Source organism: Dasypus novemcinctus, chromosome 9, assembly GCF_030445035.2.
Source record: "Dasypus novemcinctus isolate mDasNov1 chromosome 9, mDasNov1.1.hap2, whole genome shotgun sequence".
NCBI lineage: Eukaryota > Metazoa > Chordata > Mammalia > Cingulata > Dasypodidae > Dasypus > Dasypus novemcinctus.
The window spans coordinates 31,073,568-31,217,746 of record NC_080681.1 but is presented as its reverse complement, the minus strand read 5'-3'; the positions used below and the strand labels follow the sequence as shown (position 1 = coordinate 31,217,746).

Genomic DNA, 144,179 nt, shown 5'->3' with positions numbered 1-144,179 from the left:
AGATAATCACAGTTTACACGATTCCATTTATAAGGAATGTCCAGAATGGACAAATCTGTAGAGACAGAAAATAGATTTGTGGTTCTCAGGGGTTGGAGAGAAAAGGAAAATGAGGTGTCCCCACTAATGGGTACTGGTTTTTTGTTTTGTTTTTTTCTTTTTGGAAGAGGGTAATAAAAATATTCTGGAATTAGATAGTTGTGATGGTTGCATAACTTGATTATATAAACAGCACTGAACTGTACACTTTAAAAGGTTGGATTTTATGGAAAAAATTATATCTCAATTTTAAAAATTGAGTAGGGGGAGATACACTAAAAATTTTACAGATAATGTAAAAAAAATCAATAGTATAGTTAAATTACTCTGTTTGGAAGCCATCTGTGTCTTCATTGCAAGAGTCCACTGGATTTCATTCTAAACATATCACACAGAAAAGCATGAAACCATGAATCAGGGAAGTGTACACTATTCTCTATCCCCGTTTTTCTCCCTCTAGTATATTATACCTTGCCTTGTTCCTGGATGCTCACTTTTGCCTTACAGACCAGGGTTTCTCAAAGTGTTGCCATAGTCCAATTATTGCATCAAAAATCTCTTGCAGGGAAGCGGACTTGGCCCAGTGGTTAGGGCGTCCGTCTACCTCATGGGAGGTCCAAGGTTCAAACCCAGGGCCTCCTGATCCATCTGGAGCTGGCCCACACACAGCGCTGATGGGCGCAAGGAGTGCTGGGCCATGCAGGGGTGTCCCCTGCGTAGGGGACCCCCACGCGCAAGAAGTGCACCCCATAAGGAGAGCCGCCCAGTGCAAAAGAAAGTGCGGCCTGCCCAAGAATGGCACCGCACACACGGAGAGCTGATACAACAAGATGACGCAACAAAAAGAAACACAGATTCCCGGTGCTGCTGATAAGGATAGAAGCAGTCACAGAAGAACATACAGTGGTGAATGGACACAGAGAGCAGACAACACAGGGGGTGGGGGTGGGTGGGTGATGGGGGACGGGAAGGGGAAAGAAATAAATAAATCTTTAAAAAAAAAATTTCTTGCAGTACTTGTGAGAAATTCTCAAGCCCTCCTCCAGGTTCACTGAAACAGAAGCTTTGTTGGTTTGGCTTTGGACTTGGCATTTTTAGCCAAGCCTCCCTGCTATAAAAATAATACACTATCCTAAGTAATTGCTACTACTTATGGAATGCTGTTTCTTGTGCTTTACAAATTAACTCATTCAATCTTCAGTGCAACTCAATGACTAGGTAGTATTATACACATTTTGCGGATGAGTCAGCCAAAGTACTGAAAGACTGACAAACTTTCCTAACGGAACACAGCTAGTAAGTAGTAGAGCTGGGAGTCAAATGCAGGTAGTCTGCCTCCCGAGTTCAAGCTCTTATAAACCACGGCACGATACAACCTCTTCTCTCCACTGACTTTTACTCATGCTTCAGTTTGAGACTCATTGTTATGCCTATTATTTAATACGTTACTTGCCCCTGGGAAAATGGATATATTTTTACCTTTGTTACGGAAATTTACAAAAACAATTTTTCTTAAAGGGAATATACCAAGCCAGATGGTGATGTTATAAGTTTGGGAACTGGGACCTGAAAGGCATACGTGCTTGGCAAAGGTGCCCTACCCCCTCCATGCCCCTCATTACCTCTAGTGATACAAGCTGCCAGAGGAAAGAGGCCTGTCTGAAAGAAAAACTTGGCCCAAATCCCATTCCCAGGCTAGGACCAATCTTTCCCCATGGGGTTCTGACTCACCAGGGCAAGGAGAGGTGCCTTATCTCTGGGTATCATTGCTCTTAACACAGCCTGGTCTGGCCTGTTTGGAAGTCCCAACAGCTTCGGGTTGCCTAGCAACCTCCCAGGCCACTTTCAGGCTGGACCAAAGTCCCACAGCTTCCATCTGGCCAGAGTCGCCATGGGCACAAGATCATGATTGGTTCCTTGTTATGTGGTCTCTTCCAATGTGGACTCACAGACAAGCCCTTGGTGTGGACTGGTAGAAGGAACACTGGTCTGCAAATGAGACACATTCTGGGTCTGTCCCTGGTGGGTGGGTACGTTGGGCAAGTCATGCAGTCTTTCTGAGCCCCAGACACTTAGGCCGTCATAAAGCTAGTAGCTCCTAGCATAGCACCTCCACAGGTGGCTGAGATGACTGAGATCATAGTGAAACTGCTTCCTAGGGTGTTAGCACCATCATTCTGAATTGCTGGTCTTTAACTTCAATTGTCTGGACTTCCTTATTAATAAAAGGCTGGCATCTACTCACTCAACAAATATTAATTGAATGATTATATGACTTTCTAGATAACATTCAGTACCTCTAAGTGACTAATAGGCATCTCAAACGAAACAGTCTCAGCAGAACTCTTGATTTCTCCCCCAAACTTGGCCCTCTTCCAGTCTGCTCCATCTAAGAAACAGCGTCAAAGCCCATCCAGTTGCTCAGGCCCAAACCCTGGGAGTCATCCTTGACTTCCGTCTTCCTTCATTCAATCCATCAGTGAGTCCTTCAAAAATACATCTGAGCCCCTCTCCCACGTCCACCACTCCATCCTAGTCCACACCTCCATGATTTCACTCCACACTCAACATCCTCCAAACCAGTCGCCCCGCCCCTTCACGGGCCAGGCTCCACGCAGCAGCCGGGCGAAATCACACCACGTCTGTCACTCTCCTGCTGGAACAGTTTCAGTGGCTTCCCACTGCACTTAAAATAAAATTCAAAGTTCTTGACATGGCCTCAAGGCTCAACACGATCTGGCGGCTTCCTATCTCTCTGGCCTGAACCTCCTACAGTGCTTCCCCCTTTCACAACGTCCGGGTCACTCCGGCCAGCCCTCCTGCCATCCTGACGTGCCAGGTTATTCCCAGCTCAGGCCTTTGCACTGCTGCCCTCTCCGCCTGGAACGGCTCCTCCTCATTACTTGGGTTTTAGTTCAAATAGCATGTCCTCAGTGAAGCCCTGTCCTGATTTACTCTCTAGCTCTTTCCTTGTTTTATTTTTTCCATAATACCTGTTTCAATAGGAAATTATCTAGTTGTTTATTTGCATGTGAAGCAGCTGCCATTCAGCTCAACTAGAATATAAGCTTCACAAGGGCAGGCACTCTGGTTATCCCCAGCTCCTAACGCTTGGCACATAACTGACACTCAATAAACCTCTCTTAAATGAATGTGTTACTATGATAGTACCATTTTCATCTGTATTTATTTGACTTGTTCCCAAAAGAATTTAAGGAGGTTTGTAGAAATGAATACAATACGTAAAATGTCTTAGATACCAGTCTAGGAAATGAGATTAAAAACAAAGGAAGGTAGGGTGCTTCAATGAACTCAGCTTTGCAGGGCCCCAGGGCTCAGGCCTTGGAGTGACTCTTCTGGATCCATACTTAATTCCAAGTTGCTCTCCTCCAGTGCCCTGGCTCCAAACACCACTAGTTTATATTGTCTGTGTCCAGCCAGGACATCTCCCCAGAACTCAGTCTCACTCATCTCCACTTGGGGGTCTAACAGGCCCCTCAATCATAGCATGACTAAGTCTACTGTCCCATGTTTTACTCTCTGGGAAGGCATGTAGTTAAAGATAGTACTAGTCTTCCAGTTTCTCAGGACAAAAAGCTTGCAGTCATCCTTGACTCTGCTCTTTCTTTCATAACTCACATTCCATTAGCTCTATCTACAAAATATATCCAGAATATGACCCTTTCTCACTTGTCCCTTGTGATGACATATGCCCCACCCCTCCATGTTAGCACTAAAATAACCTCAGCAGAGCTTCCATTGACCAGTTCACTCAAGCAGTGTGATTACCCCTTTAAGCCATGAATTGTGAAATAGTCATTAAGGTAGATGACTGAGTTACTTTGCTATTTGGGATTACTAGCCATAAGCTACTTTGGAGACAGTTCCCAAAACTGATGACCTCGGTAAGTTTTTCCACTAAGCAAGTTGATTCTATAAAATCCACAGTAATACATATATTCAGTCCTCCAGGTGTTGCAGGCAGTTCTTCCTAAAGCTTCCTCCTAACTCACAGATGATAGGAAAGTCAATATTTCCCTGCATCCATGTAAAAGAACCACATTTCTTAAATTTTTGTGGTGAGTTTCATGAGAGTTGTCACATACACACACACCAAGATAAGTATTTTTCTTTCATTTATTGGAAGATATGAAGAAATTGCATGGCAATTAAGCTGAAAAATATGTAAGGCAATGTCTGAGCAGATCCCTCAGCTTTCATGATCATCGCTGACCAAAGTCCCCAGGAATGCAATCACTTGGGCTCAAATACGCCTTGAGAGCCTACTGAGTGCCGGCTGCCATGCTACCATTTTCTAAGGTTGGGTGATATAGGAATGGGGTTGAGTTAAAGATCAAGATGGAGAGGACATGGCACTTAACCTTCAGGAGCTCCCAATCCAGTGGAGGTATCCAGATGGCAAGGCGGTGCAGGCTGACTATCCATTGAGGGGTGCCACCACAGGCAATCCCTGTGGATGAAAGGGATTTGAGGACCCCAAAGGAGGTGGGCTCTAAGCTAGTTCTGAAGGAAGAATAGGATGCGGAAAATTGGAAAGGAGGCAGGAGGACAATCCAGAGAGCAGGAACTGTGCCCTGAGGCACAGTGGCTGGGTGGAGGCTGACATGTCAGGATGGGGCAGTAGGGCAGCTGGAGATAGGTCACCATTGGAGAGCAAGCATAGGGCTAGGGCTAAGATATAAGAGGCTCGTGAATCCTCACTAAGAAGTCAAGGCTTGATTCTGTTAAGAGTGGGGACCATTGAGAGTTTTGAGCAGGAACATTGGATGATGAGAGATGGAAAACAAGAATATTCTTGATTGAAGAAGAGAAACAACCATCCAAATCCAATAAAGCAATCGAGTGAGTGTGTTTTAGACAGTGTGAAATGAGTACTGTTTTGAACAGAGGATAATGAATGGGAATCAGCAAAGTTCTAATTAACCTGTTTGCATATTTAGCCCTATACTGCCTTTACTCTTAGGAACTAAAATCCCAGTAACTTCACAGCCTCATGTTATAGTCTCATGATTCCCTACCTTTCTATTTGTTTCGTAATTCTTCTTCTTTTCTAGCCCCTCCAAAATGTGGGTCTTTCCTTTAGTTCTGGCTTCTGTCCTCTCCTCTAGACTTTCTCCTATATTGCTGGCGCAAATGTAAAATAGTATAGCCACTATAAAAAATAGTTGGGCAATTTCTTACAAAATGAAATAAGCACTTACCATGTAACCCATTAATTGTACCCTTGGGCATCTGGCCCAGAGAAATGAAAACTTATGTCTACACAAAAGCCTGTACACAAATGCTTATAGCAGCTTTATTCATAATAGCAAAATAAGGGAAACAACCTAAATGTTCTTCAGTGAGTGAATGATTGGGCAAGCTATGGTACATCCATACAATGTAATACTATGCAGCAATAAAAAGGAACAAATTATAGGTATGCACAGCAACCTGGAGATCTCAATGCTTAGTGAAAAAAAGCCAATCTTAAAAGATTATATACTGGAATGGATGTCACTCAAGTGGTTGAGCACCTGCTTCCCATGTATGAGGTCCCAGGTTCCATCCCCCATACCTCCTAAAAACAAGCAAACAACAACAACAAAAAAACCTAACTCTCATTGGGGAGTGGATGGAGCTCAATGGTCAGTGCCTACTTCCCATATACAAGGTCCTGGGTTCATAGTTTTGATCCCTGGTACCTCCTAAAAAAGGGGGAAAAAGGTTATATACTGTGTGATTCTATTTATATAGCATTCTCACAATAATAAACTACAAACGGAGAGCAGATTAGTGGTTCTCAGGGTACAGGGATGGGGGAGGATATGTGAATATAAAGGAATAGCATGAGGAGTTCTTTTGTGGTGATAAAAACAATTCTGTATCTTGATTGTAGTAGTGGTTTCATGAATCTACACACGGGACAAAGTTACACAGAACTTTATACACACACAGACACAAACACGTGCAGGTTAAAGAATGGTAAACCGTGAATAAGGTCTGTAGTCTAGATAACAATAATGACCAATGTCAACTTTGGTTTTGCTTGTACTTGTACTATAGCTGTGGAAGATGTGACCATAAGTCAAGGTGGGTGAAGTTTTACACATGAGTCTTTGTACTATTTTTGCATCTTCCTGTGAGTCTATCATTATTTCAAAATAAAAAGTTTTTTTAAAGGAGTACCCTGCCCCGCCCTAAAAAAAGGAAACCTAGGTCCAATAGAGGAGAGTTGCTTACTTCTGACTGTTTTTTTTGTTTTGTTTTTTTTCCCAACTGGCTATCAGCAATCAGTTAAGATAACTTGGAATAATATTTATTTTTCTCCTTTGGCAAAAAAGTCAAGTGTTACATTTTTAAAAACAGAAAATCCCAAATAATCAAATGCAATACCCACCACAGAAGAGGGTCAGGCAATAGTACAAAACATCCTACTTAAGATCTTTTTCCCCCTTAATATACAAGTCAGTTTAAAATGACAGAAGTTCTGTAAGCACTAAGAAAGCTACAGCATATAGTTTAATAAGAGAAAAAAATTAAGGCAATTAAAAGATCTATAGCATCCAGCATTTTGCTTAATTCCCTGTTTATAGCACCTGTTTCTCTAGGTTAGACGATGAGAATTCCAGAACCAGTGGTATATGCCCTGTACCACCAAGCTAAGTTGTACTAGCTGTGTCCCCTCCCTGTCCATTGAGGGAGGACACCCTTTTTTCCAGTCATCCCCCTTATACCCAGAGCAGGGGCAGGTACCTCTGACTGTTGATTAGAGAGAAATTAAATTCTAATCTATTTGGGCCACTGTATTTTTAGGTCTCTTTGGTACAGCAGCTAGCTTGAGGTATTTGAAGTCGGTGAGCAGTTCTTGGGCTCTCTTCCTAACACAAGTAGCCCAGCTTGTCTCAGATGGCAGTGTTTTCATTTGTTAAAAGCTGCTGGGAGCAACATACTAGAAATGGGTTGACTTTTATGAGACTTTATTGGATTCAAAGCTGACATTTCTGAGGCCGGGGAAGTGTCTTCATCAAGGTCCCATCAGGAGATGTCATCTCATCAAGTTGCAGCTGTGCATGACCAGGCACAGGGCAGGGTCCTCTCCGAGCTCAGGTGTGGATGATCAGGCCCAGAAAAGGGCTGTCTCCTCTGGGCTTACTTTCTCCAGTGCTCAGCTGTGCACCACCAGGCACATGGCCGTCTCTCCCCTGTCCTCCGGGTCTCCTTTCTTTCAGTCTCATGGGGGCACCTTCCGTGACTGTGCTCCACCAATTCCAGCCTCTGGCTCTCAGGGTTTCTCTCATCCTCTCAGGGTTTCTCTGTCTCTGCCACTTTTTTCCTGTGTGTCTCTGCATATTTCTCTTGTTTATAAAGGACTCCAGTCTCTTGTTTATAAAGGACTCCAGTCACATCTAAGATAAAGGAGCAAGCAAAGGTTTTCCACAGTCACAGTGAATAAATAAAAAAGACCAAGATTTGAACCCAGATAGCTTGCTCACACATAATTAATTGTAAACAGTTAGAGCCCAAAAGGACAGTATCAGGTGCCCCCACGGGTCTCTCTTCACCTCAGGAGGGCAAGAGAAAGAACCCCCAGCATTCCACTGAACCCAAACGGGCGCAGGTGAGCTGGGGGACTTGGGAGGGGCTATCTTTTAGAATTGGGAAGGAACTTAGAAGACTTTCAGTTTAATTACCACATTTTACAGATAAGGGAACAGAGGTCTGGAGAGGAAAGTGATCTGTCCAAGATCAAATGATGTGCCTGTCGTTTGTGGCTCTTTTCCCTGTGGAGCACCTGGAGCCTCTATGTCCAAGACTTCAGTGCACAAAAGGTGAGTGAGGGCTGCCTGTTTCCTTGCCCTCCTTCTCCGTGTCTTTCTGGGCCCAGGAAGCAGATAATGATGGAAAGTGTTCTGTGTTGATGGGAGAGGTCAGGGACAGAAAGTGCCTCAGTTACTGCGGGCCAGAGCTGACCCTTAACCAGTGTCTAAAGGAGATCAACCTCATCTCTGTCCCTAGACTCCTGTTCTGCCCCCCTGTGTGCTCCCGTCTCACTGCACTCTTCTGTCAGGAAAGGGCTGGGCAGATGACACCCTTTCAGGGATTGAAGCCATATCTTGGGGTCATCGTTTAGGCTGTCTCTTCAGCCATGAGTGGAAAACTTTGTCCTCATGAAGGAGACTTCAGGACGTTACCCTCAGCAGGAGGTGATGGTGAGGACAGAGGGGAGGAGGGGTCCCTGGGAAAACCTGAAGAGCGTGACAGGGAGGCAATCACGCCAAGCAGCCTGGTACCCGAGACTGTACCCAAGCTGATCACGCCAAGCAGCCTGGTACCTGAGACTGTGCCCAAGCTGGCCCATGGGCCAGGACTCAGCGCTGCCTTCCAGACAAGATGCTTCGGGGATGAAATAAGAGCTTTCCTAGCTGTTCAGGGAGCTTGCCACCTTCCCGCAAGCTTGAGCAGGCTGAGTCAGGGCAGGCTGATAAACCCAGAAAGTTACAGGTTTTTCAAGGTTTTGTAAACTGATGCCATGTGGGTGTAATTCTCTTTCCTTAAATGGATCATTAGAAAAGACTGGATGCAAATCAGGAATTCAATATCTGACCAAATAAATTTCCACCCACGCAGATAACTCATTTTAGTATGAGCAACTTGTAATAAATAAAAGAGTGTCTTCATCTCTGAAACTGAACTTCCCATCAGAATTCTGGGTGAGGATTTAGAACGGCCCATTAAGAGTCCCTGTCTGGGCCCCTATCAGCCACCATGTGACAGTTACACAGCAGCGGATATGCCCGAAAGCCTCTAAGCCCATGTGTTCTCATTTGCTGTTCCCCCGGCCCTTAAACAAAGTCTGTGGTGCTATTATCATTCCCATTTGATAGGCGTGGAAACTGAGGCCCAGGGTGATAAAGAACCGGCCCAAATCCACGAAGGGGAGAAAACCACCTTCCTCCAGTGCCCGTTCTCACTTCTTGCAGCATCTGCTTTCTTGGGAGATGAGCCTGAATGTCACAGGTAAAGAGAGAGGGGATGAACCAGGAAGGATACACAGACAATTTATTCATTTGTCCATTCATTCAAAATAATGACTGTGTGCTCCAGACACTCTTCCAGGTGCCAGGGATTCAGCAGTCAATAAAACAGGCCCAAGTCCAATGGCTCTTCGTTTCTGGCTCTTTGATTCCTGATCCTTCTGGCTCGCAACGCCCAACATTTACTTAGAGCGTAATGGTTCACAAAGGGCTCTCCTGTGCATCATCTCAAAAGACCTTCAAACTGTCCTCAGAAAGGTTAGGTGAGTGAGCGACAGCTGGCACCCACCTCCAGCTTTTCTTTTTTTTTTTTTTAAGATTTATTTATTTATTTATTTCTCTCCCCTTCCCCCCCCCACCCTGGTTGTCTGTTCTCTGTGTCTATTTGCTGTGTCTTCTTTGTCCGCTTCTGTTGTCAGTGGCATGGGAATCTGTGTTTCTTTTTGTTGTGTCATCTTGTTGTGTCCTTTCTCCGTGTGGGTGGCACCATTCTTAGGTAGGCTGCACTTTCTTTCGCGCTGGGCAGCTCTCCTTATGGGGCGCACTCCTTGCACGTGGGACTCCCCTACACGGGGACACCCCTGCGTGGCAGGGCACTCCTTGCGCGCATCAGCACTGCGCATGGGCCAGCTCCACATGGGTCAAGGAGGCCCGGGGTTTGAACTGTGGACCTCCCATGTGGTAGATGGATGCCGTAACCACTGGGCCAAGTCCGCCACCCCCTCCAGCTTTTCTGACTGCTACGCCAGCCCTCTGTCCAGTGGCCCTGAGGCTCATTTAAACTTTCTCCTTAAAGAAGCAGCAAAGGGCCGGAGCTCCTGGTGCAGAGTGTGCAGGAACCCTCAGAACTGCTCTACCTCCCGACACAGACCAGGGGGTTCCCGGTGAGCCCAAGGGTGGAGAAAAAAGTGCCCCAGTTAGTAAGGTCACAGCTGGCCAAGCCAAATGAGCCGATCATGTCTGGGGGAAAGACACAGGGGACAGGGAGGCAGGCCTTGCCGCCCAGGAGGGGCTAGGAGCACGCGCATGCCCCACGAGTCGCACTTATTTGCCCCAAGAGCACCATTAGGCCTCCCGCAGGCAGCAGGTACCAGGGTGCACCTGGACAATAGTCCAGGACCTCAGTCTGAAGAGGCTAGAAGCGGTGAGGTCCACACCCAGCAAGGGGACAAGGGAGTGGTTGTGCCCGAAATCCTCCTGGCACAATAATTTTTTAAGCTCTTGCTCTGAAGAGACAGGTCAAGTTCTGGCCCTACCATGATAGCCACATGACCTTGGATGGGATGCCTCACCTCCCAGAACCTTCTTGACCTAGAAAACGGGGAACAACACCCATCTCCAGCATGTTGTGAGGACGACGCGTGGTACCTGTGGCCCCGGGTGTGTTGTCACTCCTGAACTATATGGAAGGTCCCTGGGGGCAGGAGTGATCCCTTTGTGCCCATGACCAAGCTCAGTGCTGGGCGTGCAGAGAAGCTCAGTGCGTGCCTGTGTAATGGTTAGCTCACATGGGATTGGAAGAGGAATCTAAAGTGGATTTTTAAAATAGCCATTGACAAGAAGAACTGAGAGTGGAATTCTTGGGGCTTGGTCAGCTCCAGGGACAATTAGGTGCAAGTGGAGACCTAGATCCCTTCCAATAATTGGCTGTCAGCAACCTTGGGTGCAGCCTTACAAAGTAAAAAAAGAAGGTGATTATCTAGACGTTTTGGATACTGTCGCCTAATCAATCTTCCCACCAGTCCATCAACCAATCAGCCAGATTTCATGGAGCACAAGCAGAGTGGTGGATGAAGGGGAAGACTTCAGTCCTGGCTGTGAGGAGCCTGTGGTCTTGGTGGGGAGGCCACACGAATGCCTATGAAATCTCCACAAACCACACATGACCTTAGGGAAGCGAGCATGACTGTGCACTGGGTGAGACTGTCTGGTGAGAGTCCCAAGGAGCAGGAGATAGACAGGACAGGGGGCTTCAGTGAAGAGGTGAGACTTGAGCTTTGGAAATTCCAGGGATGAACCCCTGTCTTCCTTGCTTCTGCAAGATGTCAAGATGTCAAGACCCTTTAAGGAGGAAAAGCATCTACCTGCTGATTCTTTTACAGTCACCTTCTGGGTCCCCTGCTCCTCCCAGGAGCCAAGTGCTCAATGTCACAATGCTCAAGGGCTGCTAAAGAAGAGAAAGGAACAGGTGGCTTGTGGTGAGCGTGAAACCCGCTCTGACCAGGCCAACCTCTGTGGCTGTGTCCATGGCTGCAAAAGTGGCTCTTCAGGCTGACTCGCCACCTGCTCAGAGTTGGGAAGCTTCCAAGGTCTTCTGAGAGTCCTCAAGATTGGCAGGGGTCTGTCAACATCCTTAGAGATGGATGTATGAAGTGCTGGCATATCTACCCTGTTAATCACCACCCTGCCCTGAAAAAAAAGCTGTTTCAGCCACTTAAAGAGAAAGAAATAGCAGTGACCTTTCTGCAGATAACTCACTCCTTATAAGGACAGCCAAAGAAAAACCCCACACTCATCGCTCAGGAATGTGAGCCTCTGTGTGTGTTCTCCTGAACAGTACCTAATAATGAATGGGCCACTGCACCTGAGCAAAGCATTTCCTCAAGATATCTAGGGCATTCGAATGGAGACAGGCTCCCTTCCCCTGGCATAGACAGTGCTCACTGCCAGAGATAAACCTGCCATAAAGTTTCTGAATCAGCTCTGCAATTGAGTTGAATGGGGGAAAACGTTTATTACTTGAGAAACTTTCTAACAGCTGAAAGCACTTGCCTCACAATGGGTTATCATTCAACTTCCAGTCAAAGAAGTTTCAAAATCCACCAAAAGCAAAGCCAAATTTCCTTCCAGGAGCTAACAGTAATAAAACAAGTAGTAATCTTAGCTCCTGGGCCTCCTCTAGCTCAGGAACTTCCTATAATAACCCAGTAATTGTGCCTATTTTACAAAAGAGGGCACTTGAAGCCCAGGCAGAGATTGTTACTTGCCTGAGGTCACACAGGTAGCAAGTGGAAAACAGAGACTTGAGCGCAAATCTTCCTGACTCCAAAGCCAGTGGAGTTCTTTGGCCTGCAGTCACCAACACCTGCACAACTTTTCTGATGCCTGCAGGTAACTGGGCTCCTTGCCTGTGCAAGGTGAAGAATGAGTTTGGGCACTCAAACCTAACCTATTCCTTACGAGGATTTCCCAAACCAGCATGGAATAAATGTTTCTTTCTATACCATTTTTCCTTTCCATTTGTGTCACTCAGAAAAACGTGGAACCAGAAATTCAAGTTCAAGTGTTCTCTGCTCTGTTCAACACCCGAGGAGCCCAGCTAGCAGGGCCATTCAAGGTCGAGCCTCCCCCTCCCAAGTGGCCTGCCAGCCTGTCCTCCAGCTGCCCTCAAGATCACCCCAGGCTGCATCTTTTTGGCTCCCAGAGATATGTAGCTGGGCCAAACCCCATCCTCACAGCGGGATCACCCAGACATTCTGCCCCCCAACACCCATCCCCATTGGTCTTTCACTCATTCATTTAACAAATACCTTTGCATACTCACCATCTGCAAGGCACAGTTCTGAGCCTTTGGGGGATACAACAGGGAAGGACCTTGCCCTCTGGGAACTGACATTCAGGAGTGTAGAGTTAAAAAACCATTAGTTACTCTTTCTTTAAATACAGTTTCCCGGGTCCTGCAGAGAGGTACAGGTTGCTAAGACTGTATGTTACTGGGATTGGGGAAGGGGATCTGACTAGGACTGAGGAATCAGAGAAGCCTCCCGGCAGGAAGTCAGGGGTCTTCAGAAGAGGGGTGGGTGGTACGAGTGAGGTAGGGGGAGGGCAAGGGCCCAGTCTTGAGGCTCCTTTACAGACCATGTTAAGGACCTTGGATTTTATCTTAGGAACAGTGAGACTCCTTCAGAGGGTTTAGGTGGTAAAGGATTCCTGTGTATAAATCAGGAAAGAAAGGAATGATGCAAGTGACAATTTCCAAATTGTGTTGAGTATTAACAACTGCCTTGGGTCCCTGGTCCCTCTGAAATAGTAAATTTGCAGTAGCTCAAAGGCTGCCACTTAAAGGAGTCTCAGTAAATGTTTGTTCTTGACAATGATGATTTAAACCCAGGCAATCGTCTCCAAGTCAGAGTGTTCAGGACCCTTGCTACCTGCAGTTATCTTACCCTGTAGCCATACACACAGGGAGTAGCCCACCCAGGCCCATTCAGGGAGGTGGACTTCTGTGGGGGAAAGGAAGGGGGAAGGCAAGGCAAAGAGTAAAATGGTACCGGGATTCCAAGCACTAACCCTTTCTACCAGGGCTGTCCATGTGGTTTGCCCTGTTTGGCCTTGGGAAAGCATTACGAGACAAGGTTGCACTGAGTCCACCCTGACACGTCTCCACTGAAGACTGAACCCTTTGGATCTTGAGGCCTTTTCCATGTGTTCAGTGAATGACTTGCACTGTAGGATCCACCCACGTCTCTTCTAACCCTAATATTCTGGGACTTAAGCAATTAAAAAACAAACAACCACCTGTTACCAGGTGACGGCACTGGAGAAATGCTTTGCTGTGGGAACTCTGAGTGTTAGCATGGGCCTAGATTTGGCCTGGGAGCAGGAAGGAGAAATGGTGAGGTATCAATAAAGACTCTAAAAAACTTCATTGTAGTATCATATATACAACTCAAAATTTCCCATTTTTATTACTTTCAAGTGTACAATTCAGTGGTATTAGTTACATGCACAATATTGTGTTCCCAACACAACCTCTGTTCACCCAAACATCTTCATCACTCAAAAGGACTTCTTGACCGATCAAACGGTGGAAAGACACCAGGCAGAAAACCATCTATCATTTCTGTGCAAATCCACCCGGACACAGCTCTGCACCTGCGGGCTCGACTTACCCACAAGCAAGGAAGCTTTAAACACACATGTGTAATACAGACATTTCTTAATTAAGAGAATGTTTAAATTTCTTTAAAGTATAATTCCTAAAATTATATCTGGAAACCATTTTTTTTTAACTTGTAGGAATATATCTCCGAAATCACAATAAAATGTGCAAAAAAAAAAAAAACCACAAAATTCCTGTGACTAAAATCAATGTCAGTGATTAAAACCCATGCCAACTTGCAGTGTTATCCACTGTGTTGCAACGCCTGCTCTGCCAAAGCATTTTTCTCAGTGTTTTGTACATTACTACATGTCTGCACATTTTCCCCTGAGCCTGTCCCCTCAGAAGTGTGGGAGTGACTTCCTAGGAAGTGCTCCCTACACGCAACGTGTCCGCAGTTTGTAGTGCAGTTATCATGTGTTGAAAAGAATGAGGGGGAAAGAGATAACATTTTTAAATGAAAAGGAAAAAGTGGGAATTTCTAAACCAAATGATCAAATGTTTCCAGTTCTGCTTCTCAGCTATCTCAAATTGATAACAACCTAGCAAAAGGCCAAATTTGTGCGGGACGGGGGAGGGATGGTACACAGCCCTGGGATGTGTTCAGCTCCAGGAAAAACACAGCATCTGCGGATTCCACAGCTCCGTGGCTTACAAACGAAGGCTTGCAAGAGCATTTGCCGTGCAATGGGGCTACCCCAGCAGGGTGGGAGGAGAGGTTTCCCTGTTTGCCTGTCTTGGAATAGGCACCCAGGCATTAGGAAACTGTTCTAGAACCAATTCTGCCCTCTGGTGATATAGCCAAGGCTCCTATCCCTATCCCCTTCCTTTTTTTTTTTTTTTTAATATATTTTTTATTTATTTTTAAAAGATGCACAGATTACACAAAATGTTACATTAAAAAATATAAGCGGTTCCCACATACCCCACTCCCCATAACCCCTACTCCTCCCACATCAACAACTTCTTTCATTGGTGTGGTATCTATCCCCTTCTTTAATTCAGAAATTACAGCAACAATTTAACACCCTTTGACTAAGGACTGATACCATGTGTGAGCGAGAATACTGTCATCACCTCAGCGAGAACGGAGTAGTGGATGTGAGATTGAGAAAGCTCCACATGTGAGGCGCCTCCAAATATTAGAGCATCCCCCACTTACCCGATGAGCTCTAAAGAGAAGAATTTTGTTGACTTAAACAGAAAAATATGCAGGAGTGTATATGAAACTGACAAATCTCTGTGTATACTGTTTAATACATTGTTTTAATTACATACACCTATTTTAAAGCACAGATATTTGCTCATTTATAAACACTGATCATATGTTGAGTACATATTTAAAATTGCATCCTGTTTATACTGAAGAAATATTGCTTTTACCTAACCACAATGCAATACCTTTTATTCCTTTTTAAAAACATTTTTTAGGTTTATAGAAAAATCATTCAGAAAGTAGAGTTCCCACATACCTGCCCGCCCCACTCTCACACACACACAGGTTTCCCTATTATTAACATTTTGCTTTGGTGTGGTACCTTTGTTACAACTGATAAATAGTATTACTATAATTATACTACTGACTGTAGTCCATAGTTTAAAGTTTACACTTTATGTTGTATTGGTCTATGGGTTTTTAAAAAATATTTATTCTGTTAATATATATGTAATGTAAAATTTCCCATTTTAACCACTTTCAAATATACAATTCAGTGGTGTTAATTGTAATCATGATGCTGTGCTACCATCACCACTATCTATTACTGAAACTTTTCTAACTCCTCAAACAGAAACTCTGTACCACTTAAGCATTAACTTTCCATTCCCTACCCCAGCTCCTGTCTCCACTAATCTGTATTCTAATTTCTGGCTCTATGACTTAGCATATGCTAATCATTTCAGGTAAGTGGGAACATATAATACTTGTCATTTTGTTGTTGTTGTTGTTGTTTTTAAAGATTTATTTATTTATTTATTTAATTCCCCCCCTCCCCCGGTTGTCTGTTCTCTGTGTCTATTTGCTGCGTCTTGTTTCCTTTGTCCGCTTCTATTGTCGTTAGCGGTGTGAGAAGTGTGGGCGGCGCCATTCCTGGGCAGGCTGCACTTTCCTTCGCGCTGGGCGGCTCTACGGGTGCACTCCTTGCGCGTGGGGCTCCCCTACGCGGGGGACACCCCTACGGGGGGGGGGACACCCCTATGCGGGGGACACCCCTACGCGGGGGACGACACCCCTACGCGGGGGACACCCCTGCGTGGCAGGGCACTCCTTGCACGCATCAGCGCTGCGCATGGGCCAGCTCCACACAGGTCAAGGAGGCCCGGAGTTTGAACCGCGGACCTCCCATGTGGTAGACGGACGCCCTAACCACTGGGCCAAGTCCGTTTCCCAATACTTGTCCTTTTGTATCTGGCTTACTTCACTCAACATGATGTCTTCAATGTTCATCCATGTTGTCTTATGTATCAGAATTTCATTCTATTTTATGCTGAATATTATTCCATTTGATTATATTCCACATTTCATTTATCCATTCTTCGACTGGTGAGCAATACAATACTTTTACTCAACTCTTCCAATGTCATCAGTGTGTTGGTGTTCACTGAGTCGGTCTTCCAGTGATCCAAAAGTTTCCAGAGCACATCATCATCATCATATCTATCTGGGTTGCTTAAGATTCAGCACTTTTTGAATCAAAGTGTAATGCTGTCATTGGAAATTTTACCCCAAGCTACAATTACCCTTTCTCTAATTGTGGTATTCTAAGATAACCACTTACCGAATGTTGATTTTCAAAGTGATCTGTATATGGTTTGTTAACGAAGACCTCCAACAGTAACCATTGAGGGGTAGAGCCCCAGGAATAACGACCAAATTAGTGTAAGATTTCTTTATCTCCCCTTTCCTTATATTGCCAGAATCTTCAGTAAGATCCTACATTAGAATTCTTTAGATGGTCTAGAACAAATGTGTCTTCACCAAAGAGAAACTTGTTGTTAAAACTAAAGAAATCGAAAGAGCACCCTCTAGGATATTCTGTAAAGAGACTCTAATATAAGATGACTCCAAAGGGTAATTTTAGGTGAAAAAAGGAGGCATCTTCACATATGATAATTATAATAAAGAGTAGAGGGCTGTAAAAGCTCTGAATACAAAGTGTTTAGAGATAAGAGAGGGTATAGATTAGCTATATGTCATAAATGCTTGGATTGCTAATTTTTCTTAATCTCCTTACCTACAAAATAAGGTTGATCAATAATATTTAAGAAAGGTTCCGGGAGGAACAAGGTGGTAATAAATTCTAGCACTAACATAGCACCTGGCTCAGCTCTATCAAGGACACCTAATCATTCCCTAAATCCTTCCAGCTCTGCTCCCCAACACTTCACCAGATGGAGGAAGTTTGAATGACAAGTAGCTGGTGGGTGACTCACCCATCTCACCCCCACGAGGCAGATGCTGCCAACATTCAGGACACTGCCCTATCCCCACTTTCTATAGTTTTTCTTCTCTTTACCCCCTCTCCACCCAGCTCCCACCCTCCTGACAAGACATTACCAAAATATCTTTGCCATTTTATTCAACTGAGACAAATTGGAGTTTTCCAAGGAGCCTTACCAAGAACCAAAGGAAAAAGAAAAACTAAAGATGCAAAGACTGTAGTTGCAGAGCTCTTCCACAGATCTTGGTGTCAGGGCTCCTTTCTGCACTGTCAGTCCTTTCCTAGTCCCAGCTTTGTTCCCTTCTACGTGTAGTCACTTTGTATGAGGTGGAGAGGTCTGGGGACAAGAATAGAAAGCCCCTAAGATGTGAAAGAAGACAGACTGAGTTGAAGTCAACCTCCACCACCCTCTCCAAGCCTTGGCTTCATCATCCATAGAATGGATATAAATATGGAGAGTTTTCAGTGTTTTGCTTTGAAGATTAAATGGGATCATGTATCTGGGGTACTTGACACAAAACCTATTGGGCCAGTCAATAATTCATAATTCCTTTCTTGCTTTTCTCTTGTGTATGTCCTTGGTGAACAAGGAGTGGACAGGGAAGAGATGGGTTGTTTACCCCTTTCCAGGGGTAACTCTGCAGGACAAAGGTCATAGCACTTATTCTGAAACACCCTGTTTGCTTCTTTCCAGTGAGGATTGAAGTTTTGTTTGATTTTTCCTAAAAGAAATAACCTTTGTCAGCGAGGACCTCCAGGTCTAGAGGTGGCTGCCCTGATTAGTGTCTGATCTGGAGACAGTATCCTCTGCCTCTGTCCAAAGTCTCCCCTCGCTCTTTGGAGAAGATAAATGTGCACATATATCCCGCCTGCACGTGTGACATTTTCTGCGAAGAGGAGGATGAGGAACTTACTCTTCCAACATTGATCTAGAATCAGCGTCACAGTTTGCACTGGGGCTAAAAATGCCCTAGTTACTCTCAGGCCAGCAAAGGAGAGCAGTGTCCTTCTGAAGCCTACATTTAGTTGGGCTTAGCAGAGTGAAACACACACACAAAACATTGTTTTAACTCCCTCATAGGGGGCAACTATCTTTGTTGAAGAAAAAATCTTGATAAACTTCTAGGGTTAGAAAATGAGATCCAGAACCACAACTTAGCTAAAGATAAAGGCATTAAAAGATAACGTTTTGGGAGCAGATGTGGCTCAAGCAGTTGAGAGCCTGCTTCCCACATGGGAGGTCCTGGGTTTGGTCCTGGGTGCCTTCTAAAAACAAAAACAAACAACAAAAACCTCAGGAGAGCCAATGTGGTTCAGTGGTTGAGCACCGGCTTCCCGCCCATGAGGTCCTGGGTTCAATCCCTGGTGCCAGTACCTATATATATATATAGAAAAAGATAAATTTCTCTGAATTAGAATTCAATGCAACCTAGAATTGGAAAGGCAGAGAAGATTATCTGTGGAGTAGAGAGAAGATGGGCAAACCACATAGACGAGTGGCCAAGATATGGTTAACAATACGGAAGTCTACTTGAGAATTTGAAGTCACTGGCTCTGCTGTGGCTTAATCTTCTCCCCCTCCCCCACCCCCCACCCCGTCCCCAGGCTGCTTCCCCCTTCAGGACAGGCTGTTTTACATGCATTCCCACGAGTTTGGTGAGAATGTTTTTCTTCAGCAGAAATCAAGGATGAGTTCCACATGAGGGTCACTGTGGTGTATATAATACAAGGACCTCACTGACAGGATGGGGTGGGATGTCAGAACCCAAACTCCTTCAGTGGAAGCAGGAGTGCAGCGCCAGGGCTGACCCTGACAAGCCCAGCCTTCTTAGAATTTGCAGACTTCTTAGGAAGTGCTGTCGATTTTCTATGGGTCTTCGAATTGATATTTGAGCCAATCATGATGCATCTTAGAGGTCAGAGTGGGATACTTTGAATGCCGAGTAGTTGGCCCACTCCGGACACGCTTGGCCCCTTCTTCCCAGCATCCTAACTCCAGCAGTGAAGTTCTACACTGACTAAAGTCTGGAGATAACCATCCTCTCCCCCCATAGCCAGTCTCTCACCCAGCATAGCGTTCCAGGAGCAATTGCTCTTTCTTTTGTTCTGGGCCTCCAGTCTTCTCTGGGCTTTGCATGCCTCAGGTCCCTCTGCTGTCTGACAGGGAGGCAACTTACCCTGGAGGGTGAGCCGCACCGCAGTCTTTACATGGAGTCCAGCCCCTTCAAGGGCTATAAGATTCCCACCGGCGTTTAATTGCAGGTCCCTCCAGGCAGTGCCAGGGCCTTTGCCATCCTCTCACAACCCCCTCCCTTCCACTTGCTCTCTTCACGTTCCCAGACCCTGCGCTAGGGTCAGCGGGAGCCTCTCGCTGTTAATCAAGCATTCTCCCACTCTGACCTTGACTCCCACACACCAGGGACCAGCTGGCCAAACGAGGCCCGAGGGACTTCTTGAGGGCGTTCGCACGCTTCCCTGCCAGGGACGATATCATCTGGCCTCTCCAGAGCACCCAGATGTCCGACTCCTGACCAGGGTGTCTCCTTCCTCCAGACATTCCAACGGATTGGCAGAAGCCACCGCGCTGGCCACGGGACACCCCTGCCTCAGACCCAGCCTTTGTCGTTCCTGGACTTCCCTTGCCCTCCCCGTGTCAGGAGCTCCTTGGGGGATTGTCTGGTAGAGAAGATCCAGCCTTCCCCAGGCTTTGGGGTTCTGACGTGCCCTATCTCCCCAAGCCCCAGCAGGCTCCCCTGGCTGGCTGCTCATGCCTCCTAAGGACCCTGCAGGACTTCTGCCCTTTAGGTCCTCTGACCGTCCCCTCCATTCTTCCTGGAGATCTTCCCCATCCCTAACACAGTCCTGGGCTGTGGCTGGGCCTCTGAGAACACGAAGACAAACAGAGAGGAAACATCCTAGGTCCGTTAGCTTCCCCGGGAGCTCACATGCCCAAAGCCTGAGGTGCTTGCCGTGTGTGTCCCCAAGCCTGGACACAGCCTCTGACACATTTTCCTGCTTGTCAGGAAACTCCCACTGCCTCCTGAGACTCTGCAGAAGTCACTGCAGTCCTCCAGGCATCCTCCTTTTAATAAAACCCACTAACATTTACCTAGCACATTGTATATGTGCCAGGCACTGTGTTAAGTACATTCACTGTCTCATTTAATTCTGACAACAGCACTATAAAAGAGGAACTATTATTATTGCCTCTTTTTGCAGATGAGATAACTGAGGCACTGAGGTGTCAGGTAACTTTCCCAAGGACGCACAGGTAGAAAGTGACAGAACCATGATGCAAACCCGGCTGACTCCAGAGCCAGTGCTCTTCATCTCTATGCTGTTCGGCACCTTACTGAGCCTTATTAGAACTGCCAGCCTTTTCCTCTACCAAGGAGCAGTCCTTCTCTGATTGTTGCCCAACTTCGGCTCCCTCAGCGAGTGGACGGGTAAACGTGACTGACTGTCTTTCTGCTGACACAGGCCGTGGATATCGAGCAGTGCTGGAGAGATGGATGGGTGGGTGGACAGAAGGGTGGACCTCCACGCCGTCTAGGGTCTTTTGTGCAGGAGAACATTTTGGAACACAAGGAGCCCTGGAAATGCAAAACTACACACTCTGGCTGTTCTGTTATTTTCTCCAGAAGCCACAGGCTGTTCTGATTGAGGCCTAATCTCACCAAAGAAACAGGGCAGCGGCTGCCCTCTAACAGTGCTTTCCGCCCCTGTCTATTTTCTTAGATGCTTCACACTGACTCTGGAATTCAAAACGGGTTTGCTTGGGGAGGCCTGGCTTTCCGCGGTTCTGGCTGTTCCCGGCTCCTCGTGGATCCCAGCTGCGGGCTGCGTTGTTTATGTCTGGAGGTCGGAGGCATCCCTGTGTGAGGAAGCGAGGAAATCACACCCCACACCCAGCGGCGAGACAGGCTCCGATGGGACAGGCCGCCCCTGTCAACCGAGCAAGCTCCTGGGAAAGGTGGGTTTGGGGGCGGGGGCAAGCCTGCCCGTGAGGCCTCTTGTTGCCCTGCTCCCACATGACAAACTCACGTTCACTGAGGTGCTAGGGCCTGGCGGCTTTCCTTTTCATGGAAAAGAAGTTCCTCCTCAGCAAATGCCACGGTGAACTCAAAAGGAGGGAGAAACTGCGCCGAGCAGATGACTCCCACGGGGCCTGTCAGGCAGGCTCGGCTGTGCGTTTGTGGTGTTAAGTTTTATGTGTTCTGTTATTACTGTTATTACCATTCCCACATCAAAATATGTCTGTAGAATAACACGAAGTCGAGCTCTTTTCTCGCTGACTTTAGCATCTCCAGAGAGGCTCTTCCTGCCTTGCTCAGAGAGCGGTTTGGGGTGGAGATGTGCTAACGACTTCCCGCGTACGCCGTGCCAGGAGAGGTGTGCCCAGCCCTCCGATGGGGTCCACCTGCCCCTTCAGAAGGACCAAGAGACCCTGGCCAGGAGGCCCAGGCTGCAGCCGGACAACCTTTCTTGAAGCACAGAAAGGCAGGGTGACCTCTGTGGGAGTGTATCCAAGATGTTGGCTAAGGCTTACGTTTTGGCCTGGGCAGGGAAACGAGGAAAAGAAAGATTGTACCTGCCCTCCTTTGATCTCACGCTAAGCTTTTCGATAAACTCTACTGCCCAGCTCTAATCTTTTCATCTGCCTGAGAACCAGGATTACAGGTGAATTCTGTGGCCTTTCTGCACGAAAAGTCATACACACAAAAAAGAAAAATGTGCAAGCATTCTTTCCCTTATGCCCCCAATCTTTTTTGTCATTGAAATGACAAGGGGAAATTCAGTTGTCACATCCGTCTATTGAATGTGAAAACAAATTAAACATTTACACTCCGTGACCTCTAGCACACCTGCCTGGTCATCCAGTATTCCGGCTCCTGGCAATCGCGTTCTGTGACCCCAAGCGCCTTTGTTCTTCAGATGAGGAAATGGTTAGGAAGAGGGAAGGCGCGGTCCTGGCAGGGCTCAGCTAGACGGCGGGTGACCTGTGTGAAGACTGGAGAAAGGCAACAGGTAGACTCAGTCTCCCCCAGGGCACATGACTGATGACTGGGCAAGCAGCGAGCAGGCGAAGTCGGGGGATGACGGATTCCTCTAGGCTCTTGGCTATGCTACATAAAAGCATTTAAGAACATGCCATTTCAGTTAGGCCAGCAGTTTACTGAGAAATTGGGAAAAGAGAACAGAAACGAGAAAATAACCTGTTACGCATCCCCGGCTGGAGGTGAGGGCTGCTCCAGGCAGAGAGGGGGATTTGGCTTGTGTCCTCACCTTTTAAGCTTTTAATGATTGCTCCTTGCTCATGTGCAGGGGAGAGGCCCCAGCCGTTTGCTGTTCTGATTGCTTGCCCCACCCGTCAGTTCCCCAGGGGCCCAGTGGTGAGGCCCTTGAGGGTATCGGGGTCTTTCCCTTGACCCTGAACGAGATCTCGTTCCACTTGGGGTTGTCATGGCGGGGTCCTTCTGGCCGCCTTCTTGGACCCTCCGGGGGTTTCCAGGTGGTTCCGTGGCCCCGTGTTTCACAGCCGTGGTTTTCTGCCAGCTCTTAGATTCATCTTCCGTTTCCGTAAACAAGCCCCCCTCAGCAGGATGGCCTCGGCCCTCATTCTCCCCCACGAGGGTGGTGTCTGAGGCATTCCTAGCCATCAGACCACTCAGCTCTGCCCCGAGGGTCTCTGCCCTGCTCTGGAGAGGGGTTTTGGAACACCTGCCCCAGACCTGAGAACAGCAGTCCTGGGAGGGATGAAGCATGAAGGCAGCTGGAGTTCACAGACTGGCAAATGCCCGTCTCACCCACTGCTTACTTAGAGGCTTGGATCATCAAACCGCTCAGCCAAAAGGACATGGCATCTCATCCCACACAAGCTGCACATTTCTTTGAAATCCTTCATCAAAACAGCTCGTAGACTTGCAAAGCATAATTGGTAGAAACTCAAAGCTACAAGTGTCCTAAGAGGCAAACTGGGCCACTTCCCAGCCTTCAGGCAAAACGACACTAAACTATCTTAGAACTACATCTGGCAGCTGATGGAAAAGTTGCTGGTTTGAGTGGTCCTTGGAAAAGATGAACTCAGGCCTTCCTGAATACTTATGGTTTTTTTTTTTCTTTCTTTGCTATTTTGTTTTGCTTTGTTTTTGTTTTTAATTGTCCTGTGTAGTCAAAGGACAAATCTCTGTGAAGGCAGACATCGGCACCACCCCCACCACTGTCCTGGCCATCACCATCACACCCTGGTTGTATTCCCTGGGAAAGAACTCTGGGACAGAGACTGGTGACCAGGCAGTTTATTCATGAAAGCTCTGAAGAACAATACATGTGAGTGAGTAAAGGAAAGAAAGGTGGGGTAGGGGGGGGATGTTGGATTGCAAGGCAGTTGCCTCGGAGACCACTGTAGTCTAAGTTTAGCAACCCCCAGCCAAAAGTGCTGCTAACCCTCGCATCAAGAAATCAGTCTCAGGGAAGGACTGTGATTGGTGTAGGTTGCGTCCCACGCCCTCCGAGGCCAGGAGATGAACAATTCTGATTAGTCAGGCCTCGTCACATGGTCACCAATACCTGGGGAATGTAAAAACTCAGTAGGTAAACGAACAATAGCTATCCCACATCTCTAAAACTACTTACCTTTCAAAATTGCCAAAAAGATTAAGGATTATATACATAAATGCCTACTAGAGTGCCCAATAGTAGACATTCAATAAATAGTATTGTTTCCTCCATCAACATCATAAGGACTGATACAAATAATCTTCTAAAGCCTTGAGGCTAGTGGGTGCTGATAAAATCAACATTAGCACAAACCTTAGCCCCAGATTTGAACTGAGTCTGAACATTTTTTGAAGAACTGGAAGTGGTTAGTTAACATTTTCCTCCAGCATGTCTAATTTTCCTGAGCCAGATGGACCTGGATCACCAAACCCATCATAAGGATGCTTATCTCCCTAACGGCTTCGATGCTCTGAATGTATTTCCCAAGAACGATGGCCCCCAATGTTTTCCTGACCTCTTCACAAAGCCAGGGCACTTGGATGAAGTGGGGAACATTCCTGGCTCCGGAATGAATACCAGCTTCCTGTTCTGTCTGGTTCCTTAGAATGGATCATGTCTGTCCTTCCCTTCCCCCAAAGTGTAAACCTCTTCAGACCTTCTCAAGGAATTAAGGACAGAGAATTCTGGGCCCTTGGAGACATGCCTACCACCCCTACACCTCTGCCGCTCACTGAATGTCAGGATGTTTCCCCAAACTCTAGGTTCACTGCGCGCTGCATCCTTAACACGCCATTCCCTTTGTAGAAAACATGCTCTTCTCACTTCCCACACCCCATAACCCACTTCTCAAAAATTTCCATGACCCACCTTCTTTCTATTTCCTCCCCCTTTCCTCTGCCTTGACTTAACTTTGAATTGTTTTATCTCCTTGTGGAATATCTCTTGTGCCTCATGCTGTGTTGACTTGAATGGTAAGTTTCAGAATCCATTTAAGGACATTTATCAAAAGCCTGCTGTGGAGCTGCGCCAGCCACTGGAGATCGAGATGGATAAGATAAAGCCAAACCCAGCTCTTGGCTGCCTGGATATTACATACTTCAGTTCACAAACTTCCAAAATTTTCAAATGTATTGGTTTGTGCCAGTTCATGCTTCAGATCATGCCATCGCTCACTGGCTCTGCACTTCAGAGGCCTTAACTGCAAAACGAAAACTTTAAGTTTCATGGCCACTGAGAGTCCTTTCCCACTCAGCAATTCTCTTGTCACCTTGTCAGCCTTTAAATGGCACTGTGCTCCTCTCAGCACCCAGATATCATTGTCTAGTGATCTAGTGTCCCTCTGAGCTTCACAAAACTTTGGGCAGAAGTTTGGAATTAATGCACAATAGTCATGGCCATGTTTGAACCTGGTCGGTTTGGTGGTCGAGTCACTGAAAAGCCAGACTCCGTATCTAGAGCTGGGTCTCCTCATCGTTAAATAGGATGGTTGGTCTACAAGGGCCACTAAGACCCCTGAGGTCCTATGATTCATAATCATTCTCTCTCATTCCCTGAGAATGAGAACATTGTGTTCTGCAAGGATATGGCTGCCAAGCCACCTGGGAGCCGGAAGCAAATACCCAGACACTCCCAGCCTCACCCCAGGGAGACAGGCTCTGTTTTTGTTTCTGGGGCTTTTTGTCTGTTTTTTAATAAGAGAAACGATTTGTGTATCACTATTTTTAATCTAATTTTTTTTATTAGAACAGTCATAGGTTTATAGAAAAATCATACAGAAACTACAGAGTTCCCAGGATGAGTTTGAGAGAAGAGGCTGCAACTAAATCCAGCAGTCTTGAATTTTAGTCACTGTCCCCACCTCTCCCCCCATTTCTAGTAAAAGTTTGCTGTGGAAACTAGTTGCAAAATGTAATCTCTAGAGAGGCAAGGGCATCAGTCAGCCCTACTTGATTACAACTCACCCTCCTTACCTGCTTCCCAGCTTCTCTTTGCCCCCTTTGCTGTCCCCAGGTCCTGGCTCCAGTCCCGTGTGCAGAAGGAACCACTGACCATAGCATCATCTTGAGTATTCCCAGCCATGTCTGTTGTCCAGGTTCTCACTCATCATTCAAAGACCTTGAGGAGTCATTTAATGCCAATTTTCCTAAGCAGAGATGAAACATTCAATCAATGAATGCAGATTTTCCCAAGTAGAGAAGAAGCTTTCCAACTGGCTTCCTCTTAGCTCACTCTGTTAACCATGCTGTCTATCTCCCTGTAAAACGTGCTGGCGGATGCCCCTCAGCTCGGAGGTGGCACCGTGCATTTTGCTCCCACCAGCTCAGCTATGTGCTTATGCTTACCAAGAGTCAGCAGCGCTTGTCCCCAGGCCCACTGATGAGAGTCGCACTTGATGAATTAACAATGCCATGTACTTGAATACTTTATAAATCAATTAAATACAAGCGCAAAAAAGCAAGTGTTGGTAATACATAGAAAAAACCAGATTAAATGCTTAGGAAGGAGTAAACAAAGGGAAATTCCTAAAAATATTTGCAGCCAGTCTTGGTGTTCAGGAAAAATGTTGGTGCTTGGTGAAAAATAGTAAAAATGTAGTAATATCCTGCACTCAGATTGCTCTGTACGTCTATATCTTCTTGTTCTCCTTTGAAGAAGCCCAAAACTAAAAACTGTAGGTAATACATAATGGCTGCAGTTCATGTAAGAAAAACAACACAAATGCCAATCTGAAGGAACCACCATCAAAATAAAAAAGAAAGTCTTAGGCCTACAAGAAAATAATGGCTAACATTATTTGTTTTAGGTCAAAAAATACAATATTTAAGATACGCTTGAATCAGTTTTATTACTTTTCAGGTAACAGACCTAAGAAGGTTTCAACAGAACATAGATGAACAGAATTCTATACAGACTATGACCCAAATACTCTGAGTTTTTCAGTTTGCATTCAAATTTTAGGGTTGTCACCATAGTTTATTATTATTATGAAAATTTTCAGGCATACACAAAAGTAGGGAGGAAAGTAGAAGGAATCTTCACATTCCTTTGTCCAGATGCAACAATTACCAAGATTTTTGCCATTCATGCTTCAGCAATATCCTTTTCTTTTGCTGACATATTTAAATGTAAATTTCAGGCACCATGTCATTTTACTCTTACTTATTTTAGCAGACATCTTTAAAAACTATGGTTTTTGGAAGCGGACGTGGCTCAACTGATAGAGCATCCATCTACCATACGGAAGGTCCAGGATTTGATCCCCAGGACCTCCTGACCCGTGTGGTAAACTGGCCCATGCGCAGTGGTGCTGCCACATGCAAGGAGTGCCGTGCCGCACAAGGGCATCCCCGCATAGAGGTGCCCCACATGCAAGGAGTGTGACCCGCAAGGAGAGCTACCCTGTATGAAAAAAGCGCAGCCTGCCCAGGAGTGGTGCCGCACACACAGAGCTGACGCAGCAAGATGATGCAATAAAAAAGAGATGCAGCTTTCCAGTGCCGCAGGATAGTGCAAGTGGACACAGAAGAACACAGTGAACACAGTTTTCTGCAGAGAGCAGAAAACAGGGGGAAAGGGAGAGGAATAAATAAAATAAATCTTAAAAAAAAAAACAAAAACAAAACAATGGTCTTTTACTTACATAACCAACCACAGCACTGTCACCATACCTAACATAATTAGTAACAATTATTTGTTGTCATCTAATACCTAGTCCATAACTCAATTATCTCAGATTACCCCAAAAATGCCTTTAGCCATTGATTCGTTCAAATTATGATACAAATACAGTCCACATATTACATGGGTTTGTTGCACGTGGTGCCTCTAGCTGAGGGTCATCGGCCAGCACATTTTACAGGGAGATAGAAAGCATGGTTAGTAGAGTGAGCTAAGAGGAAGTCCGTTAAAAAGCTTCTCTTCTTCGGAAAATCTTTATTAATTGATGGAATTTTTCATCTTCCATCAAATTCTTTGAGTGAAGACTTGGCCAACTTTCCCTGGCCGGGGAAGACTCAGCGATAATGCTGTAGACATTATTGGACAATACTCCTTCACTTTATTTTTCTCATGCTATTAACTTGTTGAAGAACCAATGCTTTTGTAATATAAAGAGAGGTGTGAGAAGTTCAAGGAATTCAAATAATTTCACAAAAGAGCAATTGACATGGGGTTTTTCATTTTTTCTCTAGTAGTAGTGGGAAATCTCAAAATGTCTTCAGTTTTGCCAGATGCTCAGGAAGGTGGTTGCTTTCATGGCCCAGAGCAGAGTTTCCACCTCCCTCCCACCTCCCCTCCCTCCCCGTGGACTGACAAAATGAGTAAAGCGCTGAGGACTGGTTTAATTGATCAAACACAAAGGTTCAAACCATCAGGGAAATGCAAATCAAAGCAATGAGAGACCACTTCACACCCCAGGATGGCTATAACCAGAGAAAAATAAACAACAACAAATTTTGGCAAGAATGTGGAGAAGTTGGAACCCTTATGCATGCTGGTGGGAATGCCAAATGGTACAGCCACTTTGAAAAAACAGACTGGCCATTCCTCAAAGATTAAAAATAGTTACCATATGGCCTGGCAATTCCACTCCTAGGTAGATACCAAGGCTGGTGTACATTAAATGTTCATAGCAGCATTATTCATCATAGCCAAAAAGTGGGAACAACCCAAATCTCTATAATGAGTGGATAAATGAAATGGGGTGTAGCCACACAATGGAGTATTATTTAGCCACGAAAAGGAAAGTACTGATTCATGATACAATCCTGAGAAACCTGAAAACATTATGCTAAGTGAAAGACGTCAGTCACAGAAGACCACATATTGTATGCTTCTATTTACATGAAATGTCCAGAATCAACAAATCCATAGGGACAGAAAATAAGATTAGTGGCTGTCTAGGGCTCAGGGAATGGAGGGATCCGGGAGTGATGACTAAAGGGTGTAAGGTTACATTTTGGTGTGATAAAAATGTTCTGGAATTAGATAGCGGTTATGGTTGCGCAACTCTGTGAATACACTAAAACCACTGAATTGCACACTTTAAGTGGAGAATTCCATGGTATGTGAATTATATCTTATTAAAGCTGTTCAGCACACACATAGAAAGGTTCATGGGTCCTTTATTAGCCAGTTTTGAGCATGTAGAATGACCCTGCCCAGGAGGGTCAACCTCCCCAGAAGGGAGCCTGCTTTACAACTCTTGGAAATTATGACTCAACACCAATGTGGGCCCCAAGGGAGAGCACATGGTCTCCCCTCCCTTTCTAAAGAGTCCCACAGTCTTCTGGAGTGGGTTGGTCCTGGGTTCAGCCTGAACCAGATGGCTTCTTGATCCTGATTTCAGTAATACCATGAAAGACACCAAAGGGGAAGATAAAGGAGAATTTTCATATTTTCCCACAATAGTTCCCCTCCGGGCTAAGCCTGTTTCCTTGTAAATCTGTACCCACCCTTGTTTTCCTGCCTGTCTGCATGGAAGGCATTGAGACGCGGATTCCAGATGCTCTATACTCAGGGGAGTAGCGAGAGAAGAAGAGACTGCCATTCAGCCATCATTACAGTCTCCTTGTTCCTGGAAGGTGGAAAATATCTAGACAGGAAGCCAAAAGTAAAGGCAGTGAGGTGAAGGTAAGGTTATGTTCCTCCATGATTCCAGGATAGAGCTCCACCGTGATGGTGGGACAGTCGATATCACCCCCTCTGAGGAACAACGACATGTTGCTACAGAACTTTCCTTCCCTGATTTTGAAAGCCTTCTTCAGGCTGTTCAAACCACTGCTCTTGTCAGAAATGGACATCTGCCTGTCCTACACATCTCCAATTATCCCTCTGGGCAAGCAACCTGTCACCATTTGGCAAAGGCACAGGTCGCAAGAGGAGCTTGTGTGCCCTCTGAAAGGGCAGAGCTCAGCTGAGTCTGCAGTGGCCTGACCAGCAGGTCTCCTTTAATAGGGAAAGCCACATTTATGGAAGGGCAGCCACGGGTAGGGCAAGCCGGCGGCTGGCTGTGGGTGGGCCAAATCCCCACGTGGCTTTGAAGACTCTCCTGGCATCCCAGGCACCCTCTCTTCCCACTCCAAGTGCTCATCCCACCCACTCAGAGGAAAAGTGACCACAGGCCATAGGCCTTCTTCGCAACTCCAAGGGAACAGATAAATAAAGACAAACATCAATAAGAAAGAGTGTAACTTTCCACACACACGTGTCCAGGGAGAAGAATCCAGGGTAAAGTATAAACGGCTGTCTACAGAACCCAGCTCAAGAAGTTCTCTCTTTAAATTTAGGGGAACTGACACTCTACCCCCAATTCTTTTTTCCAGTCCTATGATTCCAAGAACTGTCTTCTTTCCTCAGAACCCAGAAACTGTTCTCTACTTTTTGCCTCCATTTCACTTCCCTTCCCTCCATCTCGCCCGGCCCCTGCCCCCAGCATCCAAGTCCTGCAGTCAGGCAGAGAAGAGCTAATCCTTGCTCTCCGAGCTGTGCGACCATGGCGAGTCACGTGGCAGGTGTGCTTCCCGTTGCTGACCCTGGTATCCTGGGAAGATAATGGTACACACCTCATGCCACTGTGAGGATTAAAAGAGAAAATGCGTGTGCCCAGCCTGATAATTCTTTTTCTTTTCTCCTCCTCTGTTTTTATTCTTCTCACTATCTTTCCCTCTTTCTTTTAAAGTTAAACTTTTCCAGGCTCCTATCTCCATCTCTGCTTCAGTTGTAGGTGGGGAGTACTTCATTACAGCTCGTTTTCAGGGTGCTAGGCAAGCCCTTCTGAACCCCGGGGAGGTGCCAGATGCGTACCTAGTTGCCAGCTCGGCAAACCTCTGGAGCACTTCGCACTGCTCTCTTGGGCTCTGCCTCATACACACAGGAAAGTGGTCTTGGCCAAGTTTAGCACTTGTGCACTGGCAGTGGCTTGTGACTTGCTGTACCTTTCATGTAGGTTGGCGCTCACCACGTTGGAAACACGGCCTTTTAGTTGCTGCCTTTGGAGGGCTTGAGCCTCCTGCACAGAAGCAAGCTGGCTGCTCTAGCCTGTTTACACTGCTAGCTTGTTTCCTTTTCAACTTCTTCAGGACCTTAAGGCAACCACCATGTTGACACTGTGTAGTGCCCTGAGGAACATGAAGGAAAGGGTGGGTCTTTGGTCAATTCTAGAACTCCTCAAAAAAGAAGGCAAGTGCCAATCTCTCACCTCAGGACCCGTACCTCACAGCAAAACAGCCAGGCTACGTAACTCCCTTCCAGTGGGAAGCAGTGTCCCGTGGAGACAGTGATCAAACCCTCCCATATGCCTGAACACTGCCGGAAAGCCTCTGTTCTGCATGGCAGTTGCTGCCTGTCCCCTTGAACTCTCTTGTCTGCACAACCATCCCTGATCAATTTCTGCAAGGCAGCCTGCCTTGCCTTGGCCCAAGCCCTGCTGCAAGCGTCTTGTGGGCTGATGGAAGCCACTCTTCTGAGCTTCTTGAGCAACCTTCCCCAGAAGGTGTGCTCTGGGGAAGTCTGGTCTTGAGAAATGCCACACACACACACGCACCACACAAGGGGATTTATGGTCAAATACATTTAGAAAATATGGTGAAATATAATCCTCACCACCACCACCCCCTCCCTTGGAGAGTCATAAAGTACACTAGCAGGGGAAGAGATCTGAGGAAATTGTTGACCTCTGTTTGACCCAGCAGCTCCCAGAACCATAGAACACAGTTGGGAAAATGCTGCTCCAAGAGAGGTTCTGAGAGCTGTCTGGACACACATATCACAGGGGGAGACTTTTTTCTTTTTAACAAATCAATTTTTATTGATACATATTAATAAAGCATATATCCAAATTGTACAATCAATGGTATTTGGTATAATCAAATAGTGGTGCATTCATCACTCCAATAATTATTAGAGCATTTTCATTATTTCAGTAATAATAATAATATTAAAAAACAAAAACCAAACAAACAAAACTCATCCTCTCTCAATCTCTCTATACTTTCTCTGCCATATAGAGCTGCTATTCTGTTTCCTTCTCTCTAGCATATTTATATTTTGTAAATATTGTCTTATATATGAATATCACCCATATTCATATTTTACATGAGCTTTTACTCTGTTATACAGTCCCATGTAACATTTTTTAGTTTTCCTTCTTGTAATGTATATATCTTTAGTCTTTCTCTTTCAACCACTGTCATATCCGTATAATAACTCTGCTAGTCATAAACATCATGATGTGCTCTCATCATTTCCATTTATTTCCAAAGATTTACAAACAAGCTTTTAACTAATTCTGCACAGATAGACCATCAGCTGTCCTTTCACTACCCTCATTTTATTTTCTGGTGATCTATATTCTAATTATTAATCCCATGAGTTTAAATAATATATTTAGTTCATTTTAGTACAAACATACATTATTTGTCCTGTGTCTGCCTTGCTTCACTCAACTTAGTGTCCTCCAGGTTCATCCATGTTGTCATATTCCTCACGACTTCATTTCTTCTTATCACTGCATAGTATTCTATCGTGGGTATACACCACAAATTTTTTATCTATTCATTGGTTGATGGACTCCTGGGTTGTTTCCAACTTTTGGCTATTGTGAATAACACCACTCTCAACTTTTGTGTGCAGATGTCTTTTCGTGTCACTGCTCTCAGTTCTTCTGGGTATGTACCTAGTAATGGTTTTGCCGGTTCACATGGCAAGTTTGTAATTCAATTTCCTTAGGAACTGCCAAATAGTCCTGCAAAGTGGCTGCACCATTCTGCATTCCCACCAACAGTGAATAAATGTTCCTCTCCAACATTTACAGTTTTCTGACTTTTTTTTTTTTAAAAGATTTATTTATTTATTTAATTCCCCCCCCCCTCCCCGGTCGTCTGTTCTTGGTGTCTATTTGCTGCGTCTTGTTTCTTTGTCCGCTTCTGTTGTCGTCAGCGGCACGGGAAGTGTGGGCGGCGCCATTCCTGGGCAGGCTGCTCTTTCTTTTCACGCTGGGCGGCTTTCCTCACAGGCGCACTCCTTGCGCGTGGGGCTCCCCCACGTGGGGCCACCCTTGCGTGGCACGGCACTCCTTGCGCGCATCAGCACTGCGCATGGCCAGCTCCACACGGGTCAAGGAGGCCCGGGGTTTGAACCGAGGACCTCCCATATGGTAGACGGACGCCCTAACCACTGGGCCAAAGTCGGTTTCCCTCTGACTTTTTAATAGCGACCAGTCTAATAGGTGTGAAATAATATCTCATTGTAGTTTTGATTTGCATTTCCCTAATTGCTACTGATGTTGAACACTTACTTCATGTGTTTCTTTGCCATTTGTATTTTTTTCTTGGACAACCATCTTTTCAAATCTTTTGCCCATTTTTATGTTGGGTAGTTTGTCTTTCTATTGTTGAGTTGTATGATCTCTTTATATATCATGGATATTAAACCCTTATTGGATGTATATTGGATGCCAAATATTTTCTCCCGTTGCTTCAGCTGCCTTTTCGCCCTTTTGACAAAGGCCTTTGAGGTGTAAAAGTGTTTAATTTTGAGGAGGTCTCATTTATCTATTTTTTTTTCTTTTGTTGCTCATGCATTGGGTATATGGTTTAAGACTCTACTGCCTACCACAAGATCTTGAAGATGTTTTCCTACATTTTCTTATAGGAGGTTTATGGTTTCTGTTTTTGTATTTAGGTCCTTGATCCATTTTGAGTTAGTTTTTGTATAAGGTGTGAGGTAGGGGTTTTCTTTCTTTTGGATGTGGCTATACAGTTCTCCCAGCACTAGGGAGCTTTAAATATGGGTTTCCATACTCTGCCCTAGCCTGGAGAGGGGTCTGGCAGACTGTTCATCCATGTCCCAAGTGTGGATTGGTGCTGGCAGCCACTGCTCTGGGACCTGGAGGTAGGGAAGCAGAGAAGGGGTAGGGAGCTCAGGAGGTGTGATGGGAAGAGTTGCTGCTCCATTTGCATTTACTTCACTCACTTAGGTATGTCCAGTGAAAGGGAGGCCCCTGTCAATGGAACACAACCCACCTCTCCTTGGCCAGACGGCCTGCTTGTGAAGGCTGCATCAGGAAGCTGCTTTCTGGAGGGCAGCCCCTGTTTTCTTTCTAAACCAATCTGGGAGGGATCTTTGCATACTTTGGGAATCCCTTTTAGGCCACAGGGAAGCAGATGGATTGAGAATAATAAAGGGGCTGGAGGGGCATATCCAAAGGGCCAGCACAGGGGTAGGACAAGAGCTGTGTGACCTGCCTGGCACTACCAGTCTGTTCTACTCTGGGTGCCAAATTGCATATCACCTCACACACTGAATTGTTTCACACTTTTATGTCCTGGCTCTCATAATTCCCTCTACTTAGATCCATCTTTCACCTTTCTTTACTTGAATAACTCTCCAAAATTCAGCCCAGGTGCCATCTTCATCAGGAAATCTTCCCCAAAACCAGATTGGGCTCAGCACTGGTCCTCTGGGGTCCCACACAGAATCCCACTCTAGCACTTACTGCATCTGTGCCGAAATGATGTGCTTATGAGTCTTTCTCTCCACCTACCTTGATCCCACCGGCTGACTTCTACTAAACCTTAAGTTCTTTGAGGTCAAGAGTGTGATTTATTCATCTTTGAACCCCTAGAGCTTAAATATTATAAGCATTCAATACACATTGGTAGAAAATAACGGAACTAACCTCTCAGGAAACAGGTTTCATTTATATGATTAATTACATGGTTACATATCCAGAAAACTAAGCCAGTTTTTTTTTTTTCTTTTTCACACTTCCACATTAAGGATTCAGTTATTTCTGACCCTTCATAAGAGGAAAGAGAGAACAGTGAGTTGTCCGGAAATCATGAATTTGTAGGAACTTGGCAAGTGCTGCTTAGAATTGAGGATAGGTGGGGCAGTTTGGATTAAGAAATAACACCAATTTTTAGCCAAAATGTTCACAAAACAAGATCTCACAGTTTACACACACACACACAAGATTTAAAGGAAAAATAAAGAGCTTTCCTCTATAAAATAAAATCTATTTCCTTTGCATTCTCAATGACTCGATTCTTCAAATGTGGGAGCTGGATGTCTAAAATATCACCAACATCAGCCAGGGCCAGCAGGGAACCAACGGCATCCTCCAGAGGGTAACTGAGGAGGGGTTAGGGAAGGGTCCACTCACAAAGGAGGTCACGGAAACCAACAGGGATGGTTGGTGGTTGGGACCAGCCACAGTGGGCCTAAAGGGCCAGGGCTGGGAAGGTTACCAGGATCCGGAAAGAATATGGCTGAAGAGGAGGGTCACCCAACAGGGGCTGAGCCGTGGATAGACGAACAACGCAGCAGCCAACCCATCGGGGAGCAGGGGAAGTAAAGGCCCAGCCTCCCTCTCCTTCAGCCTCCCAATCTCCAGCTAGTGTCTCCTTTCGACTAACCCAACTGGAAGTCACAGGGCAAAGGAAATCCTCGATGCCTCCTGGGTGCAGGGCCTGAGGGAGAGGGGAGGAAATCCATCTGAAGGGGCAAGTGGAGAATATCCAATGCACCAACTTTTGATTAGAAAATGAAGTCACATTTTTTACTTAGTGTCCAAATCACGGCAACTCCGAAACCCCTACCTCCCCCAAATTAGTTTTTTTTTTTTTGTCTCTTCAACCCCTAACACAGGAAAATGTACCAGAAGTACCCAAGCCCCAGAGCCTTGCCTGCAGCTGTGTGATACTGAATTGCGTTCTTTTCAAATGTAGGTCCTATGGGCTAAAAGAGGATTGTTTTAAGGATTCAAATCACTTCCTGGCCCACAAAAGTCACAGATTACCTCCCATCACCCCCTCCTCCCTGTTCCTTCAAGGCATTCCTTCTAGGTAATGAGTATATTTAATATATAAGGTTCCTGTAACCCTTTAGGAAAGGGGACCGCTCCGGGGCACTTTTACTACAGATTAAATTAGGAAACATGTCTTTATTAGGATGACGATGTTTCAGGTGTCTAGGTTCCACATCATGATTTAAACATAAGGAAGATAAAGAGGTGGGAAGGCAAACAAAAATTTGATTCTAGGCCATGGGGGATTTTACTGCTTTTAAAATTTCACAAACATTTTTGGACAAAGCATAGGTCATTTCTTAATCCAAATGGCTTTGCCTTTCCCAAAGTGGCACTGATTTTGTGATTTTGTGAGCCTTGGAGCTGGATTACCCATTTATGGTGCATTTTTACCAATCTCTTTTTGACCAGAAACACTACATGCTATTGTAATGAACTGATTGTGAAATGTATTGGCAATTCCCAGGCATCCCCAGAGGGAAATAAATAGGCGAGTGGAAACATTTGGTACTGAAAATAAAATTTCTAAAAGCTTATTATACCAACATTTCATGTCTTGATTTCAGAACCCTGGTTTTAAGAAATCTGATTGTATGGTCACTGGCAACGATTCTCAGAAAGATTTGGGCTGCCTTGACAATGTGTATGAATCAGCCTCCAGCTCTTTCACCTTCAACAGGATTTGGATGAAATTCTGTTTGATTTGTATTCACTGCCTGGATGACTTTTAGAACGTTTTCCCCCTGAAGAAGTAGGGGTGAGGAGGCCATGCAATGCTGGATACATCTAACATCAGGTAGTGTTGGTCAGAAACTCTGGGTGTGAAAAAACTGTATTATTTAGAATGGTTGCAAGTAACTGGATATTCCAAATCAGAAAGTCTTATACAACAAGGAAATTGCATTATTTCGTATAACAAAGAGATCTCTGATAAGATGGTTCCTAGACTAATAACATTATCAAGAACCCAACTTCTCTCCACTTTTCTGCTTTACTTTTCTTAGTCCATCTATTGGCTTGTCCTCTGGTCACTTCACCTCATAATTACAAAAGGCAGCTACGGTTCTAGTGTCACAAAGAGCCACAAAATGTCAACGAAAAGAAAAGGGACTATCTTTTCCTTATGCCTCTTTTTCAAAGGGAAGTAACCTTTTTCAGAACCTTCCAGAAGACTCCTCATTTCTTATTGGCCAGAATTGCATCATATGTTCAGGCTTAACCTATTCCCAGCAAGGGGACAGGATCACTGAGATTGGCTCAAAATCTTAGAGACCCATTCTACCGACAGCCAAGGAGGTGGTACTAACGGAATTGAGATTCTGTTGGGAGGTGAGCCAAGTGCCCTACCTGTGAAGGGAGGCAACCTAGCAGGGCCCACCACAAGAATCTCCCACATGTCTGAGAAAGCTCTACAGACCCTGGGAGAGGGGAAGATGATGAACAAGATAACGAAGTCAGGGCAGGAGCTTCTCTCAGGAAGCACTGCCTTCCTCTTGTGATTCTCCACACAGGTGAAGGGAGCTCTGTTCTCAGAAACCTGGATAGAAGACAAAGACAAACCCAGTAGATGTCATCTCAATATATGTTTACAAATGTAAAATAAGAATTTTAGATTTTTACCTAAAAGTATAGATCTAAAAGGAGTAAAAAAGACAGAGTCTGTGCAGGGCCACCTACAGAAAGTGTGGAGGAAACAGGGTACCTGAAAGAGGCAGGGCTGGGCAGGCAACCAAAGACATCCCTACAGAGCTGCACTCTTCAGTGTGGTAGACACTAACCACTGGTGGTTAGTTAATTATAAGTTTAAATTTCTTGAAATTAAATAAAACTAGACACTTTAAAATTGAGGGAATTAAATTCTTAACATGCAATTCTCACATACCCTCTGCTTTGCTGTATACATTCCTGGGTTTCCCACAAACCTTTTTTTCTACGTATTCTGACTCATTAGACCACTATGTGCAGACAACAAACCACTTGTCCCCGATTCTTACTTAGGGACATGTGGTCACTGCACCTATGAGGAGGCCAAGAGCTTTCAGGTCAATATCGCCTGAAATTGTCTGCAGGCAAGAAGATATGTTTCCCTTTCTGAGTCACAACTTGTCCTGCTGCCCTTGATGGCTGGAGCACTATCACTTAATGAAGTCTAGACTTGTTATCCCTCCCCAAGTACACACCTGCCTGCGTGTGACTCACCTCCAGAAAGCCAGCTGCCTGCCCCCTGGCCTCCAGCCCCAGCCCCCACTGCAGTCCCTCGAGCCCCATAAAACCCATCCTTACCCTGCTATCTCCTGAGTGGAGCTTGCAGGTCTTACAATAGGCTGTAGGAGCGGGGTTTTTTAATATTTAGGTACGGCTTAGTAATTTTCTAGAAACACAGGGTACTAAGACAAATTCCAAATTGCCAGTTTTCATGAGTGAAAGCACTGTTTTCTCAACCAAATAAACTACACACTGGCTTCAGGGGAACAGTGAGCAAATTTTACCTGTAAAGGGTCAAAAATGGGCTCCTATGGACAGAGATGAAATCTCACTAATCAAACAGCTTAACTGTATCCAAAGTCACCTACAGGGGATGCTGTTGTTAATTGGAAGGCTTTATAATGCCATTTTAAAAATAAATGAATGTGTTCACCAGTAGCAATGGCCCTTTGTATTAAACTACTGCTTGCAGGAACCTGCCCTTCCTTCAAGTTCCTAATAGGCACTACCCTATTATAAAAATATCTTCCCTACTCTTCTCCAAATAGTTCCTCTTCCTGAGGCTCTCCTGTACATCCAGTTTATGTACTTTAACTTATCATAATAGTAGGTTATCTTTGCCAGGAAGACAGTATAATATAGAAGTTAAGGCTCTGAACTAGAGTTCCTGGGATAAAATTCTGGTTCTGTCACTTGCCTGCTGTGGAATTTGGGCAAGTTATTTAATGTGTCTGTGCAGGTGTCCTCATCTGCAAATTAGTATAATAAAAGTACTTCATCGGCATGCTGTGTCACATGTAAAAACAACTGGTATCTATTAAATGCTCAACAAAAATTAACTATTATTATTTTTTAAATGTTTATGCCCTTTGGCCCCGAAACTCTACTTTTAAGAATTCACCTTAAGAAAGTAATCATAGATTTATAAAAAGGATATTCACTGCAGCAGTTTTTATGATATCAAAAGCCAAGTACAGAGAAGCAGATTTGGCTCAACTGATAGAGCGTCCGCCTACCATATGGGAGGCCCAGGGTTCAAACCCAGGGCCTCCTGGCCCATGTGGTGAGCTGTGCTGATGCATGCAAGGAGTGCCATGCCACGCAGGGATGTCCCCTGTGTAGGGGACCCCCACATGCAAGGAATGCACCCCCATAAGGAGAGCCACCCTGCGTGAAATAAAAAGCACAGCTTGCCCAGGAGTGGTACTGCACACATGGAGAGCTGACGCAATAAGATGATGCAACAAAAAGAGATACAGATTCCCGGTGCTGCTGACAAGAATGCAAGTGGACACAGAAGAGCACACAGTGAATGGGCACAGAGAGCAGACAATGGGAGGGAAGGGGAGAGAAATAAATAAAATAAAACTTTTTTTAAAAAAAACTGAGTACAGTCTAAGTATCCAAAAAAAGGACTGGATTAAATAAATTGCAGGATATCCGTAATATGGAATTCTATTCAGTAAGCAAATATCAATCTCTATATATAACAAAGAATGACATTCATGCAATATGATTAACTGAGAAAAACAAAAATATAAAACAATATATATTAAGGCACTATGTTTATAAGAATGAACAAGTATGCAAGGAAAAAGGTATAACAGGATACTTGGCAGGATATTAACAGTGGTTAGGATCACTATTTTTTCATCTCTATACTTTCTAATTTTTCTACAGTGAATATGGATTACTTGTAATCCTGTAAAAATCCAGAGTCCCAAACCATCTTGTATTAGTCATGTCCTGGGCCCAGGAGTGGATACCTGACCAAGGGCAGCCCACCAATGGGTGGGCCTGTGCCCTCAGGTGGGGGAGATGCTCAGGTGCGCTAGGTGACCCACACGGTGCAAAGGGCTCTGCCCAGCAGGGCCCTGCATCTAGACAAGAGAGTAGGTAATGAAGGGGACAACCCAGCAAGTGAGAAGAACAAACCAGAAGCTCAGAAAGGCCAGAGACACTGTAGAGAGGGAAATTAAGGGAGAAGGGGAAAAGAGGAAGTTTTCAGTGGTCCTTTGGGCTCCTGGTAGCTTGCTGGTTCCTGCACCATGTCTAGTCTACAGGTATTCTTAATATGACCCCCAATTTCTGAGAGTAGTTTTGAGCCAGTGTCTACATCTTGCAATGAAAAGAACTGAACGGCCACTTGTCTTAGCATTGTCTTCTGATACTGCAAACTCTTTTAGTGCAGATTGTATGCTTTCCACATTACAAGCACACAGCACAAGGTTGGGCATATTTCAGTTGCTCATTTAATGTTTCAATCGTTCATGACTTCATTCAAGAAATATGTAATATGAACTTAGGGTATGCCAAATATTCTTTTAAGCTCCAAGGATCCAACGGTGAACAAATTACACCAAAAACTCCCTGACTTTATAGGACAGGAAATTATTAATTATAATAAATAAAATATACAGTATGTTAGGTTATGACAAGTGCTAATGACAAAAAGTAAGCAAGAAAGAGGATAGAAAGTACAAAGGGTGGGGAGAAGATGGGAAGAGGGAGTTGCAACTGTTAATAGCACGGTCAATAGGGCCTCCCTGAGAAAATAACATTTGCGAAGAGTCCTAAAGGAAATGAGGAAGTATGGCATGCAATTATTTAGGGGAAGAGCATTCAAAGGCAGTGGGACAGCAAGTGCAAAGGCCCTGTGGCAAAGACAGCCTGGAGTGCTTGAGAAAGAGCGGTGACACCAATGGAACTTGAGTAGAGTGAGCGAGAGGAAGATCAAGGCACATGGAAATGGCTTCAGAGTCTAAAACCATGAGTTGTGCTATACTTGATGAGCCTGGAAGACAAGGGCAGTGCAAGAAAGGTCAGTGGTCATTCCTGGGAAAGACATGTTGAGTTTAAGTCTTTTGTTTTTATAATCTTTGTAATGAATACATTTTTTATTTTATTTATTTATTTATTAAAGATTTATTTTATTTTTATTTCTCTCCCCTTCCCCCCCACCCCCGTCTGCTCTCTGTGTCCATTTGCTGTGTGTTCTTCTGTGTCTGCTTGCATTCTTGTCATGCAGCATCATGAAATTGTGTCACTTTTCTTGTTACATCATCTTGCTGTGTCAGCATTCTGTGTGTGTGCAGTGCCACTCCTGGATGGACTGTGCCCTTATTCCATGCGGGGTGGCTCTCCTTGAGGGGTGCACTCCTTGCGTGTGGGGCCGCCCTACATGGCGGTACCGCTGCATGACACAGCACTCCTTGCATGCATCAGCACTGTACATGGGCCAGCTCACCACACGTGTCAGGAGGCCCTGGGTATCAAACCCTGGACCCTCCATATGGTAGGAGGATGCTCTATCAGTTGAGCCACAATCACTTCCCTTGAGTTTAAATCTTGACCTCCAATCTAAAAGTGAAGCAAAAGTCTATGTTTTGGGTCATATCTTTGAGTAGTAGAGGAAGTCAGGGGAAAAAAGGGCCAGATAACTTATGGTCAGAGGGCATAGGGCTTGGAAGGAATGTGGTTTTGCCCCAATGTGGAGACACAGGGGAAGCTTTTGAGCAGAGCAGAGATATGATGTGACTTGGGTTGTTACAGATCCCTTGGGCTGCTGTGTAGAGAATAGACTTCAGGGAAACCAGCAAGCCAGCTTTCATAGCAATCCAAGGGAGAGACAATGTAGTTCAGACAAGCGTGGTAGCAGCAGAGGTGGTAGAAAAGGCAAGGCCATATTCCAGATATAATTTAAAGGTAGAACAGCACAGCATTTGTGATATCCTAGAAATGTATGACCCAAAGCAAAGACCCTCGTTTCACTTTCCAGTTGGAGATTGGAGGGCAACACCTTCACCTCAACACCTCCCTCCCAGGATTGACCACTGATCTTTCCTGCACACTGCCCTTGCCTTCTCGGACCTTCAGATTTAACATGACTCAGTTTCAGACAATGAATCTTCTTTCTTAAACTACCCCCACCTTTTCTCCTTTCTGACTGTTTACCACAAATTATCTAAAGGAATGGAAAGAGCCACATTATCTTTTTTTAAATCTCTTCAAGTCTTTAGAAAGTTCAAATGAAATAGCAAAATTCCCCTTAAAAGCAATCTATACATTTTCTTTGAAGATGAAAAAGTTTCCCTAAAGCCTTGGAAGAAAACAGAGCAGGGAGGGAGGGTAGGGAGCAGTAAGGAATATTATAGTCAAATGCTCCTAGTTTAAAGGCTGCCCATGGATTAAAAGTTGGGAAGAACCTCAGAGAAGTCATTAAGGTACCTTTCCATGTCATGAACTATGGCCAACAGTGTCCAAACAGTGCCTTATGGCCTCTAAGAATGAATTTACTTCCAAAAACAGGCAATAAATTACTAGGAAGAAACTTAGACCCTGGAAAATTGTCTCCCTGAGGCTGAATAACAGAATTTCTGTGGAATCAAGAACCCGCCCTCCTGCCCCATCTCCACCCCTGCCAACTGGAACATTGTTAATCCAAAAGAAGGAAGAGATCAGGCAGCTTTGCAACATTCATTGTCCCCCATTTTTCTAGCTTTTACCGAAGCATTTTGAGTATGACTTAATAACAGGGAGAAAATTATACTCAAAAGCATGTGAAGAATGGGGCTGTTGAGTTTCTGAGTCAGCCAGAACCAGAGCAAGTATCTCTCGGTTTGTGTGGTTTAATAGCTCAAAGTCACATTCAAAGAGCTGTACTAGGTGCTGACAGGCTTTGTTGGAATTATAGGAATTTTTTGCAGTCATGGTCATGTTAGCCTACCTCACAGGGGAGTCACATCAAATATCAGAGGTCTGACTTCCCAGTAATCTTAAAAAGTTTTCCCAAACTCCTACTCCCACATTTGCTTTCTTGCCTCTTCTTACTATTCTTTCCTAGAATCCATTGACTTTGGGATCAGACAATCTGTGTATGAATTTTAACTTCACTCCTTACTAATTGTTTGACTTTTAACAAGAGGCTTAACAATTTTATTCAACAAATATTTATTGAGCACTCACTGTGTGCCAGACACTTTGACACTGATGAGAACACAGCTCTTTGAGTTTTGGTTTCCTCATATGTAAGAGGCACTGATTCCCTCCCTTGAAAGTAAAACTAGTAGAAGATAGTATCAGTGAAAGTATTAAATGCGATGTTCACTGAGGAGTCAGCACACCCAGTAAATGATAGCCATTGTTTTGTTAATAAAATATTCTGATTTTAAAAGGGGGAAAGATATTTTCTCAACCATGTATCTTGAGCTGGCAGGTAAACAAGTCTGATTCTCTTAGAGAAGGTAATCAAAAGTTGGCACCAGGGAGCCAATGTAGCTCAGTAGTTGAGCAACAGCTTCCCACATATGAGGTCTTAGGTTCAATCCCCAGTCCTAGCACCTCAAAAAAAAGAAAAGAAAAGATTGAAGTTGGCACCAGAACTTCAGGCTCTTTTCAAATGGTCTCTCACCAGTCCATGTCTATGCTTATGACCTCAATATTTTCTTTACCACTCCACGCAATCTACCAGTTGGGCTGAACCCTTAAAGCTCGTTGGCCTTCCACGCTCCTACCTGTCTTTCTGCCTTTGCACACACTTGGCCACTGCCTCCACCCTAATCTTCAGGCTCAACTCCTGCTCGTCCATCAAGTCTCAGCTTTAGTATCACTTAACTCAGAATCTTACTCTTTCGAGTTGGAGTCTTCTCCTCTCTCCTACAGCACAACACACTTACTTCATCCCAGCACCTATCCCTTTTGGCATACAGTGGCTGTGCCTTTATCCAGTTCTAGTAGAAGAATATGAGCTCCTTGTTGGCAGGGGTGGTATCTTATTATTGGCAGTACCTAGCAAAATGTTAATTAATAGCAGAAAGCCAATAAATGATTGGAGCATTAATGAGGAAATAAAAGATTGTGCAAATGAATGAAAGAAACTTTCTTGAAATGAGAAATCAAACACAAAGGTTGAAAGAAAATTCATTCTAGGATTATGAGACCAAATCAATGAATTCATGAGGCTATTGGCCAATGGCTTCAAAACCCTACTGAGGGAAGCAGATTTGGCTCAATGGATACAGTGTCCACCTACCACATGGGAGGTCCAAGGTTCAAACCCAGGGCCTCCTAACCAGTGTGATGAGCTGGTCCACGCACAAGTGCTGATGCGTGCAAGGAGTGCCGTGCCACACAGGAGTGTCCCCTACGTAGGGGAGCCTCACACGCAAGGAGTGCACCCGTAAGGAAAGCTGCCCAGTGTGAAAAAAGTCCAGCCTGCCCAGGAGTGGTGCCGCACACAGGGAGAGCTAATGCAGTAAGATGATGCAACAAAAAGAGAAACAGATTCCCGGTGCCACTGACAAGAATATAAGTGGACACAGAAGAACACACAGCAAATGGACAATGAGAGCAGAAAACTGGGGGGAGGGAGAGAGTGCAGGGAAGGGAAGAGAAATAAATTTAAAAATCTTAAAAAAAAAAAACAAGCCCTATTGATTGGCTGTCACCATGGTAGAGGCGATGAGGTGGAGGCCTCGGCACAGTTACATTTTTGCTTTGTAGACTACTTTAAGAAAAGTGGCCCTATCAACCAAGCAGATACCCAGATGGTTCTGCCCAATTAAAATGTGTCGCTTCATTAATGCTACACAACTCAGCAAACATCTTCTGAGACTTGAAAAAACTTTGCACAGCTCTTCAGCTCAGCCTCTGATATCCTCCGACAATTGCATACAGCAGTGGAGATTTAAGACGTATAGGACTTCCTGCTTATGGAATAGTTTCCAGCCTATCAACTCAAGTAGTCAAGAGAATAATTCTGCCCAAAGCAATTTGCTTCCTTCTGGGAATGAACCATCACAGAAGACACAACTGATACCCACCTTTGATTCTGAGCTGTCTTCAGGAGAACTGGAAGATTTGTCTCCCTGGTCGCCATTGCAACCAATTTCCAAGGAGGAGACTGTTCAAATTATTGCAGACTCTCCGTTGTCCCCAGTTTCATTCACAGTTCAAGGCTATGTGGATCATTCTGAGACTCTACAGAAGTTAATGCTTCTAGCGATGGCTCTCTCCAAGTTAAAAAAACATCCTGATGCAGCCATCCTTCTTCTGGGATTGGATTTTGAGAAACACATTATGAAACTACTCTCTTTTTTTTTAAGATTTTTATTTTTTATTTATTTCTCCCACCCCACCCCATCCCTAGTTGTCTGCTCTGTGTGTCCATTCGCTGTGTGTTCTTCTGTGTACGCTTGTATTCTTGTCAGCAACACCAGGAAACTGTGTCTCTTTTTTGTTGCGTCATCTTGCTGTGTCACCTCTCCGTGTGTGCAGCGCCACTCCTGGACAGGCTGCACTTTTTTTTTTTGCTGGGAGGCTCTCCTTATGGGAGGCACTCCTTGCACGTGGGGCTCTCCTATTTGGGGACACCCCTGCGTGACACAGTACTCCTTGTGCACATCAGCACTGTGCGTGGGCCAGCTCCACAAAGGTGAGGCGGCCCTGGGTTTGAACCCTGGACCTCCCATGTGGTAGGCAGATGCTCTATCTGTTGAACCAAATCTGCTTCCCTGAAACTACTCCTATTTCTTAAAGATTTGTGTGTAGAGGATGACCAAGTGGAAACATTCCTGACTTAGAAATTATGCCATTTTCTCTGAAGACCTTGAAAATCTGAAGACCAGGTGGCTTATCTACAGTCAAAAATTTTCAGTAAGGCAGATATTGCACAGATGGTCAGAACTGCACCATTTTTGCTGAGTTTTCAGTGAAAAGGCTGGATAACAGATTGGGATTTTTTCAGAAAGAACTTGAGCTTACTTTGAAGAAGACTAGAGATCTGGTAGCTCATCTCTCAAGGCTGATACTGGAAGTCTAGAGCCCATGAAAGAAAATATGAAGGTTTATCATCTTCAACTTGGTTTTAAGCATAGCGAAATACAACATGTGATCACCAGAATCCCAAAGATGTTAACTGCAAATAAAAAGAAACTTACTGAGACTTTTCACTATGTGTACAACGTGATGAGTATTCCCCACCACATCATTGTAAGGTTCCCACAGTTATTTAACACAAAGTTGTTTAGAGTCAAAGAAAAACATTTGTTTCTTACCTATTTCAGAAAAGAACAGTATGATCCAGCAAAACCTAAGTACATCTCTTTGGAAAAATTAGTGTCTATTCCTGATTAAATGTTTTGTGAAGAGATTGCCAAAGCCTCAGCACAGGACTCTGAGAAATTCTTTAAAATTCTAGTTTTTGATGAATGTTAAATGTAAAGTGAATGTATATTTGAATAAATATATTTTAAGTAAATGCAAAAAAAAAAACCCTATTTTTTCAGCTATTGATAGCTCTGGGAAAAAAGCAGTACAGGGTCTAGAGAAGAAGCATGGAAGAAAGTTATCTCTTTCAGAAAGTGAGAAAACAGCTATCCTATGGGCACATTTCTATTAGCTTTGACTAAGGATGTCACTTCTGCAGATACTAAGCACCCTGGATGAAGATTGCATGGCCCAATCCTGCTGAAATCTCCATTTCAACTAAATCTAAGGGATGGATCTGGTTTAAGCCCTTATGCTTCAGCTCAGCCAGGTCTGATCTGGTGGGATGGACTGTCTAACATTGTTAGATGTGTCCAAGATTGGTGTCTGGTTTATAGCTTCTGTTCCCCTATTCAAGCAGGTTGCCTCTTCAGGATTTCTTTTTTTTTTTTTTTAATGGAAATAATGGCCATGACTGATTTTTGTGAATGATGGAGGTTTGTAAATCCCAATATAAAAGTACAGTGTTGCTTCAGATCCAGCAATGAAAATGAAATTTCTTCCAAATTAGATGCTTATTACCGCTGTCAGCTTTTCTCTAAAGGTTTTTTTGCAATTTGCCATGCAGGCAGCTCTAGCTACAGAGGGCTGGAGGCCAGGCCTAGGCAAACTGAAGCTCTGGGTGTCTGTTAAGCCTCACACAGGCCAGTCCTCATTGTCACGAAATCCAAACAGAGATATTGTCTTGTGTGACCCTTAGAGCTGCGATTCCAAGGACAGTTACTGTGGCTTCTCACCTTGGAGAAAGGAGAATCTTTACATGAAGTCCAAGGGTCAGTAATGGGTAAGCAGTAAGAAGGAGTTAATGTGCTACCGACACTAAATGAATGGAGAATGAGAAGTGATCAGACTCCACAAGGACTACATAGAGGTGAGTTTATACATGACAGAGTTAAAGCATCTACTTCATTTTGGTTTAAAGAAGCTCTTACCAGGATCTGGAGCTTAGTGATGAATGTCTCTTGGCTATTCCCATGAGTGAGGTCACCTCTGAAACTGTTGCAACACAGGGTTATGACAATACTCTTACAACAGCTATTAAGATATGTATGGTCTGGTATAAGCCACAAAAAAAACCCAAGAAGAATCTACTACTACAATGGACTAAATTGTTCCTTTAAATGTTCTCCCATTTTAACATTTTCAAGATAGATTTAGCTTTAAACAGTATATTTCCCCATCTTAATTTACAGAAAGTGGATGAAAACACCTTACTATTTTAGATTAAATAACTCTCCACAGTCAAACATGTCAGAGAGAACTTCATTCTCTTTGTTTGAACCTCTTTAAACATACCCACCTTTAGCAAATGTGACAGCTAAGCATTGACTAGAGTATAATATTTCAGTAAATCCCTGCCATGAATTTCCCAATACCTTATGAGAAAAGTAAATAGTGCTGTCATTTGAAAACTCTAAGTAAGCAGACAGCTAATTGTATAGGATCCCTTTGCTTACACAGTGTTGTGTGCACATTTCCACATACAACTTCAGGCTCCACATGTCCAGCCCTCGCTGCTTACCTTTTCTGCGGTTCCATATGTCTTACAGTCTGAAAGACATCTAAAAGGAACTGAAGGCATTCTTTCCTCCGGATTCTCCTGCCCTGGCATGTCCCTGGAAGAATCAAGGGCAAACTTCTCCATGTACTTTCCAGATTTGTTTTCATGGAAGTAGGAGCAGGAATTGTCTGGTTTTCCTTTTCCCTAACTCCACCTAAATCAGCATCCTGCAGGACCACGGTGAGCTGATTTCTCAGATCAGAGGCAAAGGAAGTCCTGATTCCCCCCACATGTGTCCCGTGCACCCAAAGGTGAGGGGACAACCTCCTCAACTCTCAAAGGCCTCACTCCACCCTTTCCTGGGACTCGGGTTCAGTCTCTGTTCCCAGCCTGCCCTCAGGGGGCTACAGCCTCGGCCAGTATTAGGAGAGGAATTGCTTATTTCCCTAGGCGGGCTTTGAGAAGGTCAGCCCTGAAGTCTGGGTGGCCTCCCCTAAGGAACATGCAGTACAGAGTCACCCCTCAACAACCCTTGCTCATGGAACAGGCAAGTTGGATAAAGTCCCTGAAACCTCCCTCCTTGGCTTTGGGACATGCTATTTCATTATTTCCAGATGGTTTTCCTAATAATAGTTGTTCTATCTAATGTTAAAGTGAGTCTGTGTTCCCTGAGCACACAGTCGACAACAGGGAAATAAAACTAGACATGAGCAGGAAAACAGAATTTGGAGATTAAATAATTTTTTTGCCTGGATAGTCTCACAGTTGATAAGCCACCTAGATTTCCAAGGAAGAAATAAACTTATCCTTATTTGTTTTATGTAGAAAATCCAAGGAATCTCCAAATCAAAAATACAAAAAAAAAAAAAAAGCTCCTAGAACTAACAAGTGAGTTCAGCAAGGTAGATATGCTGGTGAACAAAGATACAAGATCAACATATAAAAATCAATTGTATTTCCATATACTATCAATGAATGTATGGAAAGCAACATTAAAAACACAATACTATTTATAATACAATCACTCAAAAAATAAATGCCTAGATATAACTCTAGCAAAAAGTATAGGATTTGTCTGCTAAAAACTACCAGTCACTGAAGAAAGAAATCAAAGAACATATAAATACATGGAAAAACATAGCATGTTCATGGATTGGAAGATTCAGCATAGTAAATATGTTAATTTTCCCTGAATTGGTCTGTATGTTAAATGTAATTTATATCCAAACCTCAACAAGACTTTTTGTAGACTTAGACAAGATTATTATAAAATTTATATAGAAAGGTTACAGAACTAGAAGAGCTAAAGCAGTTTTGGAAGAGAAGAATAAAGAGAAAGGAATCAGTCTACATAATTTTTTAAAATGAATTTTTTATTTATTTTTAAAAGATACATAGATCACACAAAATGTTATATTAAAAAATATATTCACCAAGTGCAATGACTGTCCCATGATGATGGAGGAGGTTGTGGTTATGGGAGGAGTGGGGTGAAGGGGGTAGGGGGGAATTATGGGGACCACATATTTTTTTAATGTAACATTAAAAATTAATTAACTAATTAATTTTTAAAAATCAGTGATAGAACTTAAAAAATAAAAATAAAAAATATAGGAGATTCCCACATGCCCCACTCCCCACACCCCCTACTTCTCCCACATCAACAACCTCTTTCATTAGTGTGGTACATTCACTGCACTTGATGAATACATTTTGGAGCACTGCCACACAGCACGGATTAAAGTTTACATTGTAGTCCACACTCCCTCCCAGTACTTCCAGTGGGTTGTGGCAGGATATATAATGTTCTGCATCTGTCCTTACAATATCAATCAGAACAACTCTCTCTCTCTTTCCCTGCCTTTAGCAACTCCAGTGGCCACTGTCTTCACATCAGTGACATAATTTCTTTCATTGCTAGAGTCACAACAATGGCATGATAGAATGCCAATAAGTCCACTCCAGTACATATGTTATTCCCCAATCCTGAGGACCCTGGGATGGCAATGCGCATTCCACCTCTCATTTGACAGGGGCTTCAATCCCACGTGGCTGATGGATGGGACTCTTCTGCCTGCAGCTGTAGACTCACTTGGCTCCTTGGTGTGGTGGTTCCATCCTCACCTCCCTGTCAGCTGACCTGGGTAAGTACGATGAGCTGGAGTCTATGTGATTTTAAGATTTCTATGTAGCTAGAGCAATCAAGATAATATGGTATTGGTGGGGAAATAGATACATAGATGAGTAGAAAAAATAGAAAATCGGAAATAAATTCACACCAGTAGAGCCAATTGATTTTTGACAAAGGGACAAAACAAGTTCAATAGAGGAAGAAGAGATGATACTGGAGCAATAAAACAGCCAAAGGCAAAAAAAAAAAAAAAAAAGAACCTCAATCCAAACCTCAAACCTTATACAAAAATTAACTCAAAAATCAGATCACAGATTTAAATGTAAAATGTCAAACTATAAAACATTTATATGAAAGCAAAAGGGAAAATCTTCAGGAGCTAGAACTAGATGAAGAGTTCTTAACATGAAACCAAAAGCACAATCCATAAAAGATAAGTTATACTTCATAAAAATTTAAATCTTTTCCTCTGTAAAGAAGGTGAGAAGGCATGCTATAGACTAGAAGAAAATACATTCAAACCTCCTCCCACAAGGATCTCTGCCCCCTGTGCATTTAGTTGAAACCACCTTGGGTTTTTAACAGCCAGGTCCTGATGAGACCCACTTGTTCTGGATTTTTCAGATCCTGCCAGCAAGAGCAGGCCAGTCCAAAGAGTGCTGATGAAGATGGTCATTCTCCCAGACATTGCCAACAAATGACTATTCCATTCTCGGCCTTCCAAGGCAATGTAAGCTCTTTGAATTGGGGTCTCCTCTTACGTCCAACAATTGTATCCCCAGTCCCTAGCATAGGGCCCAACACATTGTAGGGACTCAGAAAACATTTATCAACTGAGTGACTGAGTGACAATCCATTTTAAAGAAGTGAGGAAAACAAAAGAGCAAAATCGATCTGGCACGCACATTAAAGCACAGGTCAACAGACTCCCCCCAGTGAAAAAGGAAGCCGCAGTCTTTCTAAGGGTGTGTCTTAGGCAAGACTCACCTCTTTCAAGAAGACTTCCGGGGGTGGGGGGGGGGGGTGTCTGTATGTAACTACTTTTCCTTCCTCGGAATTCCTTCCATTCTTGCCTAGAACAGTCACAGTGCGGTGCACTCATTTCCTGCATCACACTGTGCCCGCATTGGGCATTCAGATATGAACAAAACCAATTCCCTGCCGTAAAGAGGATGATGCATTTACGTACATCACCTCGTTGAGCCTTCTGCAGCCTGCAGGTAAGTTTTCTCCTTCCCACTCGTCTGAATCTCTAAGAACAAGTGAGACTGGGCAGGCAAGAGGAACGGAAAGATGTTGTCCCAGGCCAAGAGAACATGGTTCACCAAGACAGAAGCAGCACGCACCACGTGGGCTGTCTGAGGATCCACCAGCACAGGCTGTTTGTATTACAGGGGAGGAAACTTGGCAGAGACTCAGGTGGGAAAGAAAGCAGGAGCAGGCCCCAGGAGCCCTACCCAAAGGCTTGCCTGCTGTGCTAAGGAAAGCAGCGATCTTCCGACCGTGCTCTAAGGTAGCATGCCATTCGCAAGGCCACATTGGGGTTTCAGCGAATGTTTGCATCAAACTTCATTCAAAATATTTTTCTGAAGAATGTCATAGCAGATGCTGTTGTGCCCTGCCCATCTCTTGTGCCCCTTAACATTTCAGCACACACATACGCACTTTAAATTGCCAGCCCTTGCACTTCTTTGAGAGCTTGCTGGTTGCTTGCTCCGCCAACCCCAGCCCTTCAGGCCTCAAAAATGGAGTTGGTTACAAACCCCCAGCTCCATTTCCTCTTGGGAGAAACAACTCTGAGCCACATGCCTACGCCGACTCCCAGAGCTCTCCAGGGAATTAAGCCTTGGTTGACCACAGAGGTAATTACTCTATAATCTTCCTTTCATTGGGTGCCTTCCTTTCCCAATCTCACCTCCAACTTCCCTGCAGGTATTTCCTGGGTGCTCCTCCCTGATAAACTGCTTACACTTAAATCCTTGTTTCGAGGTCTGTTTCTGGGGAAGTCCAAACTAAAACACAAACATATGTACACAGAATATTTCTGATAGAATTCAAAGAAACTGGTAACAGCAGAGTCATTTATTGGTTGGGGATGGAGTGGAGGGAGGAAACATCTTAGTCATTAAATATCCTTTTTTACTCTTTGGCTTTTGCACCATTTTCAGGGGTTTTCTACTTAAAAAAATAAAATACATTTTGTAAAGTTACCCAAAATAAGTTCTTTAAATAATTTTTTTTAAAAACTAATCTTACAAAAGGATAGTCACGTCTGCCTTGTATCAAGTTTTAGTGTATCAGAGACCACTAAAACATCAATTCATGTTGCCAGGCAAATGTTCTTTGATATAGTCAGAAGAATTTATCTTTTCTACTCGTTGGATCAAAACTTTGAATTTTTAATAAAATTCAAATGACTGTAGTTCTGTAACTGGTGGTTTCTTAAAATTCAGGCCTGAGCATGTCCTCTGACATCAACTTGCACACGTATGCTACCACGGTAGGTGTGAGTCACATGCAACCCTGGGGCATCACATGGGCTCCCCACTGCACACAGAGCTGTACACTCACGATGATACTGCATTTGTAGCTCTCCTAAGTTGGGGCTACTTTGGATCAGAATTACATTTTATATAAGGATTGCCATTAGATATTGTTAATAATTTACCATTAGAATCAAAATTTCCTCCTGTTCCTTCTGCAAAGTCCTGGATTTGTTTAGTGGAAAAGTATCCTATGAGAGTAAGGCAAGCTATAAAAAATTTTTAAAAATAAAATAAAGCTCTTGCCATTTTTAATTACTTATCTGCATGAACCAACATTATCAATATTGGTCAAGAGAAACAAAGGCAGGAATGAATAGGATACCAAGGTTGATCTAAACTGCAACTGCATCCAGGCCCATCAATAGCAAATGTTTCTCGGGAAGCGGATGTGGCTCAACTGATAGAGCATCCGCCTACCATAGGGAGGGTCCAGTGTTCAAACCCAGGGCCTCCTGCCCTGTGTGGTGAGCTGGCCCACACGCAGAGCTGCCATGCACAAGGAGTGCTGTGCCACGCAGGGGTGCCCCTGTGTGGGGGTGCCCCACGTGCAAGGAGTGCACCCCGCAAGGAAAGTCACCCCACGTGAAAAAAACGCAGCCCTCCCAGGAGTGGCGCTGCACACATGGAGAGCTGATGCAGTAAGATGATGCAACAAAAAAGAGACACAGTTTCCTGGTGCCACTGAGGGTGCAAGGGGACACAGTGAGTGGACACAGAGAACCGACAATGAGGGGAGGGGAGATAAAAAAAATAGCAAATGTTTCTGCTTTTCAAAATAACCTCATTGTTCAGAGTGATTGGCTTTATTACAAATTAATGTTAAAAATGAATGCTTATAAAATACATTTCTGCCCAAAAAAACACTAAAAAACCTTTTTCATCTGTTTCCTCTATTGCAGTTCAGTGTAACAGTGTTTTATTTGAAAAAAGTCTGCAGCCTCCGAGGTAGATGATGGTGCCAGCACAGGCTCCCATGGGGCGAGCGCTGTGGTCAGATGGGTGTTTTTTTAAACAGGCCACCCTGGCAGCTGTGTGGGGGTGAGCCTGCAATCAAGAAAAACAACTGGAAGGCGGCTGCAAGTTAGGCTGGAGATAAAGATTTGGGATCGCCAGCTTTTAGGAGGTGGTTGATGCCTTGGGTGTAGAGGCCAGAGTCTGAGTGGAATTTGTAAATTAAGAAGAGAAGTGGCTCCAACTTATAAAGTAAGAAGGAAAGTGGCTCCAGGACACAATGGAGGAAGCCCATGCCGTGGCTCTCAACCACTCCCCTGCACCGTTAGTTCTCTTCCCATAGACATAAAAGTTGACTTCACAGCTAGACTCTTTTACTCCTTCGGTAGAAAGACTTTGAATTAAACGTCCTGAAATCCCTTACAAGACCTAAAGTAAAATTTTGCATACAGCACCTCCTCTATAAATGCTTCTTGGTTGACTGGTTTATTTATTCCAGAAGGGGAGGGATGGCATTATAATGAAAATCCCACTTTAATACATTTTTTAAAATTCCCACAAATTTTATCTAAATGTTTAAATGTCCATCCAGATAGGGGAAATCGTTGGCAACTCTTATCAAGATTTTTTATTGGATAGAGGTGTACACATACTGGCCACCTTAAATGGTATAATTTCTTGCTCAAAAAAAAAAAAAAAAGGAAAAGAAAGAAAAAATGCATAATTTGTATTTAACCAAGACCCTCACTTGCTACATCATATGGAGGTACATAATAGGTGTGCCATATGTCTTAGTAACCTTCTCCACTGCGAATAGTTAATTACTGGACTCCAAAGAGTTCCTTTATTCCCTCTCCCTGCTGGCTCCCCTCCCCTGCTGGCCCCTTCATGGTTTCTGAAGCAGAGTCTGGGCCCCTGGGCATAGCTCACCCAGGCAGGTCAAGAAGGCTCCAGCCGTGGTCTTCCTGGGCCCCCAGCCCCTCGGAGCTATGCCCTGCAGAGTCACAGAGAGGGGGTCTGAGGAGGACCTGAGATTTTCATGGTGAGTATGTGCCTTGTGTTCTCCTGCCTTCCCAGTTTCTTTTCCTGAATGGGGCAGAACGACCCAAGTCAGAAAAATGCCCTCTGCTGAGAAGCAGTTCTTGTCCTTTCCCATCCAGGAGGATTGTCCCTGCCCTTCCCAACTGACGGTGTCATCACGGAAGGATGGGTGTTCACCCGTGGCTGGGACCCCACTAACCGCTGCACAATCCATTTATGTTTATTTTCCACCTTCCCTCCATAACATAAAGCAAGACAAGGAAAGGGAAATGTAATATCTATTGAGTTCACCCATATATTCCTAGCACCCAGCACCCAGCCACTTGGTTAATATTTATGTCTAACAAGTGCATGGACTCGCAGGGCCTCGTGGCCTCAGCTCCTCCTTCTGTCCTCATTTTTATCTGCACAAACTCAGACTGACATGGATGTCTCCAGAAGTCTAGAATGAGGAAAGTGATCTCACAGGGGCAGCAATGTGGGGAGGGAGGGACACTTTCTTGGGGTGGGGGCTCGCGGGCCATGACGCAGCTAAGGAACTCAAGCTTCAGGTACCCTTCCTTGCAATTCCAATGTCCCAGACCTTATATTTGAAATTTCATACATTTTTCCCTAAAAGAAGGCTTCACCAAATTGTATTGGGGCTTCAAGGCCATTCCAACACCAAAGCCAAAACTATAATGTAAATGATAATCCACGCTTAGTGGCAATGCTCCAAAATGTGTTCATCAATTGTAACAAAGGTACCACACAAATGAAGGATGTTGTTAATATGGGAAAGTGTGGGAGGGGAAGGGAGTGGGGCATATGGGAATTCCCAACATTTTTTTAATGCAACATTTACGTAATCTAAGTATCTTTTTAAAAATAAAAAAGTAATTAATTTAAAAACAAACAAGGGGGGTGGAGCAAGATGGCAGCAAAGTAAAGAGCTCCCGGAGTCAGCTTATGAAACAGGGCAGTTGGTGGTCACCCAGAGTTACCTAAAGCACCTGTTTGGAGGACCCAGGAGACCAGAGGAGTATCCTGCAACACCCTTGAGAGTGCGGAAGGAGGAGACTACCCATCTGCACAGAGGAATCCTGAGTAGAACCCTCCACGCCGCAGAGGTCGGTGCCCGTGGCGCGCAAGCTGCCTCGGGAGCTATTCCATGGTTGGAGTTGGAAGCTCCATTTCCCCCAATAAAAATGGGAGGGAATACATGGTGTGGCACCGACTTCAGCTACCGATTAGTGGATTTGATGGGCTAAAGTAGAATCCTAGGAACAACTAAACTTTAAGCCTGTCCAGGTCAGAGGGAAACCGGTGGCTGCCATTCTGAGTCTGCCCCGGACATGTGGGGAAGTGGCACTGACTGAAAATCACAGTGCTTGTAAGGACCGGCTTCCTTCCACCCAGGTTGGATTGCAAGTCTAGCCTAAACCCCAGTGCCACCTTCAACAGGGAGGAAGTTAGGGGGACCTGCACACACTCTCTGGGAAGCTGTAAACCATGCCGCAGAGGCTGGTGCCCATCCTACTCTGGGGGCGCAAGCTGCCTCAGGAGCTATTCTGTGGCTGGAGTTGGAAGTTCTATTCCTCATAAGCAGTGGAGGAAGAGACAGATGTCCACTGACTTCAGCTACTGATTAGTGGACTCAGCTGGCTAAAATATAATTTTAGAGACAGCTGGGGTCTGAGTGTGTCCAAGCGGGGAAGTCCGGTAGCCAACATTTTGACTCCGGCATGAGGGGCAGCCTGGCTGACTGAAATCCAGTAAACTTAGGGACGGGCTTCTTTCCACGAAGATCAGACTGCAGCCCTAGCCTAGGCTCCAGCCCCACCTCCAGCAGAGAGGTAGCTGGAGGGACCTGCATCAGGCTCTCCAGGCAACTGCAAGCACTCTCCGCTGGCACAGGCTGAATAGTCAGACACCTGGGGCTGCATCCCCACACACCAAGAGTATAGGAGAGGAGCTGGGTATCCTCAGCCTCTCCAGGCAATGGCAGGAGTTTTCAACCCACACAAACAGGTTAGTTGAGTGCCTTTGAGCCCATCTCCACCTCTGTCCCCAAACAGGATAGGAGGGGGCTGGTGTTGCCTCAACCTCCCAGGGCAAGTTCAGACAGTTTTGGGCTTCACAAGTCTGACTGTTGGGCACCTGTGGCTGCAACTCCATCCCCAATAGGACAAGAGATGGACTGTGTTTGCCCAGCCTCTCTGGGTAACAGCAGGTGCTTTTGGCCCACACAGCCTGGACTGGTGGGTACTTGTAGACCTACCCTCATCCCCCAATAGGAAAGAAGGGGCTTGTCTTTCCACAGCCTATTTGGGCAAATGGCAGACCTTTGGCCTGCATGGACTGGACTATTGGATGCCTATGAATCCACCCCCACCCCCAATAGGATAGGAAGGGTCTGGTGTCTCCACAGTTCTCTGGACAATGGTGGTTACTTTCGACTAACAGGGACTGAACTATCAGGTGCCTGTGGATCCAACTCCATGCCTTAAGAAGAAAGAAGGGGGCTGGTGTTTCCTCAGCCTCTCCAGGCAATGGTAGGTATTCTTGGCCTAAATGGACTGAACTGTTGAGCACCCATAGAACCACCCCTACCACCCAATAGGATAGGAGGGGGCTGCTGTTTCCTCAGCCTCTCCAGGCAATGGTGGGTATTTTCAGCTTATATAATTGAACTGTTGAGCATTTGTGGCTCTGTTCCCACCCCCTAAAGGGCAGAAGGGACAGTACTCCCTCAGCCTCTCAGAGCAACTGCAGGTGTATTTGGCCTACAGAGATTAGATTGTTGGGCACTACAGAGGGTCCATTCCCACCCACCTCCCCACCCCCCAAACCCCACAGGGAGAGGGTCTGGTGCTACATCAGTTTACCCAAGCAACTGTGGTCACTTTGGACCCACACAGCATAGATTGCTGACCAAAACTATAGCCCCTGCCTAAGGTAAGGGAGGAAGGAGTATGAACCTTCATTAGTCTCTCTGGGTGACTACAGACAGTCTTGTTGTGCCCAACTTGGATTATAATACATGGCTGCAGCTCTGTCCCTACCCCTGATAGAGGAGAAAGTTGGGAGAAGCTTCATCACTTCCTAGCAATGTGGGTAGTTGCAGCCTCCATAGCTTACAGCACCAGCTACATCCTTGGTTCCTACTACACAGCCAGCAAGGGAAAAAAGATAAGAAATCCCTAAACTGAAGGGAGAAACTGTACCCAGAATAAATACATCTAGCAAGCCAGATGTGGAAACACCAACAAAAAATTACAATCCATACCAAGAAACAGGAAGAGGTTGCCCAATTAAAGGAACAAGATAATCCTGCAGATGACATAAAGGAGTTGAGACAATAAATCTTAGATGTTCAAACAAATCTCCTTAATAAATTCAATGAGATGGCTAAAGAGATTAAAGATATTAAGAAGACATTGGGGGAAGCGGACTTGGCCCAATGGATAGGGTGTCTGCCTACCACATGGGAGGTCCACGGTTCAAACCTGGGCCTCCTTGACCCATGTGGAGCTGGCCCACACACAGTGCTGATGTGCGCAAGGAGTGCCTCGCAGGGGTGTCCCCCGTGTAGGGGAATCCCACACACAAGGAATGCGCCCTGTAAGGAGAGCCGCCCAGTATGAAAGAAAGTGCAGCCTGCCCAAGAATGGCACCTCCCACATGGAGAGCTAACACAACAAAAAGAAACACAGATTCCCAGTGCCGCTGATAAGGATAGAAGCGGTCATAGAAGAACACACAACAAATAGACATGGAGAGCAGACAACTGGGGGGTTGAGGGGGAAGGGGAGAGAAATAAATAAAAAATAAATCTTTAAAAAAAAGAACACATTGGATGAGCACAAAGAAGAATCTGAAAGCATACATAGAAAAATAGCAGACCTTGTGGGAATAAAAGGTGCAATAAATGAAATTAAAAATATACTGGAGGCATATAACAGCAGATTTGAGGAAGCAGAAGAAAGGATCAACAAGCCCTATCCATTGAGCCAAGTCCACTTCCCCCAATGTCTTCTTAATAAAAGGGATGATTCACCAGGAAGAAATAACAATCATATATATATATGCACCTAACCAGGATACCCCAAGATACATGAGGCAAACATTGGCAAAACTGAAGGGAGAAATAGACATCTCTACAATAATAGTTGGAGACTTCAATACACCACTCTCAGCATTGGGTAGAAATCTGGGCAGAAGATCAATAAAAAAAATAGCTTGAATAATGCAATAAATGGACTAAACCTAATAAACTTATACACAAAACATTGCACCCCAAGCACAGGATATACATTCTTTTCAAGTGCTGATGGATCTTTCTCCAGGATAGACTATATGTTAGGTCACAAAGCAGATCGTAATAAATTCAACAAAATTGAAATTATACAAAGCACTTTCTCTGATCATAATGGAATAAGGTTGGAAATCAACTAGCACCAAATAAAGGGAAAATTCACATATATATGGAAATTAAACAACACACTCTTAAATAACCAATGGGTCAAAGAAGAAATTTCAAGAGAAATCAATAAATATCTCAAGACAAATGACAATGAGAATACAACATATCAGAACCTATGGGATGCTGTAAAGGCAGTGTTAAGAGGAAAATTTATATCCCTCAATGCCTACATTAAAAAAGAAGAAAGAGCTAAAATCAATGATCTACACAGCTGGATGAACTAGAAAAAGAACAGCAAGCTAATCCCAAAGCAAGTAGAAGAATGAAATAACAAAGATCATAGCAGAAATACATGAAATTGAGAACAAAAAAAAAAAACAACAGAAAAAATTAACAAAACCAAAAGTTGGTTCTTCGAGATTAATAAAACCAATAAACCCTTAACTAGACTGATTAAGAAAAAAAAGAGAAGATGCAAGTAAATGAAATTAAGAATGAAAATTGGAACCTTACTACTGGCCCCACAGAAATAAGAGAGATCATAAGAGGATACTATGAACAACTTTATGCTAAAAAACTAGACAATGTAGATGAAATGGAAAAATTCCTAGGAGTGTACAAACAACCTACACTGACGCAAGAAGAAATAGAAGATCTCAACAAAACAATCACAAGTAAAGAGAGTGAAACAGTCATCAAACAGCTCCCCAAAATGAAAAGCCCGGGACCAGATGGTTTCACAGGTGAGTTCTACCAAGCATTCAAAGATTTAATACCAATCTTACTCAAGATCTTCCAAAAAATTGAACAAGAAGGAACACTACTAAACTCATTCTATGAGGCCAATATCACCTAATACCAAAGCCAGATAAAGATATTACCAAAAAAAGAAAATTATAGACCCATTTTGCATCTATAGATGCAAAAATCCTCAATAAAATACTTGCTGATCAAATCCAACAATGCATTAAAAGAATTATCCATCATGATCAAGTGGGTTTTTTATACCAGGCATGCAAGGCTGGTTCAAAAAAAGAAAATCAATCAGCATAACACACCGCATAATAAATCAAAGAAGAAAAATCACATGATCTTATCAATTGATGCAGAAAAGACATTTAACAAAATACAGCATCCTTTCTTGATAAAAATACTATAAAAAATAGGAATTGAAGGAAACTTTCTCAAAATGATAAAGGCCATATATGAAAACCCACAGCTAACATTGTACTCAATGGTGAAAGACTAAAAGCTTTCCCACTGAGATGAGGGACAAGACGAGGATGCCCACTTTCACCACTGTTGTTCAATATAGTTCTAGAGGTTCCAGCTAGAGCAATCAGACAAGAAAAAGAAATAAAAGGCATCCAAATTGGAAAGGAAGAATTAAAACTTTCACCATTTGCAGATGATATGATTATATATCTAGAAAGTTCCAAAAAATCTACAACAAATCTGCTAGAGCTAATAAATGATTTCAGTAGAGTGTCAGGATACAAGATCAATACACAAAAATCAGTGGTGTTTCTATACACTAATAATGCACAATCTGAGGAGGAAGTCAGGGGGGAAAATTCCATTTACAATAGCAACTAAAAGAATCAAATATTTAGGAGTAAACTTAACCAAGGATGCAAAGCACTTGTATTCAGAAAACTATAATGCATTGTTAAAAGAAATCAAAAAAGAGGTAAACAATTGGAAGAACATTCCATGCTCATGGATTGGAAGACTAAAGATCACTAAGATATCAATTCTACCCAAATTGATATACAGATTCAATGCAATCCCAATAAAAATTCCACAAGCATTTTTTAAACAAATGGAAAACACAATTATCAAATTTATCTGGAAGGGTAAGAGGCCATGAATAGCCAGAAACATCTCAAAAAGGAAAAGTTAAGTTGGAGAACTCTTAACTTCCAGACGTTAAATCATATTACCTAACTACAGTGGTAAAAACAGCATGGTATTGGCATAAAGATAGACACATAGACCAATGGAACTGAATTGATGGTTCAGAAACAGACCCTCACATCTATGGCCAAGTGATTTTTGACAAGCCTGTCAAGCCCTCCCAGTTGGGGCAGAACAGTTTATTCAACAAATGGTGTTGGGAGAACTGGATATCCATAGCCAAAAGAAAGAAAGAAGACCCCTATCTCACACCTTATACAAAAATTAACTCAAAATGGATCAAAGACCTAAATATAAAAAGAAACACAATAAAGCTCCTAGAAGAAAATGTAGGGAAATATTTTCAAGACCTAGTGGTAGGTGGTGGATTCTTAAACTTTACACCAAAAGCACAAGGAATGAAAGAAAACATGGATAATGGGACCTCCTCAAACTTGAACATTTCTGTGATTCAAAGGACTTCATCAAGAAGGTTAAAAGGCAGCCCAGTCGATTGGAGAAAATATTTGGAAACCACTTATCCAATAAGTATTCGATTTCTATTCTATATAAAGAGGTCATATAACTCAACAATAAAAGAGTAAGCAATCCAATTAAAAAATGGGCAAATGATTTAAATAGACATTTCTCCAAAGAGGAAATACAAATAGCCAAAAAACACATGAAAAAAATGTTCCATATCACTAGCTATTAAGGAAATGCAAATTAAAACAACAATGAGATGTCATCTAACACCACATAGAATGGCCATTATTTAAAAAACAAACAACATAAGTGCTGGAGAGGATGTGGAGAAATTGGAATTCTCCTTCACTGTTGGTGGGAGAATAAAATAGTGCAGCCTCTGTGGAAGACAGTTTGGCAGTTCCTCAGGAAGCTAAATGTAGAACTGCCATATGATCCAGCAATTCCTCTACTAGGAATATATCCAGAAGAACTAAAAACTATGACACAAACAGACATCTGCACACCAATGTTCATAGTGGCATTGTTCACAATTGCCAAAAGATGGAAACAACACAAGTGTCAATCCACCAATGAATGGATAAACAAAATGTAGTATTTACATACAATGGAATACTATGCCGCAGTGAGAAAAATGAAATTGACATATGTGATACCATGGATAAGTCTTGAAGACATTATACTAAGAGAAGTAAGCCAGATACAAAAGGACGAATATTGCATGGTCTCATTAATATGAACTAAATACAAGTAATAAATACATGTAATTAAACCTAGAGTATAGGTTATTAGGAGATAAGAGGAGGGTTGAGAAGAACTGTGGATGCTTAATGTATGTAGAAGTTTTAATTACCTTAACTGTAAAAGTGTGAAGATGGATAGAGTTGATAGTAATACATTATAGTGAGTAGCAACTGGTTTATAAATGGGATTGTGGCTGAAAAGGGTAGTCTGGGGAAGTAAATGTCAATAGAAAGAAAACTAAAGAATAATCTAGGGACTGAACAACACAGTGAACCCAGAAGCAGTTGGGAATGGTGGTTAAGGGTATAAATGCAAGAGAGTCCTTCTGTGAACTAGAGCAGATGTACATCACTAATGCAGGGTAATGGCAATATGGAGAAGCATGGTGAAACTACAATTGGTGTGACCTACAGACTGTGGTTAACAGCAATACTATAATATTCTTGCATCAATGCCAAAGCTGTACTGTGCTGATAATGGAGGTGTATGGAAAAAGTGTGCTAAATGTATGCTATGAACCTTGATTGGTGGTAACAGTCTAATGATATTGTCTAATAATCTGTAACAAATGTTTCGCCAGGACATGGAGTTGTATGGGAAATCTACACATCTGTATGATGGTTTTGCAAGTTCATAATGTTTAACAAAAATATATTTTAAAAAAATAATAATATGGGTTGGGGGAAAAATACACCAAATATAAGATAAGGACTACAGTTGGTAGTAATATTTTGATGATGCTCTTGCATAGTTTGTAACAAATGTTTCACAACAATGCAAAGATTTGGTGGAGGGGTGATGTATGAGGTTCCTGCGTGATGTCATGTATGTTTATTTTGTAAGTTCGCAATCTTTACTATATACTTATTGTTTATGCATGTTCATGTATGAATGATATACTTCAATTTTTAAAAAGTTGTTCAAAAAAAAAAAAAGCAAACAAAAAAAGCTACCAAAGCCATCCCTTTTCACCATTGGGTTTTGAGCTACTTTTCTCCTACAACCACCCCTAGGATTGCTCCCCACTCCTGGCCTGGCCAGCTGGTTTCCCAAAGGACTGCTCCCCCAACTCACTCCTCTCCAGCCTCTGGCCACTTGGCTGCTCTTGGATCTCACCACTGGGGGTCCAGGCCCTGGGGCCTTACGCTGGCCATTCCCTCCACCCAGGACGCTCTTCCCCGGCATCCACCTGGCCCCCTGCTTGCCTCCTCTGCATCTTTACTCAAGTGGTACCTTGGCAAGGAGTCAGCATGGAGCCCTCTGTTCAAGGTGGCCACCCCCTCCCTCTACCCTGCCCTCACCCCTTGCCTCCCAACGCTGCTCCATGCTCATTCCCCACATCCTTTATCGCCGGCTAACATACTTCCTAGTCTACTTACCTATTGTTTGTTTCCTACCTTCCCCCACTAGAATGTGCATTCCACAAACCAAGGGAAATATTCTGCTGTGCTCACTGCAGTATTCCCAGCCCGCAGGACACAGCAGTCGTAGGGTTAACATTTGCCTAATCAACGCAGGAAAGTGGAGAGCTGGAGGCCAGGACGAAGCCTGCTGTGGGCTGAGGACAGCTCTGGCCCAGGAACACCCAAACCAGTGGGCGGACGAAAGAAAAGTTGCTTCTCAGAGGCAACGGGCTTCGATGGCTGGGCCAGAACCCTGCGCTTCAGGCCGCAGCGCGGCCACGGGCCCAGCAGGCCCCTCCCTGTCTGCCCCAGGACGCACCCTGCAGCCCCCAGCGGCGCTAAGAACCCCCAGCGATGCCAAGGCTGGACTGGCAGAGGGGCTCCGGCATGTCTTGGTCAGTGGTGCCAGGGACGCTGGAACGGCCAGTCCTACAAAGTTGTAGACAGTTACGAACAGAGCGAAGTGTTGAGTGGCTGATGGAAAGAACAGAGATGTTTGCTCAGAGCTGGTGCTAATTTCCTGCCCGTCCGGCGGCTGCCGGGCTGGGAACCGCACATCTGGCAGACACCCAGGGCCTGACCGGGGCGCGGTGATGGAGCTCCTGGGTACGAGGGCCTTGGGTCATTTCAATCCCCCGGACACATCACTGATGGGCCTTTACCCTGGCGCCGGGAGGAGGGAGTGTGTCTGCTGGACCGGGTGTGGATGACACCAAGCTGTCCATGGGCCCCCCCCGTCCTGCATCTGGCAGTCAGCCAGTCGGGACCCCCCAGGCCCTGCTGACAGGACGGATGATGTCATGGCCCTCCCTGGGCTTTATAGGGCAGTTTACAGTTGCCAGAGCTCTTTGTCATACCTTATCTCATTTTATTGTCATCCAAGCCTATAAGAAAGACAAGAGTAGGAATTCTTACCCATCATCCACAGGAAGAACGTGAGGCTCAGAGGTTTAGCGCTGCCCAGGCTGACAGTGCCAGGAGACAATGAAGCCGGACTGGCCTCTGCATTTCCAACTTCCCTGACAATTAGATGCCCCACCCTCAGCCATATAAGTCTTTGACACTCCTGGATTTAACACTTGCAGCTTCAGCTATTTCCTGGACACCTCAGAGTCTCCTGAGTGCAGTATCATCCCTGTGCCGTGACTGAATTTGAATCCTGCACCTGTCAGGCTGGCACAGGGGAGTGAGTCGCTGGGCTCCTGGCTGGCCATGCTCTCACCACTGGTGTGGATGCTGTGATTCTCCTGCAGTGATTTAAATTCCTTTTTTCTTCCTGAAAAAATAGCCATCAAACGAGAGTCAGCTAAACTTGAAGAGGTGATTGACACAGGCACTTCAGGAGCGGGAGGAGTGTGGCAGTCAATGGAAATAATATTCACAGCTGCCTTCTATTATGCACTTGCAGGTATCAGACACTTTGCTTAAGTGCTTTTCGTATATTACCTCACTTATGCCTCCTAACTTCTCTATGCTGTAATATTGTTATTCCCTTTGAACAGATCGGCAAACAGAGGACTAGAAAGGTTCATTAACGGCCTAAAGCCTGGCAGCTAATAAGTGATGAGTCTGTGTGGCCAAAGCCCATGCTCTGAAACTTTATATTGTCCTACTCCTCCTTGGAAAGGTGGTCTAGTGGCCTGTATGGAGTCTGTACATTTCTGAACTCACAAAACTGCAGACTCAGAAAGGCACCAAAATCACCCATCTCCTCTTTCCTCATTCATTCATTTGCTCTCATTCTCTCTTTCCCTCCTCCTCTTCCTCCCCTCCCCTCCTTTCTCTCTTTCACATCTCTATCTTTATCCCCCAATTCTCCCTCCGACTCTTGACCCTCCTATCTCAGGGCTTACTTCCCATCTCTCTCTTTTTTTGGCCTCACCTGAAATTCAAAGCTCTTCTCCCTTGATTACGCAGAAAAATTTATTCACCTACAAAAAGTTATCGGGTGCCCTTTTTACACCAGGTTCTGTTCCGGGCACTGGGGAAAAGACAGTGAATAAAACAGACCTGAACCACTGACTTCCAGAAACTTCCATTCTAGTGGAGAGACAAGCAATAAATAAACATATAAGGTGAAGTCGGGGGGTGATAAGGCTGTGAAAGGAAGTAAGATGGAGAGGAGGGAGCCACGGGCTACTCTTGGAGAAACAGGGTCAAGGGAGATCTCCTGGACGAGAAGGCGTTTAGGCAGAGGCCCGAGCTCAGTGAGGAGGGAGTTGTGCGACTGTCGGCGAAGAACATCCCAGATGACAGGAAAGAGCTTGTCGCAGCATTGGTAGATTTAGAAGACAATTAGACACCTAGTTAAATTTGAATTTCAGATAACTAATTTTTTAGTGTAAGTATCTCCCATGCAAAATTTATACTTTAAAAACTATTCACTATTTACCTGAAATACCGATGTAACGGGGCGTCCTGTATTTTATCTGGCAACCCTCGCTTGGTGTATTTAAGGAGCAGCAAGACCACAGTGGCCAGAGTGGCGGGAACAAGGAGAGGATGGAAGGAGATGAGGATGGGGATCTCGGAGAGGGGATGGGGAGGCATTTCAGAACCAGAGAGGTCGCCTAGGTATGCTGCCAATTCTCCCAGTGGAAATTTCTCCTGTTTCAAGAGAAAAACATGGGCTAAGTGCTGTGAAAGAGGAGATAAGAGAGAGGGCTAAGCTGGTCGTGGCCGTAAAGATGTTTGCATTTGTAGCAAGCCTTCTCCAAAAACGGTATGGCTCCTTGGAAGCCCCTGGCACCCTCTTGCTCTTGGGTCTGTTTACCCAGCCAAGAGACTGGATCCTGAGCACTAACTGAAGGCGAAAGTGTGGGGACCTGAGCCAGGAGCCCAGAGATTAAGGGTATAAGGTGATCCAGGCTCCCCCTATCTTGTCTCACGTTGGGGTAAAGTGGGGAGGTGGAGTTGGAACGGCAATGTCCCCCAGCTTCAGCTCAGGATTCCTGATGGCTGTGGGCAGAGAGCGGAAAGAAAACTTTGGTGGTTGATCTGAGCTGTAAGGATTAGGTTCGAAACAGAAAGTGCCATTTGAGGCTAAGATGTAAATAGCCCAAGGACTATTGGGCTGACTCTCCTGGGATCTGGGGAAAAGCCAGATAAACAGGGGAGACTTTTCAGGGAGATTCCACTTTAGCACCTACTTCATAGGTCGCTGTGAGAATTAAATGAGGTGGCATATATAAAGCCCTGTGCTTGGTGCTTTAGGACATTACATGCCCTTTCCCTTTCCCCTCGTTCCCAAGTCCTGGGACCCAGAGAGAGGTTGAGGGCTCCCAAAGAAAAATGAAACCGCAGTGTTGGAGCTGCGGCGACCCTGAGTCTCAGCACAAAATGTCTCTCTCATAAATAGAGATTCAAGGGCCTGGCACAGCAACAGCCCAATAAATGTGCATGGTATGGAGATAAAGTGCCTCATTCCCAAGGTTCCCTGTAGTTAGATTTCTCACAATCAAACCAACAGAAAAGGAAACAGGGCTGCCTGTGTGGGGCTACAGGGAATTAGGAGCAAGCTGTTCCCTGCCCTTCCCAGGGCTAGGATATTGCTTCATCCGCCCCACTGCAGAGCTGGCCAGGGAAGCACCCGAGCGGCCCAGCCCCACAGCTGCCTTATAAGGACATTCATCAGGCCTGCCAGGTGTGTCATCCGTAGCTCCAGAGGACACCCGGTGACGTTCTCCATGAGTCAAGGGCTGGGTGGATGAAGCGCCTCTGAAAGTCACATGGGTGGCAAGTGACAGTTTTCTCACAGCCATTTACATGTGTCCATATGTTTTTAATTATTATTGCATTTACCTTTTCTATTGTGAAAGCCAATAAAAGAATGTTTAATTATGAAAAAGGTTCTCATAAGCTATTACTTCAGTAGCATAGGAAAGTGTGTTTTTGGGGGGGGTGGGGGCGATGATGAGATGAAGAAAATGTAACTCTCTAGAAATGAGCCCCTTGAAAATGGACCTCTGGGACAAGGCGATGTCCAGCAGTGATGGAGAGCCGGCCTCAGCCAAGGGCAGCTGCTGGGGGCCCAGCCTCCTCCTGGCGACCTAACATTAGTGAAGATCATCCAGGCAGGGAAAAAGCTGTCGCTTTGAAATTGACGAAGGCCAAGGAAGAGGTCACAGACTGCCCAGAGGTGGCAGAGAACGGTGGTTAAGAGACTAGGCTTTGAGATAATTCAGATAGGTGTGGATCTTGCCTTTAAACCCACTTTAGCTGGTTGAACTTAAGTTTTTTCATCTAAATCCCATTTGCCCCCTGTGTAAAGTATGCCTTCATTTAGCAAACTCCTACAAAGCACTCTCAGGGCTTTACTTACATGACTCATCTGATTTTCCCAACCGACCCATGGAATCAATTATATTTTATTCCCATTTTACAGGTGAGGAAAGTCACTCGGCTGCCCGAGGCCACATGGCTGCTAAATGGCAGAACTGAAATTCGCCCCAGGCAGTCTTGTGCCAGCGAAGTTATAATTGTCCCTACTTTACTTGATGGTGCTCCTGGAGGCTTCAGTGGATCAGTGTTTATAAAAACCTCTTACCACAGTACCCTGCAGGTGAGAAGTACTCACTGAGTGTCGTCTACTATTATTTGTCTCGGGGTGGGGATTACCCAGAAGCAGACTCTTGGAGGAAGAGTCTGTCCCAGAAGAAGCTGGTAAGGGAGTGGGGGACGCAGTACAGGGAGCAGAGAGAAGCAAAACAAGGGTGCGATTTCAGGCCCAGCCACACAGGGCAGTAAGCCCTCAGGGTTTGTTGGCACTGACGCCAAGAAGCTGGGCTTTGAAGGCCCAAACCCTGTCAGGCCCTGGCTAAAAGGTGCCTGAGGAGACGGGAACTTACCAGCACTTGCTCTGCACATTTGACAACCAGTCTGCTCCCCAGACAGGAATATTCCAGAGTTGGAACTATGGGGCCTTTGGAAGCAAAAGCACCAGAAGGCAGGGAGGGCTACCCAGAAAAATACCGAAGGGAATCTGGGAGGAGCACGGTGTCACTCTAGAGATTCCTTGAACCACTGAGATCCACTCCTGTCTAGCCTTAGGTTCACTCTCTCCTGCTATTACTCCTCAAATGGTGGCTGCTCAGTTTCTAGGGGGAGACTTAAAAAAGGAGAGTTAATGGGATAAGGTACTCCTCCCGCCCCCCATTGCAATCAGTCCCCAGACTGTAACTGATATTTACCATTGCCCTCCTCTACCACCCTTTCAAGATTCCCCTAACTCTTTGATAGCCTTCCTGCTGGTCTAGGTGGCTTGTTTGATCCCTGAAGGGTCAAACCTCTGGTTACCATGACCTGATAAGGGCTATCATTGTCCATTCACAGCTAAAACTGGGCATCAGGATATGCCCCAGTGGATCCTCTAAGTCACAAATATATTCCTCCCTGTCCCCATTAGGTAGCAACAATCCTACATCCTCATGATGATCAGGGCCATTTAATTTGCCACGTTGGGTCTGTACATTGGCCCCATTTTGGCCACCATGGCTACTCTATTCTTGGGCCCATTAGGCCTGTGCTGGGTTGACTGAGAACAGGTTGGCTGTCCACCTTGGTAGATGAAACCTTGAGTCTGCTGTGGATGCTCTCTGGTGAGCATTAATTATAGCAATCCCTATGCTTTGTCCCTTCTATATGATTTCCTCCCAAATCAATACATCCATAATCTTCCAATCTTGCTCCTTCCATACCCCTGAGCAGGCAGCCAAACCCCAACCTGCAACTCAGGAGTAAAAGTACATTTTACCTAAGGCCATTTCCTTCCCTTCACTAACTGGTTGCCAAGATGCACTCCCTGAAGCTCTGTGCATGGGGAGGATTCCCCTAGAACCTTTCTCAGAGTCACCCCTGCAGCACAGTCTCTTTTCAGCTCACCAACATATCTAATCTTCCCATGCATGAACCAGGTCTGGATTTCTTTTCTTCCTTTGCCTACTGGTTATCAGAAACCCCTGGCCATAGGTGTAAGCTTAGAGAGAGAAGCTAATGCAATAGAAGCAGATGGCCCAGCATTCTGGCAACTTAATTAATCAGCTTCTTCATGACCTCAGGACCTACTCAGGCCCAATCCCAGATGTGCACTATTATTGTAGAATGGATTGCTTCTGTACCCTCCAAACTTAGGACTTGGTGAGAGAGACAGCACTCATTTCAGGATAGGTAGCATTGATGCTTCCACTGTGATGTACTCTGGTAAGATGTTCAGCCTTGACCCAGGCTCAGCAGCATGCTAAGAGCTACCTTTCAAAAAGCACATAATTTTCTGCTGCAGGTAACATGCCCTTGTCCAGAACCCTAGAGATCTGCTCTCCTAATACAACTCACCAGGCACTCCAAACAGTGCTTTTATTTATCACAGATACCTCGAACACCATGGGATTTTCCAGCCCATATGGTCCAGTGGCAGGCCTGCTTGTACTCCAGCCTAGACCTGCTGCAGTCCTCTTTTACTCTGGGACCAACTCAAAATCGGTCATCTTCAAGTCCCTGATAAATGATGTGGCAGTTTGATATTATTTATGAATTCCAAAAAAGAGATATAGTTTATGTTTGAAAACTGGTCTGTTCCTCTGGGCATGATAACCCTTTGATTGTCTTAGATTCAACTGAGACATCTGATTAAATTATGTTAAGATTAGGGCTTTGATTCAACTACATCAATAGAGTGCAACTCAGCATTGAGTCCCAGCCCCCCTTGGTGGGCTGATAAAACAGACTCTCACATGGAAGTAGATACACAGGAGAACACAGAGAAAAACACAGAGTAAGAGAGACAGCTCATTAGACACAGCAGAGGCACTGGGAAGAGAGATGAACCTGATTGCCTACAGCTGACCTTGTGAAGAGACCAGAGCAGCAGAGCCTGGAAAGAAACAAGCCTGGGGAGAGGGGTGAGCCTTATGCCAGTCTACAGCTGAGATCCGAAGGAGCTGGGACCATGGAGCCTTAAGAGGAAGAAGGAAGGCTGGGCACTCACAGACATCACCCACCATCTCGCGCGAATATGTGGCAACAGACTTTGGGTGAGAAAGTGCCACTTATGGTACCTTGATTTGGAGTCTCTAGGACTTGTGACTATAAACTTCTACCCCCAATAAATACCATTTATAAAAGCCAACAGACTTCTGGTACTTTACATCAGCACCCCTTTTGGGACTAATATAAATGGGATGGAGCAGCAGAACCTGAAGAGACGTCCTAAGAGCTGTGCTACTTTTCTTGGTGGTAAAAACTGTGGATGCAGGAATTGGTCCTTTATCTTAGAGAGGATGCTCAGCATAGCCCAGACTACTAGAGCCCTAAAACATATGCCAATGTGGATGACCCCTGGAATCTCGGTAGGGTTTATCTCCCACACTCTGGGGCACATAACGTCTTATCAGGGCATCCAGATTTCTTGCCACTTCCAGTCAATCAGAGCCAATCTCATAAAGTCATCAATATGGTAGACCAAAGGGCAAAGTAGTTCAGTTTCCTAAGAAGGGAAAAGAGTGAGATTTCAGTAGACATAGTAAGATGAGCATGCCATCAAGGCCAATAAAAACAGTCGACCTGTGTTTGTTAACACCTTGGTCAGTAGGTAGAAAAGAAAGCAGTGATCAATAGGAACCAGCAAGGGTTCTCTAAGAATACCATTAGGCCTAGAGCATTAAGTAAGTGCAAAAGAGAAATTGAAATCAGTTTATTTTGTGTCCTGGTGACAAGTGTAAAAGGATGGTTGGGAGGAGTGTAGATGGAAGAGAAAATTGAATGAATAAAATGCCTATTGTTTGTAGATTTCATTTGTTCATATGATTTCTAGCCATAAATAGCTGAAAATTGAGTGTAATTTCTTTCCCTTTATAGAGGTGAGAATAGGCAGTGTAAATGCTGTTGTGGGCTTTCTTAGGAGTTAAGAAGAAATTTGGGGTAAAAAATGCAGCCCAAATTCCATGTAGAGGCCCTGCTAACAGGAACCAAGCCACCAAGCCCAGACATCTCAGAACAAGAGGACATCAATGCTACAGTTTCTTCCATTACTAGTCACAATAGTTCTATAGCAGAATACTAGTGAGTCCACTCTAATCCATATTTTATTCCTCCATCCTATGGACCCTGGGACGGTGATGTCCACTCCATCTCTATATTGAGAGGGGGCTTAGATCCCACACGGTTGATGGATGTGATTCTCCTGCTTGCAGTTGTAGGCACTCTCGGTTCCCTGGTGTGGTGGTTGACCATCTTCACCTCCCTGTTACCTGACCTGGGTAAGTCCAACAGTAGTTGCTGAAGGCAGGGAGAGGGAAGAAGAGTTGTGATGTAGGGGCATTTTTGGGACTTTGAGTTGTCCTAAATGATATTGCAGGGACATTATATATCCTGACACAACCCACTGAATGTACCGGGGGAGAGTGTAAACTACAACGTAAATTATAATCCGTGTGGTGTAGTAGTGCTCCAAAATGTATTCACCAAATGCAATGAACATGCCACAATGATGAAAGAGGTTGTTGTTGTGGGAGGAGTGGGAGTGTGTGGGGTGTGGGGTATATGGGAACCTCTTATATTTTTTAATGTAACATTTTTTGTGATCTAGGTATCTTTAAAAAAATACAATTTAAATAAATTAAATAAATAAATAAAAAGAATGAGAGGACAAGAAGAAAATCTTGTTTCCCTAATTGGCAATATCTATTGCTTTTGCTCTGTTGCAAGAATATCTGCTCATTATAAAATCTTCTAAATATGGAGTATAACGTGTTAATCAAGACGTCTAACATAGTTCAGTGATAACTACTATTAACTAGTATGATATATGTTCTTTCACTTTTTTCTTGTTGAATGAATGAATGAAAGGACAGAGGGACAGAAGATAGATAAATGTCTTATAACCTGTTACTTTCATTTAAAAAATACATATCTATTAATGCTTAAATTATTCCAAATTTATATTAGGAGTGATGGAAAAGTTTTGGTAATGGATGGTGGTGATGGTAGCACAACATTGTGAGCATAATTAACAGCACCATATTATACATGTGAATGTGGTTAAAAGGGGAAATTTTAATTCTTACATATGTTACTAGAATAAAAATTAAAAGAAAAAACATATATGACGTACAACATAGGACTGTACAAACAGTGAACCCTATTGTAAATGGTGGATTATAGTTAATGATATGAATATAAAAATGTTCTTTCATGAATTATAACAAATGTACCACATTAATGCAAGGTGTTAATAATGGAGTGGCATATAGGAACTCTGTATTTTATACATGATTATTCTGTAGACCTACAACTTCTCTAAAAATAATAACAAAAACCATGGCGCTCTACTTCTCTTCTTTTAACAATTGCATAATATTTCATTGTGTAGCTGTACCATAATGTATTTAACCAAACCACTACTGATTTGTTTGCATATTTAAATATTATTAACAGTGCCATAATTAATATTCACTTAAACTTGGTACCCTTATCTGATTATTCCTTTAGGAGAAATTGCTGGAATTTCTGGGTCAGAGGTTATACAAATTCTAAATTTTGAATTATAATTGCTTAATTGTCCTCTAAAGGGCTCTACAGATTTATCTCCCACCAACAGTATGTCAGAGTACCTATTTCCCCACATCCTGGAAACAATAGATCTCATTGTCTATGTGAAAGTTTGAGCATCCGCCACCTATTTAATGGCTATTTGTATAATTTCTCTTGTAAATTATCTATCTTCAGCTTTGATCTATTTTCCTCTTAGGGCATTTGTCTTTTTCTTACTGTCTCGTAAGAGTGGGTTACATATTTAGGATATCAATCCTTTGTGTATGGAGGGAATATTTTTAGAACAAGTCCATTTTAATGAAATAAGTATTCTTGGCCGATGGGGGAAAAGGATAATAATGTGATTTAATCATTTACACCTGTACATAGAACCTCCTCAGCCCTATGCCAGGCAGTGCATAGAACATACAGAGGGATGCGTCTTCCCAGAATCCAAGTTGCTGATTGTTTAAGGGAAGAGATAAAAGAAAATAAACAAACACCACATGTGCAAGGTTCAGAGAGGAGCTAAGAGCGGAGTGGCCAGCTCTGGCCAGGAAAGGCAGGAAGGGCTCCGGCTTTCTTCCCTGGTTATCTTAGGGCATTTGTCTTTTTCTGATTGATTTGTAAGAACCAGGTTACTCTGGTTCTGATGCACTGTTAAGGGTGTAGCCGAGCATTAGAAACAGTATTTTGGGCGGCGGACTTGGCCCAGTGGTTAGGGCGTCCGTCTACCACATGGGAGGTCCGCAGTTCAAACACGGGGCCTCCTTGACCGGTGTGGAGCTGGTCCGCGCGCAGGGCTGATGCGCCCTGTCCCCCGCGTAGGGGAGCCCCACCCGCAAGGAGTGCGGCCAGTAAGGAGAGCCGCCCAGCGCAAGAGAAAGTGCAGCCTGCCCAGGAATGGTGCTGCCCACACAGAGAGCTGACACAAGAAGATGATGCAACAAAAAGAAACACAGATTCCCATGCAGCTGACAACAACAGAAGCAGACGAAGAAGACGCAGCAAATAGACACAGAGAACAGACAACCAGGGTGGGGGTGGGGAAGGGGAGAGAAATAAATAAATAAATAAATCTTAAAAAAAAAAAAGAAAGAAACAGTATTTTGGACTTTGGAGAGATGTTGTGAATTCAGACATGGGGTAGCGAGAGTGTATAATTTTCATTTAATGACCTCATCTCCTCCATCCCCCGTTCTTGTCCGGGACGACACAACTGTCAAAGCAGAGTCCTGTGAGAGCCAAGCCTCAGGAGCACTGCGATGGTGAGCAGGGAATGGAGGTTTCCTGAGTAAGGAGGTTAGGCTGATCCCAAAAGCAAGTGATAGCCTTCGAGGAGTTTTATGTTGGAGAGTCTCTCATTCTACTTAATGCTGTAGAAACCCTCTAATGCTGCAAGGAAATGGTTCCAGGAGAGCAAAACTAGAAGACAGAGAGACCCAGGTGAGGGCTGCTGGAGGAAGAAGATGCCGGGGCCAGCACTGAGGGCATGCACGGATTGGAACGACATTGCAGAGCAGGGAATTGGTGATGATTTGGCCCCGGGGAATGGTAAGGAGAGTGATGGTACCCCTCACTAAGTTAGGAGATGGAGGAGGAGAAGCAGGTAGGGGTGGGAGGGGGGGTGGTCTGGCTGTGAAGCAGGTGCCTGTCACACTCCACATGAAGATGTCCAGAAGGCAGCCACGTACACAGGCCCAGAGCTTTGGAGCCAGCTCTCAGTAGGAGCTCTAGAGTTGAGTGTCATCAGCCTTGGAGATGGATGATGTTGCTCCCCTGGCCACATTACAATGAGCATCAGGGCAGGCACAGAAACTTAGGGAAGACGTAAGGCTCCTGGGACAGGTGTCCTCTCTCCACAGGCTCTGAGATGCTACATTAGTGAGTTAAAACCAACCTAAGATGGGGGCAAATGCCCCCAGTCAAACTTTCCGCTCACGGCCAGTTCTCGATGGTTGAAGACACCCAGCGTCAGCGCACACGGTGGCTGCCTCCCTGGGTTTGCCGAGGGACTTGCCCAATCCATACTAGCCTGCTCTCTGCCCGGGACCTGCTTCCTCTGCATACATCTTCATCCCAGGCACAGTCCCATGGGAAAATTGTTTCAACATAAGGCAGCATATTATGTGGAGAGAAACACACGCCCTGGGAATGCTCATGCTTTCGTTGAAATGTGGCATGTCTGCCAGCTGCCCAGGGCTTCCTGGCCGGGGGTTGGGCAAGTCTGGGCTGAATGGGTACCAGCCGAGGGTGACTTGTCCCCCAGAAGCGGGTGGGAGGGGGGCAAGTTCTGACCCCGTGTCGTCTGGGCCTCGCCTAACGGAAGTAATTCTCAGCAAATGTTAAGGCGGATTCGCTCTCTCCTTTATGACGACCCGATTTTCTACCAGGCAAGATTGGTTCAGCTGCCTTCCCAGAGCCCTCGCTCTCTGATCTGAATCACACTATGGGAAATTTGTTATTCACTGGCTTGCGCCATCGGCCGTGTCTCTCATTAGACTGTAAACTCCCCGAGGAGCCAGAGGCCAGGACCTGACTTCTGGATCCCCAACAGTGCCCAGGACCAGGCGGCACGCATGGGAGGCCGTTGACGTACTCAACAAGAGACGTGCATCAGAGAAAGCAGAGTCGTGGCGCCCATGACCTCCTCCTTGAAAAGCATCTAGTCCAACTCTTTACAAACACGGAAACTGAAACCCACAGAGTTTCCCCAGCATGTCCGTCACACAGCCCGTTGGTGGCGGACAGGACTGTTGCTCAAGGACATGAGGAGAAGTAGAAGGGAGACGGGTCAAGAGCACAGGCTTTGCCAGGGCCCCTTCATACACTCACTGAGTGAACTTGAGGAAGTTCCCAAGCCTCCGTTTCCTCTCCTGTAAAACAGGGATCATAAGCGAACAGCTCAGAGCAGAGTGGATACCAATGAGCTCATCATCCAGAGAAAGCATATGATGCAATGCGAGGAGCATAGAAAGTCTCAGGGAACACGAGCAAAAAAATACCGTACATCTAAAAAGAAAAGCGTATGACTTCAGTGAAGTATATGGTGCTTCCAAATATTAGTACCCGTCTGTTAACTAAGCTGACATTTTCAATGTACTCTGAATGCGTTGGGGCTTTTGATTCCCTAGGCACAGGGCGGATCCTTTCCAAGTGGGAGGCCCCCAAGGCTTTGCACACTGTCTCTGGGGCACTGAAACTGAAGCATTCGTTGTCTCAGCCAGACCCAGCAGCAGAATGGAAGTAGCCTTCTCAAATTTATGCAACCCGAGGTCAGGACCGGGAAGTGGCTCCGCAGGGCTGTGAAGAAAGCCGAGTGGAGTTCATAAGAAAGAAAGCTTTTCCCCTGCTCACACACTGTCATTGTAACTGAAATGCAAACAATCGCACCTCAGCCTCTTGCAGAGGCTATAAAATCATGCTCATTGGAGCTGTATCCTAGCTCCAACCCTGACTAGCCCTGTGATCTTGGGAGTTACTTAACTTTTCTGAGCTCAGTTTCCTCATCTGCCCTCTGCAACATGGGGATAATAATGGTCCTGGCCCTATGGAATTGTAAGAATTAAAAGAGACAATTCCTGTGAAAACATTTAGAACAGAGTCCAGCATACAGTAAACATTTTATGAATATCAGCAGTTAATTTTTTTTTTTTTCACTTCATAGTTTTAAGGAAGCCATAGAGTTCTTATTTCAGGAGCAAAATCCTGATAAACTGTGTTTTATCTTGTCTCAATTTAATCTCAAGTCAGTTAAAAAGTAAGGGGATTTAACAATTCATTTATTCCTAGAAAAGGGACTTCTAGGAACTACACCTAAATTTAAACAGTGGATGTGATAGGATAGGGCAACAAATACATTTTGCTCTTCCTTTTAATAGTCTAGATTCCATCTACGATTTAATCATTAAAACTGAAGAGTTAAACAAGAGGGACCTTGTGAGCCATCAGTGAGTGAGTGATAGTCAACCTTCAATCTGCTTTCTATAGGCAGAGACAGAGAAAGGGCCTCCACCTACGTTTTGAGAAGGTTGTTTTAGACCATTCTCTTGGCTTGGAACAAGCCTCACTTGATTGATTGATGGATTGATTTTTTTAAAGATTTATTTTTTATTTATTTCTCTCCCCTCCCACCCCCCCAAGTTGTCTGCTCTCTGTGTCCATTTGCTGTGTGTTCTTCTATGTCCACTTGCATTCTTGTCAGCTGCACTGGAATCTGTGTTTCTTTTTGTTGCGTCATCTTGCTGCGTCAGCTCTCCGTGTGAGCAGCGCCATTCCTGGGCAGGCTGCACTTTCTTTCACTCTGGGCATCTCTCCTTATGGGGCACACTCCTTGCGCATGGGGCTCCCCTACGTGGGGGACACCGCTGCGTGGCAGGCACTCCTTGTGCGCATCAGCGCTGCCCATGGGCCAGCTCCACGCAGGTCAAAGGAGGCCCAGGGTTTGAACCACGGACCTCCCAAGTGGTAGACGGACGCCCTATCCATTGGGTCAAGTCTGCTTCCCTCACTTGATTTAAGTCAAGTTTGGCCCAGCTGGCCTGCCCCCAAGCCCCCTGTGTCCTCCCGCTCAGGTCTGCTGGCTGCCCCTGGGCCAGAGAGGATGGGACAGGTTGCCTTACTCCCCAGAGCCCCTCCAGCCCCTTGAGCCTTGTCCCCTCCACTCCACTCTTCTGTGGAGATCTCTGCCAGCTGTTCATGCCACCCCCGGGCATCTCTGTCCTCATCATCCCTACCCACCACAACAGGCCTCTCCAGTTTCCAGGACCTCAGCCCTGGCACATCCAGCTGCTCCTTCCATCATCCTTGCTTCTTTCAACCTGCAGGCTGGGTCCACCTATGTTTACTCGTTTTAAAGTTATGAATCCATAACATAGAGTCCAAAACCTGGTAAACTAGACCGCATTTCTAAGGCATGTGTATGTAGGTGGCCTACTCTAAAGAGCAGTGACAGTATCGAAGGCCTTGTTCTTAGCACACATATTAAATCATGTTTAATCTTTTAATCAACCTTATCAATGCTATCATTATCATTATATTATAGATGAAGGGCACAGAGAGCCTCAGTAGTTTGCCCAAAGATACACAGCTAGTGAGTAGAGGAGCCCAGAGCTGAATCCAGGCTCTAAGCCGAATGCCGTTGTACCTCACTCCCTCTGTGAAAAGCACAGAAACAGCTGTTCCAAAGTCAGAGTAGTAGCTACCTTCACGGAGGAGGCAACAGCTAGCAATCAGAAAGGGATGCGGCGGGGATTCGGAGCTGTTGGCAGTGGCCCAATGGTGACCTCTGCGGCGGTCGCCCACGAGTTCACTTTATAACTATTTGTTGACCTGCATGCAGCTTTCAGGCAACGGATATTCTTGAGGGCGGCAGGGAGGGAGGCAAGCACCAAGCCGAGTCACTTGTGGTTTGTATTCTATTTGAGTGGAACGCGAACGGCTACACTACAGGCGCCGACTTCTCAGGTCTGCCTCTCTTCTGTTCCATAAAGCAGCCCCTGTGTTTGGGGCCCTGGGACACCCCAAAACTTCCGAGGGGAAACAGCTCCTGGACATGGGGGAGCCGGAGGGCATGAGGGGCTCCTGTCATTGAAAAACGTGCCATCAGGACACTCCAATACCTGTGGTCTGGACCGGAGGTGTGGGGGCTTCTCCTAAACTTCCAGGGATGGAGCTGAGTGGTCCCTGGGAATTCTTCCAGAAAAATCCACCAGGAAGGCCAGGGCAAGGTGCAGCCCAGTGCAGCCAGGACCAGGGCCCTGCTGGGGTCAGAGGAAGGTTCTCCTCTTGCCTGACCACGACCTCTCGGTACTTTGACCTCATTAACTCCCGGGACCCTCACCTCCACACCATCTGAAACCCCACGAGTGCAGCACCCCTTGGATCTCTGCCTCCGTAGAGCTCTCACTCACTGTTTGCTGGATGGTGACAAAAAGCCACCATCCACTGCTGCCCAGATTGAGGCTCCAGCTCTTCATTAAGGGATTTTCAAGGAGTGAGGCACATGACTCCAGGGTCCAACCCTAATCCAGCCTGAAGTAGGTAGAGTAGCTGTCAGGTTCTGCTCGTGGCTTCCTGCTCCTTTCAGGGGCTGCCTCAGTGGCACTTATCCTGGGAAGAAGAGCCCCTGGCTTTGGGGAAGGTATGTCTGCTCTTCAAGATCCTGGTGGTGAAGGAGTGACTCATATGCTAACGATGACACCAGAATTCCCCTCCACATCGCTAGGGTCTACTCAGCCTTCAAGTCCAGCTTGCTTCCCAGCACCCCTTCATGATTTCCACTTTCTGGAAACTCAGCTCCATCAGCAGAGCCTGTCTTGAGGCCGCGCTGCCGTTGCAGTCCACTCCCCTGGACCAGCTCAGCCTCTTCCAGGGATGCTCACTTTCACATCAGCACCTCACACCAACCCCCTCTCCTGACCGCCTCATGCTCCCCCTCCTGCTAATACTCAGCAGATGCTGATATGTGCCAAGTATTTACAATATGCTGGCACAGATCCTATACAAATCTAATTTAACCCCCATTAAACGCAGCTCCTGGCACTTGGCAAGGGTTCTACAGTTTTTGACTGAATCCTCGCAACAAGCTTTTATGGAAGGGACAATTAAAATCGCTCCATTCCATAGATAAGAAAATTAAGTCTGAGGGAGGTTAACTAACGACCTTAGGTCACGATGACGACTGGCAGAGCTGGGATTCCAAAGGCAGGTCTGGTTCTAGAGCTCATGTACTCACCCTGTTGATACACTGTAGTGCATTCATTCATTCAACAAATATTCATCCAGTATCTACCATCTTCCCCCAAATCTTCATCCCTCTTGTGCTTCCATCTCCGTTACTACTACTTCCACCTAGATGGTAGCCCAAGCCAGAAACCTCAGCTCCATCCTTGACAACCCCCACCTCCCAGATCCAGTCGGATACCCCACCCCATCAACTCCTCCCTCTCCTTCTTCTTTCCTACTCCTGCTGCTTATTTCAGTTCTGCATCCTGCTGGCATTGTCTCTCACAAGAGATTCCCTTCTCCAGCCTGACCTCGGGTCCCTCTACATGACACATGACAACAGATTGGTCTTTATGGAAAACAGACCACATCTGTGCAAAATTCTTCTAAGACTCTCTGTTGCTTGTTGAATAAAGTCCAAATTTTCTGGCCCAGGATCTTCAATAGAAATTGACTGTAAGCCATATATATCATTTAGAATTTTTCAAGTGGCAAAGTTTAAAAAAAGGAAAAAGAAACTGATGAAATTAATTGCAATAATATGTGATTGGGAATAGATGTGGCTCAAGCGGTTGAGTGCCTGCTTCCCACATGGGAGTCCCTGGTTCAGTCCCTGGTGTCTCCTAAAAACAACAACAACGAAAACAAACAACAGGGAAGCGGATTTGGCTCAACTTATAGAGCGTCCGCCTACACATGGGAAGCCCAGGGCTCAAACCCAGGGCCTTCTGACTCGTGTGGTGAGCTGGCCCACATGCAGTGCTAATGCGCACAAGGAGTGCCGTGCCACGCAGGGGTGTCCCCAGCGTAGGGGAGCCCCATGCGCAAGGAGTGTGCCCTTCATGGAGAGCCACCCCACACGAATAAGGTACAGCCTGCCTAGGAGTGGTGCCACACACACAGAGAGCTGAAGCAGCAAGATGACGCAACAAAGAGAGAGATTTTCCGGTGCCACCGACAAGAATACAAGAGGACAAAGAATAGACACAGAGACAGACAATGGGGGAGGGGAGGGAGAGAAATAAATAAAAAATAAATCTTTTAAAAAAATCAACAACAAGCAAACAAATGAAAACACCAGCTTACGGGAGCCCATGTGGCTCAGTGGTTGAGCACTGGCTTCCCACAAACAAGGTCCCGGTTTCACTTCCCCACCCCAGTACCAAAAAAAATAAAAGCAATTAACTCAGTATATACAAAAGATTACAGTTTTAACATGTAGTCAATTTTTTTTGTAGTATGTCTTGAAATCTGGTGTGTATTTTACACTTACAACAGCCTTAATGTGCACCAGCCACATTCCCAGGGCTAAGTAACGACACGTAGCTACCATGGTAGACAGCACAGCTCTAACCTCTGAGCCAAAGTCTCTTCCTGTGGTCTTGTCAACCTCTTCTCCAACCTTATTCCTCCCCCCACTCCCCCAGCCCCCACCACTTGTTCCTTTTGTCCCAGCAAAGTCCTATCAACTTGTACCCGACACACATCACGTTTTGTGACATGCTGCCCTAGCACATAAATTCAGTGGCATGCTGGAGCTAGCTTTTCCCAACTCCCCATTCAGTGATATCATGTTGGTAGCTTGAAATCAGCTAAGCTGGAGTATTTACATCATAGAAATTTCACATATCAGGACTTCTTTCTTTTTTTTTTCTTTTTGAAGAGGGAGAGAGAGTTGTTAAATATTTACCAGCATGTCACTGCACATAATCCGTCTGAAAAGCTCTTCTCCCACCCCTAGTTCACCTGACAATCTTAGTCGTCCAGTTATCTGTTCACGGGCACCCCTGCTACATTTCAAGTTTGGAAAATAGAGCCCAGTTTCCTTTACCCAATTGTTGGTCCCTTCCTCCTCCTTGTTTCTCTTTATACCCTGAATTCCTTCTCATGTTTACCATTGCTTACATCTATGCTTTAGCACAGAAGTTAAAAATTTAAGTTTAAAAACCAAATCAATCTTAGTATGTATCCTGCCCCTTCTACTGGTGATGCGGCCTCAGTCAAGATACATTAACTTAATGAACATGGGTTTCCACACCTGAAAATGGGCTTAAAAACACATTTACTACGTGGTTGTTATAATGAGGAAATCATACATAAATTGTTTAGCCCGGTACCTGGCATGTACCAGACACTCAAAAGTTCTAGATATTATTATTATTAATATTATTAAATGCTTAAGTATTTATCACTTGAACAAAGTAATTGCACAAAGTTTTTTTTGTCCAAACAAATGTTGAATATAATTTCAGAAATTCCTCAAGTCCAATTCATATTGTGTATGAGTCAGAATTCCAGCTGGAGACAGATGGCACATACATTCAAGAGGATGACTCACGAGAGTTTATTAAAGGACTATTTACAAAAGTCTGGCAGGGTTAAGGGAAGCCCAGGTTAGCAACAGCCTCTTAGCACCTTTGGCCTGAAGGCACAAGAAGAGGGAGCACTTACCCGAGCCCAGTGAGAACTGTAGCTGTAGGAAAGGTGACCCAACAGAAGCTGCAGTTCTGTGGAGAAATCTGGCAGCTGTCAAACCAGCAGGGAAGGAGGCTGGAAAGAAACGCCTGCCTTGCTCACCTCCAGCCCCTAGAACTTCTGCCAGTGCTTCTCACTGGCTGGACCCAGGCAAGGCAAGGGCTAGGGGCCCAGGAAGTCCCCTTCTGGGGTACTGAGCTTGGACGGAGGAGGTAGAGAACAGACCTGAGGCTGTTATGGCTCCAACTGTGGCATCTGCGAATGTGACTTTATTTGGAAATAAGGTCTTTACAGATGTAATCAAGTTAAGATGAGGACACGCCAAATTAGGGTGGGCCCTAATCCAGTAGGACTGGTGCCCTTGTAAGAGGGGCAGAGGCGGGACTCGAACACACGGGCAAAGAGCACCGTGGAGCGAAGAGGCAGAGACTGAGGGGTGCAGCCAAGGATTGGCGACAAGCCGTGGGCAGCTCGGAAGAGGCAAGGAAGGAGTCTCCCCCACAGGTTTCAGAAGAAGCACGGCCCTGCCAGCACCTTGATGTGGGACTTCATAGCCGCCAGCACAGGGAGAAAAGAAATTTCTGTTGTTTTAAGCCACCCAGCTTGCGGTCATTTGTAATAGCAGCCCAAAGACACACGTTCAGAGGCCGGTGGAGACGTGCGCACAGAGTCTTCGAGCAGGACTGAACCTCCACCAGCCTACGGAAGAGACTTGCGTCTGTGCAGGAGAGGACAAACATCCATCCTGGGCAATGTTTCTGTGATTTTAGCTTTGGGAGATAGAATAAGAAAACAAACATGTAATGGGCTACAAGTTTGCTGCTTTAAATATAGGAAAGCAGATTTCATTTTATAGCCTGCCACTTGGTTGGCATCTAACCAATTTTAGAGTCAGAAAGTTCTTTCCTATGCCTAACTTAAACGATTGCTACTGCAATGGAAATATGTTTTATCTTAAACCGTTCTCTGTAAAGCATGTAAAGAACTGGTATATACATAACCTTAGTTAAATCACTGCTATAGCATTTTTATCCTTACAACTGATCATCAAAGTTCTTCTCATTTTTCTCCTAAGGGGCCCCTTTCCAACCTTTTAATCAGTCTCTAGAAATGCCTGCTAAACATCCTATTAATGTCAGCAGAGTTGTTAAAAAAATGCTGCTTTGATTATCATTGCTACTGATGTAGGCCTAGAAAAAGATTTATGGTTTTCTTGGGAAGGTCTGGAAGGAGATGATAACCGTTTCTGGCTTTGTTCTGGAGCCACTCCAGTTTCTTCATAAATCCCTTTCCTGGAAAGGCTGCTTGTGTCCAGAAGATCATCTTAATGTTATTCTCTTTAATGTGGAGTCCTGAGTCTTCCCATATCCCCGCTAACAGTTTCTAAAGTACTGGCTGAAGCTCATTCCATGGAAAGTAGAGCGGGAAAGAGGCAGGTGGGTAGTGGGGGAACCACATTCAACCAACTTGTTGATTCCTCCAGTAGAATGCAAGCTCCACGAAGACACCCTGTGCCCCCAGGACCCAGTGCCTGGCACATAGTAGGTGCTCAATATTTTTGTAGAATGAATAAATGAATGAATGTACACTATGGGCCAAACACTTTCATGTGGAAAAATCTTGTTTTTCAGAAGAGAAGTATATCATTTAAAATGTCAGCAACATAATAAAAAAAAAAAAAGAAAAAGAAAATGTAGGCAAGGCTGCAAACCCAGGTCTTTTGGCTGTTGCTTTCCGCCCAAGATGATAACTCACTTTATTAAGCCACCTTGCTTTATCTTTGCTGTTCCCTTGCTCAAGTTCAACTTTTCAGTAATAAACCTAAACTCACGGGGCTGCCATGATCAAGAGAGCCTCTTCCCATAGTTAATTAATCCACCTGTATTACTGGCTCTCTAAAACTGACATCACCCCAGGGATCTTTCTCTTCTGATCTTAAGATGAGCAGCCACTTTTAGTGCAAGGGATGGAATGGGGGTGGGGTGGGGTGGGGAGGATCTGAGGATCCTTGGGGCTTCTCTTGGGATATGAATAAATTATTGTTGGGTCTTGGGAAATGGAAATACTGCCCTCAAAGATCAGGAACAAGACAAGGATGCCCTCTGCTACCACTGTTATTCAACTTTGTACTGGAAGTTTTTACCAGAGTAGTTAGGCAAGTAGAAGAGATAAAAGGCATCCAGATTGGGAAGGAAGAAGTGAAATTTTCCATTTGCAGATGACATGATCGTATATGTACATATAAGATCCTGAGGAATCTACAATAAAACTCCAAGGCCTAATAAATGAATTCGGCAAAGTGGTGGGGTACAAGATCAACACCCCAAAATCAGTGGTGTTTCTATACACTAGTAGTGAACAATTGGAGGAAGAAATCAAGAAAACAAATCTCATTTACAACAGCAACTAAAAGAATCAAATACTTAGGAATAAGTCTAACCAGTGGTGTAAAGTACTCGAACACAGAAAACTATAAAACATTGCTCAAAGAAATTTTTAAAAAGACCTAAATAAATGGAAGGACATTCTGTATTCCTAGAATGGAAGACTAAATATTGCTAAGATGTCAATTCTACCCAAATCAATGTACAGATTCAGTGCAATCCCAATAAAAATTCCAACAACCTTCTCTGCAGAAATGGAAAAGCCAACTATCAAATTTATATAGAAAGGTAAGGAACCCAGAAAAGCTATCTTGAAAAAGAAAAACAAAATTGGAGGACTCACACTTTCCGATCTTAAAACTTATTACAAAGCCACAGTAATCAAAACAGCATGGACATAAGGATAGCCGTGTAGATCATTGGAATTGAATTGATAGCACAGAAATCAACCCTTACATTTATAGCCAACGGATTTTTGACATAAGGGTGAAGATCACTCAATTGGGGAAAAAAAAGTCTATTCAACAAATGGTGGTAAAAAGACTGGATCTCTATTTGCAGAAGAATGGAAGGGGACCCCTACCTCACACCATACATAAAAACACTCAAAATCTATCAAAAACCTAAATATAAGAGCCAAAACTATCGAACTCCTAGAAGGCAATGTAGGAAAGCATCTTCAAGTCCTGGTATTAGGCAATTGTTTCTTAGACTTTACACCTAAAGCATGAGCAACAAATAAAAATAGATAAATGGGACCTCATCAAATTAAAAATGTGAATCAAATAACTTTATCCTGATATTAAAAGGACAATATACACAGAAAATATTTTGAAACCACATATCCAATAAGGGATTGATACCCAGAATTTATAAAGAAATCATTCAATTCAAAAGTAAAAGAACAACCCAATGAAAATATGGGCAAATGACTTGATAGAAATTTCTCCAAAGAAGATATACAAATGGCCAAAAAGCATAAGTAAAGATATTCAACATCATTAGCCATTAGGGAAATGCAAATCAAAGCCACAATGATGCCAAAGGTGGTTGAGGATTGTGGTTAATAGTACAAATATAAGAATGTACTTTTATGAACTAAAACAAATTACATCATTCTCACAAGGTAATAAGAATATGGAGGTGCATGGGAAAAATACAGTTAATGTAACATATGGACTATAATTAACAGCAATATCATAATATTCTTACATCAACGTCGAAGAAGGTACTGCATTAATAATAGGACGTGTAGAGAAAATATACCAAATGTATGCTCTAGACCATAGTTAGTGGTAGTAGTATGATGATGCTCTCTCATAATCTGTAATAAATGTTCCACAATGTAAAGTGTTGGTGGAGGGGTGTTGTTCGGGAATGAATTCTGCACACTATGCATGATTGTTTTGTAAGTTCACAACTTCTCTAATAATATATGTAAACACAATGAGATACCATTTCACATCTACTAGTGTGGCTACCATTTTTTAAAAATGGAAATTAACAAGTGGCAGAAAGGATTTGGAGAAAAGGAAAACTTATTCAGTGTTCATGGGAAGGTGAAATGGTGCAGCTGCTGTGAAAGACAGTAAGGCAGTTTTTCAGAAAGTTAAGTGTAGAATTGCCATATAACTCAGCAATCCCTCTACTAGGGATTGAAAGGAGGGACTTGAATAGATATTTGCACACCTATGTTCATAGTGACATTATTCACAAATGTCAAATGGTAGAAGCAACTCAAGCATCCAACAACTGATAAATGGGTAAACACAATGTGGTAAATACACACAATGGAATATTAATCAGCCATAAGAAGGAAAGAAGTTCAGGTACAGGTGACAACATGAATGAACTTTAAAGATACCAAAAGAACACTAAAGGACAAATATTATATGATATTACTGACATGAAAAAATTAGAATAAGCAAACTCATAGAGTCAGAATCTAGGATATAGTTTATCAGGGGATGGGGCAGGGTAGGGAATAAAGAGTTAATACTTAAAAAGTATAGAGTTTCTATTTGGGATGATGGAGATGTTTTGGTAATGTATGGTGGTAATGGTAGCACAACATTGTGAATGTAATTAATACCACTGAATTACATATTTGAATGTGATTTAAAGGAGAAATATTTAGGTAGTATATATGAAATTAGAATAACTTTTTTTAAAACAATTCATTGAACTGTACAACACGAATTGTGAACCCTAAGATAAACTGTGGACCATAGTTAATAGTACAATGATAAAAATGTGCTTTCAACAGTTGTAACAAATATACCACACTAATGTAAGGTGTTAATAATAGGGTGGTGTATGGGAACCCCATAGTTTGTACATGGTTTTTCTGTAAATCCACCACCTCTCTAATTAAAACAAAATAAAATAAAAACCCTGGATGCTCCAGAGCGACCACCTGCCAGCACTGGTCCCCACAGCCATGGCTTCGCAGCTCCCTGGGAGGTCTCTTATCTGGATGAAAGCTTGTCCAATCAGAGGCTACCCCCAGGACACGTACATCAAGCTGCTAAACTGGTTCCAAGAAGAGTTTCCCATTCCTCCCTCCAACCCACCCCCCATGAATTCCTGAACACACCAGGACTAAGAGCCTGAGAGAATGCCTTGTTTTGATGTCCTTCCCTGACCCCATCACCAAGATCAGTGTTTCACTGTCCAGACCACCTCCCCACCTGCACCCAGAACTGACCAGGTCTGGGACCTTTGCAACCTCCACATGCACAGGCTCTATTCTTTCTGGCAGAGACAGTTTTGGAGCCAGCAAAGTCCTGGATGAAAAGCATGCTTGTGTCTTTTGGCAGGACCTTCTCACCCATTTATAGGTGTAACATCTACAAAGTCTGAATTCCTCTGTGTCAGCCTTGGGACAGAGCACATTTAAGAACTATGGGACAGCATCCATTATATAATTTAAAAGGAATTCCTCTTTTTACTCATCTTTCATGCAAGTCATTAGAGAGGACAGATGGAAATACGAACTCTTTATTTACCAAATACCAAATTCCCCTTTTCTTTTCTGTTCTCTTGGCTCATAGTTGCTCTGATGAAGCTGTTCTCATACCCCTGAAGAAAACTCCTCTACCCTCCATCTATCCCAGTTCTCTTCCCTTGGGATTTTATTTTATTGCTTGACTTAGCTGTTTTCCCAGCAAGAAGGAATCCTTCCTCTTTAGAAGCAGGAAGAAGCCAGGCATTCTTGAATTCTGCAATTAAGGGCTTATCTTTAGAGAGCAAGGAGAGAGGGAAAAATAGTGAATCCACACACAGAAGTAAAGTCTTGTCCCACACTTAGGTATATTTTAGACTGGGCACAGCTTTGTTATTTTATTATCCACTAACTACTAGAAACACATTTTCTGTTCATCTTCATGGTATTTACAGTGCCACATCAACAGCTCCTATCCTAGAATGGTGACTGATTCTGCTAGCTGGTAAAAAGCAACAACTCTCCATGGGACCAGCTCAGGAACAGCACTGTAACAAGTTCAAGTTGGTCATTCCTCTTACAGAGGAATGGGCAAGAGCCCTATCACCTATTCATTCATTCATTGAACCAAGATTTTCCATACCATTATTTGTTCAGTGTTCTGCTAGACATGGAAGAGACAGAGATGAATAAACCTCAGCCCATTCATTCAAGAGCTCACCACAAGTCGGGGAAACAATTGTGGTCACATCAGCCATAATACTGTTTGGTGGCATTATAGCCAACATAGAAGCAGGGGATCATAGGCCACTGGGATGGAACAACCTGGCCATTGGATAGGGATGGGGCAAGTTTAGAAAGACTTCCCAGAGGAGGTGACATTTGAACTGGGTTGAAATAGAAAAATAGAAGTGTTCCACATGAAGACTGTAGTACAGGCATTTCAAGCAGAGAAATAGAATGAGCAACACCATAACTGCATGAAAACTGATGCTGTAATTGGAAAAGAATGAAAAGTCCGGGAGAGCTAGAAGGCATGACACTGGAAATAGATGGGGCACCATTTATTAAATATCATATAAAGAAAGACATGTCAGAAGTCCCTTCTCTGCCCATTCAAAACTATCCCACCAATGAAAGCCATTAACAGTTTGGTACCTGTGGCAGTTTGATATTATTTATGAATTCCAAAAAGATACATTGGTTATCTTTGTAAACTGGTCTGTTCCTCTGGACGTGATAAGCTTTGATTGTATTAAATTCAAAGCTTTTACATTTACTTGATTATGTTAAGATTAGGATTTTTATTTGACCATGTCATTAGGCATGCAAGGTTGAGTCCCCTCCCCCTTGGTAGGCGATATAAATGGACATTCACTCAAGGAGAACACAGAAGAAGATACACAGGAATAGAGAGAGCTCCATAGACATGGCAGAGAAAAGAACTTGCTCCTGGGGCCCTGGAGAGAGATGAGCCATTCACCTGATAGTTTGCAGCTAAAGAGACCAGAGCCCTGAGCAGCTAAGAAGGCCCGGAGAGAAATGAGCCCTCCAACCTACAGCTGAAATCAGAAGAAGCTGGGCCCACAGAGCCTTAAGAGAGGAAGAGGACGGCTGAACCCTCACAGACATTGACCACCATCTTGCTTCAACATGTGGCAACAGAGTTTGGTGAGAAAAGTAACCTTATGTTGCACTTTTTAGGGTCTTGTAACTGTAAACTTCAAATAAAATACCCTTTATAAAAGCCAACAGATTTCTGGTACTTTGCATCAGCATCCCTTTGGGCTGACTAATACAGTAGCTCTCCTTTCTTTTTCCTAAATTTATAAATATTTAAATCACACTTTAAAATGAAAAATTTAAATATCCTATACCTATTTATCTGCAATTTTTTTCAGTTTTCAGTAAGTAACATATCAGAGATATTTTCACAGGTCAATTTATACTGAACTATTCTGTTGTTTTTAACAGGCAATGAGGAACCAGTAAAGGATTCTACATTTGGAAGTGATCAGTTTTGTGCTGAAATTGGTTGAGAGAGAGGAGAACTTGCAGTAGAGAGTTCATTTGGAGGGGAGAAAGGGAAGATGATAAAAAAAAACACCATCAAGAAAACCATGAGGTTGAAAGAGATTCTCTGAGGTAAAATCAACAGAATTCAGTGACCAGATGGACACTATGAGAAAGACTTGGTTATGGTTCACTTTGCTGCATGTAATAGAAGCCACTCAAACTGGCTTAAGAAGAAAGGTGGTTTTCCTTGAAGGGGAGGAGCTGCAACCAGCCCTGAGGATGGCCTGGTGCCTCTAACTAGAAAGCCATAAGAAATCAAGGTCACTCTCTCCCTCTAGGGCCTCGGTCTGTCAGTCCAGCTTCTCTCTGAAGGTCCATCTCTCTGTCCTTTGTGTGTCTCTTCTGTGTACTGAGCCATTCCTAGCTGGACAAGGAGGCTCTGCAGAATAAGCTCCAGCATATACAGACATATCAGTCCCAACCTAGACCAGTTAAAATCAGAATCTGTGACAGAGACCTGGTCATCATTTGTGTATGTTTGTTTTCAAAATTTCCTGGGCAAAAAAAAACCAAAAAATTAAATAAAAAAAAAAGTTCCCTGGGCAATTTCAACGTGGAGCCAGGATGAACTTCTAGTATCTCTCAGGCTCTACTTCCAAATTCCCAGGAGAGACGATCTGATTGGCCTAGCCTGGGTCAGGTGTTGACTCTGGACCAATCAACTATGGCCAAGGTGGGCAGGGGCAGAGGGCAATAAGCATGGCCACCGGGTAGCCTTCTCCAGAAGAAAGTGAAGAGGGAAGCTTGACAGCATCATCATTTTGTGGTCCCACAGGGCACAGGCATATCTGATTCAGTGTTTACCTCTTGTTCCTTTCCTTTGAAACAAAGCCCCAGCCTGAGTGAAAAATGAGTACCCTGTGTCACTGGCACTGGTCCCATTACTCTGTCTGAAAGGACAATAGAACCATTTAGCCCCTCGGCTTCAGTCACCAGGCCAACCCCTACTTGGCCTCCCTCCTCCAAGGGGAGCCAGTGCTGCCTGAATTCGCCCAGTCTCGGAGCCATTTAAGCAGGTCTGGATGGAAAAAAAAGTACATCTCCTGGGAAGCAGAAATCAACAGCTGCAAAATATTTCATTGGACTCGACTTCTTGTTTGTCATCAAAATGTGTAACTGCAAATGAATTGTGGCTTCATAAAGCCATCCAGACTTGGGGGAGGAAACGAGGAGGGAAAGGGCTGACCAGAAGAAATTGATTCCTGGATCTTGTGTCTTCCCTCATGTTTACCGCCTGTTGTTAGGCAGCTCCTCCCACTCACCTAAGACAATCTCCCTAAATGGAGAATTCCTCACACTCAGCTGAAAGGAGAGTAATGGGAACTTGGGTTACACTGAAGGGGTTAGCCCAACCACAGGGATTTCTGTTTCCTGCTCCTCCAACTCAAAGTCAGATTACGCTGGGGGCGTGTATCCCAATATAGTTATTAAACTCCAGTACAACCCAGTGATAAACCTGAAACCAGCAGTCCTTTTTTTTTTGTTGGATCTGGTCTTATCTTCCCTTTTTTCTTTTTTAGTTCTCTATTTTGAAATAATTTTAAACTTATAAGAAAGTTGCAAAATTTATACAAAAATAATACAGAGAACTCCAGATATAGCAACCCTTAACATTTTGCTATGTCATTCTATCTATTCATCTATCATCTATCTTTCATCCATCTATACCTCTATATACCTGTATCTATTTTCTAAACAGTTGAGAGTAGGTTGTATACATCATACTCCTTTACCACTTAATAATTGCATGTATGTTTCCTAAGAAATGGTGAGATGAGTATTTTTCTCTATCTTACAGATTAAGAAACTGAAGCTCAGAGTTGTATGAAATTGCCCCAGAACACACAGTTGATAAGTGGCAAAGTTAGGATTCAGTTCAAAGCCCAAGAAAGCTGGATGTTAGATATCAACATCAGAACAGAGATTTCTATGACACTCCGAAGCAGAAGAAAAAGCTTCTTGTCTAATCCCAACAGCTATCTCACTAAGAGAAGAAATATTAAATGAAATTTTACCACATAGTGTTAAAAATACAAGATTAGGAATCAGAAGATGTGACTTAATTCCTGCTTTACTCTTTTCTGTCTGAATGATGATGGGCAATTAACTTATCATCACTGAGCACCAGCTTTCTCATCTAAAATGGAGACCGCTGTTGTGAGTAATTTTGTGTAAACTGTAACACGTAATAGAAATGTAGTTAGACCATAAGCATTTCCCAGGAGTCTCATCACCAAATCATGGGAAGAACTTGGCTTCCCAATTCAAGTCAAGTTGGAAAGCCACTGTGAAGGCCACCCAAAGGCCATGCTCTCTTCCCATAACATCAGCGACGACACATTGGGAGTGAGCATGTCAGGCCATGGGGACTGCCTCTCTAATAGGCTGTCCCCGTTTGGAACATAGGCAGGGCCTCTTCTGAGTGACCACAAAGAGAGGACGAATGAACTGAAGGGCTCGCCTCTGGGTAGCTGGCCAGTACCCGGCACTTTAAAACGCGGTGGTTAGCCTCCAACTTCTGGCAGGAGGGGACAGCTTCCACAAAAGTAAACCAAAATGAGTCATGTGAGTATGGAGAAACCACCAGAGACAGCCTTCCAGAATAAAAGCTAGAGACAGGAGAACTCTAAGAACCTGGGCGGCTGATGTTTCCATCTTTGTGAGTCAATACGTGAGACTCGTGGCAGGATGTGAGCCTGTGTGTGTGCACGTCCATGTGCTTGTGCAATGAAGGGAAACTTTAAATATCCTTCTGGCTCCTCTCTGGTTGGTTTGACACCCACCACTCAACATCATCCAAGTAGTTTGGAAACCTATACAATACTCTTATTAGAGAGATGGGCCTGGTCTTCTAGCAATTACAAAATTGCCCTTTAGAAATTTATAACAATTCAATTTTCACTCTTGTAAAGAATAAAGAGGGTCTGTTTTCTTTACCAGTGACATCATTTGCTATTATTATTAGTTTCTTTTTTATTTTAAGAGTAATACCTACATGTGTTGAAAAATACTTGTAAATAGTACCTTCTGAAAGTTTCTTTGCCCCCTTCTCATCCCTTTCTACTTTGCAAAGCAGCCAACTTTAATCAATTCTGGTTTTAGTTCTTCCAGTGTTGCCCCAAAATACTAAATAATATGTTTATACATCTATTTCTTTAGTTGTCAACTTTTGACCATATTTATTGACTTCTGCCATATGGGAGTTTTTGCTAACTTATGCCTCCCTCCACCTCTATCTTTTATCACCTTCATAATCTTAGTCTATATTCCACTTGAATCTTCCCTATGTGTAAAGGAAACTATCACTTCAGTCTTTCCCTCTACCCTTCTTCCTACTTCCCTCACCTCCTGACTTCTGCCATCACTACCATTCCTTTTGTATGGACTGAGTTATATTCTATTCTGAAACCAGAAGGAAGTCTTTCATGCTTTGTGTAGGGATTGATTTTTTAAAAAATCAAACACCAATAGGCATTTTTAAATAAAATTTGTTTACTGAAGAATCAAGTAAGACAAAATGTTCCTGGGGTACTCAAAAAAGGATGTTCAAAAACCAAAATAAAATGAATTATCTTTTCTTAACCTAATCAGTTCCTATCAAAAGTATGTCTTAAAATTGTTTTTTTCTTATTAGGATTAGGACTTACCTAAAATTTGTGTTTTTTCACAGGGTTACCACTTTAAAAAAAAAAACGAAAATAGAAATATATATCCTCTTTACCACATTATTACGATCATCTGATTTCTTAAGTATACCATTTTTGAAAGGCCTAATTTTGCTTGATTGTCTTCTAGGTATGGACCACAGTTGCCAGCATGTTTTTTTTTTTTGTTTTTGATTTTGTTTTTAAATTGCACTCTTGAGTTAGTTCTATTGTTTCTTGGATCCTGTGTCTTTCTCTTTCTTGGATTCCTCTTCCATCTTACTGGAAAGTACCCACAAGCAATCATTCAGAAAAGGTGAACAAACTTCTGAATCCTTGTTTTATCTATAGATTAATTTTGCAAATTGAAAATCAATACTCAGCTTTTATACTATTATAATTGTAAAAATATTATTTATTGAAGTATTGAGTAGTGTGGTTATGAAAAAGTCTGCATTTGCCCTGATATTTGGTAAATAGTTTGGTTGGTTTGGTAATTATAGATGAAAAATCACATTCCCTTGGTACTACATAGGCATTGCTCCACTGAATTACTCTTCTGGCATGCAAAATAACTGACAAGTCCAAGTCCAGGTTAATTCTCATTTCTTTATCACCCTCTATCTTTACTCCCTAGAAGCTTTGAGAATCTTCTCTTTATATTTTGTGTCCTAATTTTATCATTCTGTATATGTCCTCTATTGGTCCTTTCAATTTGAAAACTCTTGTCTTTACTTTGATAATTTTCTCTCCTCATGGACTCTTGTTATTTTTCCTAGACTTACCAACATTGCTAGGATGTTGCAGTTCCTGAATTGATCCTACATATCTTTTAACTTTTTTTCTCATATTTTCCAACTTGTTCTTTTTGCTCTACATTCTGAACTATTTCCTCAACTTTGTTCCAGATTTTCTATTGAATTGTTTAATTTCCAAGAACTCTGGCAGTCCTTGCTTGTCCATTCATGTTTGCAAGGGAAGGTAGATAAGTGTAACTCATGGATTGACCCTGCTCATTTAGGTTACAGGGGTAGACAGCAGACAGAGGGGCTGCTTCCCACTCCCCTACATGCCCTCTCCCCTGGTCCAGAACAAGGAAGGTTTTATCCTCACTCAAGGAGCCCTAGACCTCCCCAGGTAGACTGTTTAATTCCCTTAGAAAGTAGATATGTGACTCATCTCTGAGGGTGACCAAGGAGTACTGTGCTCCCATGGTAGGGAGGTGGTAGGAATGAGGGTAAACAACCAGCTCAGCTGTTCCGGATAGCTCCTCTAAGAGTCATCATGATTAGTGACGCACATTCCAATCTTAGTTTCCCTTTCTATCAACTCAGAGTGTGGTGCCTTTTCAGGGGCCCTCAGGAAGCTCATTTTTTCTCCAAAGTAGATGGTTCCCTCTCTATTGCACCAATATTCCCATACCTCACTCACTGCATCCCACTCTGATTCTTTTGGCAATTCAATTGCACCTGTTTTCTATCATACAGAAAGTTATCAAAAACTCTACTGATAGGCAGGCTGCTAGGGAGCGTGTGAGTACTCATTTTATCTTAGTGGGTTAAATCACTGGGTGGAGACTGTACAATGAGTGTGAAGGTGTACCCACATCCTGGGGAGACCTGATGTTCTCAGAGAGAATTATGTCCCTCAAGAGAGTCAGTGGCTCCCAATGGGTTAGGGCAGTCTAGTTTGTCAAGCCCTCAGCATTGTTGCAAGTATCTGTAAATCTGGTCCCTCGAGTAGTGAAGATTGATTTTCACTGTGGGCCCAGAGCAGAAGGGGAGAGAGCTATGAATAGATGGAAGCAGGGTAATAAGGGAGCAATGGAAGTGCTCCACAAGATCATGTAAAGATGGATATAGGACATGTTAATGTACACCAAAAATGTATACAAGTCTATAAGCTAAAATGTAAACCATAATGTAAAACATAAGGAAACTAAAAATTGAGAAATTTGTACAGTCTAAAATCTAAACCATACTGTAAACCAAAATGGAACCATGTTTGAAAGCTATGTTTCAAAATCTGTATATCAGCTGCAGCAAATGTAACATGAACATGTAAAAAGATCATTGCTGGGGAAGGGGGAAAGGGCTTGATATTGAATATATAAGAGTCCCCTATATTGTATATGTGAATTACTGTGATCTAAAACTTTTTTGAAGACAAAATTAAAAATCAGAAAAAAATCAGTATAGACACTGAGGAAGAAATGAAAGAAACTGCCTTGCCACTGTACATACAGGGCAACACCTATTAGAGTGATGAAAGGCAAAATGTTAAAAACAAAGCTTTATAATATTTTTCATTTTTATTAATACACCGATTTATTTTTACTTTATCTTAGCATTTCTAAGTTAGTATGTATATTTCTAATCTTTAAACCCATCACTATATTTCATTTTCCTATTAATTGAATTTGGCTTCATTGTTGAAGGAATTCTAGACCACAGAGAGGTTCAACTATGGCAGGGGAGGAACACTGGTGTGGGGTCTTATTGATGGGGGCACATGGTTGGGAGGGAGTTCTCCAGGGCATGTATATAGGGAACATAAAAATTTTTTGAGGGAAGCAGACTTGGCCAAATGGATAGGGCATCTGCCCACCACATAGGAGGCCCGCAGTTCAAACCCAGGACCTCCTTGACCTGTGTGGAGCTGGCCCACGCGCAGCGCTGATGCACACAAGGAGTGCTGCGCCATGCAGGAGTGTCCCCCGCATAGGGGAGCCCCACGTGCAAGGAGTGCACCCTGTAAGGAGAGCCGCCCAGCATGAGAGTGCAGCCTGCCCAGAAGTGGTGACGCACACATGGAGAATTGACTCAACAAAATGAGACACAGATTCCTGGTGCAGCTGACAAGAATAGAAGCAGACACAGAAGAACAGGCAGCAAATGGACACAGAGAACAGACAACTGGGGTGGGGAGGGGGTAGGGGAGAGAAATAAATAACAATAAATCTTTAAATGTAAAAAACTTATACACAAAGAACTACACAACACTGTTCAAGGAAATCAAAGAAGACCTAAATAAATGTAATAATATTCCCTGTTCATGGATAGGAAGACTAAATATTATTAAGATGTCTACCCTACCAAAACTAATCTACACATTCAATGCAATCCCAATAAAAATCAACACAGCATTCATTAAGGAACTAGAAAAACTAGCAATGAAATTTATTTGGAAAGGAAAGAGGCCCTGAATAGCCAAAGACATATTGAAAAAGAAAAACGAAATTGGAGGAATCACACTACCTGACTTCAAAACATACTACAAAGCTACAGTAGTGAAAACAGCATGGTATTGGCACAAGGAGAGACATACAGACCAATGGAACCAAACTGAGAGTTCTGATATAGATCCTCATATATATAGTCATATAATATTCGATAAAGCTACCAAACCCTCTGAACTGGGAGAGAATGGCCTATTCAACAAATGGTGCCTAGAGAACTGGATATCCATATGTAAAAGAATGAAGGAGGATTACCATCTCACACCTTATACAAAAATCAACTCAAGATGGATCAAAGACCTAAATATAAGAGCCAAGACCATAAAGACTTTGGAAAGCAGTGTAGGGAAACATATACAAGACCTTGTAATAGGAAATGACTTCATGAACTTCACACCCAAAGCACGAGCAGCAAAAGAACAAATAGATAAATGGGACTTCCTCAAAATTAAAGCCTTCTGCACCTCAAAGGAGTTTGTCAAGAAAGTGAAAAGAGAGCCTACATAATGGGAGAAAATATTTGGTAACCATATATCTGATAGGAGACTTATAACCTTCATATATAAAGAACTCCTGTATCTTGAAAATAAAAAGACAAACAACCCATTTAAAAAATGGGAAAAAGACTTAAACAGACACTTCTCCAAAGAAATACAAATGGCTAAAAAGCACATGAAAAAATGCTTCAAATCTCTAGCTATCAGGGAAATGCAAATCGAAACTACCATGAGATACCGTCTTACTCCCATAAGATTGGCAGCTATGAAAAAAACAGAAGACTACAAATGCTGGAGAGGATGTGGAGGAATGGGAACACTCATCACTGCTGGTGGGAATGTAGAAGGATCCAGCCATTCTGGAGGACACTTTGTCGGTTTCTCAAAAAACTAGCCATAGATTTACCATATGATCCAGCAATTCCACGGCTGGGTATATACCCAGTAGAACTGAAAACAAGGACACAAACCGATATATGCACACCAATGTACATAGCAGCATTGTTCACTATTGCCAAAAGTTGGAATCAACCCAATTGCCCATCAACAGATGAATGGATAAGTAAAATGTGGTATATACATACAATGGAATACTACTCAGCTTTAAGAACGAATACACTACAAACACACATGATAACCTGGGTGAATCTTGAGAACCTTATGTTGAGTAAAGCAACCCAGGCATTGAAGGACAGATACTACAAGACCTCAATGATATGAAATAAGTAAACCAAGCTGCCTCAGAGAGCTAGAGACTGGATGATAGGCTTAAAGAAAATTGGGGGGTAGAGGAAGGATGTAAGTTGATACCTACATGGGTGAAATCTATGATAAGCTGGAGGTAAGTATTTGTACAAGGAAGGGATAAAATGGGGACATAGAGTTATCTTCGGATGGGGCTTTGCAGGCTTGAGGGGGGCTAGGGATGGGAGGATGGGTAATATTGCCCAAGAAATTGGGGGAAGGGTGGGGCAACATATGAACATAGGAGATTGTCAGGTATTTGGTTAAGAGTACAATGCAGAAAAAATTTTTCAAAAATATTATAAGGAAGGTTACCTGTTTAAGATGCTTAAAGGGGATAATCTGACTCAGGACAGGCTCCTAGGGAATATGTGAATGCTCATTTTGCCATAGTGGGTTTTATCATTTGATAGAGACCCATATAATGAGAGTGAAGGTATACCCACATCCTGGGGAGGACTGATGCCCTCAAATAGAGGGAATTGTATCTCTCGAGAGAAATGGTGGCTCTCAGTACATTAGGGCAGTTGAGCATGTCAAGCCCTCAACACTGTTGCAAGTATCTCTGAACATGGCCCTTCAAGCAATGAAGATGGACTGTCACTGTGGGCCCTAAGGGGAGGGGGAGAGAGGTATTGAATAGATGGAACCAGTGTAACTGTGTGGGCAATAGAAGTGTTCCACAAGAGTACACAAGGATAGATACAAAATATGTTAAATTACACCAAAAATATATAGGGCTGATAGGCTAAAATGTAAATCATAATGTAAAACATAAGATAACTAAATATTTAGAAAATTGTATAGTCTAAAATATAAACCACAATGTAAACCCAAATGTTACCTTGTTTGAAAGTTATCATCTCAATATCTGTACATCAGTTTCAGTAAATATAGTATGAATATGTAAAAAGATTATTGCTGTGGAAGGGAAAAGGGTTTATGTTGGATATGTGGAAGTATTGAATATTGTATATGTGAATTACTGTGATCTAAAACTTCTGTGAAGATAAGCTTAACAATTAGAATAAAGAAAAGAAAAAGATAGGACGTAGACACTAAGGAAAAGATGGAAGTAGTTGTCTTGGCAACTTGCATACAGGGCAACACTTATTGCAGGGATGGAAGGCAAAACATCAAAAATAAAGCTTTTGCATTTTTAAATTTTTTGATACTCCAATTTATTTTACCTTAATTTTTCTAAATTAATATGTATTCTATATTTAACCTTTAAACTCGTCACTATATTCCATTTTACTATTAATGGGACCTGGTAATATATTGGGCTTCACTTTTCAAGAAGTTTTGGATCACAGAGAGGTTCAACAATGGCAGGGGAGGAATACTGGTGTGGGATGTTATTGACAGGGGACACATGATTGGCAGGGAGTTCTCCAGGGCATATATCCAGGGTACTTAAAAATGTTTGGATATTTTCGTAGTGGATACAATTAGAAACAACAACTGAGGGAGAGCTGAGTTCCTAGCCAGGGGAGCTCTATCACAGTCCCTAAAGGAGCAGCAACAATCCCCCAAGTGCAACGGCAAAGACCAAAAAAGAATGAAGGTCCAACAATGAGCCCTTGATACTAATGACTATGCTTGTGAGCCTGTGTGCCTGAAATAAGAACACGGCCTAGAGCTGCAGGGTGCCTAAAAGTTGCCTCCTGAGAGCCTCCATGTTGCTCAAATGTGGCCAGTCTCGAAGCCAAACTCAGCATGTAAATTTGTTGCCTTCCCCCCAGCGTGGGACATGACTCCCAAGGATGAGCCTCCCTGGTGTCGAGGGATTACTAACAAGTACCAGCTGATGATGTAACTAGAAAATGACCTTGAATAAAAGGGTCAACTCGGACCAGCAGAATATCTCAATCTACATATAATACCAGGAGTTAAAAATGCTTTTTGACCTGAATCAAAGGGGGAAATGGAAAGGACAAATGAGTTTATATGGCTATGAGTCTCCAAAAAGAGCTGGGAGGTTATCAGAGGGGTTGCTCTTATGCACACCTCAGCAGAGTCCCAGAAACAGATAAAGTAGATACAACCCCAGGTATTGGTTCTTCTGAGGGCCACAGAGATCCACAGGTTCTATGGTCACGGCAGATGGAGTTCAGTGCCATGTCAGTTGGCCCTACTTTAGAGTTTGTGTTTCTGTGTGATGGAGGTGGACTCAGATGTGACCTTTGTTCACAAGTCTCTCCTGTTACTTTTACCAGAACTGTAGTTGGTGCTGGGGTTTAATATATACCCAGGGGACCTGAATCTCTGGACTGACCATGTGATAGCCAGGTTCTGAGCCTCAACAGACTTCAGCTCCTACACTCTGGTTTATTGGACTTACCCCACTCAGCTAACACGGAGTTGAAGAAGGTCAACCACTACACCAGGGAGCCAAGAGTGCCTACAGCTGAAAGCAGGAGGATTGCATTCAGCATCCATGTGGAATCTAAGGCCCCTCTTGATATAGATGTGAAGTGGACACAACCATTCCAAGGTCCACAGGATGGAGGAATAGAGTATGGATTAGAGTGGACTTACTGATATTCTATTCATGAACTATTGTGATTAGTAATCGAAGAAAATGTGGCATTGGTGTGGAGAAAGTGGCCATGGTGGCTGCTGGGGGTAGGGAATGGGAGGAAGAGATGAGATGTGGGGGCATTTTCGAGACTTGGAGTTGTCCTTGGTGGTGCTGCAGGGACAGTTACCAGACATTGTATGTCCTCCCATGGCCCACTGGGTAGAATGTGGGAGAGTGTGGGCTATGATGTGGACCATTGACCATGAGGTGCAGCAGTGCTCAGAGATGTATTCACCAAATGCAATGAATGTCTCATGATGATGGAGGAGATTGTTGTTCTGATATATGTTGGGTATTTTCTTTTTTTTTTTTTAATTCATTCTTTTAAAAATATTACATTCAAAAAATATGAAGTCCCATTCAACCCCACCGCCCCCACCCTCCACTGCCCCCACAGCAACACTCTCTCCCATCATCATGACACATCCATTGCATTTGGTAAGTACATCTCTGGGCATCGCTGCACCTCATAGTTAATGGTCCACATCATAGCCTACACTCTCCCACGTTTCATCCAGTGAGCCCTGGGGGGATCTACAATGTCCCGTAAATGTCCGTGAAGCACCAACCAGGACAACTCCAAGTCCCGAAAATGCCTCCCCATCTCATCTCTTCCTCCCATTCCCGCACCCAGCAGCCACCATGGCCACCCTTCCCACACCAATGCCACATTTTCTCTGTGGACATTGCATTGGTTGTGTCCATTGCACATCTATGTCAAGAGGGGGCTTAGATTCCACATGGATACTGGATGCAATCCTCCTGCTTTCAGTTGTAGGCACTCTAGGCTCCATGGTGTGGTGGTTGACATTCTTCAACTCCATGTTAGCTGAGTGGAGTAAGTCCAATAGTGTAGGAGTTGAAGTCTGTTGAGGTTCAGGGCATGGCTATCATATTGTCAGTCCAGAGATTCAAATCCCCTAAATATATCTTAAACCCCAACACCAACTACAATTCCAGTAAAGTAGCATGAAAGTCTTGTGAAAAGAGATCCCATCTGAGTCCAGTTCCATCATGCAGAAACACCAGCTCCAAAGAATTGCCAACTGATATGGCAGTGAACCCCATCTGCCATGACCATAGAACCCGTGGGTCTCTTTAGCCCTCAAAAGAACCAATACCTGGGGTTGTATCTACTTTATCTGTCTCTGAGACTCTGCTCAGGTGTGCATAAGGGCAATCCTTCTGACAACGTCCAGACTCTTTTTTAGAGACTCATAGCCATATAAACTCATTTCTCCTTTCCATTTCCCCCTTACATTAGGGCAAACAGCATTTTAAAGTCCTGGTATTATATGTAGATTGAGATATTCTGCTGGCCCGCGTTGAACCTTTAATTCAAGGTCATTTTCTAGTGCAGCATCAGCTGGTATTTGGTCGTGATCCCTCGTTGCCAGGGAGGCTCATCCCCGGGTGTCATGTCCCACACTGGGGGGAATGCACTGCATCTACATGCTGAGTTTGGCTTCGAGACTGGCCACATTTGAGTAACATGAAGGCTGTCAGGAGGAAACTCCCAGGCACAGTGCTGCTCTAGGCCTTGTTCTTATTTCAGGCGTATAAGCTCACAAGCATAGTCATTAGTATCAGGGGCTCACTGTTGGGCCCTCATTCCTTCCTGGTTCTTACCATTGCACCTGGGGGACTGCCGCTGCTCCCCTAGGGACCATGACAGAGCACCCCCAGCCAGGAACCCAGTACCCCCCCCCAGCTGTTGTTTTTAATTGTTTCCACTATGAGTATATCCAAACATTACCATGCACCTTGGACATATGCCCTGTATAACTCTATGTTGGGTATTTTCATAGTAGTTACAGTTACAAATGACAACTGAGGGAGTGCTGAGTTCCTACTCAGGGGAGCTCTGTCACATTCTCCAATGGAACAGCAGTAATCCCCCAAGTGCAACAGCAAAGACCAACAAGGAAGGATGGTCCAACAATGAGCCCTTGATACTGATGACTATGCTTATGAGGCTGTGTGCCTGAAATGAACTAGGCCTAGAGCTGCAGGATGCCTAAGAGTTACCTCCTGAGAGCCTCCATGTTGCTCAAATGTGGCCACTCTCTAAGCCAAACTCAGCATGTAAATGTAATACCTTCTCCCCAGTATGGGACATGACTCCCAGGGGTGAGCCTCCCTGGCACCAAGGGATTACTACCAATCACTAACTGGTGAGGCAGCTAGAAAGAGACCTTGAATAAAAGGGTCAACTCAAACCAGCAGAATATCTCAGCCTACATGTACAATCATATGTTAAAAATGGCTTTTTGACCTTGAATAAAAGGGGGAAATGGAAAAGAGAAATGAGTTTATATGGCTAAGAGTCTTCAAAAAAGAGTCAGGAGGTCATCAGAGGGGTCATGCTTATGCACATCTCAGCAGGACCCCAGAAACAGCTTAAGTAGATACAACCCTAGGTACTGGTTCTCCTGAAGGCTACAGACACCCACAGGATAAATGGTCATGGCAGATGGATTTGGAGTTCTGTGCCATGTCAATGAGCCCTACTCTGGAATTTGTGCTCCTGAGAGTGATAGAGCTGGACTCAGATGTGACCTTTCTACACATGCCTCTTCTATCACCTTTACTGAACCTGTGGTTGGTGCTAGGGATGGTGTATACTCAGGGGACTTGAATCTCTGGACTGCCCATGTACCACCAGGGCCCTGAACCTCAGCAGAATTGCAACCCTTACTCTCTGGTTCATTGGACTTACCCAGGTCAGCTAACAGGGAGGTGAAGATGGTCAACCACCACACCAGTGAACCAAGAGTGCCTACAACTGCAAGCAGGAGAATTGTATCCATCAGCCATGTGGAATCTAAGCCCCCTTTTGATCTAGAGGTGGAGAATGGACATCATCATCCCAGGGTCCACAGAATGGAGGAATAAAATATGGGTTAGAGTGGACTTACTGCTATTCTACTATAAGACTACTGTGACTAGTAATAGAAGAAATTGTATCATTGATGTGGAGAAAGTGGCCACAGTAGTTGCTGGGGGCAGGGAGAGGGAAGAAGAGATGTGATGAGGGGGCATTTTTAGGACTTAGAGTTGTCCGAAATGATATTGCAGGGTCAAATGCTGGACATTATATATCCTGCCATAACCCACTGAATGTACTGGGGGAGAGTGTGAACTACAGGGTAAACTATTATCCACGTGGTGCAGCAGTGCTCCAAAATGTGTTCACTGAGTGTGATGAGTATGCCACAATGATGGGGGAGGTTGTTGGTGTGTGAGGAGTGGGGTGGGGTGCTGGGGGTATATGGGAACCTCTTATGTTTTTTATAATGTAACACTTTTGTGATGTATGTATCTTCAAAAAAATACAATTTACAAAAATAATGGGGGTGGAGGGTTAGGGGGTGGGTTATAATAGGAACCTCTTATGTTTTTTTAATGTAACGCTCTATGTGATCTTTTAATTTTAAAAATGTGTTAATTAAAAATAAAAATAAAAAAAGACTCTACTGATATCCTACCTGCTGTACTCTGTACCATTGTGTATGTCTTTTGTATGTCATTTCTGTCATTTCAATAGGCTACTGCATGGGAGGGAAGGAAATATGTGGGCCCACTTCACTCTGAACTAGAAAACCACTGGCACTGTTAAACTGTTTAAGCTATGTCTGGAAGGCCATATACACAAATACACACACACACACACACAAATATATAATCTTTAATTTCCCTCTCTATAATTTTTAGTAAGTTTGAGTATCACTTACATTTGGTTGGCCGTTAAATTTCTTCTTCTATGGGTGGCCTATTTATAAGATGAATGGTTACAGATGTTTTACATCCAGCTCTTTGCATGGGCCATTTTAGGTTTCAAAGATACGTCACTTTTGAGCTCTTAATCCTTGTATATAGTAACTCAAGATTCTTTATGAATTTTTAAAACATAATTAAAATAGAGCTGTCAGTTAAAAGAGCTGAATGTTCTTCTTTCTCTAATTTTTTTTTTCTCCTGCCCTGCCTTCCTTACTTTGTTGAGAAAGTAAGGGCAGAGAGGAAAGGATGCACCATAATGTGATACTCTCTCCTGAAGTCAGGTTTCCTTCTTTCTCCTACCTGACTGACTCCCACACGTTTCTTGGCTCCAGAGTTGCTCCCTGTGGGACTCATGGTGGGAGCCACCTCTGCTTAACCATAAAGTCCTCTGAGTGTCAGACTGGCACCCCTGTTGCAGATTCCACTCGCCAACAGGCATACATAGGGGATGAGAAACCCTGTGGGTGGCTCCGGTCATGCAGCTGATGGTCAAAGAGATGGGCACCAGTGCCTACTTTGTAAACAATCCAGGGCCCTCCCACCCATGGTTTATAGAAACTGAACTCTCACCATCCCTTGAAGCTCTGAAGATCATGCTCAGGGTAGTTTATTTCAACAGCATGAGCATCCTTTGGAGAAAGCTCTTTATTTGGGGAAAGTCGCCTCCCCCCTTTCTTAAAATTAACCCTTGAAATAAAAATCATGACAGTGCTGAGAAAACTTGAAGTCATGTATATACCTCTTTAGGAGTTCTATTTTAAGACAGGGAACTTTGATACACTCATGCAGCAAAGCAGCTGGGGATTTCAGGGCCCACGTCCTCCCTCTCAGCCTGTCTGAGGCCACTCCGGACATGAGTCTATTCGTGGCAGAAAGCCTGTGTGGCAGGAGTTGAGAATGACTCTTCTCCCCCTTTACGTCACACATGCACAAACTTCTGAATTTAGGAGGGAGAAAGAGAAGCAAGAGGGAGTGATCATTAATAAAGGTTGGCAATCCTTTTCTGCAAAACTTCTTGGGAGGCCACAGTTTTATCTCAGGTCATACTGTCACAGAAAGAAATGCAACCAAAGAAAACTTTAAAGACTGGGACCCAGGCAGGGAAGTCGCAATGAAACCATGGACTGCTGCAGGGCAAGGACCCTGTATTGTTTACCTCTTCTGCAAGTCCAGAGCCAAAGGGCTTTGCACACAGTAGGTATTGAATAAGAACCTGTGGGTAGTTAATTAATGCTCCATCTAACTACCTTCCTAGAGCTGTGTGGGTGGGGGACTGTAAAAAGAAAGAAGTCCTCCTTCTTGTTTATATCCTTTTTCTTCCACAAGGCAGACGTTGTTGCTAATATTAGACTACCAAGGTCATCAAGGGTTCATTTTTACAACATCCCAAGGATTCAGGTCTTTTTGTTCGTTTGTTTTTGTTTTTTTATTTATTTCTCTCCCCTTCCTCCCCCCTCCCCGTTGTCTGTTCTCTGTGTCTATTTACTGCATGTTCTTTTTGTCTGCTTCCGTGTCTATTTGCTGTGTGTTTCTTTTTGTCAGCGGCACGGGAATCTGTGTTTCTTTTTGTTGCGTCATCTTGCTGTGTCAGCTCTCCGTGTGTGCGGCACCATTCTTGGGCAGGAAGAACTTTCTTTCACACTGGGTGACTCTCCTTACGGGGTGCACTCTTTGCGCATGGGCCCCCCCCCCACGCGGGGGACACCCCTGCATGGCACAGCACCCCCTGCGCGCATCAGCACTGCGCATGGGCCAGCTCCACACGGGTCAAGGAGGCCCGGGGTTTGAACCGCGGACCTCCCATGTGGTAGACGGACGCCCTAACCACTGGGCCAAGTCCGCTTCCCCAAGGATTCAGTTTTTGACAACATGAGGGGCAGAGATCTTTTCATCCACCACACAAAAGACATTCACATGTCCCTGAGCAGCCACCACCCCCACCCCCACTTAGGAGTCTGGTTCCTTCTTTCCATCTCTTTCTCTTTCTCAGTCTCTTTCCAGTCCAGGGAGTAGTGAACTCCTGAGACCTGAATTCACTATATAGAAGGCCCCACTTCAGTGTTTAGCCTTCACTACGGCTCCAATTCCGCTTTCCCAGACTTCTCTAGGGGCAGGGAGTATGGGTGGTTGGAGACACAGAGGAGTGGGTATTGTACACAACACACAACCCCCCAAAATAAAGCAGTCCTATCTTCTATTTGCTATCCTCTCTCTTTCTTTTTCTCTCTGTCTCTCTTCACAGGGAAGAGGCATTGCTGACAGGGAGAATATGGGCAATATGCCAACAAAATCAAATGCCGTCAAAATCCAGTCTACATCTTTAATGAAGATTAAGATTTTCCTTTTCAAAATATCTGCCATGTTCCACTTAAGTAAAAAGTCTTATAAACATTAGGAAGCTCTGATTTCAGTCTGTGTGTTGCTCATTGATTGACTGCCTCACTGGACGATTGCTTGTGCTAAATGAACAAACTAGAAGTCTACACGAACTAACCACCCCCTCCCCAAGTACATGTGACCGAAAACACTTTCTTAAGATGCTCATGACCCTCCACTAATAATCCCAGGCCATGAGTATTGTACTCAGATCCATCCCATTCCTCTCTGGACTTCCTAGGATACTGTAGCTCAACATCTTAATTGTTTCACTCTCCTGGGTCCAGGGACCTTCCATGCTTGTTTCCTCCCTAAATCTCTTAACTCTCAAAAATATTCCTAGCACTTTTACATGCATTTTCACATGTCAGCATTTAATTCTCACAAGTACCCTGGGAGGAGACAGGGACTCAGTCATCCATTTATTCAAAAGCACTAATCAAGGGCTAAGAATCAGGCCAGGCACTGGAGAGATGGAGATGGCGAAGGCATACCACCTGCGCTTGTGGAGCTCACGGACCACCGAGGGAATGGACAATGTACCCACAATTGCTCAGTAGGAAAGGTGCTGTGATTGGAGGATACTGATGTGGGCTATGGGTGGAAGGCTCTTTGTCTCTTCAGAGATAACTAAGCTGTTTGACTTGTGAGTGTGGAACGGTAAGAGGCTGCAGTCCTGCCCTTAGGGACAGTGGCAGCGGCTCCAGTCCCAGGAAATGTTTAACAATGCAAGGGCGATAAACTTTAAGTATTTAGGGAAAATGCAAAAAGTAAATATGCTAAAAGCTTATCTAGAATGTCTGGAGTCCATGCTAAAAGCTTACCTAAGATGTGGAAGAGATATATGCTAATTGAAGCCTATTGAGAACTGAAACAAAGGGACCATTTGGCCTTTCCTCTCTGTATAAAAGGAATTCAAAAATCTTGTTCGGGGCTCGGGATCCAAACAGAAAGCTCCCGAGTCCGGCCGGCCGTCAATAAACCATTTTTCCTTCTCAAAATCATTCCTGAGTCCTGGCCTCTCCATACTCAAATAATTGAACTTCTCTTAAATTCCACAACAATACCACGTGTTCAGGGAGCAGAGAGGGCCCACTGTGGCTCAGAGGACCTGAGAGGTTTCCAGAGGATGATAATGCACCTCAGTCCTGATGGGTAAGTAGGGGGAGGGAAGACAAAGGAGGAGGCCAGAGGAATGCCAGGCGAGGAGGCAGGGCATTCAAGTTAGAAAAGAGAAAGTGTGACCATGTGTGGCCCAATGAGCAGCTGAGTGTGGCTGGAGGGAGAGCGTAAAGTGGGGAGTGGAAGGTAGGCAGGAGATGACGCAAGAGAGGAACTCGGAGCCAGATGACAGGCAAGTATATTTCACAGAGTTTGGATTTTACCCTAAGAAACTGGTCATCGCAAAGGTTCATGACATGACTTACACTTTAGAAGGAGTAATCAGGCAGTGGGGACGATGGACTGGGGATGCTAAGCCAGGAAGTTGTGGAAGTGGTCCAGGAGAGAGATGGGATTTCAATTTGGAGCAGGGCAATAGAGATTGGGAGTAGGGGTGGATTCAAAAGATATTTAAGAGGACTCTGTAGGACTTGGAATGAAATGAATGAGGGAGGTGTGTGTGGAGGGAAGATTTGGGGTTTATGTTCATGGCTAGATGATGGTGCCATTCACCAAGTAGGCCTAGGAAGATCAACAGGTGTGGAGAGAAAGGTGAGCAGATGGACTGGGCATGCAGAGCTCTAGGGGCCTGTGAATCATCCAGATAGATGCTGGGATCAGGAAGTCAGGGAGAGATCTGGTTTGGCAATATGGATTTGGATGACCCAGCATCCTGGCAGCAGTTGATGTCACACGAGTGTGTGAGATCAAATGCAGAAGTCTGATGTCATTTGACAGATGAGGAAACTAAGGCTGGCCACCGTCTCACAGCTGGTGCAAGGCTTAGAACCCCTTCCTCTGTGATGCTCTCCATTACTGGTCACTAGCTTTATGTTTCTATAAGACTATCTTAGGGTTATTATGGCTTACAGTTTTTATGTGTGTGACTTTCCACACTAGAAATTGATCTCTTTCTGTACAGACTTAGGCCTCATACTAAGCTCCAGGCCCCTACCTCGGCGCCTGGCATGTTGTGCATGATCTATGCATATGGGCTGAATCAGGCTGGGAAAAAACGTACACCCTCAGGCAAGCTTTGGGCCCACAGTGGTGCTTCTGGTCATGTGACTACTGTTTCAGCAGAGCTGTGAGGTCAAATGACTCAGCAGAAATTTGCAGGGCAAATGACAGGAAATAGCTTCAAGAGCAGACCCTGTTAACTGATCTAAAACACATGTGCCTGGAGCCCAGTGCGGGTGTGGGGGAGGTTTTTGTGGCCATGCCACGGGTCTGCAGAGACGCTGCCCACAGGAGGTTCTGTTGCTTCATGGCCTCCCGCCAAGGCGCTGGGAAGGCCTGCAAAGCCGTGTGCCCCGCGTGCATCAGCCCCTAAGATCTCCATCTGCCCACTTTTTCCAGATCATCAAATTTTGCCCTTATTGGTACCCAAACTTTTAAAAAGTAAAACCCATTCTGACAAAATAGTTCCCCAAAGGAACAACGCTAGCCCCTGCTTTTCCACCTTCTTAAACTGTCGTGTTATATGACCTCTTGATAGCTCTGTGCTGACAGAGTGTCACCACCCCAGCACTGGAGCGCTAAGAAGCAGTTTCAACTTCAGGTAATAATAATAATGACAACATTAATCATCGATACCATTCATGAGCTTTCCCGATGCCTATGTGCCCAGCACCCAGCAAGGCACTCTGCCTACATGTTAGCAGACACTCCAGGTGTCGCAGCTGTCGAGAGGATTTGATGATCACAGTATTGAAGACCAGAATGCAAGACTCTTCTGAGAAGAAAGTTTTATTAACAGCCGGCTGAGCCCAGCAGACTTATGTCTGAAGACTGAGCCCTGAGCAGGGTTTTCAGGTTGCCTTTATACAGGAGATGCATGGGGTAGGGCCAGGAGAGGATTTGGCACGAAAGTATGAGGGGGGTTTTCATTTTTTTTTCTTAAGGATTTATTTATTTTAATTTATTTCTGTCCCCTTCCCCCCCATTGTCTGCTCTCTGTGTCCTTTCGCTGTGTGTTCTGTGTCCACTTGCACCCTTGGTGACACCGGGAAACTGCGTCTCTTTTTTGTTGTGTCATCTTGCTACATCAGCTCTCTGTGTAAGCAGTGCCATTACTGGGCGGGTTGCACTTTTTTCGCACAGAGCGGCTCTTGCAGGGCATATTCCCTGTGCACGGGGCACCCCCATGTTGGGGCGCCCCTGCGTGGCAGGGCACTCCTTGCGCACGGCAGCTCTGCGCATGGACCAGCTTACCACACGGGTCAGGAGGCCCTGGGCCTCCCATATGGTAGGCAGATGCTCTACCAGTTGAGCCCCGCTTCCCGGGGAAGGGCCGGGGGGGTGGTTCTTATACTGCTAGGTTTCTGTTTCTTGGAGCCTAGGGGCTTTTCCAGGAGCCAGACAAGCCTTAAGACACACACAGCCCATATCATTCCAGAATACACACAGAGCCCATGTCATGGGCTCTGGGCTTCTAAGTTCTTGGCTATGTTGCATAAAAGAATTTAAGGACATGCCATAGAGATATACAAGGGAGTTATTAAAAAAACAAGAAAATGAGAAATGAGGTGGGTACACAACCCAAGACATGGGTTGAGGGCATGCACATGGGGCCCCAGGTTAGGCCTTTAAGACCTGTCCTCCCACTCCCCTTTCCTAATGTTGGGGAGGGGCCCCAGCTGTGTGCTCTTCTGATTGCTTGCTTTATGATCCCTGCCTGTTAGCTCTCTGGGGACCATTGGGAAGCCTATTTGGAGATATTCGGGGCTTCTCCTTGACCTAAAAGAGTTCCAGATGGGACCTCATGGCCAGGGCCTCGCAGCATCTTTCCAGCTTTTTTCTTAGTAGCAGGGGATTTCCAAGTGCAGTCTCACAGCCGTGTTCTCTGCCGGGTCCCAGCCTCCTTCCCTCATTCCCTGTATTAACCTGCCTCATGTACATTCTTTCATTTTTGCTTCATAACTTCCCTAAGAGGTCAGTGTTACTGTTCCCAATTTCCAGGTGTGGAACTGAGGAGCAGGAAGATTCAGTGAATTGTCCAAGGTTGCACGTCAGGTTAAATAATGCAGGCAGACTCAGAGTCCACACTGGCAACTGTGTCCTCGTAATGAGCCTGAGATTCAGCGACCAGCCCATCCTCATTTACCCAGGACTTTCCTGGCTTTACCTCCGATATTTCTCAGTTCCAAACCAGGACAAATGATCCTCCTAGCCTGAGGGTGAGAAAGACTCACTGCTTCCAACAGTCCCCTCCTAGCCAGGATAGTAACTAACACATCAAACCAGCAAGCCAGGATAGTAACTAACACATCAAACCAGCAAGTCCAGGTTCTTCTGCAGCACTAGACAGGGGATCAGGGGCTCCCTAAAGCAGTTATGAATGTAGCTCCCCTTTCAGGAATACGTGTTCATCATTCGTGGGTGCCTTCATTTCCTAGGGCTGCAGGAACAAAGTACCACAAACTGGGGGGCTTAAAACAATCGTACTTTATTCTCTCACGGTTCTGGAGGCTGGAAGTCTGCAAGCAAGGTGTCGGCAGGCATCTGGAGCCTGCAGGGGAGAATCCAGCCCTCCTCTTCGAGCGCCTGGGGTTTCCCGGCAATCCTTGGCAGTCCTCGGCTTGCAGGTGCATCTCTGCTCAGTCTCCACGAGGCCTTCTTTTCTGTCTCCATCTTCACCTGGCACCCTCCCTGTGTCCTTGCCGTGTCTCCTCTCCAGTCATGTTAGACGAGGGCCCCCTAGTCCGACTTGGCCACATTTTCACTGATATCTTCAAAGACCTTATTTCCAAATAAGGTCACATTCACAGGCTTTAGGACTTGAGCTTGCCTTTTGGGGGGACACGATTCAACCAAAACAGTAGGGAGGAGAAACTTCTATGAAGAAAAATAATGAATTTCATTCTTTATAGTCAAAACAAGAGACCAGCTGCATGCACTTATCATGGGCAATTTTCTAAGACAGACTATATTTTGTGAGGCAAGTCAAAGAGCTTCTTTAGATAATAAAGATCAAAGAAACCCCTCGTTCCTAGGGAACAGCATCTGCCGTGCACTATTTGGTTTCGCATGTCAGCTCGCTGAAATGGGAATCTGGTCTTGGGGTATGGACATGGGTCTCAGGACCTGGGATTTTGCCTGCATGGAAACCTCAAGGGAGAAAGAGAGAAAGCAAGAGAGAGAGAGAGAAAGAGAAAGAGAGAGAGAGAAAGAAAAGGTTTTATTGAGTAGACCCACAATGGAGAAGGTTGCATACTTCCACAGAATCAGCTGCAAGCACAAACCTGAGCTAAACGCCATCATATTCTATTCCTAGTTTATTTCAGTGGCATTTTAGTTTACCTTCCAAACTAGTATGTATCCTAGGCAGTGTCCACACAGCCTCTGGGACCCCTTCCTTAGCCTGCCTGGACCTCTGCCCTACAGAAAGGCTTTGTGACAGGCCTTTTCTACTTCTGCGACTGGGGGAGACTGAGGTTAATGGCTGTCTGGCCTCCAGAACAGCGGGTTGCTGTCTTTGGAAAGCGTTGCTTCCCCATGACATTAAGCACTCCTTTGAGAGTTCAAGATTAATTTCCAGGCAAAACAAAGTGCGTGGCTTTCTGCCTTGCTTTTTGCATCTGCACAAGCCAGGACACAGTCTTGGCAAGAAAGAGTGAACATTTTAGGGCCGGGGAGCAGGCGGAGGAACGCTGGTTGGCCTAATGGCAAGGGAGGGCAACTGCCCTCTCCCAGAAGGCCTTGGTTTATCTTGGACTTGCCGTGCAGCGGCCTCCTGCAGGAACCCGGCGGAGAGCCCTTCCCCCGGGGATGCCCCGGAGGCCTGCGGATCTCACCAGCTTCCTCCTCGCAGGGATTCGCGGGCTCCAAGCACGACAGCGGGCATTTGAAGGGGCAGTGGAACTAATCTTCAATGAGTTAAATGACTCCTCGAGGAATTAGAGACCAAGCAACTTGAGGTTGCCAGAAAAGATGATGAATTTGTTTTTCTAAAAAAAAACAAAAAATGTTCCGTGGAAAATTATAAAAGTGTTTTTAAAGAACAATGAGGTCCACACTCTTGTTAATTTTATTTTTCATTTTCCTCTTAAATCCAACTTATGTTTACTACTTCAGAAATGCTTATTAGAGTGAAAAGATAAACATCCTTTCTCCCTCAAAACCAAAGCTGGTCTGTTTTCTTTTATAGGAACCTCTGTAGGGTAGACTGCGATGCCCTCGTTTAGGTGACCTGGTCCTGCTGTAGCTCTGTCTCCACCAGCGCTATTCTTTAGCCTGTGCTTTGCCCACTGTCACCTACCTGACCCATTCATGGCTGCTGAAATCTCTGTGGGAAATTTCTGCAAATTGCCTTCGACACAGTATTGAAGGCCTGTACAAATACCATCATACTCTGGAGGAATTCTAGGTGGATTTGGCTATGACCCAGAGCAAAATTAGGCCCTGAAACAACCTCTCATTGCAAGGGCCTAATAAAATGTGGCAAACCCCACTACTTCTTTTGCATTCAATGAACTCAATGCCCAAATAGGAAAACCTGCTCAGAACATCCAATTCATGGGAATATGGGAAGAACATGCTTTCCAAAGATGATAAATTTAGAAATTTTAAGCCATTTCCAAACTAATGGGATCTCATTGCAAAATAAGGAGATCAAAAGCAACCATAATTTTAGAGTTCAGTTGTGCAAGGCATTAAGTTCCAAAACACTGATGACATCCTGAAAGTTAAAATATGCCAAAGCTATGGCCCCTTGTAAATGGATCTACAGAGGAAAAGCTTTAAAAACCCTGTTCTTCGGTTCTTTACATTCAGTATAAGGCAAGCTAGATATTTCCTCAAGCTTACAACAGCCCTTTTAAAGAAATTGTTCTTATATGGTAGCTCTTTGTTACTAATTTCTGTTCATCTTCATTAAAGGACCTATTTTGTGGGAAATGCCATGATAGTCCAGAAATGACCAAAGCTAATAGGCTCGGCCTCCAGTAGCTTCCAATCCAGAAGGGGAGAATAGAATTTGGATCGATGGAGTCTGACAGCCTGAGTTAGGAGCTCTAATACTTGTTATGTTTGTTTGCCTTCACAAAATCAAGTCCACTGTCTCCTCCTTCAACACTCTTCTGCACTGGCTGCCCATACCGTGTCTTGAGCTCTTCTTTCTCAGTCTCCTTTGCCCACATTTCTCTTAGTGTTAAAATCTGGCACGCCCAAGACTCTATCCTTGGACCTCGGCCTTACCTTTTCTTTTTACTTTCTTTGCTCATACTATCTGGTTTCATGACTTTAAATATTAACTACACATTGATGATACCCCCTGATCTCTAAATTCCCATATCGACCTGCCTGTTTGACTTCTCCATTTGAGAGTCTAAGAGCGGGTCAAACGTAAAACGATTCCAAACTGAGCTCCTGCTCTCATTCCTCCCCAGCTTTCTTCTCCTGCATTTTTTATTCTTGTCGACAAATAGCCACTCCATCAGTGGCAGATTTTATTTTCTAAAAATAAATTCCACAACAATTTTTCCAGGACTCTTGACACTCCCCCATCAAAATATGGAATCTATTTCCCTCTCTTGGAATCTTGGCAGAACTTTGCAATTACCTTGATGAATGGAATGTGGTAGATAAGAACCAAGATTTCCAAGGATAGGTTGTAAAAGTTGATAAAGCTCCTGCCTGGCTTACTGTCTTTCTTGCACTCACAAATGCACCTTGGAACCCAGGCACCCTGCTGTGGGGAAGCCAAGCAGCCACCTGGAGAGGCCACATGTAGGTGCCAGGACCACAGCCCAGCTGAGGTACCAGGAAATAATCAGCATCCTGTGAGGGAGAAAACTTTCCAGGGATGCCAACGCCCAACCTTGAAGCTACCTCAGCTGGCACCAAGTGAAAGCAGAGGCAAGCTGTTCCCTCAGAATCCTGCCCAAATTGGCGATTTGTGAGCAAAATGAATATTGCCATTGTTTATGTCACTACATTAGAGAGTGGTTTGTTATGGAGCGGTAGAAACCTGAAACACCATTTGTACAGTCGCTCAGGCCCAAAATCTTGCAGTCATCCTTGCCACCTCTCTTTCTCTCCTACCCACTTTCCAACCTGTCAGAAAATCATAATAAAATACATCCAGAATCTGACCTCTTCTCATGCCTGCCGTCGCTACCACCTGGCCCAACCGTTCCCCACCATACCTGGTGTGAGGTGTGGAAATAGCTTCCTAGTTAGCCTCCCTGCTTCCTCCCTCGTTCCCTTTCACTCCAGTTCTGAGCAGAGCAGAGCGATTGTATGACAATGTAGGTTGGATCACATTAACTCTCTGTTCAGAAGTTCAAATGGCTGTTCACATTACCACCCTACCCTTCACAACCTTTCTGTCTTTATTTCCTACTATTCTACCCCTCACTAACTGCCCCAGGTCCCATTAGCCTCCCTAATGCTCTCTGTGTATACCAGGTTTGCTCCTACCTCAGGGCCTCTCACATGGCTCGCTCCCTTACCCTTCAAGTCTTTGCCACCTTTTGCATGAGGCCTTCCCCAGCTGCACTACCCCTTCCCGCCTCACCACCTAACGTGCTGTATTTTGCTTATTTATTGGCTTATTGCTTGCCACCCCACACACTGCCCCTTCACTCACAGAACACATAGTAGGTTATTAGCTCCACGGGGACAGGGATTTCTGTCTCTTTTACTTACTGGTGCACTTTACTCACTCCAGCGTCTTAAACAGTACCTAGTTGGCACATAGAAGACTATTGATAAATCTGTGTTGAATAAATGAATAGGATTAAGTGTTTGGGGTTGAAGTAAAAAAAAATCTAGGTAGCCATGGGAGAATTTTTTTAATCTAGCTTCTATATCAAGTAATAACCATTAGGATACGTTCAGCAACAATAACAGAATACCCAAAAAAAACAATAAGAAAACATATTATCTTTTGACAGAAGATGTCTTGAGCTTGGTGTTTCCATGGTCAAGTATTTCAGTGCCCGGATGGTTTCCATCTTTATCTTCCTTTCCCACATGCTCTTCATACAATGTGACTGATGATCCTTCCACCAAAAGGTGGGGTCTGTGTTCTCTTCTCTCAAATCCACGTAGGGATTGTGACTTTTCCGATCAGTAGACTAAGACAATCATGATACTATGTTACTTCTGAAGCTACCTGACATAAAGGATACAGCTTCCTCCTACTTCTCACTCTCTCAGGATGCTCACCTTTGGAACCCAACCACAATGCTGTGTGGAATCCCAGATTACATGGAGAGGCCCACATGGAGAGAACCAAGACTCTCCTCCAGCTTATAGCACTAAACTGCCAGCTCTGTGAGTGAACCCTCTTGGAGTGAATCCTCCAGCCCCACTCAAGCCATTAGATAATTGCAGCTCCAACCAACGTGGGATCACAGCCTCAAGAGACACCCCAAGTCAGAACTGTTCTAAATTCCTGCCTCAAAAAAACCTTGGGAGATAATAAATGATTATTTGAAGCTGCCTCAGTTGTTTTAAGCCACTAAGTTTGTGGTGATTTGTTAGGCAGCATTGGATGTCTAATATACTTAACATATTGGCTTTTGTCCTTGCGTTTGTCTCTTTATAACTAAAGCATTGCTGCTATAGCTCCTGACACCACAGCATCATTTCAGGAAAATGTGACGATGTTCTAGGAGCAGACTTCAATTATACTTATAATAGACATTGAGCAACTAGAATCTTCTGAATTCACAGGATTATGTCTCTAAGAGCCACAGAACTGGCTAGTTTTATATGCAGTTCAAGCAAGGGCAGGCTGGTACTCTAAACTATTTTAGACAATCCACATATCTTTGCCACTACTAGTCTCACCAATGGAATTCCATTTGTAACATCCTTTATGCTGATTAAAAGCCACTAATTTCATCATTGGAAACCCATTTCTAGCATAATTTTGCCAAACAGCAGAACCTCTGCTGTTGTTCAGAAATGAAAATCAGGAAAGCTCTTGGAACAGCTTTTCTGAAGGCAGGCCTTCCGATCAGAATGGTGGCTTACCCCCTAGGTTGTGAATTCTGACTGTACCTAGGGTGTGATGTAATCTGGAACACATGCATGAGATCATACCACCTGTGATAAAGAACCTTAAAGTACATTACAGACATTATAGCACCCAGCTTGGCTCTCATACCTCAAGTTCATTCCCACCTCCCCTTCCAAGCACCACCTTAAATCTCCCTATTAATTTTCATCCCTTCTGAAGAACCCCACTCACCCAAACACAGGGGTGGGATTTCCTTTCTGATACTCCTCCAGTCTGAGCTGTAGTCACCCTTTGTTAGCTCTGGGATCAGCTAACTGCCCATTTCCCCTAAACAGGCAGTAATCTTTGTAGGCAGTTCATTCCAAACCTATGTTCCGGAGGGACATAAACTCTATTTCTTTAATTGCCTAGTAAATTCAATTAGAGGCAGTAATTCCCATTATGGTAGAGGATAGGGTTTGGCCCTTTGGGCTCTACCAAACTAAGACCAGGACTGTGTTCCTCCTAATGGCTGCCTTCTGGTTTTTACAGAAGAGATATTGAAAAGATCCAAATAGCATTAAACTCCCTCCAAGTACCTATGTTCTCAGTCTCCATCAAGAGGTGGGTAGGAAACAGAAAACTATTTCCTCAGTGGCAGGAATCCACCACGGTTTATCAAGACAAGTGTCCACATGGGCGTTTACTAAGGAAGCTGACCCGGGCAGCACAGGGGCTGTGATGAGCAACCCAGGAGAGAGCCCTGTAATCTAGGTCCCCCACTGCCAACGCTGGGATAGTAGACATACTCCCTAACCTTTCCTGACCCTTACATTTCTCATCTATAAAACAAAAGTTCTTATGCATCCTCCTGGAGGGACAGGCTCGCTCTGGCTACCTGGAGTTGCTACTTCTGGAGAAATCTGGCAGTGCTACTTTCTTCATTTCCCCCATTTTTCCCACCTCTACCCTTTTCCTTCCATCTCTTCCTCTTTTCCCTTATTATTTCTTTGCCTTCTCTTCCCTTCTTTCTTTCCACACTTATTGAGTATCTACTATCTGTAGCCACTTTCGTAGACCTCAGAACAGTCCCTGCACTCAAGAAGTTCACCATTTAGTGAAGAACATATCATCATAATAATAATTACCATGATTTTAATGAAAACGAATATTAAAATGTTAATCACTAATGTTTCCTGAGCTTTCGCTATGTTCTTCATACCATGCTAAGTGCTTTTCAGACATCAGCTCACTTCATTTAATTCTCACAGCACCCCTAGTGGAAGGAACAGTTATTACTCCAGTCTGGTTTTCAGAGAAGTCAGGTGACTTAACTTCAAATCCCACAACTCTTATTAAAACAAACAAAAAAGTAACAATGCAATATCTCAAGTGCTACCATAGTGGCATGTGCAAAAAGCAGTGAGAATCGGTTGAGGCAGAGACAAAGGATCTCTCCCCACATGAAATGAAAAAGATTCTTCAAAGAGATACCATTGGAAAATATAAGGACTTTACCTAATGGAGTCTGACTACAAGATTACATTAACTCATGGCACAGAAAGGGGGTTAAAAAATATCAGTCATCCAATAATATCACAATAAAGGAAAGTACTTAAGTATTCATGAAGCTATACATTAACGTAGATGTTGCATCATTTTTTTTTTGCCAAAAAAAACTACTTCATGATTTCATTTCTTGCTTCATTTCCTGCTTTCTGCTAAATGATGCCTCCTAAATTTGTCAAAGAGATATGAGAGTTCTCTTTTAGTCTCCTGTCCACCTTCCGCAAGTTTCCACTCCAATCATTTGTTATCACATGGTTATTTTCCGGAATTGAGTATGCGAGCGTAATTTACTGCTTAAGAACTTTTCTAGAACAGATCAGGGGAAACCCCTTTGCTTTCTAGGAACATTGGCAGGTATGTGAAGGCCTTAGGTGACTGGTGCCTTGTGTTAGTTGTGGCTTTGATTTATATACCCAGCGACATAGTTCAGGGTTCAAAGGTATGGAACTGTGATGTTGTGATGGTTTGAAGTTCTTTTATGAAGCCCAAAAAAGAAAAAAGATTGTTTTTGAACTAATCCCTTCCTGTGGGTGTTAGACCCTTTTGATTGGACTGTGTCAGTGAGGCTTGACTCAGACTGAGACTCCACCCTCTTGCTGGGTCTGATATAAATGGAGACACACAGAAGAAAAGGAAACTGCCATGCTGATCCTGCATGTGAGAGAGGGGACTGCGGAAAACAGAGAAACCCAGAGGGCTGAGAAAGGTGCCAGAGTCTGCAACCAACAGAGCACAGAGACCAGGAAAGAGGCCACCAACGGGCTGCACCTATGGGTACAGTTCAAGGCGCAGGAGACACACCCTGCCATATGCCTGCTAGCTCACAGCTGAACTTGGGAAGTAAGAGGAGGCCTGGCAGGAGACAAGCTCTGTGCCTGGTTGTGCAGAGCTGAGCTCCAGGAGCTGGGCTCTGAATGGCGGTGAACCTGCAGGGGAAGGCAGTCACCTGGGCAGATATTGCCACCATCTTGCTCCACCACGTGGCAGCTGACTTTCGTGAGAACACATCTCTGATGGTGCCTTCATTTGGTTATTTTATGGCCTCAGAACTGTAAGCTTTTACCCCAAATAAATTCTCTTTTATAAAAAGCCAACCCATTTCTGGTGCTTTGCATTGGCTGACCTTTGGCAAAGTATGAGAGATGTTTTTGTTGCTCAGCATCGGTGACCTCCTCTTTGGATAACAGGAGCTCAATTTTTCCTGGAGAACTATTCCTCCCCTCCTCTTAGTCCAAGTACTTGAGAGTGGTTACCTGACTCAGGTTTGGCCATTCAAGGCTCATTTATCACAATATTAACCACCTGGGCCGATGAGCATTAGCCTTGGGATGTTCAGTAGTTCACTTCAATAACGAAGGGATGTGAGTTTAGAGGTACAGGTGCCTCTTGTTGCTATTACTTGAGGAGAACCTACCTGAAAACAAAACTAACACAGTCAGTGTTTATACCCAGGCTGGCTGATGTCCTTCATAGCTTTCTTCTTGTCCACACATGAAGCTTCTACTGTCCCTGAGAGTAGAGACTACCAGAGGAGTCCCTAGTGGGGACACAGCGATTACTGATGCTGCTTTTATTCAACAGGTCGGTGCTGTCCTTCATTCTTACCCCAATTTCCCACATCCCACAACCCTGCAAAAACCCTACTTAAAAACTGCTCTCTTGTCTTAGTGCCATATTTTTGCTTCCAGTACTCCTTGTCCCCTGCCAAGTCTTGCTAGCCTCTTTGCAGAACTGTCCCTTCATCCCAACAGCACATCTATGAAGTCAGTTTGGAACCCAGGGACTCTCAGAGCTAATATCAACCCCTCCATCAGCAGAGTGATCCACTTTATGGTCTGAAACCTAAGCCTTCCCCTGGGGTCCCCTGAGGTCCCAGGGTTCTTCATGCAGAACAACAAGGTGCCAGGTTTCCATCTGGATATCTGTGGCCTCAACACCGGTACAATCTGAGCCTGCCTCCTGCTCATACCTACCCCAAGCTCCCGGAGAGCAAATGAGAATGCCTGAAAGAGTTCTCACCGAGAATGTACCTTCAAACCTGGATCAGTGCTGGTTGTTATATGTGATGGGCCAGTCATCTCCCAGAGCTGATTAAACAGCACCATGTCCAACCCTGTGGTCTCCTGGGATGATGCCTTGATTTGCTCCAGTTCACCTGCAGCTTACTGAAGGTTGCGATTGCTCGTACCCGCCATGATGCTTCTGGGTTACATTCTGTTCAGCCAAAGCATCTGAGATATTCTGATCTTCCTGGGCTACTTAAGGAAGTGTCATAGCTGGCACAGTGCAGTCTATAAACGCCAAGACTACATTTCTGATTCTACCCATCCTACCTGTTAGGAATAAAGCCCATGGGAAGCGGACTCGGCCCAGTGGATAGGGCGTCCGTCTACCACATGGGAGGTCTGTGGTTCAAACCCCGGGCCTCCTTGACCCGTGTGGAGCTGGCCCATGCATAGTGCTGATGTGCACAAGGAGTGCCGTGCCACGCAGGGGTGTCTCCCGCGTAGGGGAGCCCCACACGCAAGGAGTGCACCCCGTAAGGAGAGATGCCCAGAGCAAAAGAAAGTGCAGCCTGCCCAGGAATGGCACCGCACACACAGAGAGCTGACGCAGCAAGATGACGCAACAAAAAGAGACATAGATTCCCATGCTGCTGACAACAACAGAAGCGGACAAAGAAGAACACGTAGCAAATAGACACAGAGAACAGACAACTGTGGGGGAGGGTGGGTAGGGAAGAGAAAGAAATAAAAATAAATCTTTAAAAAAAAAGAATAAAGCCCATTTCCAGTCTCCTAGCAATGCCTTATGATGGACAAATTGCAGAACCACCACAGTTAAACCAAAGTTTTAGGCAGGTTTGTATTTTCCAAGAATTGTATTAGCCAATTCTTGGGACTCAGAAGATTTTTTCCCACAGAAACAGCTTCATAGAACAGGTTGCCTGGTACCTTTTCCTTCACACTGAGTCCTAACTGAGCTTGACTGGCTTGAGAGTTTCAGGTTTCTCGAGCACTATGAAAGGGCTTGGGAAGGAAAGGGGCGATGGTGACCCTGCCATGCACATGGAACGAACCACCGGCACAGTGGATTTCCAGCCAAGCCAGATGGTAAGAAAGAAGCTACGTTCTTCTACTTCCTGACTGCTATGATAGAAACTTCCGGGTGAGTTCACCTGGACTCTGTTTACCTCTGTAACATTTGCTTAGTTCCTTAAGTAGCTGAACACTCTGCTGTAAGACTACTTGTGGAATGGCGTTTACCTATTTACCTAGCTTATCTCCTTACTCCCTCATTTATTCACCCAGAGCACCCCAAATTTTCCTAAATTTAAAGAAATATTTGCTAATATCATTAATAGCTAGTATTCATGTGCTTATTTTTCCTTATAAGTGGTTCCAGAGGACTCTTCCTCCCTCTTGGATCATGCTTTCATGTTTGTGTGTGTGTGTGATTTTAATCAATAATAAAAATAAAAACCTTTTCCCTACAGAGAGAAAAACAATTAACTTTAAGAAAATTAAGTCTCTAAAACATTTTATACGTCCTCCATATTCTTTCTTAAAAGGCTTTTTATGTATCTGGATAAAAACTTGCCTGACCTTCTCTTTTTAATTTGCAAAATACCCACAGTATAAACCAGTGACATCTCAATGGCCTCATTTGATTTTGAGTGTACTTAGAACAGGGAGTGTCTTCAGTTCTGTTGAGGAGTATGTGATGAAAGTTAGACCAAAAAATAACAGTAAAATAAAAGCCAACAGCTATGCAGATATTGCTCAAACACTGGTCCAGGCTTTCTCTACAGGGATGGCACATTTTTCTGTTGACCTAGCACCAGAAAAAGCAACGTTATCTTCTAAAGATACAAATGAGCTGTTTCTGGAATACATCTATACAGATCATGGGAGGGGAAATTAGATTTGTTATATTTGGGAATAATAAATTTGACCTAGACATGTGTAGAAGATAAAAAATTCCATCGCCATAGCTTTTATTCCCATGGAGAGTACTTCCAAAAGGTCACTAGAAGGAGTTCAGAGAATCAATGTTGGTAAACAGCATCCCTCTTTCCTCCCAGTAGCAAGGGCAGCTGTGCTCCAAACCCCAGTGCCAGAAACTTGAGACTGGGCTCTGGCCAGCCTGCCCGGAGTCCAGTCTGTCCCCTTAACTGTGCCCCTGGTGCCAAGCGTGGAGAGGGGAGATGAAGATGCCTGGGTCTTTTCTTTCTCACCCTTCCATGGGAATGGGATGTAGAGGTACAAACAGTAGAGAAATGAACAAGAGTTCCCTTGCCCCTTTTAGAAGTCTAAACTTAGAGAACAGAACTTAATGTCCAATAGGAGACAGCAGCTCACGGTCAAGGGACCTTCATCCAGGAGCACGTGTGCCTTCCCGTCTTCAGATGTCACCTTTTCTGGATTGGAGGGTCTACCGTCAGCGTGGATTTAACTTCTGATCTGCCACTTTCTAGCTATGTGGCCTTGGCCAAGTAACTGAGCCTCACTCTTCTCATTCATAGAATTGGGAATAGTATACATTCTACTACATAAGCTGTTGTGAGGATTAAATAGCATTTGGACAGTATAACAGGGACACCACAACCGGCATTTAGCCAAAAATGGGGACTAGAATTGTGGTGGATATTATCTGTGTTTTACTTAAGTGAAATTACAAAGACTATACATTCTTCCCCAGATTAGAGCAAATGTTTTTCCTCTTAAGCCCAAGACTTCCAGAGATTTAGCAGCTTATTGGATGCCCTGTACACAGCATGATGGTCTCTGGGAGAGTTCCAGCCTCTGTGTGAGGTGCTGTGCTAGACTCTGGAAACATGCTTGCTTTCTTCTATCTGTTCAAGAATGAGTGATGTCACTGCCCCATTCCTTTCAATACAAACACAGAAGTCATGGAGGGTATCCTGCAGAGTTTCCCCAAACATTTTTTGTGCATTTCCAGCAAGCTGACATTGCAACCCTAGCACATAAAGAGTTAGGCAATACTTTCCTTAAATACCACCTACGTAAACAGCACTGTGCTTTGGTGACAAAGCCATGCAGGGTTGGGGGAAAGAATGCAATAACATACTCAGGGCTGGATGTCAGGAGGGCTGGTAGATGGAGCACTGAGCTGGGCGAGACAAGCCTGCCTCTGGGTCTGTCCCTCCACTCAACAGCTGTGTGGTCTCAGGCACTGCATTCCAAGTCTCTGGGCCTGTATTCTCAGGTGTAAAATGCAGGGGTGGGTTAAGTGATGCTGAGAGCCTTTCAGTCTCTGCTCCAGGGAGGGTGGAGAATGGAGACTTGGGAAGATGTGAGACAAGTAGAGCAATTTTCTCAGCATTCCACATCGTAAGAAGGCTAGACTAGAGCAAAGCGCACTTAGAGAGTTTAAGTGCCCACGTTTCCATCTAGGTTTGTTTAAGTGTTTTAAAGCCTTGAACTATGAGCTTTTGCTTCATTTGTAGGAAGGAACTAGTTACACAAACATTAACTCTCTGGAACAGAAATGAGGGCTAAACATTATCGAATGCCAAGCCTGTTAGGAAACTTTAGAAGGAAATGGGCTATTGATGGGTTGATTATGACAAAGGCACCTAACCAAGCCTGAGCTGGGAAAGAGGCTTTACCTCCCAGGTTGGAGTAAAATGATCTCGATGGAAATCTGAGCCTTATTGTTTTTCACCTGTAAATAAAACCCTGTCCACACCCCGTTTTACAAGAAGAATCAATGTCAACCTAAGCACACCAGCCTTGCAAGGAAAACAAGTCAGCCTGTGTTCTAAGAAGCAAGCTGAACGGAGGGCGTGCCTCCCCACCCTCCAGAGAAGCCACCACCCCAAACTAGTGACAGCTCCTTCCTCCACAAGTGTGCTGCCCACTGGACTTTTCCACCGAGACTCCAGACACCAGTGTCTGTGGGAGGCTGGCCTCGCTGCCCTTTCCATTCTGAGATCCTGGGAGGCCCCCCAAAGTTCAGCCCACCCACTCTCCCTGGCCCTGGTCACCCCGCCCTAGCTCCCACCTCTCTTGGCAAAAGGGATTTCCATGTTTTGGAAAGACCCTGAAATGAATCATAAATCTGAAATCACAGATCTCTCTTGGGATCCCTATTGCGGGACGGAGCTGGAAACAAGTTGCCTTCTCACCCCCCACTGGTGTCAGCTAACCAGGAGTTTGATTTCTCAAAAACATACGGGTGACCACTCCTACAGGCATTTCAAGGGAGAAAGTTTCCGGAAAGACAGAGAAAGCCCATTCTCACCTGGAACAAATGTCACCAAACACTGCTTCCATTATTGGGAACAAATAGTAACCATTAAAGCCTGCCCACAACACAAGAAAACAGTCAGAGATGGATTCCAAACTTGCTGGGGGGTTTCTCATGCTTCCCTAGTTCTCTGTCCTAGAACAGCTCTTGTTTTGCTGGCTAATTGGTGCTTGTCCTTCAAGACTCTCTGGAGACCAGGAAGCACTCCCTGCTTACCTGATGCACCTCCCAGGCACACGAGCGCTGTGCCTCTTTAGCATTGCTTGCCAACACATCCGTTCCTCCAGAGCAGTTTCTGAACAAGTGTGTTCCAAGTGCCCGGCTTCGTGTGTGGCGAAGGAGCTGGACAAAAGTCTTCAGACAAATGATTAACGACCAAATTGTTGTCTTCCAAGGGCTTCTAAGGGTTCCTTGAGATAGTGTCTTTATCTCATTTCCCTTCATAATATGGCAGTGTCCATACTTTTGTAATGTTCCTGGGTCTCATCAAAGGTAACATCCTCCTTCCAATGAATTCATGGGTAGAGGAAGGGAATAAATTGGCAAGAGCAGGAGGGAGCCTCTGGGAGGGTGGTCTTGGAAGCTCTATGGGAAGAGAAATATTTTTCAAACAATGACATTTCCCAACTTGTAGAGAGGAAACTGATTCGGGAGAGAGGATGTATTATTATTCCCAGTAGGTTGATTAGACAACTGAGGCAAGACATGTTGCACGGCCAAGGGTCCTGACTGTGCAGAATGGCTATGTGGAGGCCAGTGTCCCCCTCATTTATTTAGCACTTATTTGCTGAGTGTCTCCGCTGTGTCAGCACTTTGCAAGGCTCACAAGATGGCGAACAAAAGAGACTTGGCCTCCGTCATCACGTAGAGGATGTGGGAGGGACAGGCATTAGACAACTATATGTATCTATAATGAGAGCTTGTTATTAATACTATAAAGGAAAAGTACAGGACTTCACAAGAGATTATGTAAGCAGGGAGGGGACTAATCTGCTGGCACTCACTGAGCATTTACTGTCTGCCAGGGACTCTGCTATGCTCAGACTTGGCTAATGTGTCCAAAGTCCTCAAGAAAAAACTCAGAGCAAACAATGGAGATTCTCCCACACGGTGAACATAACAATGCCTTTCCTACCTACTTGACATCTTAACGTGAAAGTCTATGTTCTAACACTTTGGCCATTAAAACTACTGGGTGAAGTTAGTATTGAATGAAAACTTTTACAGAAGTAAGGAGTTCTTTCTTTGAATTCAGATTTGTAGTTGACAAAGAGAACTCTTTTCCTCAAGCATCCCAACTCTGGTTTCTATTTCTTTTTTTTTTTTTTTTTAAGTGACTCTAGCGCGACTGAAGAGTCATGCCATGGGGACTAGGCTGCTGGCTTTCCTCCTGAGTGTAGCCGACAGCGGTCACGGTCACCTTTCTTCCCCTTCTCCACTTCCCCTAAGGTCTGAGAGAACTTCCTGCTTTGGAGCCCGCTGAGAGAGTCGTTTGCCTCTTGTTTATTTGTGTATTTCTCTTCCATCCCAGGCCACCTCACCAGAATGCTGTGGGAGAACACAGAGAGAAATGAGGCAGAAACTGGAGGATTGCAGCCAGTATCCATGTGGAATCTAAGCCCCCTCTTGACATAGATGTGGAATGGACACAACCAAGCCAAGGTCCACAGGATGGAGGAATACAGTAAGGATTAGAGTGGACTTAATGATATTCTATTCATGAACTATTGTGGTTAAGAATCAAGAAAATGTGGCATTGGTGTGGAAAAAGTGGCCACGGTGGCTGCTGGGTGTGGGGAATGGGAGGAAGAGATGAGATGTGGAGGCATTTTCGGGACTTGGAGTTGTCCTGAGTGGTGCTGCAGGGACAATTACCGGACATTGTCTGTCCTCCCATGGCCCACTGGATGGAACGTGGGAGAGTGTGGGCTATGGTGTGGCCCACAGGCCATGGGGTGCAGCGATGCCCAGAGATGTACTCACCAGATGCAATGGATGTATCATGATGATGGGGGAGAGTGTTACTGTGGGGGGAGTGGTGGGGTGGGGGCGGTGGGAGTGAATGGGGACCACATATTTTTCAAATGTAATATATTTTTTAAATGAATAAATAAAATAAAATAAAAAAGAAACCGGGAATCCTCAGAAGCTGTGGGAAATGCAAAAAGACCTCCACTCCAACCCCTTCCCCCTTCACCTTCTTCCAGGCCCCTAACGGTAGCCTTGGTTTTGACTCAGGCACCTCCAGGTGAGTCAGAGAAGGAGGGAAGACTTCCTTGTCTTCTTGCCCATGTGACAAAGATGACCTAGAATGAGATCCTGCAGGACAGGGCAGAACATGGCAGGCCTCTTCCCAGGAGGCTCAGGTCTTGGGGTCCAGGGTGGTTGGCACTGGGGTGCCGCCCAGAAAATGTGAGCTGCAGGGTACCAGGAGGCCTGGCCCAGGGAAGCTTTGTGTAAAAGGAGGGTTTGGTTCAAGTTCTGTCTCTCCCTCAACATCTGACTTTTCTCCAGCACAGCTTCCCTCTCACTGGGAGCTGCTGGGGACTCAACACTAGCTTCTGACCATACAGGAGAAGGAAGATGAGGCAGAGCTGACGTCATTGCACTTGGTGCACGAGGCTTAGAGGGCTTCTCTAGATTAGAATCTGCACGGGAAAGGCCACCTGCAGAGTCAGGTCTAAGAAGTTGACAAGGGCAAGAGCACATGGTGGTACGGTATGCAAGCCCTTTCCTACCTGCAGCATCATTTGATCTGTATCGTCTGCCTTGACACGCAGATGAGAAATCTGAAGCGCAGAGCTTCTGGATCGCTGCCTCCTGCCAGGGGTTACAGAGCTGCGAGGTAAGGGCTTCAGCCAGTTTGGCCCTTTTGCCATTACACCACTGCCTCCCAAAGCCCAGGGCCTCCTACTACAGAAAAAGAGACTACCTGAGAGTATCCTGCCCCCAGCACTACGACCTGCTCTACCTACCCTAAGACCTGAAAAACTAGTTCACCCCCAAATTGCCCACCTCGAGCATATTTATGATTTAAAGGAAGAATGCCTTAATATAAAGAAATGGTCCTCACCGCAGAACATGAGCAAGAGACCTTCAGAAGAGATATCTGAAAACCTTACCCAAGTCCAATTCTTCCTACCAGTGAGCCAGCTCCTCCACCCAGGGCAGGGTCCCATTTGCCTCACCCTCGATTTGTGGGACTTCACAGTGCCTAGTGCATGGCAGGTATTCAAGAAGATATGTCATGTTGAATGGATGGATGGATGGATGGATGGATGGATGGATGGATGGATGGATGGGTGGATGGATCTGCCCCCAACCTCCCCAGTAAAAGAGTCATTCATGCATGCATTTATTCAAAATGTATGCATGAGACAAGCCTAGCAGTAAGCTAGGCACTAGGGATATTGCGACACACTTGACAGACACAGCCCCGGCCTTAATGGAACTTAGAGGCTAATACGGAAAATAATCATTAAATGAACAGTAACCGAGTAACTATTTAATTCTGGTTGAAACTAAGTGTGCTGTTTAGGCTAATGGCAGTAACAGGAGGTTCTGACCATGTAAGTATCCAGCTACTAATCTGGATGCTAATTATTTAATGTGCTATTTATACTGATAGAATTCTTTCTTTTTTTTTTTTAAATCTATTTTGGTATTGTTTAAACACAACCTGCATGTTATAAATTTTTTTTCAGTTTAAAATATTTATACTTAAGGTCCACAAAGGAGAGCCAAGACACATATATATATATGAAAGATTTTTTTTCCCCCTTTCTCTCCTCCCACCCTGCTGTTTTTGCTGTCTGTGTTGTCTTCTCTTCTCATTTTCTCTCCTCTAGGATTCACCGGGATTCGATCCTGGGGACCTCTGATGTGGAGAGAGCTTCCCTGTCAATTGCTCCACCTCAGTTCCTGGTCTCTGCTGTGCTTCATCTTGACTCTCCCCTGGTCTCTCTTCTGATGCATCATCATCTTGCCACATGACTCACTGGGGCAGGCACTGGCTCACCATGTGGGCACTCCTGCGGGCACTGGCTCACCATGCGGACATACTTTCTCTTCTTCTTTTTCACCAGGAGGCCCAGGGATTGAACCCAGGTCCCCCCATATGGTAGGTGGAAGTTCTATCACTTGAGCCACATCCGCTTCCCATAAAGCATGTATATTAAAGTTTTAGGGAATTAAGTTTCAGTTCCATCAAACTGAGAAATTTCTATCAGTCTGTCTAAGCATTAGTTTTGAAATTACAGCAAAAAGTGATGGTGAAAGTGTCATGAAACAGGTAGTTTCATATATTACAGGGGGCAGTGTAAACCACTTCCACGCATAAGAAAGAAGTTGGCAATTTGTGTTAAAACCCTTAAAAAGGTTTTTATTCTTTAACCCAACAATTCTGCCTTTGAAGACCCATTCTAACAATGTAATCCTGGGTGTGAAATAAAGTTTATGCACAAGATACATCACAGTATTGTTTATAATAGCTATTAAAAAGAAGCAATTTTAATATCCATTTACATGGGACAATTACGGAAATGCTGGAAAATATTATAATATAATGAATTATCATGAATAAGTTAAAAATGATTGTTATACAGCAACTTGGGAAGGCATTATTTACTAGTGAGTTAAAAATTTTTCAAAATAGCATCTATAGCAATACTGCAATTATACAGAATTATATTTATAAAACCACTAAAAGGAACTCATAAAAATATTAACAGTAATTATTAAGTGTTACAATTATGGGTGATCATTCTTTCTGTTTCAATTTTTAAACTTTTTCTTTAATGGATGATTTTTAATTTATAATAAAAAGACCTTATTTTTTTCAATACAGGGTTCCCATATACTATTATCAAAACCTTGCCTTGGTGTGGTAGATTGGTTATAATAGCTAAAAGCAAATATTTATAACTGTACTAGTAAATATAACCCATGGTTTAATTTTTAAAAGACAGTTAAAAATAAGTGACAATCTCATTTTCTTTTTGGAATTATTTGTAATGCAAAGTTTTCAATGTCTTATACTTAATGGAAGCTCGATGTTTTTTCCCCACCACATCTCTTGAATGAAGCAACAAATGAGTGAATTTTGAACCCCAAGTCTAAAAGACAAACATATTGAAATTTTTGTGTTAAAGTGTCATTTTTGTGTTGAAGTCTGCTTTCCCGACCAACAACCAAAGTCCAAGGCCTTTGGGCTTTCTCAAAAAAGATTTATCAGAAAACAAAACAAAACACTTGTCTTCCTTATCTTCTTCAATTCTTCACTATTTTTTGAATATGGCAAATGGATTGAATAAAACAACAAATATTTAAGTACATTCTGAAATTAATACTTCCTTCTCTAAATGCCATTATTTAAAAGTTATTGGAATTTTTTCAAGAGCAACATCCTGCCAGCTGCTCAACAAATCTCAATTATTATCAGCAAGTATTTGGATTCCATAGAACATTTGGCTTTTATTTGTAATTGTATTCTCTTTGGAGCCCTTCTGTGATCTGTTTGGTTGTTATGACACATAGTTAGAAACAATTAACTAAAGGTTATTCAATTACAGAAGTTTACATTTTTCAAGGGTCATCACTGGTCATTTAGTCCCACATGGTCCCAGAGCAGAAATTCCTTCTACTACCTTGGTCAGTAGTCTCCTATGGAAGCTTAGTTGGTTTTGAAAAGGTGGTTACACTTAAATTATATTTATTACAGAAGAAAATTTCTTTTTGTTTACATGTGCATCTCTACTCCCTAGCATAGAACTCAGCACATCAGAAAGACTCAATAAATGTTGATTGCATGAATGAGTGGAGGTTTGAATTTTTTCATTCATTCAGCATATTTATTGAATGCCTACTATTATTACTACTAGTAATACTGCCAGTATTGTTTGCAACACTGGGGGTACAGCAAGAAGCAAGAAAGACACAGTTCCTGCCCTGGGAGGAGTTTTCCTTCCAGTTGGAATAAATAATCTATCCATATTTTCCTTTGTGATTTAGATCTCAGACATGTGGTAGGTGGACAGGGGCAGCAGTGACCATAAGGACAGGTTGAGGAATATTTAGGGGTTTCTTGTGTCGTTCTACACAAAGTATTACACATTGTATAATTCCATTTATATGAAATGCAAATATAAACCAATTTATAAAGATGAAATTAGAGTAGTGGTCCCGTAGAGCTGGGGAAGGAATGCTAAGGGGTGTGGAGTTTTTCTTTTTGGAGTAATGAAATGGCTCTAAAATTTTTTGTCATGATGAATGTACAACATCGTGAAATCCTAAAAGCCACTGATTCATACACATTGGGTAGATCATAGGTAGGAGACTGTGGGAGCCCAGAGACTGGGATGACCCCCATGCCGGCTTAAACGAAACGCAGCCTGAAGCATGTAGCCACCCCGTGTAAAATGCGCACTTACTAGTTAAAAGGTAACAAGGAATGTACAAAGGTCCCTACGAACTTTAATCCCCTCAAGGCTGTGTATTCCCTTTCTGTTATAACATCATCAAATACTCCATTTGTGGGCCTTGCATACAGTGCCCCTGCTTTTCTCACTTCTTTGTGGGGCACTATGTTTATTTTTCAAGCGGCCACCATCAAAAAAGTCTCTCCTGTTCATAAGTCCCAATAAAGCTCATGTCTAACGTTTGTCTAGCGCGTTCTTTGGTTTTATGGCTGCCCCAACCCATGCACCTCAAAGTTGGGTTGAAACAGTGACTATATCTTGAGTGCACTAGAAATTACTACACTTGCAGTCAGGCAGGGCCAGTGGGTGTTCTAAGTCAGTAATGTTTGAACATGGAAGAAGTTTAACCTTATTCTATCCCTAAGGCTGATGAAGCAAAGCATTTGATATAGAGATTATCAAGATAGAGATGTATTAGCACATATAGTTATCCTTTCATTCTCATTCATACATTTATACATACATTTATTCTCATTCAAACACGTATTAAAAACACCCTCGTGGGAAGCAGATGTGGCTCAAGTGATAGGGCTTCTGCCTACTGTATCAGAGGACCTGGGTTCGATCCCTGCGGCCTCCTGGTGAAAAAGAAGAAGAGAAAGTGTGTCTGTGTAGTGAGCCAGTGCCCGCATAGTGAGCCAAGGGCCCGCACGAGTGCCCACGTGGTGAGCCAGTGCCCGCGCAAGTGAGTTACGCAGCAAGATGATGACGCGCCCAAAGAGAGACAAAGGGGAGAGTCAAGGTGAAGCGCAGCAGAGACCAGGAATTGAGGTGGCACAGCTGACAGGGAACCTTTCTCCATATCAGAGGTCCCCAGGATCGAATCCCTCTGAATCCTAGAGGAGAAAGATAAGAAGAGAAGACAAAAAAAGAGAAATAGAGAAGATCCCACAGTGAATGGACACAGGTGCAAAGCAACAGGGTGGGGGGAGGGGAGAAATAAACAAATGAATCTTTAAAAAAAAAAACACTTGCATAAAAATGGGAGGATAGTCACCAAATTTTTATAAAGATTATCTCTAGGTAATGGGATTATAGTATTTTCCTTTTCACTTTTTCTGTATTCGACACATTTTCTACAATATACGACACTGCTTACATAAGCAAAACAAATTTTCTAAAAACAAAACACACAGAAACAAGCAGGTCCTGCTAACCTGCCATGCTGTTTTTATGCCTCAGTGCTTTGTTCTTACTCACACCTCTCTCTCCTCCAGCGTGCCTCCTCCCCCATCTCCCCGGCCTGGTAAATAAAGGGTCTCAGCTCAAGCATCAAGTCTGCTGGAAAGCTTTCCTGGCGCTCCCTTCCCCAGGGGTCCTGCGCCGCGCGTCTTCGCGCCGTGCCTGAGCTTGGCGCAGGCGTTGATGACGGCGCGAGGAACCGCGCTGCGCGCTCAGCTTCCAGCGCGCGCCCTGGCCGTGGATCCCGGCCCCAGCGCGGAGCCTCGCCCCGTGAGCCCTCTGGAGACGAGGGGTAAATGCCACGGCTTCAGCCAGCTCCGGTTACAAATCCATCCTGTCTCCTATGACCTTAGAGAAGCAAAAGCAGCCCCTTGGCGCTTTCAGGAGCCTTTACAACATGCTACCTTTCCAGGACCACTCCTCCTGCCCCAAACAGGCCATGCTTCCCATTTTTGCTGGTGCTGTTACTTGAAACTGAAATTCTCTTCCCCAATTCCACCTAAGGAATTCCTAAAAAAAAAAAAAGTCCCCGCTCATCTTTAAGATCAAGCTCAAAAGCCACCCATGCTGTGATATGGTCACCAAAATCTCTGTCGGAGGCAGCCGCCATCTCCTCTAAGAGTGACCTGGTCCTGGGAAGCCCTATTCAGCACTTACCCCATACGACCCCGGTGCACGCCGTCCCCAGGCAAGCAAAGGTGAAGTCCTGACAGCACAGCGTTCAGCTCGCCCCTCTGTACCTTAGCAGAGCAGGCACTCGCTCAAAGTCTGCTAATTTTTGAATGATTTGGAACTGAAAAAGTCCAACTTCTCTTCCACATGGAAGTCCCCAAAAAGGACGATACAAATTACTATGAATGACTTAAATATAGAAAACAAGAGAAAGGAGAGCCAGTAAAGGAAATGAAATGAGGTAAGTTGTCAATTAAGCAAAGACCGTAGAAGCAGAATTTGCTTTAATAAAAAAGTTTAGGCACTGATGATCAGGAAAGAGTTCTCTCTTCTTGTTTTGTGGATTCAAAGTCACAAGGCCTTGACTCCATTCTTGACATTGCCTCTGACGTTCAGTAAGTCATTCAACCCTCCTGAGCCTTTACATCCTCATCCTGAAAATGAACACCAGGATCAGTAGAAACAAAGCTATGAAACGTCTCTGGAAAGTCCACAGGGTGCAATAGAGACGGAAGGCATTTGTGAATGTGATGTCATTTATTTCAACAACTATTCATCGAGTGCCAACTATTTGCCCAGCGCTCTGCCAAGTGGTGTAGAGACCGGACTAGGAGAAACCAGATAAATGTCATGGGTGACATCCGTTTGCTTCCTTCCTTTCAGGTGTGTCTCTTTTTCATTTATTCCCATCTTTCTTCCACTGCAATGCATAATGCCAGGTGGCTACTCCTGGCTCTGAAAAGGGAGAGAAGAAGGGTGCACACATACCTCACCCCACACTCCACTTGCTTAACCCATGCAAGTTTTAACCTAGGGACACACAGAGAAGGCAGGAGTAGGCTCACTGACAGGGTCGCTAATGCACCAGAACAGATGCAAAGCAGTCTGTCGGTACCACTGGTCATGGAGATAAAGGACTCATTACCATGAGCAGGATGCAAGCTTGATGTCAGGGGCGACATATTTCTAGGCTGATCAGGATCCCACCCTTGGGATCTTCCTTGCCTCCCAAAAGGAAAGGCAAGTCCTCATATGCAAGTGAGGATGCATATGATTCCAAGTTCCATCATGCACTCCAATGCCCAGAGAATGAAACAGCCTTGACCCCAGCGGCTGCACCCACTTGTAAAGGGAGGAAGTACTTAGGCACGTACTGAGGATTACTCATCAGTCATGCATTCAAAAAATATCTGTTTAGATAATGCAACTTAGGGGTTAAAACACTGACCTTGGGAAGTGGACATCGCTCACCCACATGCAGCGCTGCTGTGTGCAAGGAGTGCTGTGCCACTCAGCGGTGTCCCCCCCATAGGGGAGCCTCACGCACAAGGAGTGCACCCCACAGTGAGCTGCCCCATGCGAAAAAAGTGCAGCCCTCTTAGGAGTGGTGCCGCCCACGCAGAGAGCAGACGCAGCAAGATGATGCACCAAAAAGAGACAGAGATTCCCAGTGCCACCAAGAATGCAAGCAGACACAGAAGAACACACAGCAAATGGACACGGAGAGCAGACAACATGGTGGCGGGAGGGGAGAGAAATAGATAAAATAAATCGTTAAAAATAACAACACTGGCCTTGGAGTTGCACAAACTTGGGCTCAAATCTTAGCTCCGTTCCTTAGTGGCTGTGGGCCTTGAATTGAGTTACAGAGCCTCCCTAAATCTGACACTTCATCCATAAACTAGGGTAACACCAATACTTTCCTTTAGAATTTTGGTGGGGATTAAATGACATTACTGAATGCAGAACTCTTAGCAGTGTATCCTGCACCTGGTAAGCATACAGTGGAAGTTATCATCATCATCATCATTGATATATGCCCTGCACCATCCTAGATCTTAAGCAAACAAATGAACAAAGCCACATACTCTTGCTCTTGGGCAGGTAAACAACTTACTGTAATAGAATATGATAAACTATGAAAGAGATAGGGACAAAAAACAACAGGGAATAAAATTGGAGGGTAAAATGGCTTCACAGGACAGAAGGCATTTTCAATGGGCTATAACAGACAGGTAAGAATTTCACCAGGAAAAAAAAGCATAGTAAGTTAAGGCATTCTAGGTAGAGGAAATGGCAAAAAAGGCAAGGTAAGGAGGCACAAAGGAGCACGGTGAATTTGGAGAACTGCTGCAGTAAAAGCCTAGTCCCCTCTCTTTCCTAGTAAATTGCAGAGACTCGCCTTCTGCCTTCTACTGCCCAGAAAACACAACCGGGGGCCATGGACTGACAGGAGAAATCGCAGGAGGGAGGGAAGGGAGCCTGTCATCCTCTTCGCAGGCTCGCCAGGGTGGGGAGTGGAAACCCGAGGTACCCCCTCGGCCCCCCACCTAAGACGCCCCATCCCTAAACGGGAAGTGGAAACAAAGAAGCCGGAGCCCACGCGGCAGGGGAGGAGGGCGCAGAGCACTCACCGCAGACCTGGGCCAGCTTCCAGCAGGGCTGGGGGAAGCCGCAATGGGCTCCGCGCGCCAGGGCGAGCCACCAGGGTCGCCCAGCCAGCCGCCACCACAATTGCTACTTACTTTGGGGGCCGGCTGTCCCCACAACTCACACACAAGACTCTACGGGCAGCAGCTCAGGAGCCCGGGCTGTCACACTAACAACTTCCCAAGCCGAGGCTCGGGCAGAGGACGCAAAGGGAGGACAGGTCCGGGCGATCTGTCACTCCTTAGGCATTTAAAGAAAGCGAATTCTCTTTGGGGGAAGCCTTTCTCTCTGTCTTCAGCAACTTTGGTGTCTCATCGCCACAACAAAATAATATACTGAAATTTTTTTTTAAGATTTATTTTTTATTTTACTGATTGCCCTCCCCTCTCCCCCCCCCCCCCCCAGCCCCTGCCACCTGCGCTCGCTCTCTGCTGGCTGTGCCCATTCTCTGTGCCTTCTTCTGTGTCTGCTTGTCTTCTCATCTCTTTAGGAGCAATCCTTCAGTATTTATTCATCAATTGTAACAAATGTACCAAAAATTGTAAGATGTTATTAATAGGGGAAGACGTGGGAGGGGAAGGGAGGTGGTATATGGGAATCCCTTCTACTTTTGATGTAACTTTTCTGTAATCGAAAATCCCTTTAAAAATAAAGTTTATTATATTATAAAAACACTGAGGAGAGTCTTCTGGCTATCATGGTATGAAGAAGTCAGTGAATCTTATGCATTAAAAATAAGTGTAAAGCTAGATGAAAGAAGCAAAAACAGCCATTTCAGAGCTCTGGAAATTGACCAAAGGCAGAAAATCCCAAGGAAACCACCACAGACTCCTCAAGGTAATGGGTGAGTTCAGCAAGGGCTTGGCATGCAAGGTAAGCCTTTAAAAAATCAATTATATTAGCATATACTAGCAATGACCGTGTGGACACCAAAATTAAGTGTACAAGGCCATTTACAATTGCTCAAAAAAATGAAATACTTAGGTGTAACCCTTACAAAACATATATAGGACTTGTAGGTTGAAAGCTACATTGCACTAGTGAAAGAAATCATATAAGAAACAAAATTGCATGTATAAGACTATTTGTCTTTTAAACTGAATAACTGTATGTTACTATAAGATGTTAATATCAGACCAAAAACAAAGAAACATCATGATAAATGAAAAAAACAGACACAAAGTATTACATATTGTCTGATTCCATTTATATAAAATGTAAACATAAATCAATTTATAAAGATGAAATTAGATTAGTGGTTATGTGGGATTGGGGGAGGATAAAGGAATTGAGAGGTGACTGTTAAGGGATGTGGAGGTTTTCTTTATGAGAAATGAAATTGTTCTAAAATTTTTTGTGGTGGTGAATGCACAACATTGTGATTATACTAAAAGCCATTGATTATACACTTTGGATAGATCATATGGTATATGAATATATCTAAATAAAACTGCTTAATAAATAATTACATACCTGTGAAGAGAAGAGTCAGAAATAGTAGCTATGTACAGCAGGGGAAGCATAGAAAGACTAAGAAATGAGGAATTTTCTTGTTTGTTTTTGTTTATTTTTCATTATTATCGAAATTATGAAAATACTCTACTAACAATTGAAGTGATGAATGCACAACTATGTAATTATACCAAATACCATTGATTATACACTTTGGATAAATTATATGCCTTATTAATATGTATCAATAAAATTGATTTTAAAAAAAAAGAAATCAAAAGTGTAAATAAATGGAGAAGCATAGCTTATTCATGTGTTGGAAAATTCAATATAATAAAGACAGCAATTCTCCCCAAATTGATGATTTGGGGATTTAATGCAATTCCCATCAAAATCCCAGCAGGATATTTTTATAGATACAGCAACAGTACTCTAAAGTTTATATGGAAAGGCAAAGGAACTAGAATAACTAAATAATTTTGAAAAATAAGGATAAAGTGGAAGGAACCAATCTACTTAATTTCAAGACATTATATAACTACAGTAATCAAGATTATATGGTATTGGCAGAGGGATAGAAAAATAGATTAATGGAACAGAGTAGAGAGCACATAAATAGACCTACACGTACATGCTCAAGTGATTTTAAACAAAGGTTCAAGAGCAATTTAATGGAGGAGGGGAGTTTTCAACAAACGGGATTGGATCAATGGTACATCCATAGGCAAAAAATAACAACAATAATAAAAATTATTTTGACCTAAACCTCACAACTTACACAAAAATTAACTCAAAATGGATCATAGACTTAAGTTTAAAAAGTAAAACGATAGAATTTTTAGAAAAAGCCTAGGAGAAAATCTTCAGGATCTAGAGCTAAGCAAAGAGTACTTAGACTCAAAACCACAATCCTGATCCATAAAAGGAGAGAGATTGATAAGTTGGACCTCAACAAAATAAAGCTTTTGATTTGTAAATGACACTGTTGAGATGGTGAAAAGACAATATATAGACTGGGAGAAAACACTGGCAAACAACATACCCAACCAAATAATTTCTAGAATAAAGAACTCTCAAAACTCAACAATAAAAAAACAATTCAATTAGAAAATGAGGGAAATGCATAAAAAGACATTTCACAAAAGAAGATATACAGATAAGCACATGAATAGATGCTCCACATCATTAGCCAAGAGACAAAAATGCAAATGAAAACCACAATGAGATATCGCCACACTCCTATCAAAATGGCTAAAGTAAAAAAATAGCAACACCACAAAATGATGATGAGGATGTGGAAAAACTGTTTCACTACATTGCAGGTAAGGATATAAAATGGTAAATCAACCCTGAAAAACAGTTGAGCGGTTTCTTAGAAGACCCAGCAATTGCACAGCAGGCATTTTTTCCATTATTGAAGATCTGTGCTCCCTTAAAAACCTGCACATGAATGTGCATAGCAGCCTTAGTCATAAAAGCCCCAAACCAGAAATATCCCAGAGATGTCCTCAACAGGCGAGTGGTTAAACAGACTGTAGTCCATCTGTACCATGGAATAGTACTCAGCAATAAAAAGAATAAACTACTAATACCCATGATAATCTGGATAAATCAACAGAGAAGTAGGCTGGGGGTGGGGGGGGAAGCTTATCTCAAAAGGTTGCATACTGTATGATTCCACTTATATGGCATTCTTGAAAGGACAAGTGTATGAAAATGGAGGACAGATTAGTGGCTAAGGAGTGGATGGGGCAGGAAAGCAGTGAGTGTGGCTATAAATGGGCAATGTGAAGATTCTTTCTGGTAATGGAAACGATCTGTATCTTGACCTTATCAATGTCAATATTCTGGTTCTGATATTGTAATATCGTTTTTGAGATGTTACCAGTGAGAGAACCTCTGTAAAGAATACACGGGATCTCTCTATTATGCCTTTTTTTAAAGTTACTTTTTCTTTAAGGTTTTTTAAAAATTTAGTCCCCCACCCCACCCCAGGTGTTTGCACTCACTGTCTGCTCTCTGTGTCTGTGAGTTGTGTGCTTGTCTTCTTTTTCAGGAGGCACTGGGAACCGAACCCCAGACCTCCCATGTGGGAGGGCAGCACCCAATGGCCTCAGCCACCTCCGCTCCCTAGTATGTCTTACGACTGCACGTGACTCTACAATTATCTCAAGATTGAAAGTTTTTGTGCAATTGCGCACCCTGGAGGAAACCAGAAATAATTTTTTAGTTATTGTTATGGATTCTATTATTTTCCTCTTCCACATTACCATATATATATGGTATATAATATATATTTTATATATATATTATAAAGGTCAAAGAAATTTTATGTGTATCCTGGGATGGGAAAATGAGGGAGAAATATGCATAAGGAGGGGGAGCCTACTCTTCCCACACCTCAGACCAACAGGAAAAGGGGAGCCAGGAGAGTCTCCCTTTCCCCATGGTTCCCTCTCTTCTGTCCCAGTTACCAGCTAAGGAAATAGCACTCCCCCTTGTTCCATGCTAAGTGATCAGGAAAGAAGCCTGGAGGGAGGGGAGCCTGGGGACTTGTCAGGGGAGGGAAGGACTTGAAGAGAATTAGTTTCCCAGGTCATGGACACTTAGTTTCCCCAGGAAAGGGCCAATGACATTGATGGTGCAGTGGGAGATTAGGAACAATGTTGGCCTGGCTCAAAGAAACAATCTCGGATTAATACCCATTTCCTGACTGAGAGGGATTAGGGTAGTCTTCTTTAACTAGACCCTCAAAGCTTCCCCCAAGTTCACACAGTTACCATTATTTTTAATCCAAGGCCAGAAACGAAGAATACAAAAAGCAATATTTTGGGGGAAGTAGATTTGGCTCAACTGATAGAGCATCTGCCTACCATATGGGAGGCCCATGGTTCAAACCCCGGGCCTCCTTGACCCGTGTGGAGCTAGCCCATGAGCAGTGCTGATGCGCGCAAGGAGTGCCCTGCCACGCAGGGGTGTCCCCCGCATGGGGGAGCCCCACGCGCAAGGAGTGCTCCCTGCAAGGAGAGCCGCCCGCTTGAAAAGAGCACAGCCTACCCAGAAGTGGCACTGCACATGTGGAGAGCTGACACAGCAAGATGACGCAACAAAAAGAGACACAGATTCCTGGTGCCGCTGACAAGAATACAGGCAGACATAGAAGAATACACAGCGAATGGACAAAAAGAGCAGACAGCGGGGCCCCTTCTTCCCTTCCCAGCTCAATCAGCACAAACAGCAGTTTTAGCCACATTGGGCTGGCTGTGAAAACCAGCAGGTTTGTAGCCATAAGAGGCAAACTCAGTTTGGGATGGGAAACACTTCTGAACAACAGGGAGAACCCATAAGAAAAAAAAAAAATTCAACAAACAAACTAGTTATAAAGAGAACTTTCTCCACCTGGGAAAGAGCATCCATGAAAAATGTACATCATACTTAATGGTCAAAGACTAACTGCTTTCTCCCTAAGACTGGGAACAAGGCAAGGATGTCTGTTCTCACCACTTCTAGTACTGGAGATTCTAACCAAAGCAATAAGGCAATTGTAAAAATTTAAAAGTGCACAGACTGGAAAGAAGTAAAGCTGTCTTTATTTGCAGATCACATAATCTTGTACATAGAAAAATTTAAGAAATTTATTTTTTAAAAATGTAATAGAACTAATAAGCAAGTTTGGCAAGGTCACAGGATATAAGGTCACTGCACAAAATCAATTATATGTCTATACTCTGTCAACAAACAATCTGAAAATGAAAATAATTCCAATCACAATAGTATGGGGGTGAAAAAAAACATTGCAAGACCTATATTTTGAAATATAGAAATTGAAAACAGAAAACATTACTGAGAGCGATAAAGGAAGATTTCATAAAGAGAGAGATAAACCATGATCATGGATTAGAAGATTCAATGCCCTTAAGATGTTAATAAATGATACTGGAACAAGTGGGTAGCCATATCCTAAAAAAAAAAAAAAAAAAAAAAAATTAGACCCTTGCCACAAATTACCTCAAAATGGATCATAGGCAAAAATATAAACATTAAACTTCTAGAGAAAAGCATAGGAGAAAATCTTTGGCAACTGGATTAGGCAGACATTTATTAGATATGACACCAAAAGCAAGATGCATAAGAAAAAAAATTAGCAAATTGGACTTCATCAGAATTAAAAGCTTTTCCTGGGATTCCTGCTGCGGGGGGGGGACGCGGGGTGGGGAGTAACGGATGGGGAGGGCTGGCTCCCGATTCCGTTCGGTCCGGTTCTCCCACCGCCCGGACCGAGCCCCGTTAGCTGGGCTCCGCGTCCCCCCGCCCCGGCGCCTCGCCTCGGCAGCTCCCAGCCCGCGCCCTCCCCGCCGCCGAGATGCCCAGGAGAAAGGTCAGCGCAGCCGAAGGGCGGTGAAGGTGGAGCCCAGAAGAGATCGGCGAGGTGGTCAGCAAAACCTTCTCCTGGGGAAGTAGAAATAAAGCAAAAAAAAAAAAGGCAGCAGAAGAGGATACATCTTCAGTGCACCCAAAAGGAAAACGGGAAGCAAAGGGAAAACAGGCAGAAGCAGGCAAGAAACTAAGATTTACCTGCAGTAAATGGAGGAACTAAAATTGAGGGGAGTCCACCCGCTGATGAAGCTGGAGAGAAAGAAGCCAAGTCTGTCTTAACAGTGGCCCATGTATTCTCCTTCTCTTACAATCCAGAGGAATATTTTAATCAAATATTTTGTAAATGCAAGTTTTTTAGTAGTTCTACAAGAAACATGTTTAAGAAGATTGGACTTCCGCCTCACCTCCATTTTTTTTAAGTGTAAATGCTTTTGTTTTAAAGCAGTGAAATCCTTTGCTGTTTGTTTATTTTTGGTACAGCCAGAAAATAGTGGGATATTGAATTGTGGGGGCTTTGACTGTCAATTTCACATTCCACAAACAGGGAGCAAATATTTGCAAATCACACATCTGAGAGAAGACTTGTTGGCAGCATAGATAACTTGACATTATGTAAGTGAAAGACATGAGACACAGAAGATGACATATTGCTGGGTTCCGTTTACATGAAATTTCTACAGTAGGCAAAACTATGGCTACAGGAAGCAAATCAGTAGTTGCCTGGAGCTGGATGTAAGAGTGGGGACTGACTTGAAACAGGCACAAAGGAACTTTTTGGGGTGATGGACGTGTACTAAAACTGGATTGTAGTGATGTTGTCAAATAGGTATAAACTTACTAAAAATTCTCAGTCTGTATGCTAACCCTGGATTTGTTGTATGGTATGCAAATTATATCTCAACAGAGCCGTTATTTTAAAACAGAGCTAGTTCTTGCATACATGAGTTTGTAGACTTAAATCTATTCTATGAACATCAGTGTGGACAAAAGTTGACCACTTGCTTTCATCATTTTGTAATTTATTTCATCATTATTGTGATTTCTTGTAAAAGCACAGAAACTTCTGATGCCTGCCTTTGAGTGACTCCCCTTCAAAGCTTGTGGTGCTTTCTGATTATTCTACTTAGGAAGAGCTCAGTTATTGAATCAGAACGCAAGAAACCACGGTAGGAGCGGATGTGGTGCAAGTGGTTGAGCGAGAAACAAACAAAAAAACCAACTCAGGGAAGCCGATGTGGCTCAGTGGTTGAGCACCAACTTCCCACGTAAAGGCCCCGGAGCCAATTCCTGGCCCTTGGTACCTCAAAAAAAAAAAAAAAAGAAAGAAACCATGGTAATCATGAGGCCCAGATATACTTCCATCCCATATGTAGCATCTTTCTTCCAAATCCATAACAAGAGTTACTTGAGGTCAAGATTACTGCAATTGAAAAACCGAGAAATCCAACAGAAGACTTACTAATTTCTGAATTTATAAGAATAAAATTAAAAACTTAATTTTAATTTCTAATGTCTTAATTGTATTGTCTTACTCCCATTAAGGTAGAGAGTTAAGTTCTTGGTGAGTCCCCTATCCAGAGCCTGTTCTATAATTCCTCCAGGTCCAGAGCCAGCCCAGGAGTTGATTTCTAGAATCCTGAAAGCCCTTGATAAATCTAATTGGATATTTGGCAAACTTTGTACATCTTTCCTTCTTTAATACTTTGGAAATTCTGTAAATGGTTTAAAAGATTTTATTTTTTTTACAAAACATATAACTCAAATCAAATCATGTTATGGCCTTTTCTAAATCTATAAATTTCAACTTAATTGAATTGTTGATGAAATTACCACTTCCAAGTAATACAGCTGAATGAAATCAGAACAAAACTGTACCTATTGGTTTGTGCAATGAAATTCAGATCCAAATATAGGCACAGTTCTGGGAAGAGTTTCCCAAATCTAGAATATATGGCTCTGCTTACAAATGGTGGGAGAGAGACGAAATGTAATTTTTATTGTCAAGGTAATGGTTCTGTCTCCAATAGAAATAACAATAATTATATCTTTGAAATTTGTTTTTCATTTAGCTATCACGAGTTCCTTCCCCAGAAAGGAGGGTCTGTCAGTGAGCTTTTGTTTAGAAGGTCGTTTTAGTCAAAATCTCTCTGAGATCCTGGTGGTTTCCCAGGAGAGACTTATCAGAGCCAGCAAAGTAAAAAGTCATTGACTGATGGAAGCTCGGCGATGAAGGAGTCCACCCACCCAAATTAGGAATCATCGCTCCCACATCTCTGGTGTTCGTCTACATAATTCCAGGAAGCTGGGACTCTGAGAGTCTAGAATTCCATAGTGCAGTCATGTTTTCTCTTTTGTTGGGTCTTTTGTAAACTTCATACAGACAATAGGGAATCAATTCTGGCTGTATTTGATCTAGACAGCTGGATTTCTAAGCTTGAGGGAAATTATACCAAATTAAATGTCGAGAATTTAAGCCTCAGAAAGGAAATTATCTATTCCCAAGCCCCCAGGAGCATCCCGTTCAGCTCCATCCTTCTTTGGACTTCAAATGCAATCCCCAGAGCCGGGCTCCTGCCTGGGACAGAATAGATGAGCCAGCAGAGGTCTGCAGAAATTCTGTTCCTGGCTGACTTTTTTTTTCTCTTTTCAGTTTTTGCAAGACCCTGATTGATGCCCCCTTTACCAACTTGGTACATTGAAATTGTGAGTCATTATACAGGAAGTAAATGGAATTCCCAAAGCCCTTTGCATATATCCTTTGGGTTTGTTCCCTAATTAAATGAGGTTTCATGTATTACAAAATAACCCTTACGAATTGTAAGTGTTAGCTTTCCAAAGGACGTCTGTAAACACTGTCTTGCCAAAAGTTATTACTCATGAGGCTCAGGGTGTTTTGTATTTTTTCTGAAAATAGATCTTTCCATGAAAAGGCACAATATATAGTTGCTGGATGAGGTAAAACTACAAAAGAAGTTATTTTTATCTTCCAGGCGGGTCATTTTATATTCAGAGTGGAAAGTTACCAAAGAGTTTACCAAAAAAAAAAAAGAAGATGAAGAAGAACCTAGACATCTGGAAATCCATTATGTTTTCCTTTTCCTCTAGTTTACATTTTTAAAATATCTTTTCCTATTACATAAAACCATATTCTCCAAACCAACATGTAGAAGCCGATGATAGTAAATCCAAGCTTCAAAAGAGAAAGAAAAGGAGAGCAGCCCACTTTAAAACATGCCTTCTTTTTCTATCATTTCTCTACCAGGCTCTGCATTGGAAGTAGTTGACAGCAGTGCAAGGTGCTATTAAGAACTTGATCTGGATTTAGAAAGCCTTAGATGCATGCAAGGACCTGGGGAACCCT

At 44.0% G+C, this 144,179-nt stretch overlaps 3 long non-coding RNA genes and 1 pseudogene across 6 annotated transcripts; 1 reads left to right on the top strand and 3 right to left on the bottom strand.

The window, feature by feature from the left end:
• Positions 1-23,683: 23,683 nt before the first annotated feature.
• Positions 23,684-135,221, bottom strand: LOC101415512 (uncharacterized). 4 transcript variants are annotated; one of them, XR_011649624.1, is made up of 6 exons: positions 134,974-135,221; positions 132,545-132,993; positions 124,446-125,777; positions 64,199-64,559; positions 25,871-26,043; positions 23,684-23,969 (listed from the first exon to the last, which is right to left on the bottom strand). It is a non-coding gene; the product is annotated as an uncharacterized lncRNA (long non-coding RNA). The 4 variants fall into 4 exon arrangements; XR_011649626.1 differs by lacking the exon at positions 132,545-132,993 and having other exon boundaries at positions 124,446-124,814; XR_011649623.1 differs by lacking the exon at positions 134,974-135,221 and having other exon boundaries at positions 132,545-133,270.
• Positions 45,417-46,128, top strand: LOC101427246 (transcription termination factor 3, mitochondrial pseudogene; annotated as a pseudogene).
• On the bottom strand, positions 70,669-82,256 carry LOC139439655 (uncharacterized). Its single transcript, XR_011649628.1, has 2 exons — positions 81,986-82,256; positions 70,669-70,763 (listed from the first exon to the last, which is right to left on the bottom strand). It is a non-coding gene; the product is annotated as an uncharacterized lncRNA (long non-coding RNA).
• On the bottom strand, positions 110,862-124,438 carry LOC139439654 (uncharacterized). The gene is made up of 2 exons (XR_011649627.1): positions 124,224-124,438; positions 110,862-111,274 (listed from the first exon to the last, which is right to left on the bottom strand). It is a non-coding gene; the product is annotated as an uncharacterized lncRNA (long non-coding RNA).
• Positions 135,222-144,179: the final 8,958 nt, after the last annotated feature.